A 144,179-nucleotide genomic window follows, 5' to 3' on the forward strand; every position below is an offset into this window, starting at 1 on the left:
AAAGCCTTGAGAACAACATAAAAGACAACTCATGGTAAACAATAACTAACATCATATCAGTTCTTACAATAAGCGAAATACTCTTGAATTCTTTACTTCTCATTTAATCCTTATGACAACACTGTAAGGAAGGTACTATTATTAACCCCATCTTACAGATGAGGCAGACTGAGGCACGGAGAGGTTTAGCAACTTCCCTAAAATCCCATAACTGGTCATTGGTAGAGCCAGGATTTGAACCCAGGCAGCCTGCCCCCACAGCACATATTGAGCTGGTCAGCATGCTTCAGCATGAAAGCACGTGGAACGTGTAAACAACACCTCCAGCACTCCACAGAGAAAATCCATTCATTCTCACGGCGATGTCTAGATTGGCAAACTGACATCATACCTTCCAACACAGAAATCCGCAATTAACTCCTTTTCGTTTCACAGATCTCATTCTTACCTCTCTGAAGAACCAGCCCTACATTTTCCACTGGATCAGTTATGTATTACTCATTGCTAAACGTAACATTTCAGAATTGCCAACATCACACAATACCTCCATGCGAAGCTTCCTCAGCCTGCTCCCCATCTCAGCCTCTCTCTTGCCACTGTCTTTTTTTTCCAGCTTCCTGTTAATTAGGAGCAGCCTCCTTTCCCTCCATGAGTCACAGTCTCGAATTTGGTTCCAATGACTGTATTGCTCTGTCTTATTTTTAAAGCTCCTTTTTGTGGGGTTCCTAGATTACTGATCACACATTTCTACCTGCTCAGCTTCTTCTCCTTTGTTTTACTAAACACTGACTACTTGATCTTTAGGACTGAGTACATGTCCACTCCACAGATGCTGGTCAGGCATGCACTGTGTTTCTGCATGCAGTGATGACATCTCTGGTGAATACAAAGACTTCCTGACTCCCTGCCCCGGCCCTGGAAGAACCTAAAATATTTCTGGAGAGGTAAACTATCCATCTTTGGTAAAACTATGATCTTACCAAGTAATAAAAGCAACCTTAACCCTTTTAGGAGTTCCGAGAAGGAAAGCAAGAACTCTGAGGGCTGGAGGAAACCAGGAAGGCTTCCTGGAAGAGGTGAGGTTTGAACCATTCTTGAAGAATGGATAGGAATTGAATGAAGGAAATCTTACATGCAAAAGCATGGAGGGTGAAATTAGTAAGTTTTGAGTTGAGTGTCAGGAAAAATATTCCAGTTAGAGAAACATGGAAGGTAAGATTGGATGAGATCCTAAAAGGCTTAGGTGTCCGATTAAAAGACACTGGAATTGTATTCTCGAGGTTCCAAACTGCCTGTTCCTTACGCTTTCTGTGCTGATCTGCCACAGACCTCTCTTAAGGATATTCTGTACTTGCCCTCCCAGGAGGCCAAGAGAGGCTCCTCCTCATTCACCCAATCCCTGACCCAAGAGAGGTCTGTCCCTCCACTGAACACACACACACACACACACACACACACACACACACACACACACGCAGAGAGAGAGAGACAGAGAGAGACAGACAGAGAGAGAGAGAGAGAGAGAGAGAGAGAGAGAGACAGAGATCCGCAGTGGCAGACCAGATTCCTGTACTATGGTACTTCCTGACAGACAAATCCGACCGCCTTCGATCCCACCCCGGAGCCAAACCCAGTCTGCATAAATAGCTCAGCCAGTGCCTGAAACTGACTGCACCGCACTCCCGTCACATCTGTCTCCATCCTTCAGCATTCCCCAGACTCCCTTCAGAACTGGCTCTGGCAAGGTTTGGTCACTGGGAGGCCCCGGGGGAAGACTAGAAGAAAGAAAGAAAAGAGAAGTATTTTCCGTCTCCCTCTTGGCTCTAGCTGGCATTCGATGGCCGTGGCCGTGGCTCCTTTGCCACTGCAGCGTCCCCCCAGACAGCCCCTCCCTCTGAAGTCCCAGCTACCCCCAGGCGGGACTCACCATGGCGGAGTAGGTTCCGGGTTCCAGGGCTTGGGTGCCTCCAGTGTAAAGGTGGTAGGGGCTGCCTGCCCTGGGTTGCCTTCCATCCTCTACTTGTACCTATGCAACCAAATCTTTGTATTAATACTCCCTGCTTGAAATACCTAAAGCTGTTTCACAGCTGGATCCTGACTAATAGAGAAATCTACAAAGGTTTTTGAGCAGGGGAGTGGCAGGATCTTGGATTATTTTTTGAACGATTACTCTGGCTGCTGTAAAAACTGCTAGTAAAAGAGGAAGATGAGGAGAATTTTAAAGCACCCATAGGTGAGGCTCTTTCAGTAGTCTCAAGTCACAGGTGACGTGCCCGGGGCTCCAGGGGTGGCAATGAATAAGGAGTAAAATCGAGAGCGTTGAGCTCTATTTTGGAGACAGAAGCTAAGCAGTGTGGTGATAGATTGGATGTTGGATGTGAGGAAGAGGAAGAAAAGGAGAGAAGTGGTGATGAGTCCTCGAGATTTTTGGCTTAAGTCACTGGGTGTACAGCACAGAGATGGAAAGGCGAGGGAGGGGGCCGTTTGGCTGTCAATCAGCACATCAATCACCTCCTCCTTCAGGAAGCCCCTGGCAACCTTCCAACAGGAAGCAATTTCTCCCTCCTTTGTAACCACATAACACTGGAGACACACTATCATTATACAGTTACATGTCCATTTGACTTTCCCCTGCTAGACTGCCGTGTGTTCTAGCTCACTGTATCTCCAACTCTCTGACCTCCACAGCACCCACGGTTCTAGGACGCTGAGCCGCAGGGCAAAAGCACCGAGCTGGCAGCTTAGCAGAACAGACTCATCTCTAGGCAACAGACTGCAGGCTCAAGCCTCATACGACACAAAAGCAAAAGCATATGGCTTTCAGCAGCCACTCTGAGCCCTCACTACCAGGCCTTGATGTGCTTCCCTGACTCACGGATTAAACCCAGCACAGGCAGCTGCTGCTGACCTCCACGCCCAGAATCCTTCTCTGCCCAGCCCATGATGCCATCCTTTGTAGCAGGAAGGGCACACAGAGGCCCAACAAATATCTGTTGAACTGAATCAATCTGTCATGACCAAGCAGCAAAAACATCTCTCCTTTTAAAAGTTCCCTCGACTTCTTTCACTTTCCTAGCCTCTTATTTAAAAAACAAAAATAAAAAAGGTGTCTCCTCTCCTGTCCTGGGTGATCACGGAATTCAGCAGAAGCCCCTCCGAAGGTGGTCAGATTAGTAACAGTGGGAACCCTGGCACAGTCTCTGATCCTGTTACCGGGAAGGTGGCTTAAGCCCCCTACCACTTTGTTCATCTGAACGGCGGACGTCATAGCCCTGCCTAGGCTCAGCTGTGCTGTTACAAAAAGCAGTGATCACTCACACGGCAGGGAAGGCCTCGTGCTCTCAGGCAGGAAAGTCCTTCCCGGGAAATGGAAAACAAGCTGCTCGCCACATCCCAATGCACATTCGGCATCCTCTAAAATCATCTTTCTGTGGCTGCAGCCACTTCAGTCTCCTCCTTCGCCTCCTTCCGCTGCCTCTTCACTGATTTTCCAAATTGACATAAATCTCTGTGTCTTCACTTGAAGTATCTCTTAGGACCTATGCACATCCCTTGTTTCATTTCATTCCCTCCCTCAGCTCCTTCTGCTCTCAATCAACACTGATCTCGTCGGCAGCCCCAGTAACCAAGACTGGCAAGGGCCACCCTGGGTGAAACACTGGGCCAGACATGGCTGGTAGAAACGAGAGGCCTGTCCTGCTGGAACTCAGGGTCCAACCGAGGACACAGGACCAAAAGGAAAACACACACAGACACAGGCCACGACTCGGGACCTCCCTGCGACACATGCATGCATGAAATTTCTGCTGTGGTACTGTTCACCACTCTGTAGGAAGCCAACCTCCTTTTATTCTGCTTCCATGGGCTCATGGTACAGTCCATCCTCATTAAGAGCAGACTCCGTACTTGTGAATTAGCCGACTCACTACAATTGATTTGTAACCCCAAGACCGACACTCACAGCTCATCTGTAGACATGTGCAGGGTGGCAAAATATTAAAGTCACCCAACGCGCTCATTCCCAGTTGAATTCAGACAGGTAACACGATGTACCCATTTCAGTACTCATGCTGTACACAAGGGTCCCTTTTGTGGTCTATTTAGTGCCATGATGTTCGCATTTTTGCGCTTTCTGTCGGTGACGGTGCTGTTAAAACGGCCCCAAACATGACACTCAGTGTTGTCTCGTGTTCCTATGCACAAGAAAGCCACCATGTACCTCACAGAGAAATTCTATGTGTTAAGTAAGCTTGGTTCAGGTATGAGTTACAGGCCTGTTGGCTGTGAGTTCGATGCTAATGAATCAACAGTGAATGTTAAAGAAGACATCTCCAAACAAAAACACATAAAACCAGCTGATGGATTGATCATTTGATGGAAGTGCTGTAAGCAGAGGCTCACAGAAACCTAACCCTACGCCGCCATGTACCGCAAAACAATGCTTCATCGGCGTCAGACAGCATATACGATGATGCTCCCATGAGATCATAGTGATCACGCTTTTATTGTACCTTTTCTATGCTTACATACGTTTATTAGACACACAAATACTTACCATTGTGTTCCAGGGCCTACAGGATTCAGTACAGTAGCGTGTCACACAGGTCTGTAGCCTAGGAGCCACAGGCTCTACCACACAGCCTGAGTGTGTCACAGGCTCTCTCATTGACGTCTGTGTACCTGTGATGTTTGCACGATGACAGACTCACCCGGCGATGCCTTTCTCAGGATGTATCCCTGTCATTAAGCAACACGGAACTGTGTTTCCTATCTGTCTAGGCGCAATGGCTCGGCACTGCCTAACTGAGGGTTCAGAGCGACCTTCTGGAACGTTACCTCAGATAAGGAGCATTGAAACTGGAGCTCTGCAGTCTCCCACGGTTCTCCTAGGCTGTGTCAAAGAAGTGGAATGTCTAGAACGATGTTCCAGCAATGGCTGCACTCCGGCTGCTCTGTACGCCCACTGCTGGGTGCTCCACTCTCTAGGGAGAAAAGAACACCTATTGGCCAAGGTGACCACAGGGCTTGAGACCTTATCCTCCAAGAAACCGTTGAAGGAACTCTTAGCTATCATCAAACACCAGTGGGTGTTCACGTGAAGGAGGGATGATCAGCCTTGCTTTATAGGGTCCCCAGGGGGAAGGTTGGGACCCAGGAGTGAATACTACAAAGGGCAGATTTTAGCTCAACCTAGGGGCGTGTGTTGTAATAGTTAGAAGGTCCCGAGGTCAGGAGGGCAGCCTCATATGGTAATGAAATCCACAGAGCTGCAAGTGACAACCACCAGAAAGGGACACAAAAAATGTGAGCACGGACTAAATTACATTTGAAAGTCTGTTATTCTACGAAAATACGTTCCCCAAGTGGGAACCAAGACTCTGCCAGGGCAGGATCCCTGTTCCAACACTAAAATTACCACGTCTCCAGTCTCTGTGTACTCTGAAAATGGGGCGACACCATCTGCACTTCCAGTTAGAGGTAGCCCGAGGCACTGTGTAGGGGGCTTCCTGCTGCTGCACAAAAGACTCTCCCGCAGGGACAGAGCTTCACACACCTTTACTCCTGTGGCTCAGGGGAGCTGGAGGAGAGGCAGATCATCTATTACCCTCAAATCCATTCAGAGCAATTGCTATAAGGGCATTTCCTTTTATGCCTCAAGCTGAGCCTAAAACATAAGCACGGAAATAGGTCTTTTTAAAATCATTTTAAAACTAGAAGCCTTGGTGGAAAGTAATTTGACTGTCCAGAGAAAATACAGGAATGGAAAGCAAGCTCCCTGTCACTGTGAAGCACTCAAAGGAACAGTCTAAGTGTTCAGGGTGGTGACAGGTGCCATGGGATGACACCCTGCCTTTCTGTAGGAAAACCGACACCTCCCTCCACCTCACCCCGTTCACAGCATGGAAACATCCACTAGGCTAGGCAAACGAGGCTCTGGAAGGGCTCCAGAGGCCACGCAGCTTGGCTTCTGGTGGACAGATGTCCCTGTGCACTCTCAGAGGGCTGGGGCACACACACCATGCGCAGCCCATCTGCAACACTGGTATCGGCATCCTTGGACTTTCTACTCATCAGCCCAAGAAGGAAAACAGGAATCAATCAATCTAACAAAAGTTCTTCAATGATCTCAGGCTATGTGGCCTGCCCTGGGGCAAAAACAAACGCCCAGGAACGGTCCCCACTCAGAGCATGTGAAGACTCATTGAGAAGAAATGGGAACACACAGTTACCCAATTAACCAAGAGAGTCAATCAGTACAGGAGGCTCCAGGGTTAGGGGAAGGCTTAAGAGTTGCAGAAAGGCCTACATGGGGGTGCAGGAGGAATTGGATTGTATTCTGGATACGATAAGCAGACTATACTGATTTGCACTGTCCATTATGCTGGCTACTAGTCACATGGAGCTATTTACATTTCAATAAAATAACATTTAAAACTCAGTTCCTCAGTTACACTAGTCACAATTCAAGTGTGCAATCAATAGTTTCCATGGCTAGCTGCTGCCATGTTGGCCAGAGACCAGTTTCCATCACTGCAGAAAGTTTTATTGGACAGCTCTGATCCTGATTCTCCTCACTCCCTTCGGTGTCCTTCAGATGACCTAGAATGAACCTCAAACTCCTCATTGCGGTTCAGACAGCTCTTGGGGATCAGCCCTTGCCTTGCTCTCAGGACTCGTTTTTGACATTCTGACCTTAAACATGATGTGCGCCAGCCACATTGAGTGAGCTTCTTCCTGACCTTCCACAAGTTGCTCCCTTCAGCAGCTAGCTGGAACACTTCCTCTACCTCTTCTGTTGCCAGACTAACTTCTTCGCATCACCAGTGCATCCTTTCCCTGGGGTCCTTCCTGACCCCTTGACTAAGATGAGGTCTCTTGCTTTGCATTCTCAGAGAAGTCTGTACTTTCACCATCATAGCCCCACTATCAGTTGTTCACTGATGTATCCCAAGTGCCCCGACCACTGCCTGGCTCATAGTAAGCTCTCCATAATGATTTATGAATGAAAGAATGAATGAACGAATAACACTTTGTTAGAATTTCTTGGCCGGGCACGGTGGCTCATGCCTATAATCCCAGCACTTTGGGAGGCCGAGGCGGGTGGATCACGAGGTCAAGAGATAGAGACCATCCTGGTCAACATGGTGAAACCCCGTCTCTACTCAAAATACAAAAAATTGGCTGGGTATGGTGGCGCGTGCCTGTAATCCCAGCTACTCAGGAGGCTGAGGCAGGAGAATTACCTGAACCCAGGAGGCGGAGGTTGCGGTGAGCCGAGATCGTGCCATTGCACTCCAGCCTGGGCAACAAGAGCGAAACTCCATCTCAAAAAAAAAAAAAAAAAAAAAAAAAAAAAAAAAAAAAAAGAATTTCTTGTGTCATTGGTTGTCAACCATCATAGTTTGCAAATTACATGAGAACAAAAATCTTATTTACCTCATTCACTACTTTACCTCCACTCTCTTCAGTAGATATATGGTAGATGATCAAAATTATGAGAAATAGTAGGAAAATAAATGAAGGAAGGGAGGAAGAGAGGGCAGAAGAGAAGAAAGGAAGGTAAAAGATGAAGAAAGGAACAAAGGAAGGAAAGAAAGGAGAGACAGAGGGAGGGAGGGAGGAAGGGTAAGAGAGGAGAGGAGGAGAGAGGAAGGAAAGAGAGGAAGCCACTCCCTTCAGCAGCTAGCTGGAACACTTCCCCTGCCCCTTTTCTTTTGATGGAGTCCTGTAATCCCAGCACTTTGGGAGGCTGAGGCAGGTGGATCACGAGGTCAAGAGATCGAGACCATCCTGGTCAACATGGTGAAACCCCGTCTCTACTAAAAATACAAAAAATTAGCTGGGCATGGTGGTGCGTGCCTGTAATCCCAGCTACTCAGGAGGCTGAGGCGGGAGAATTGCCTGAACCCAGGAGGCGGAGGTTGCGGTGAGCCGAGATCGCGCCATTGCACTCCAGCCTGGGTAACAAGAGCGAAACTCCGTCTCAAAAAAAAAAAAAAAGTAAGAAAAACAAAAGGAAGGAAGGGGTAGATGCACAAATGCTGGATTCAAAGTCTCTGCCTTAGGAAACAGGAAAAACACTAGTAATTAAGTAACAGAATAGCTGGAGAGTTCATGGTAGCAAGCCATGTAGCTTTGACTATTTACAATGCTAGAATAATAATCTCCCCATCACCAACTCAAGGATGGGCTTATAAAGCTTCCTTGAATATCCCATCCCTGTCACCTCCACTTCCCAACCCAGTGTAAATTAAGCTCTTTATTGCAATTAGCAGCTTAACACAGGCATCACCTGTCTTGCTGTAATGTGATATTGCATCGGAGGCATTCATAATCATAACCCAATGGGAAAGACATGAACCAAATCACTGGCTGTTTTTCAACAGCTTTATACGAAATGCTTTTCATTCTTTACACTTGCTAGCTATCTCCGAGGAAGTCAAGGCAATTTACAAACTTTTAATTCTCATGACACCCTGGCAACGTAGGAGGTAAGAGTCTAGAATTTATAGATAAAGGGAGAAGAACCATGCAACAGGATTAAGTGTCTTTCTCTGCTCAGACAGGAGAGACTCACTCTGTCCCCAGATCCCACCCTTTGGAAGCTGAAGGGAAGGTAATTACAGTGATATTCCTAAAATCCATCTCAGCAGAGACATCAGGGCAAAAGCCAGACTGGAAAGGGTGAAGGTGAGTGAATGGGAGACAGCCGTGATGGCAGGAATGGGCTTAATCGTTGGTAAAGAGGAAAGAGGGAGGAAAGCAGGAAAGATTTCTAAGGTTGAAGACAGAGGACAGAATGGAACACGGCAGGGTCTGGAAGGGGCTTGAATCAGGAACACTGGGAATGAGGATCTTCCCTTCCAAGACAGGAGGAGCAGTGCAAAGGATGCAGAGGGAGAGCAGATCTTTGAAAGGCACGTTTTAGAGAAAGAAGCAAAGCCAGAAATCACAACTTCAAAGGTGAGGAAGCCAATAACCAGAGAAGCAGTGTGACTTGACTGAGCCACACAGTGAGCTCTGATGGAGGGAACCAGACCCCCGAGTTCACTCTGCTCCCCTACATGGAAAAAGGAAGTAGTGCTTGCTTGGGGGGGCTCCATATTTTTCCCAAGAAAAAGGGGTGGAGAAAGATTGGGAGCGCAAGAGAGGCAAAAGAAGAATAGATTTTCCATCTTGGAATGACACTGGATCATTGGATTTGATATTAGATACTGGGTTTGTCTAGCCACATTGGTACCCAGCTGAAGACATGTATTATATGAATTTTTAGGCTAGATGAATCAGCAGGTAGCCCTCACTTTACATCACAGATACTGCATCTGGTGTCTTAAAACCGTACTGATTTCTCATGTACTTCACTCTGCAGTACAGCTAATCAGGAGATTCTGTTCCACCCAGTCACTCAGGAGCCAGACTCCTTGCATCTAAAGCTGTGCTGCCCGGTGTGGTAGCCCTTACCCACATGGCGCGGTTTAAATGAATTAAAATTAAATAAAGTCAAAAATTCCATTTTTCAGTCACATTCGCTCCATTTCCAGTGCTCAGTGAGCACATGATTACCAAAGTGGACAGCAGAGATGTGGTGAGCTGCATCACCGTGCGAAGTTCTGTCACGTAGTGCTGTTTTCCACCGGGTCTGGCATGCAGCCAGCAGGCGAATAAGGGAAAAGGTCTGGATGATGACGGAAGAGGTTTTGTGGATCAAGTCTGGAGATGCCGCACGTCACTGCTGCCCACACTCCACAGCCAGAGCTTGGTCACACATTCCTACCCCAGGTGCCTCCCTTAGTTGAGCTGTGTGCCCAGGAAGAGGAGGAAATGGATTTAGTGAGCATTGGCCAGTTTCTGCCACAGTATATTCTAGCAAATTCCTAAAATAAAAACCTAATTTCCCAACCGAATTCTGGAACAAAATCAGATAGATGATCCTAAAAGGAGAATATCTCCCCACGGACTGTTTTAAATTTCAAACAAGGAAGAGTTAAGACGGTGATCAGGCTGTTGCTCAGTCGGAGTTTTCTAAAGGCATTTGCCACACACAGACTTCCTTAATTCTAAGCACTCCCAGGCTCCGTTTACTACCTCTGCTTCCTTTCTGCCCCCACTCGCCTCATCATGTAGAGACACATGAATCAGCACTCACCAGGGAATCTTAGCTCCCTTCTTTCTGTGCACCTACCTGCCCGAAGGATGTACTTGACTTTGAATGAGTTCAATTCAACAGCCTTCACCGGACTGCAGTGTATGCCCGAGCTCCACGCAAGAGGGGCTGTGGGGAACAAAGGCGTGAAAGACGCAATACCCCCAAGGAAAGGTGGAAATAAGCCTAACACACTGGGCTGAGACAAATGCCTGAAAAGAGATACCAACAGGGAAGTGCAAAGGAATGAGAGATGAGGTCAGGGGAGGAAAGCAGGGAAAGAGCCCATTGAGGACGAAACATGACAACATGGACTGTGACCACCGTCTGATTTGATCAGGCTGGAATGTGAGGAGGAGGTTCCCAAAAGAGGAGGCAGCTGCCCTGGCCTCGCCTTCAGACAAGATGGCTGGCTGTGTGAATAGAGCCAGTCTCTGGAGAGGAGTCACTTCTCCAGCCTCCTCCCACCACCGAAGCCTTGGTCCCTTCAGCATGAGTCCCACTTTACAACACAGGAACCACCATTCCCCGCCCCGGACTACCAAGATAAGACCAGATCTGCTGGAGCAGAGCACCTGAGCAATGGGCTGAGCTAGAGGCTGGGCGAGGACACGGTCCCTAAAGGAAACATTGATTATGAAAGCACGCGGGAAGCTTTAAAGGACCACCCGAGTTTGAGAGAAGATTGTTATCGCTATTTGTGAAGGTATTTGTACAGAGCAGAGTGGAAAATAAGGTGGTTGGTCAAGGAGTAACATCAGGCTATCCCTAACTCACTTCCAGTTCTAAAATTTCAAGGCCCAGATGACTTAGTCATCAAGATTCCTGCTCTTTCTTCCTTAGATTCTTCCTCTCCACTGCCGTTACCCTAGCCCAAGTCACTGGATGCACCACCTGAACCACTCAACGAACGTCTTAGCCGATCTCGGCTTCCGCTCCTCCCCACTCCGCAAGCACTTGTTCGCCTGCAGCCAGAATGACCTTTCTAAAAACCCACCGATAACTTTCTATTGTCCTGACAATAAAATCTGAAGTCACCACAGCCTACCAGCCAAAGCCCGTCTTGTTCTTTAGGAGGCCAGTGTGGCCAGAGTTGGTAAGGGAGAGGAAGGCACCGGCTTCCTAGAACACTCTAGGTCTTTCTCCTCTCAAGGCCTCCGCAGTGACTGTTCCTCAGCCTGGAACACTCTTCCCCTTGATCTGCATATGGCTGGCTCAGCTCAAAGGTCACCATTTTGGATGACCTCTAATTGCCCTATCCCAAATAGCCCCCTCCCTAGTTACCGTTCCAGCTGGGAGCAGTCTCCAGGCTGCTCTTCCCTTGTTCCATTCTTTCTGGCCAGAGATCTCATCTGCTCTCCTGGCTTCTGCGCTCACCTCCATGCTCACATGCACATTTTTGTGGTAGCGTTCACCTCTCTGCAGCTGTAGTTCTGCATTCTCAGCTAGCTCCTGGGTGTTCTCACCTACCTGTTTCCTACATAAATTTGGGAAAATAGGATTCAGAATCTTTTACAAATCAGTTCTTCTTCCTTTCTTCTGCTGATCCTACTGCCACACTTCTAGTTTCATAACCTTACACCCTCACAGTTAGATGTAATTCCTTTTATATAATTAATAACTATTCTATAGTATTGTGCAGCATATAAAGAACTTTCATGTGTCATCTCACTAATCACTGAAGTTTCATTACTATGTTAACAGCTTTACTGAAGTAGAATTGAGTACAATATGAAATAATACCAAAATCAAGATAATGAACATATCCATTTTCCAAAAAAAACTAATTTGTATGTATCCTTCAGTAATTTTCCCCTTACCCCCCCTCCACTTCCTTATCACCTCCAAGCAATCATTGACATGCTTTCTGTCACTACATATTAGTATGAATTTCCTAGAATTTTGCATGAGTGGAATCATATATTACAAACTCATTTTTGCCTGGCTGCTTTCACTCAGCATACTTATTTTGAGATCCATTCCACGTTGTAGCTCATATCAACAGTCCGTCCCTTTTTACTGCTCCACAGTATTCCATTGTATTGATATACGCATTTGTTTATCCATGCTTCTGATAATGGATACATGGGTCATTTCCAGTTTTTTCCTATTATACGTACTTCTATGAATACTTGTGTATAAGAATTTATATGGACATATACTTTCTTCCGTTTTTTTGTTTTTTTTTTTTGATATTGAGGTTCACTCTTGTTTCCCAGGCTGGAGCGGAGTGCAGTGGTGCAATCTCGGCTCACTGCAACCTCCACCTTCTGGTTTCAAGCAATTCTCCTACCTCGGCCTCCCGAGTAGCTGGGATTACAGGTGCCTGCCATTACGCCTGGCTAATTTTTGTAATTTTAGTAGAGACAGGGTTTTTACCATGTTGGCCAAGCTGGTCTTGAAATCCTGACCTCGTGATCCACCCGCCTCACCTCCCAAAGTGCTGGGATTACAGGCATGAGCCACCCGCTCGGCCTATATGGACACATACTTTCATTACCTTTGGGTAAATTACTTGGAGTAAAATGGTTATATCATTTTGTAGGTATATGTTTAACTTTTTTGAAAACTGCTAAACTGTTTTCCAACATAATTCTACCATTTTATATTCCCATTATTAGTGTTTCAGAGTTCCAGTTCTTCCACATCCTACCACTTCATACCATTGGTATTTTTAATTTTAGCTATCTTAATAGATATGTAGTGGTCCCTTGTTAAGGTTTTAATTTACATTTCTCTAACAACTAACAAAATTGAGCATATTTTAATGTGTTTATTTCCACTTGTTTGAATTCAGTTTGATGAAATTTTGTTTCAGCAAACAAATTATTTTTGCAACTATGTCCATGAGGGATACTGATTTGCAGTTTTCTTTTTATACCTTTTATCTGGTTTTGAAGAAGGAAATTAAATAATAGCAATAAGAGTAAAACAAAACCTTACAATTTGTAGTTGCTGTATAATAAAGTAAATTTTGCTGTATTATGTGCTGTTCAATATAAAACCTAACCCCCAGCTCTGTTTAAAATTAACCAACTCCCTGTAAAACCTACCTTATCTATTCTCCCCACATTCTCAGCAAAGTTCCCAGGCATCTCAAGACTTCTCTTTTTCTTGCTGACCAGCTGCAAGGTCACAGGGCAAGATAACACCCAAACAATGTACAGTGCTTTCTCCAAATGCTATTTTTCAAATGTAACGTACATCACAAAACGTTACAAATTAACTGTTCTTTGTTCTGGCTTCTGTAAACCTGTTAGCTGCTACCTCATCCTGGGTATATAAAAAGTACCCCATTTTCTTTCTCCTTTGCTCAGCCTTGGGATGCTAATCCACTGAGCCAGTGGGGCCACCTTAATACAATCCTCCTATTTCACCCATTGGTCTCTCCGGTCTCCTGAATATTCTGGAACAGTTTTGCTACCAGTGTAATGCTGACCTCATAAAATGAGTTAAGAAGTATTCCTTCCTCTTTGATTTTTTAGATGCATTTGTGTATAATTGGTATTATTTATTTAAATGTTTAGTAGAATTCACCACGAAATTCTCTGGGTCTGGAATTCTCATCGTGAAAGGTTTTTAACAAAAAAAATTATTTTTCTAATAAATATGCAGCTATTCAGGTTATTTTTTCTTCTTAAGTTTTTGGCAGCTTGTGTCTTTCAAGGACTTTCTCAACTTGATCTAAGTTGTTGAATTATTGACACAAAGCTGTTCACAATACTTTTATTATCTTTTTAATATCTGTAAGATGTATAGTAATGTCACCTCTCTTAGGTAAGTACTCCTTATCTAAAATGCTTAGGACCAGAAGTATTTTGGATTTCAGATTTTTTTTTTTAAGATTCTGGAATATTTGCATTATGACTGCCAGTTGAGCATCCCTGACGCAAAAATCCTAAGTCCAAAATGTCTTAGTGATCATTTCCTTTGAGCATGACTTTCGGCATCATGTCAGTGCTCAAATTTTGTTGGATTTTGGAGCATTTCAGATTTTGAACTTTTGGATTGGGGTGTTCAACCTGTATTGGTAATTTGTGCCTTCTCTCGTTTGTTTTTTCCTGATCAGTCTGGCTACAGGTTAACCAATTTTATTGACTTTCTCAAAGAACCAGCTCTTGTTTTCATTGATTTTTCTCTACTTTTCTGTTGTCTATGTAATTGGTTTTAGCTTTGATCTTTATGATTTTCTTGTACCTAGTTTGGGTTTACTTTGCTCTTCTTTCTTTCATCTCTTAAGATGGAAGCTAAAGTCACCACTTTGAGATGTTTCTTCTCTTCCAAAATAGCCATTTAGTACTCTAAAGTTTGTATCTTTATTATTTACAGTACGTTTCTCATAGGCAGGATGCTGTTGGGTCTTGTTTCATCCAATCTGACAATATCTCTTTCAACTGCGGTATTTATTGAGATGGTTTTTCCTTTTTCTTCCTTCTTTTGGATAAACTGAATATTTTGTATTGTTCTATTTTATTTCCATTATTGGCTTATTAGCTATAAGTCTTTGCTATTTTAATGGTTGACTTAGGATTTATAGTATATATATTAAATATATATTTAAATATAGTGTGTGTATATATATTTACTATATATTTAAATATATATTTATATTTAAATAAGTGATATTATATATATTTATGCTAAATATATATATTTACCTTATGACAGTCTACCTTTAAATGACAGCATATCACTTCAGATATAAGAACCTTACGCTAGTACGTTTCCATTTCTCCCCTCCCAACTTTTGGTCCATTTCTGTTATGCCTTCGACTTTTACATATATTATAAACCACATACCACATTGTTACTGCTTTATTTAAATAGTATATTTTCTTTTAAAGAGATTTATATAAGAAAAAATCCTATCTATTTATTCACTTAGTAACCATTTGGGGTGTTCATCATTCCTTTTTATAGATCCAGAATTCCATTTGGTTTCTTATTCCTTCTGCCTGACAGACTTCCTTTAATATTTCTTATAGTGTGGTTCTGCTGGTAATGAATTCTTTCAGGTTCTCTATGACTAAAAGAGTTTTTATTTTTCTTCCATTTTTGAAAGCTATTTTCCCTGGACATAAATTCTAGGTTGACAGGGGTTTCATTCTCCTAGCACTTTAAAGATATTGCCACTGCCTTCTCATTTGTATTGATTCCAAAAGAAAGCTGTCATCCTTGTCTCTGTTCCTCTGTCCATAATGTGTGTTTTTCTCTGGCTGCTAAGATTTTCTCTTTATCATATACTTTGATCTAAATGTTTCTGTCCCCCTCAAATTCGTATGTTGACACCAAATCATGAATCTGCTATTAGGAGGTGAGGCCTTTAGGAGGACATTATATCATAAGGGTACAGCCGTCATGACAGTCATGATTTTCATGTCACACATTGGCCCTCTTACAAGAGAGATCCCAGAGAGCTAGCTAGCCCTTTCCATCATGTGAGGACAAACTGAAAAGGGCATTGTCTGTAAGCCAGAAAGTAGGGCTTCACCAGACACCAAATCTGCCTTGATCTCAGGTTTACGAGCCGACCAAATTGCAAGAAAAAAATGTTGCTTATAAGCTACCCAGTTTGTGGTATCTTATTAAGGCAGCTCAAACAGACTAAAACATGGTGGTTTTTATTTGATGAGCCTTGATTATGCACTTCAATTATGATGTGCCTTGGTTTTCTTTGGGTTTCTTTTGCTTGTGGTTTGTAAGCCTCTTGAATTTGTAAATTTATAGTTTTCATTAAATTTGGAAATTTTCAGCCATCATTCCTTCCAATATTTTTTCTCTCCTTTCTGTCTCTTCTCTCCTTTGTGTATTCCAATTGCATGTATATTAGGCTGCCCAAAGTTGTTCCACAGCTTACTAATGCTCTGTCCTTCTTTAAAACACATCCCTTTTCCTTTATCTTATTTTGCATATTTTTATTGCTATGACTTTAAGTTCACTAAACTTTCCTTTTGCAGAGTCCAACCTATCATTCCTCTCATCTAATGTATTTTTCATCTCACACATTGTAGTTTTCATTTTTAGAAGCTGGACTTGGCCTCTGTTTATTTCCCATGTCTCTACTTAACTTTTTGAACACATTTAATACAGTTACAGTAATGATTTTAATGTCCTTGTCTGTTAATTCTTAAATTTACCTCAATTCTGATAGACTTATTTCCTCATTATGGATGTATTTTCCTGCTCCTTTGAATGCCTGGTAATTTTTGACTAGATGGTAGACATTGTGAATTTTACTTCATTGGATGCTGGAAATTGTTTCCCCATAAATATTTGTGAGCTTTGTTCTGAGACGTTGAAACGCTTGGAAACACTTCAGTCCTTTTGTGTCTTGCTTTTAAAATTTGTTTTGCTGAACAAGACTGATATTTGCTCTAGAGATAATTTTTCCCCACTACTAAAGAAGACCTTTCTGTGTATACTACCAAAAGTCCCTGAATCATGAGGTTTCCAGTTTGCCTACTGAGAATAGGCACTATTTATGCCCCTGTGTGAATTCTGGGCACTTTTACGTCTATTCCTATCAGGCAGTTTTTTCCCCAGCATTGGGAAGTTTGCTCACATACATGCATTTATAAGCATTCAGCTGAGTACTTAAAAGGGATCCTCTACAAATCTCTAGAGTTCTCTCTCTGTACACGTCTCTCCTGTCTGTCACTCTGTCCTGTAAACTCTAATCTCTTTGGTCTCCGTGGGATCTCAGCTTTGTCTCCTCAATTCAGGGAGTCTGCTGGAATCTACCTGGGTTTCTATGCCTTGCAATGCTGCATGGAATCTCTCTCAAGACAGTAAGGTAGAACAATCATAGAGTTCACCTCATGTGCTCGCCATCTCTCAAAGACTACTATCGTTTTTGGCTTAATGTTCAAGATCTTGCAAACTCTTATCTCATATACCACATGTGATACTTGGTTATTTCCAGTGGGAAGTTCAATACGGTCCTTTGTGCTCCATCTTGGCGAGAAGCTAGATCTCTGTCAATATTATTACACCCATATCACAAATAAGTAAATTGAAGGAAGGATCAGTCCAAGCTTCTAAACTGTAAGTGTTCCCAAACCCCACAACAAGTCTAGCACTAAGTTCTGTCAATTATTCCCTTTTTATCCATTTCTATTACCCTCACTATAGTTAAAATCTTAATCATCATCTGAATTACCGAACTAATTGCACATTAACTAAGTGATGGACAAAACTATGTGCATTTTATTTAGGTTTATATGCTGCTAGCAGCTCCTGAACATTGTTAGGGTTCAATAAATACCAGGAGAATTGATAGTGTATTATTAAAAGTATGGAATGCTGGAGCCAGACTGTCTGAGTACAAATGCTCACTCATTGTATTTGTTCATTGGCTGTATGATCCTGGGCAAGTCATTTAACCTCATTACGCATTCATTTTCTTACTGTAGCACAGGAATTATAATAGTACCAATATCAGAGGATTATTGTGAAGATTAAACGATGTAACATATGTGAAGTGTATAGAACAGTACCTGCTACACAGTAAACATTATTTAAATGTTAGTTAATATTACAGACTTGAATTGAACTGGTCTCCTTGATTTCCATTTCTCCTCCTTTAATTTATCCTCCAGAAGATAATTATTTTTTAGAACATACTTCCTGAAATTTAAGTTTTATCCTATTTCATCCCTGCTGTAAAACCTCTGATGGCTCCCCACATAACCTTCAAAGTGTTCCTACTCTTTAACGCCAGCGTTCATCTCCAAACACATCTCCCTGCCACCACAAATACCATATGAACTCTTTGCTACAGTAACATTGATTCATTTGCCAGACCACAGGTATGTCTTTATTCTGGCCTTTGCCCACCCAATCACCTCCACTTAGAATTCCAGAATTCTAGGATCTCCCCCTACACCCAACTCCACCCTTGATCAAAATCCTATCCACGTTTAGAAGTTCAACTAAAACTCCACCTCTCTTATCAACTCCCCTGGTAACAACTGTCCATGATTTTTATATAACCCCTTTTTATATTCTTTTTAAGTGCTTGTTATCATAGACCTGTGCACCTAGAAGGCACTCAATAAACATCTACTCAATTAACAAATAAACGACTCGGAAAACTAGTGGGGGCATTCAAGGTAAGGGACCATACAGTAAACTCTTTTCTTAGCCAGTTCTTCTTCCTGGGAGAAGCTAAGTTCCTTATCATGCAAATGGTAGGAGGAGCTGAGCTCAAAACAGCCACAGTATCCCTGGCAGCCTCGGGGGTACAGAAGTAGCAAAGGCCACAAAACTCCAGTTGCCAGCTTCCAGATTGTTTAATGCATCTAATTAACTCACCTTCACTAAGTCAAATGTGACAAAGAGAAGGAGAAAATCCCATCAAATATAGACTCAGCCACCATCCTCCCCTGGAAATAGAAACTGGGAGACAGCAGCTTAGGATACAGAGAAAGAGTGACATGATGTCAAAAGACTAAAGCAAAACGGGTTCCCATCCCTGCCAACCCTGCAGCAAGACAGACAGTGGGAGCCACCCTCACCCTGTCCTGCCCTAAGTTGTGAGGGCTCTTCCAAAAATGGGAAACAGGGAACAAAGGAAAATGTGACACAAGCTGCCTCCCAGCATCTGGTCCTCTATGCCTCTGTCTCTTAGAGACTCAGGGAGGAAAAGAAAAGTAAGACATAAAAATGTGTCCCGGCACATTCTGCACTGCTGTACTGGTTCAGCTTGCTATCATAGAAGGAGAAGTGGTACTTCCAACTCTCCTTCGCTTTTTCTTGCCTCTGCCCCAGAAAGGCACACAGCGTACCTTACTGGGTGGGTAATTCTGCTCAGAGTTTATTTTTAAGGCAAACAACAACAACAAAAAAGAGGAATCCACGCAGATGGTATATGTAGAAGGATTGTCCTAAAATATCTCCAAACCCCATGCCCACTGTCTTTCTCTGCCACCTTAGGTTTCTACCAAGAATTATTCATATAGCTCAAGCCTTATCCTGGCTCTATTCACTTAAAAAATATTTACTGAGTGTCTTACGTGTGCCAAACTCTTATACCAGAGATCAAATAGTGAGAAAACACATGAATAGTTTCTGCCCTAATGGAGATTACAGTCTACAGGGAGAAACAGACATTAAATAAATAATATAACATATAACAATTAATTATATAGTAAGTTATACATAATTTACCAAATTGAATGAATAACGTACATAGATACATTTGTAATCATATAATGTGGTAAGTTCTAAGCAAGTACGGCATGCTGTAACAACACGTAAACTCAGCCTCATCAAGGAAATCAGGAGACCTCTCCCAGAGAAGACTGAAGGATGAGTAGAAGTCAATTCCCTCAAGGCAGATTGGAAGGGGGGCTCCATTGCTTGCCATTGCTTACCAGGTAGGTGATCCACAGCACAATGCCTGACTTACCTGTGTCTCGGTTTCCTCATCTGTAGAACGGGGGCTATAATAGAACTAACTGCTTCACAGTGCTGTAGTGAATACTAAAATAAGCTAACCAACACATTAGATGGTAAAGTGTTTAGAAGAGTTCCTAGAATAGACAAAGCATGCACCAAGTGTTTGCTTTTGTTATTATGGTTGTTCCTGATCCTACAGGAACCAGCTCAAGTTTCTCCTCTTGGCAGACCCTGGCAGATGTCCCCAGAGGTCTCAGCTCAAACCTTGCAGTTGGGGGTTAGGTTTCAACATATGAATCTGTCGAAGGGACATAAACACCAGTCCATTGCACATCCCCAGCACCTAAGCATAATGTTCACATTCTATAACTATTTCTCAAAAATATTAATAAATTCCCATCGTGTTGTTTCCACAGATGTTATTTGTCTACTGCACCACTAAGTACCTCATGGTCCCCCCATCTTCAGTGTCCAGAAACCTCCTCCAGAGCAACTATTTTTCTTTCACCTTATAAATACATGACACCTGTGACTAATTGTGTTCTCTTCTTATCTAGCTGCAAAGAAGTTGAGAGCCAAAACTGAAGTCCAATTCATAACTGAGAAGGCATTTACGGCATATAGTGTACCTGCTTTTTGATTCATCTTAAATATGTTGTATTATTTTGCCTTCACTCTACTAATCCTTTTGTATCTTTTATATTTATTATTTGATATATGTAGAAATACAAAAATTATACATATGGCTCAGATGACTAGAGTTTTTTACTTATACCTTTTTAAAAGCCAAATTTAGTTTTAATATTGAGCCCTAAATCCCTCTGGGCAGTAGGAGGAGGGGTGTTTAAACATGCTATTTAAATTTGCTTAAGACCCTGCTGACTTAAAACTGCTTTTCAGCCAGGCTTAGTGGCTCATACTTGTAATACCAGCATTTTGGGAGTTTGAGGTGGGAGGATCACTTGAGCTGAGGAGTTCAAGACCAGCCTGGGCAACATAGCAAAACCCCATCCCTACAAAAAAAAAAAAAAATTTTTTTTTTAATTAGCCAGGCATGGTGGTACATGTCTGTGGTCCCAGCTACTCAGGAGGCTGCGGTGGGAGGTACAGTTAGGCGTGATCATATCACTGTACTCCAGCCTGGGAGACAGAGCAAGAAATTTTATTTTCTTTTGGGATATCTCAGCTTTTTAAGGGAAAAAGATGAATCAATTCAAAGTTGAATGTACAAAAAAAAAAAATACCACAAGGCAGAAATCAAAAAACTATTTGAAACTAATGAAAACAAAGATATAACATACCAGACTTTCTGGAACACATCTAAAGCAGTGTTAAGAAGAAAGTTTTCATGCCTACATCAAGAAGTTAGAAAGATCTCAAATTAACAATCTAACATCATACCTAGAGAAACTAGAAAAACAAGAGCAAACCAACCCAAAGCCAGCAGAAGACAATAAATAACCAAAATCAGAGTTGAACTGAATGAAACTGAGATGCAAAAATCTATACAAATGATCAACAAAACCAAAAGTTGGTTTTGTGAAAGAATAAACAAGATTTACAGACTGCTAGCTATATTAATAAAGAAAAAGAGAGGTCTTCTGGGTCCCAGACAAGAGCATTTTCTACTCCTCTGTGTCTGCCTCTAAAATCTACCTGGGGCCAGGCATGGTGGCTCACACCTATAATCCCAGCACTTTGGGAGGCCAAGTGTCTGCCTCTAAAATCTACCTGGGGCCAGGCATGGTGGCTCACACCTATAATCCCAGCACTTTGGGAGGCTAAGGTGGGCAGATCACCTGAGATCAGGCATTGGAGACCAGCCTGGCCAACATGGCAAAACCCCTGACTCAGGTAAAAATACAAAAATTAGCCAGGTGTGATGGTGGGTGCCTGTAATCCCAGCTACTAGGAAGGCTGAGGCAGGAGAATTGCTTGAACCTTGGAGGCAGAGGTTGCAGTGAGCTGAAATCATGCCATTGCACTCCAGCCTAGGAGACAGAGTGAGACTCCATCTCAAAAAGAAAATAAATAAATAAAAAGAAAGAAAAAGAGAGAAGATCCAAATAAACACAATCAGAAATGACAAAAGTGACGGGCCATTAACCCCACAGAAATACAAAAAACCATTGGAGACTATTGTGAATAATTCTATATATACAAACTAGAAAACCTAGAAGAAATGGGTAAATTCCTGGAAGCACACACGTTTCCAAGATTGAACCAGAAGAAATTGAAGTCCTGAACAGACCATAAGAAGTTCCAATATCGAATCAATAATTAAAAAGACATACCAACCAGAAAAATCCCTGGACCAGAAAGATTCACAGCCAAATTCTACCAGACATACAATGAGGGAGCTGGTACCAATCCTACTGAAATTATTCCAAAAAACTGAGGAAAAGAAACTCCTCCGTAACTCATTCTATGAGGCCAGCATCATTTTGATACTAAATTCTGTCAGAGATACAATGAAAAAAGAAAACTTCAGGCCAACATCCCTGATGAACATAGGCACAAAAATCCTCAATGAAATGCTGGCAAACTGAATCCAGCAGCACATCAAAAATATCATATACCATGATCAAGTAGAATTTATTCCTGGGATTTAAGGTTGGTTCAACATATGCAAATCAATAAATGTGTCTCATCACATAAACAGAACTAAAAACAAAAAACACATCTCAACAGACACAGAAAAGGCTTTTGATAATACTCGATATCCCTTCATGTTAAAATATATATATATATATATTCAATATCCCTTCATGAGCTAGTAGCTCAACAAACTACATATTAAAGGAACATACTTCAAAATAATGAGAGCCCTCCATGACAAACCCAACATCATACTGAATGTGCAAAAGCTGGAAGCATTTCCCTTGAGAACTGGAACAAGATAAGGATACCCACTCTCACCACTCCTATTCAATTTAGTACTGGAATTCCTACCCAGATCAATCAGGCAAGAGAAAGAAATAAAAGGCATCCAAATAGGAAGAGAGGAAGTCAAACTATCTCTCTTTGCAGACAATATGATTCTATTCATAGAAAACCCCCTAGTCTCTGCACAAAAGGTCCTAAAACTCATAAACAATTTCAGCAAAGTTTCAGGATACAAAATCAATGTACAAAAATCAGTATTATTTCTGCACACCAATAATGTCCAAGCTGAGAACCAAGAATGTAATCACACCCACAGTAGCCACAAAAAGAATAGTAATATGGCTAACCAGGAAGGTGAAAGATCCCTACAATGAGAATTACACAACACTGCTGAAAGAAATCAGAGACAACATGAACCAATGGAAAAATATTTTATGTTCATGTACAGGAAGAATCAATATCATTATAATGGCCATACTACTCAAAGCAATTTACAGATTGAGTGCCATTTCTACCAAACTACCAATGTCATTTTTCACAGAATTATAAGAAACTATGTTAAAATTCATATGGAACCAAAAAAGAGCCCAAATATTCAAAGTAATCCTAAGCAAAAAGAACAAAGAAATCACATTACCTGAGGTATCACTTTACCCAGCTTCACTGGCTACTAAACTACACTACACGGCTACAGCAGCCAAAATAGCATGGTACTGGTACAAAAACAGATACACAGACTCATGGAACAGGTTATTGAACTCAGAAATAAAGCCGCGTGCCTACAACCATCTGATTTTCCACAAAGTTGACAATAACAAGCAATGGAGAAGGACTCCCTATTCACTAAATCGTGCTGGGATAACTGGCTAGCCATATACAGAAGATTGGACCTAGATCCCTTCCTTTCACCATATACAAATGGATTAAAGACTTAAGTGTAAAACCTAAAACTATAAAAACTCTAATAGAAAACCTAGGGAACATCATTGGTAACATAGGCCTTGGCAAAGATTTCATAACGAAGTCTCCAAAAGCAATTGCAACAGAAACAGAAATAGACAAGTAGGACCTAACTAAACCAAAGAGCTTCTGGTGGATGCAGTGGACCACGCCTGTCATCCCAGCACTTCGCAAGGCTAAGGCAGGAGAACTGCTTGAACTCAAGAGTTTGAGAACAGCCTGGGAAACACAGTGAGACCCTGTCTCTACTAAGAATAAAAAAATAAAAAGTAAATCAGCTGGGTGTAGTGGCACATGCCTATAGTCCCAGCTATTCTGTAGGCTAAGGTGGGAGGATTTCTTGATCCTGAGAGATCAAGTCTGCAGTGAGCTTACGATCACACCACTGCACTCTAGCCTGGGCAATGGCAAAAAATAAAAATAAACAAAACTTAAAACTAAACCAAAGAGCTTCTGCAGAGGAAAAGAAAATAACAACAGAGTAAACAGACAACCTACAAAATGAGAAGATATTCATAAACTATGCATTCAGCAAAGGTCTAATATTCAGAATCTATAAGAAACTTACACAAATCAATAGGTGAAAAACAACCCCGTTTAAAAATGGGCAAACGGCATGAACAGACACTGCTCAAAAGAAGGCATACATGCAGCCAACAAGCACGTGAAACATAAGCTCAACACTACTAATCATGAGAGAAATGCAAATTAAAACCACATTGAGATAACCATCTCTCACCTGTCAGAATGGCCATTATTAAAAAGTCAAAAAATAACATTTTGGTGAAGTTGTAGAGAAAAAGAGGACACTTATACGCTGATGGTGGAAATGTAAATTAGTGCAGCCACTGTGGAAAATCATTTGGAAATTTCTCTAAGAACTAAGAGGAGAATTATTTGACCCAGTAATCCCACTACTGGGCATATATCCAAAGGAAGATAAATCATTCTGCCAAAAAAAAAAAAAAAAAGCACTCATATGTTCATCACAGTGTTATTCACAACAGTGAAAATGTGGAACCAACCTAGACACCCACAAATGACGGACTGGATAAAGAAAATGTGGTGTGCATACACCATGGAATACTACACAGCCCTAAAAAAATCACGTCCCTTTTAGCAACATAGATGCCACCAGAGTCCATTATCCTAAGCTAATTAATGCAGGAACAGAAAGCCAAATACCACATGTTCTCACTCATAAGTGGCAGCTAAACATCGAGTACACATGGGCACAAAGAAGGGAACAACAGACACCAGGACCTACTTGATGGAGGAGGTTAAGAGGATTGAAAAACCGCTAATCATGTGCTATGCTCACTACCAGGGCATGAAGAAATCATTTGTACACCACACCCCAGTGACATACAATTTGCCCATGTCACAAAGCTCCACAGGTGCTCCCTGAACCTCAAATAAAAGTTGAAAGAAAAGAAGAAACCACGAAACAATACAAGAGTGAATAGTTGGAGCATCCTGGAACACGAGATGATTTCCTGAAATAAGGAGGCAGTACTAATACAGTGTCCAAGTTGGTGTGCAGTTTTTCAGAGTTCATTACATTTTAATTTTGTGGGGTTTTTTTTTAACCACATCCCTGAAGGTCCTAGTCTTTCAATATTGCAAATTAATTGACACAATGAATAATTTTTAAAAATTTAAATTCTCAACTGTGAAAAATAAAAAAGTTGAGTGCACATGGAGACAAAGAAGGGAACAACAGATACCGGGGCCTCCTTAAGGGTGGGTGTGGGAGGAGGCTGAGGACTGAAACACTGCCTATATTTCTGTGCTTATTTACTTGAGTGACAAAATAATCTATACCTCAAACCCCCGTGACACGCAGTTTGCCTATAGAACACACCTGCACATGTACCCTTGAGCCTAAAATAAAAGATTTTTTTAAAAGACAAAGTCAAATTTCCTACCAGGGCTGTTTCTCCCCCTCTTCTCCTACTAATCAAATGATATCTGAGTTTCAGGAAGCCCGTAGGGCATCTTGATGACATAGAGATGGGACTCATTGGTCTTCCTGTGTCTCCAGGGCAGTGTGCTTAGTCTGGCCTGGCCCTGAGCAGATCGAGCCCCTTGGTTCTTTGATGTGTCATGCTTCAGGCCGGCACCAGCTGCTAAAAGAGTCTCCTGGTATGAGGGCCCCACCTTTGAGGCCTATGTATTAAAACTATAGGATGGCTTTCATTCCACAAATTCACTTGAGAGAAAGCTCTGTGATGTGGCCTTTTGAGCTTCGCAAGTTCCTTAGTTGATGTGTATAAAATTATCTTCCCTCCCAGGGGACGCTGATTGACAGCCAGAGCAAAGCTCATGACACCACAGGCAACTGTTTTCCCCTGTGGCGCAGTCAGACCAAGAAACAGAGCCTGAAGATGAGGCCATTAAAAAGACTTGGGAGCAAGCCAGGTAATTTCTCCAGTTTCCAACCTCCACACTGCATTTTGTACAAAGCAAGGCTTCAATTAGTGGAAATTTCCAAGCTAGAAATACCTTGGAGCCAACTAGCTTTGAAATGTTGACACGCAACTATTCACTGGTGTACTTGCAATACTGCATAATGAAGTGAGGAATGTCCTAACCTGAACTACTGGAGTCACTTAACCAAAGAGTCTGCTCTCTTCCACAGCATGTGCTTCAACCGGCAGAGTCATCCTCCCGACAGAACATCATTCATACAGATCTTAGCAGTCATTTTAAAAGAATCCATCATGGGCCCAGTGCTTTGCATAGATCATCTTTACTTATTGGAGAATATACAGGGAGAGTATTCTGAGATCCATCCTAGGGATGTGGAACTGAGTAACCTGACTCGAAAACCCATGCTCATTTATCCTGCTGCCGCTAAGATAACTCATTTATCTCCTTTCTTGGAAAGCTGGAAACAAATTCACTACAAATAAAGACCAAATAAAATCTTTTTGTGGAGTGCAACGGGCTTTCTTTATACACCTTTTTCAAAATCCATGCCATGGCCACTCGCACTGCTCCCTCCTCCCTGGTTGCCCTCGACCCCACCTGCTTTTCTCCATCCTCACAGACAGAAGAGGGAAATGTCAGATGTAAATTTTGAAACACAGTTCTTACTACAGCTCCATAGAGATGTCTGAATTGTTTGTTACACAACTCACCCTTCTCTCACATAAACTGATATTCTTATTTCAAGCTAATTGATTTACAGCTGCTTTGTTCATTTCTAATACAGTTGTTTTTAATAACTTTTTAGAAATCTTTTCAATGATAAGATGTGTACATAGGTTCTCTGTGAAAACAGTTTTCATGTCACCTTGTTATATCTTCTTTCTAGGTATTCTGATGCATTTTCCTCTTTTTTTTGGTGGGGGGGGTTGTTAGTTTGTTGTTTGTTTTTGTTAGAGTCTCTCTCCGTCTAAGTGATGTATTTTCTTTCTTTCTTTTTTCTTTCTTTTTTTTTTTTCTTTTTTTTTTTTTTTTAGACAGAATCTCTCTCTGTTACCCAGGCTGGAGTGCAGTGGCATGACCTCAGCTCATTGCAATCTCCACCCTCCAGGCTCAATTTTCATGCCTCAACCTCCCCAGTCGCTGGGATTATAGATGTGCACCACACCCAGCTCACTGGTGTATTTTTAGTAGAGACAGGGTTTCACCATGTTGACCAGGCTGGTCTCGAACTCCTGGCCTCAAATGATCCACCTGCCTTGGCCTTCCAAAGTGCTGGGATTATAGGGGTGAGCTACTATGCCCAACCAATTTTTGTTGTTGTTGTTGTTAACTACTTCACAAGGCAATCTGTCAAAAGCATTGTTAAGATTATTCTGAAGGTTATGTGAGAAATAAAACATTATTTTCAAAGAAAGCAAAGTATATTACAAATAAATTGGCATCTTTCTATGGCTCTGGAATAGAATTATATTCATTGCATCTGAAAATGATTAAAATAGGCTGGGCACAGTGGTTCATGCCTGCAATCCCAGGACTTTGGGAGGCTGAGGCAGGTTGATCACCTGAGATCAGGAATTTGAAGTCAGCCTGGCCAACATGGTGAAACCCCATTTCTACTAAACATACAAAAATAAGCCAGGTGTGGTGGTGCATACCTGTAATCCCAGCTACTTGGGAGGCTGAGGCAGGAGAATCACTTGAACCCAGGAGTTGGAAGTTGCAGTGAGCCGAGATTGCACCACTGCACTCCAGCCTGGGTGACAAGAGTGAAACTCTGTCCCGAAAAAAAAAAAAAAAAAAAGATTAAACAATAAAAGGTACTTTACCATCTCTTACCCATCTCTTATGGAACATTTTTTAAGTAGTCAACTAGTTATTCTCTGCTATTTTAATATCTAATTAATGTTATAATTAGAAGTTATTCATTATTAATAATTTGATTAGCTATCATATAATTAATGTTATAATTAGAAGTTATTCATTATTAATATTTGATTGATTAGCTATCATATAATTCTATATAAATATAAATGATTATTAAAAATTAAATCAAGTTCATCTGGGAAGTTTCAAGCTTTAATTTATTTGTATTCGTTTCTTCTACAACTCCAATTTCTATACCCCTTTGAGATGACAAGCTAGAGATCCTTAAATGTTTCGCAAGGTTATAGTGCATTGCAAAAATAAATGGCTGGGAGGTCCTAGGAAAAGCTGAGAAAAAAATTCCTGGAGCCCAAACAGGAGATTAAAAAAAAGTTATTTTGAAAGGAGAGATGAGACGGTGCCGATTCAACTCAAAAAAGAGGTTCTTAAGCAGCACTTTCCCTGAGGCATCAGGCCAAAGATCTTTAACAAATTCTAAAGTTTGCTAGGAACCTGCCTTGATCCTGACAAACAACAGGGCACCAAACGCAGAAGCTGCACCACAGGGCTCTTTTGAATGACAGTCTCCAGGGATGAGGGAGGGAGGAGATGCAGAGGTGTCACAGGAAGCCAGGATCCAGGGCTCGGTCTGGGCCCACCCCTGTTGGTAGCTCCCAAAGTAGCTAATAGGACATGTTAGGCAGGGAAGGCCTCCTTCACCACGGACACAGAATCACATAATGGAAAGAGAAGCACGTTTCAAGGAATGCAAACTTCCATGCCATTGCCCCTTTACCTACGAAATGGAAGTAAAAGTACCCCTAGATGGCTGCTATGAGAATTGTATCACACAGGTAAGTGCCAAGCACCATGAGGGTCTTCAAGGAATGGTAGCTACTACCATGATCAGTATTAATCTATCACTCTTCAGTTACCCAACGTAAAGGCAAATGCTTCCTCTTCATTTTTGTGAGGCAGGTCTCAGGTTCAGAGAAGTGAAGCAAGTTGTCTGGGATCACACAGCAAAGAGGTAGCAGGATCAGGGCTCGCACTGCTAATCCTTGCAACTGCAGTCTGCCATGTAGCCCAGTGCCAGGATGCTCTCCCCTCCTATAGCAGCCCGTAGGAAGCCTTGGCTCAAAGGCCATCCCTGCAAGTGTGGCCTCACCTTGGTAGGCTGCAATCTCACTTCTCAAGTTGCAAAAAAAAGAAGGATACATGAGAAAAGCAGAGGAAAATGACAAGATGACAACAGGAGCCCTCGAAGTGCCCCGAGTCAGATCAGTTAATCACATGCACTTATTGACTCCTACCTTGAGATGACCAGGTCTCGTGCAACCTGCAAACCAAGTAAATCCAATCAGATTCTAGCACCGTGCATTGCCTCAGGCCAGTGTCCGATACCAGGGACCACCGGCCATCAGAGCCCCCTGTAGCAAGAACAGGAGAGACGGAAGGGACGATGCAGCAGCACAGAGGTCGTGCGTGAGAGCTGCTTCCATCCTCTCCTCCAACCCTAAAACGGAGATGTCAGATAGGAAGAGCCATTCGAAGAGGACAGTCACATGAGAACCAGGTCCCCAAGGGAGTCCCGGTCTCTGGAGGCCCCAGTCCCGGGTTCCATTCATCAGCTTTCTCCACCTCTCCATCCTCACCTCTCTGTGGAGATGTAGAGTCAGAGAAACAGAACCCCAAGTTCACAGGCTCTAGCAGGCCTCCGGTCCCCTGCAACATGTCCCCATTTACAGCAGAAGGTCTCCAAGAACCCAAGAACCATCTCACAGGTGCTCACCAGCCAGTCTGCACAGGACATCTGCCCTAATCCTCTCTCCACCCTAGCCCCCTCGTCTACCTACTCTAAGAGGATGCCTGTAGCTGCCAGCACTTCCATCGTCTGCCTCAAAAGACTACTAACTGTGCCGACGTGCCATTTCCTGCTAAATATCAGGACACCAGAGCAGGCCCACGGCCCCAGCCACAGAGAAGAAAGCCCCTCCTGTGCCCAACAAGGCAAATACAGCTCCTTGAACTTCTTCCTGGGGTGCCTCTCCCTGTCCAGACTCTGGCTTCGGGGTAGAAAGAGAGAATAGCGTCCCAGGGGACACCGATCTGACCATCCCGGCCCAGCCCTCCCCTTGCTGCTTTTTCAGCAGAACAACAAGAAATCAAGCTAATAGGTCGCAGCTGCCCTGACCTCAACTGTCTCCTAATGCCAGGTAGCCCTCAAAGGCTAGGATCGGCCAGGTCGCAGTGGCTCGTGCCTGTAATCCCAGCAATTTGGGAGGTCAAGGCAGGAAGACAGCTTGAGGCCTGAAGTTCAAGACCAGCCTGGGCAACATAGCAAGACCTTATCTCTACAAAATAAAAATTTAAAAATTAGCCAGGTGTGGTGGTACATGCTTATAGTCCCACCTATGTGGGAGGCTGAAGCAGGAAGATCGCTTGAGCCTGGAAGGTTGAGGCAGCAGTAAGCCATCACTGCATCACTGCACTCCCGCCTAGGTGACAGAATGCCACCCTGATTCAAAAACAAAAAGCTAGGATCGCCATCCTGGTAGCGGGCTGTCCTCACCCTCATCCACACTCACGCACACTCAATGGGAGTGTTAACCAGCACCACCTCCCAAAGCGTGTGCTCAGGGCTGCTACCAGCCATGCCCGGAGTGAATGAGACCTCCCAGGCTCCGTGGGACAGGGGAGGCTTGGCTAATGAACACTTGCAAAGGCTTGTGCAGAGGAAAGGCCGGGAAACCACTCATTATCCCAGCGGTCCTGCTGGCAGGAAGGAGGCCACGGGCAGGGGAGCAGGAAAAGCCTCCCGCCCACTCCTATCAAAGCACCTGGCTTTCCCTGCAGAGGCAGAAGACTCCGGTCCAAGAGCATCCAAAGCAGCTACTTCCCCCTCCCACACCCCGCAGTCCCCTCAAGGGAAAATTTGCTCCCCAGAGCCTCACTGTATTGCATATCCCTTCAAGATGCTGCTGTCCCCTCCATGCCACCACACCAACCTGGGCACAGCTGCTCACCAAGGACACAGCATCATTCTATATCCCCTTGTCCAGATTTTCATGACCTTTCTTGTGCCTTCCTGCAACTGAACCCCTGTGTTGACCCATCCATCCCTGCTATTTCTTCTCCATAAGGTCTCCGAGGTCTGGCCTTCCAATCTGGCTCCTTCTGGGACAGCCTCCATCCCACCTCTGATCATGGCGATTCATTATACAGAATGTTTACTGGGTGTCTGCCATGGGCCAGGCGCTCCTTACCCACTCAGGAGGAATTGGTGAGGAAAACAGAGATCCTGCCCACAAGGAGCTCACATTCTAAGGACAAGAGACAATTAACAATGGGCGTAGTAAACAGGTATGATGTGAAACTCAATGGCAACTGATCAGCACTTTGGAAAAAGCTGGGTAAAGGAGCTTAGGATGGTGAATAAAGAAAACACACAACGTAGAGTTCAATGGAGGCGTCAGGGAAGGCTTTGGTGTGAAAGCGGAATCTGAGCAAAAACCTGAAGGAGGTAATGGAGGGAGCCAATCAGAGACACAGGGAAGAAACATTCCAGGCAACGTGGAACAGCCAGTGCAGAGGCCCTAACGGGAGGAGCATGTCTGGCCCAGCCTGCCTCCAGGCTCCGCCACCTCCAATCCCCTTGAATATCACTGTTGGTTTCATCTTTCTCTTTTCCATGTGCCAGTCACCTCCTCGGGAATTTGTAAGGGCTTATGGTGAACAGAGGACCGAGTCCAGACTTCTGACTCTGGTGATGAAGACATCCCGTACTCTGGCCTCACCTCTCCTCTCTGCAGCGAACGCTGCTGCTGCTCTTCCCAAAGCTTTCTCACGGCTTCCATGCACCAGCCCCCAGCTTCTGCGTGCCTTGTTTCTGACGGTTGGCCCCTGCAACTTTACTGGGCTTGGCTACTTCCCACATCATCATGCAGAGGGCCAAAAAAGAGGGGAGTCTCTGCCTACCCTGCAGCAACCAATAAAGCCAACGACCGACGGACGGGGACCATGTCAACCACCCTTGTGTAGTGGCTGACAAACTGTTTTGTGTCATTTATGCTCCAGAGCTCCCTGAGGGGTCAGGCTGAGGCTGGGGTGTCACGTGAAATTGCACCCCTACTTGATGTCCTTCTCACCTTGTTCTGGCCCCTAGTCCCTTACCTCTGCCTCTTCAAAGCACTTCCTTGGGAAGTCGCCTGCATATCGATCTTTATTTTAAGGTCTGCGTTTAGGGATGTGACCTAAAACACCGTCCAAATGGAGTTTCCACTATTTTCAAACATGGATTCTCTGCTTCCTTCCTTAGCCGTGCTGGCTAGGACTATTTCTCTCCTCCGAGGTATTACAGCAATAGACATCCCACATGTGCATTTTGGCAGGTATTCACAAGTGGGTTTGTTTCTGGTTTGTGTCAAAGTTTTCCCATATCTACTTCCTATCTTCCTAATGAGATTGTGAGTATCCTTGAGAGCAGGGATGAGACTTCAAGGCTTCTCTATAACCCTCGGCACCAGACCAGGCACAAAAGCCTGCCCTCAAGACTTAGGGAATGGAATCAGAAATGATGTGGGTCTATCTGTCTCCTGTATATGGTCCCCCAGGGGAGTATGCCCACAGAGCCCTTTGAATGGCCTATATGGAGCATGATGTCAGATCTGTGATGAGACATGTATGGCCTTTCACAAATATGTCCACCTCCCACGCCCCTTGTCTTCAGTAAACTTGTAAGGAGAGCCTAAGAAGGACTCCCGGAGAGAGGGTTCCAGCCTAGGGGTCAGGCCAGCCCGAGGCAACACTGCAAACAAGTCTGTAGACAGGGAACAGGTCTGTTCTTGGTTTCTCCCATCTCCTCTTTCACATGTGCCCCAGTCCCCCCATTTCCTTTCCCTGCTGTTTGTTTCTAAGTCTTATTCCCATCATACTTTGCTCTAATTCCTACTGACACAAGGTCCCAGCGAGCAGCCTCGGGGAGACATTTGCGTTTCCAAAGCATTGGCAAAACTTTAGGTAGTCAGGGGGTCCAGAAGAAAAATCCTTGACAACCGTGCGGCATTTTACAGAGCACACAGTATTTTCACATTCATCCTTCCATCAGTGTCAAGCAAGAAGCCTGTAAGATGCGTGAGGTAAACAGTATCATCATCTCGGTTCTACAGACAAGGAAACTGAGGTCTGGAGAAGCTGAGTCCCTCACTGGAGACCACACTCCTGTGGACCAACAAAGCCTCGGCCTGATGAGGGCTGTATCCGTGTGGGCAACAGCAGCAAAGGCAAGAACTCATTCCCGTAACGAGGAGGTCTTGCCGCCGTCCACCGCAGAAAGGACCCACACACACGAGTCCATTCTTCCACTCCTGCCCCTACCAGGAAAACACGTGAGACTTTGGACCTCCAGGGAAAAAGAGTCAGCAGTTCGACAGATGCAGAGCTGTGTGCCATGATCGGGGCAAAGCACCTCTCCTTTTGGGCTCTGATGAGGAAGGATCGGAAGTTGCTGGAAAAAGGTGCATTAAGGTTCATCTAATACCTACTGGATGCCAGATGCTTCAAAATCGTCTTATGAAGGAGGTAGTATTAGCCCCGTTTTACAGATGAGGAAACAAGGTCGGAGAAGGCAAATGACTAGCTCAAGATTGCAACTTAGTAAGAACGATCAATGTGATAGCCATTTAATGAGCTCCTGCTATGTACCACACGCTATGCTGAGTAGCATGCACACTTAATAAATCGAATAATCATTAATGTCTAGACTGGAGAGGATGTATAAGCTAAGGAATCATATCACCATTTATAGATGTGGAAACTGAGTCTTGTTAAGTAATTTATCCAAAGCTACTCAGCTTGTAGGTATCAGAGCCACCCAGGGGACTAAAAGATCAAGGCTAACCCCCTTCCCCATTACATCCTCAGATACAAGCAGGGCAGTGACAGTCACAGGCAGAACTTGGGGTACCAAGGCAGGAGGGGACTAGATTGAAGAAGAAATGCTTGCAGGAGAGTTGGGAAGAGAATTAACAGCTCCCTCAATGTGGTGATTCTAGGGGCATGAAAACGTCCATTTTCATGTCACCTCTGCCCAGGGCTGGCCCTCTGGCAATCACGCCACCTTCTTCTGATGATAAGCCTGGAGTTTTCCCAGTAAGTCATGGGAAAAGGAGGCTGGCAGCCAAATCTGCCTTGTGAAACTCTCAGGCCTCCCTGCCATGCCCAGGAAAGGGGTCCCTGCCCAAAGTGGAAGACTGAGCTGTGTTATTTTTAAATATTAACCATTTTAAATATTTCCAAGCCCACGTCCACATATCCGTATGCTCCTCTGTCCTTCCCTCACTGAGTCTGCTTACACAGTACCTTGCCTCAGGGAAGGAGGACACAGAAGAATCACAAAGGAAGAGAAAGAGTTAGAACTGGATTTGTGGTTTTCAAAGCCCAGCTCTCAGAAAGGAGCAGAGAGGATTCAGCGTCTAGGCCTCAGACTGAGAGACCGTGAAGAAGGCGCTCCGAGCAGAGAGTGGGGAGGGTGAGTGGAGCGGTGAGACGCTGCCTGTGAAGCAAGGCGTGGAAAGATGCAATAGGTCCCTAAGAAAGGGGACCTGTGCCCTGCCTCTCACACCTCAAAGGCACTAGAGCCACTGTCCCCATAGGTGTAGGGGATCTGAGAGCATTATGGGTCCTTGCCCCTTTCCCAGGTAGAACCCTAGAGGGGCAGCATGATCTTGGAGAGGTTGTAAAGGGTGTCCAGAAAGATTGTGGATTTTTTTCTAAACCTTAACATTGAAATATTATTCACTTAACATGAAATTCACCATCTTAAAGTGTACAATTCAGTGGTTTTTAGTATATTCACGATGTTTTACAAACATCACCACTAACTAATTCCAGAATATTTCCATTCCTCACCCACTAAAAGAAAGCCCATACCTTGCCGGGCGCAGTGGCTCATGCCTGTAATCCCAACACTTTAGGAGGCCAAGGTGGGCAGATCACGAGGGCAGCAGTTCAAGACCAGTCTGGCCAACATAGTGAAACCTCATCTCTACTAAAAATACAAAAATTATGCAGGCATGGTGACAGGTACCTATAGTGCGAGCTACTTGGGAGGCTGAGGCAGAAGAATCACTTGAAACTGGGAGTTGAAGGTTGCGGTAAGCACAGATCATACCACTGGACTCCAGCCTGGGCGACAGAGCAAGACTCTGTCTCAAAAAAAGGAAGGAAGGAAGGGAGGGAGGGAGGGAGGGAGGGAGGGAGGGAGGAGAAGACATGACCAGTTTTTGTGTGGTTATATGTTTTTGGTTCTCTGGGGCATATGCCTAGGAGTGGCAGTGCTGAGTCCTGTGGTAACCCTAAGTTTAATTTTTTGAGGAACTGGCAAGACTCTTTTCCACTAAAGGCTGTACCAGAGATAGGGTTTAGATAGCCCCATAGTGCTGTCCCTATGGCCCAAAGCATCATGGAAGCAGTAAAACCCTTATCATTCCCATGCACCAGAAGAGAGGGAGCCAGACCTAAAGCCACCTTGCATTGAGAGAGGAAGAGCCCAAACTGCTCAGCAGTGAAATGTAAGGCTGGGCAGCAAAGTAGACATTTCAGCAACTGGCAGTGTGAATTCATGACTGATGTTCCCTTCATGCACCCAAGTTTAGCTATAACCCTAAGGAAAAGAGGGTATCCCAAATTCAGTGAGATTAAGTTTCCTCTCTAGCAGCATTGGAATATATTATAGAAATAAGTTGAGTTATGGAAAAATCAATAAAATTTCATTTCTTGCATTTGAAAGTAGAGATAAGTACCCATTACACAGTTTAATCTTAGAAATGTTTCAGAGAAAAGACCAGGGAAGCTCAGGAGGAATTTTAAAAGTTCCCACACACACACATCTGGGTAGATACCCAAACTGGCAGAGTAGGTACAGAGTCAGAGAGTAGCAGAACTACTCCTAGCCCCTTAACGGGCATGGAAATCCATCTGCCTTGGAGTGGCCTAGTGAACCCATTTAGCTGGTCAGCTTCCTCCCCAGCATCACCTCTCCCTTCAGCCACACTGATTGCGTGCTAAGCCCCACATCCATGCCACAGGCTCAAACTTCTGTGGTTCTGCCCATGCTGCGGTTTTCTGCCTTCTCACCTTGTACACTAAAAAGATCCTATGTCAAGGCCAAGTGCAAATGTCACTTCCTTCAGTGTGCCGTTTCCTGACCCTCTCGGGCATAATCACTCCATCCCTCCCCTCTGTTTCCTTAGCGTACTGTACCCTTTGCCGTGTACTTAGTTGCTTATATGTCTCTGTCTTCTGTCCAAACTCCACGCACCCCCTCCCCCAGCTAAAGGACAGTGTCTTCTATCAATATGACTGTGCATGCTATGCACTTAGCACATACCCAGCATTCCATAAATACCTGTGCCGTGAATGATCAGGCCAAGCCTCTATTTTACAAATAGGGTACTAAAGCCAAGAAAGGTAAAGGATTTATCAAGGACTCCAACAGTTGGTGAGTGGCTGAGCCACTGATTGAACACAACCCATCCAAGACACTTTCCAGGGAACAGCCAGAAGCTGCACCAAATAAACACTCTGGTGTCATCCAAAATTCCTGTTAGTCCCACAACCGCTCTCTGAGTTGCTGATAAAATGATAAAAGCAAGGAAATGTCATACGTGAGGAACATGGCTGGCATATGCATTAGACTGGTATTTGAGGAAAAACAGATGGAGAAATGCTACCGGGACATTATGTAGCATGCTGGGTGTACTTCTGAGGACAGTTTATAGAAGCCTGCTTTACATTGATGGGGCATGACAGTTCATTACGAATAAATCGGCTCTAACACACAGCTCTGTGATGGCCAGATTCCACACTCACTAACACTCCTCCTGCAAAATAGAATATTCGCATTCAACCCATTCCGAAACAGCAGCTGCCTAGGCTTTTCCAAGAAATCTCCAGGCCTAGTTCCTTAGTTCATCAGAACAGCAGCCTCAATAAAGACGTTCTTTCTAATATCCCAAACGTAAAATCTCTCCTGCAAAACTCTCCTAGTAAACTCTCGTAAGATTACACATTGAGTAAGATTTCACCAAATTCTCTTTAAAAATGTCTCTTTTTACAGTAGAATAGAAATCAATACAAATCTTATTGTTGCATCTTCCAGCAAAACAAAACTGAGTGTGTGGTCAGCATGATCTCACACACTTCCAGGTTCCCGGCTAAGGCTCCAGAAAAAGTTCCTGACCAAGGAACGGGAGTAGTGGGTGGAACTCATCTGCTCCAAACGAGAGCAAGATCACGGCCAGCCTGGTCTCCCTGAAATTAAAGGAGTGAAGACTGCTTAGGCCATTGCAGGGAGGAAGACCTGGCTCCTTCCACGTGGAGAGTGAGCTGCAGACACAGCCTGACGTATCTGGATAGGCAGCACTCCCCATTCTCCTGCAGGGGATGTCAAACCCCTCTACCCGCCTCCATCTCCATCCTGTTGCCTTCCCTGGATAGACAGAAGAGGACCAGACCTCCCACTTTCTGACAGACAGAACGCTCCACCAGCAAATCTCTCACCTCCTTTCCACGGCAAACGTCATGACAGGCTCCATCCTCCCTTTCTTCCACTCACCAAGAAGGATCGGCAGGGAAATACCCCTCACTGGAGTAGAAGCGACCCCCTCGCCACCCTCGTTCATGATGCTAAGGGGCAGAGTTTCCAGGCATGGCATCCAACCAGGGTAGGCACCCAGGGGACCTCAGGGGGCTTGGGTGTTCGTGGCATCTAGATATCAAATGCCATCCAGCTGTTTGGGGTTAATCGACATAGCTTTAAAACCCAAGAAAACCCAAATACCCTTTAGTTGTCTAAATTGAACAGTGATGGTTGAGGCAGAGCTGAGTTTCTCTGAAGAGTAAGGAGGAGGGTTTTTTCTGGTCACATACAGGCAATCCTGTCTATCACTTTTCATCATCAACTAACCCTGAACTCACGGCAGCTGCCTGGCAGCATCATTTATCTCAAAACAAGAAACAAATAAAAATAGGAAAACAAGAATAAGAGTCTGTCCACACTACAAAGGGTGGTAGCCCAGAACAGGGGACCGAGGGTACAGCCCGGCTCACCAGGTGACCTGACCCTCGTCAGACTAACGCAGCCACTACCGTCTTCTCATATGGAGATGGGAATAAATCATAGTTTAAATATTTAAAAATTCCCAAAATGCCTCCCTCAGGACTTCTAGACATGGCAATGGTGGGCTTACACCGTTCTGGGGGGTCTGAACTGAGAAGAGGAGCGGGAGCCACCTCCGTTGGGAGGAAGCTGACAGCCAGGCCTTCCAGAGACCTGCCCCAGACCAGCGAGCCTCTGGGGGCTGATCCAAGAGCAAGAGAAAAGGCTCCTTTCCCCGAAGTGGGTGGGGGAGGGAGGAGGCAGCAGGCAGGAGGGAGGACGGGAGCAAATTCAATGGAAGCAATCACATTCGCTGCTGAAAAGGAGAAGAGGGAGCCTGAGAGAGGGCAGCTCCAATTAGTGGTGAAATAGTCAGAAATGAACCTTCGCTTACCCAAGCACAACTTCTCCGTACCCTCTAGCTGAGCCTCTTTGCTGCCAGGGTTATATTTAGAATCCATTTGAGCAACCAGGTTATTTTGTCCACTGGAGCCAAAGAATACTCTAAGAGCTCCTGGCAGGGCTCAGGAGAGGGGAGGAGGAAGGGAGGAGGGTGCAGAGAAGCTAACCTCCTTCCACCTCACATTCCAGGACGAGGAAACTCCCGGGATGCAACAGGAGGCTGCCCTGGTAGGAGCCTGGAACAGCCTCCACCTCTGCAGCTTCCCCCGGTGGTAGAAACGTTTCAACAAGGCTGAGGCCTGCAGAGCCTGAGTGCTCTTCAGAGCGGACGTGGAGCTCTTCTACCTAAAGGCCTGGTGGCGGGCTGTGCAAAGGCCAGCACGTGCATGGCTTCCGGGGACAGCAGGGCCATGAGGTCCAGCTGCTAAGGGACCAGGTCAAACCAAGAGTCTTTTTTGCATCTTTGTGTCCCAAGACATATCTTTGTGTCTCATCTTTGTGAGGCACAAAATCTCATCTTAAACTAGGGGAAGGGGACACAGCATGGGTTAGATACAGGGCACACACGTGACAGATGGACTAGCTTCTAGGGTCTCACAATCAACCTGCACACACACACACACGCACACACGCACACATACACGCACACACACACGCACACGTACACACACACACGCACACACGCACACATACACGCGCGCACACACACGCACACGTACACACACACACACGCATGCACGCACACACACACACAAATAGAAGGCAACAGCCAAGGAATACAGGGGCTGGAAGAGAGTTCTGCTACTTTTCTTCGCCCTTCAGTCCTCATGCTCCACTTCCCACAACTTCAGAGAAAAATAACTCTGCTCCAAGCACCTCCCAAGTCATCCAGCATATTCTCAATAAATCTGTCTGCAGGAGCACTTGCTGGTCAATAAGCCTAGTCAAATGGAGCAGTTTTCACGTCCGCTACCACCGGGCACCACAAGGCCATTACTGTGATGGCCTTGAGTCAAGCTGTGAACTCGGGGAGGGGGTGCCATTATGGTGTTAGGAAAATATTAAAAAATGAGTGTGTTTTGAGCCAAGAGAAAATGAGCAAAAGAGCAAAGGAGGAAATGAAACACTTAAAACAACTTTAATATTCTATGAACTTTTGGATCACAAAGTAGTATGCAAATTCATTGCCTTGCGAGTTGGGTCTTCATTCCCGAGTGGTTGGCTGCACAGTCCCTGAGATGCTTCACTTTCAAGTCTGATGGCTCCACTCCCAGCATCACCTCCTATCAATTTAGCTGTAACATCCCCTGTCCTCCAGCGACTGGCATGCAGCTGCTGCTGTGTCAACAAGCACTGCTGTGCTAAGCTCTTGTTTAAAGGGAGCCTTTGCATATTTTTTTAAAATTACCCATAAAATGAGCACTTCATCTATGGGTGCTGGGCTAAGGACTTTGTACTCATTGTCTGATGTCTTTTATTTGTTTTGTTTTAGATGGAGTCTCACTCTGTCACCTAGGCTGGAGTGCAGTGGCACGCTCTCAGCTCACTGCAACCTCCACCTCCTCGGTTCCAGAGAGTCTCCTGCCTCAGTCTTCCGAGTAGCTGGGATTGCGGGCATGCACCATCATGCCCAGCTATTTTTTTGTATTTTTAGTAGAGATGAGGTTTCACCATACTGGCCAAGCTGGTCTCAAACTCCTGACCTCAAGTGATCCACCTGCCACAACCTCCCAAAGTGCATGGAACACAGGGGTGAGCCACCGCGCCTGGCCTGTTCTCTCTGTCTAATGTAACCCTCACTGCCACCCTATAAGGGAGGTCTCATTATTTTTCCACAACTCTCCAATGAGGAAACGGATGCAGGGAAGGATGAAGAGTCTGCCTTGCGCTCCCACCAGTTCATGGTGGGGCCAGGATCCAGGGATCCAAACCCAGGCAAGCAACCAAGCCCTGCCTGGCTTAGGCGGCCCACTGGGCTCTTTCCCTGGGGACTGTTCTGTGCCTGTTTTGAAGTTTGCCCCTCTCTCTGGGTTTTCTGGCAGCGGGGCTCATCTCCCCTTATGGGGCAGCCCCCAGCAGGCACTGCCTGTGCGCTGGCCCTCTCTGTTCTCGTCCCACAACTCAACGCTGCCAGAGTTCCTGCAAGTATTGCTCAGGTCCTGAACCTCGCTGGTTCATGCCACTCCCTAATCTCGGGGTGGGCCATTTTAATTTTCTGGTTTGGTTTCTTCATAGGCAAAATCTTCCTCCTTTGCCCGCCTCTCTTTTCGTCTTTCCGCAATGGAACTTGGCACTCCTGCCTTTCCCCATTATCCCCCCAAACCCTCTCCTCCATAAAACTTCCCAGGAACCAAGGCCCTGCTGCTCTCTTCCCTGTCTCCCTTCGTGAAAACTACTCTGCAGGTGGGAGCTGGGGCAAGGCCTGCAGCTCAGGGTCCCTCTGAAGGAAGGGAGCCATGTACACTGTGGGACGGTGCCGACAACCCGAACCATGGGAAGAATCTCTCGCTGAGACCCTCCTCACCACAGGAAACGGGCACAGAAGGTACCGATCCTAACAAGGTGGACTCCACAGTGCCCCCCGCACCCATCCACTGAGTAAGCTCATTCACTCATTTCTTCAGGTGTTCGCTCAAGTCACCTTCTCAGCAGGCCACCCCTGAGCACCCTATTTAAAAGAGTTAAGTCCTCCCTGCCACTCCCTGCCCCTCCCCGTCCTCGACCCTGGATTTCCTCCATAGCACTAGCCCACATCTAACATGCTAGAGATTTTACGTATTTATTTTGCTCATCAGCTCTCTCACTCGACGCCCAGAATGTGCCTGGCTCAGGGTGAGTACCTGATACATGGTTCCATTCATTTATTCAAATGTGGCAAGCACTATTATAAAAGACTCTGGTTTGTTTTTCAAATGTCTTCTTCCCTCATTCAGCTGTCAGTCTGATACAGAGATAGATATTCACTTTAAATCATCTATAAATAAAGATTCCAATTTGTGTGTCCCAGGGGAGGGATGAAATCAGGCAGCAGGGCAATTAGACTGCACACCCAGGGGCTCAGAGAAGTGGCTGTTTACTAAAATGTGTGGAAATCTTCCTACTGTTAGCAACCCAGTATGGCAATACAGGTACACAGCAAATAGTTATTAACTCTCATAGACAGGGAATCGCTTTGAATTCCTTGCCTGTGAATAAGAATAGGCTCGCCTTTTACAACCTTCCGTCACCTTCCCTCCTCGGTGTGGTGGCCACACACTTGTCAGCACTCCCTTTCAGGAGGTAGAACGTATCTATGCCCCCACTCATCCCTTGAATCTAGGTGGGTGGATCTGTGGCTGCTTTGGCTAAGGGATGCATTGGAAAGAACAGTTTATTGACAGTGTTCAAATCTCTCAGGACCCATTTCCCTAATGCCCCATCCAAAGTGTCAAGCACGCATGGCTCACCCACATCTCTTCCCACCCCATCCCTCACCCAACACCATATTCATGCTAGACTACTAATGGTTCCCCAAACACATCATACGCTCTTGCTGTCTCCCTCTCTCTCTCTCTCTCTCTCTCTCTCACTTGTCAGTGTTTTTCCCTACTATCTGGAATGTTCACCTTTTATTTGGTTAATCTCAAGTTATCTTCCAGACTTCAGAGCAGACATGACTTCCTCCAGAAAGCCACCCTTGACTCTCAACACTGGGTTTTGTGTTCTCAGATCCCCCTGCACTCAGGGCTGAAGCACCCTGTAGTGATGTCCTATTACATGTCTGTTTCTCCCACTGGACAGACTTGGGGGTCAAGCCTGAACCATGCTTTGTTGTATCCTCAGAGCCTGACCCACAGTAGGCCTCCATTAAATGCTGCAGGATATACAAATGGGCCCCTCACAGGATCCCAGAGAGATGATGTCCTGTAGGCGCATCAGGGTAAGTGGAGGAGGCCATTGGTTCATCTGAAGCCAGGTAGCCAGCCATCCCATTAATTCTCAGTATGCATGGGCAACCATCTGCGTTAGACACAGCACAGCCAATAATCGGCAGCTGGCCAGAAGCCAGGGCAGCATGACGGAAGCCCCTGGGGCAGTATGACTGAGGCTGAGTGGGCACTAAGGGTCAGTCCAAGTCCCTGACCTGCTCTCTCTCAGATCAGAGTAGGGTTCACTAGTTCTTCCTGGAGCCCACCCATTGGCTCCTCTCTTGCAGCCCACACTAAGCTCTACTCTCCAACCCAGTGAGGGAGGACATATTTGAAAGGTCTCATCACCCTGAGTTCTGCATTGAGACAGATCAAAAAGACTTTGGCATGGACCCCCAGGCACTTACAGTCAAGGGCCTGCATCCTCAATCACAACCAGCACCTCCACCCACAAACCAGGCAAGCGATTTAGCTGATGTCTCCAAATTGCCTTGCCACTGCTCTGATCTGTTTCTTTCCTCTCAGCACCTCAAGACAATCTAGACACTAACGAGTGGCAGAGGAGGCGGTGAAGAGAGAGACCAACGCATTAAGTATTCAAATTTATTCTTGTTTAACTTCAGAAATAATAAAGAGAAATTCAATATTTCTAGAAAGACTGTCTAGGTAGGAGACCTCATGGTTTCTTTGACAGATCTAAGAAATACAGTATTCTTCTCTTATTTACTTGATCCTGTCTCATAATTATTTAAGTCCATCCATTCTTAAAATCTACCCATAAGTAACTCAGAACTAAAGTCAGCCAAGGACCTGGTTATGCCGATGAAAGCACTCACCCCTCCCCACCCACTCCCCCACGCACTCGGACGGACACTGTCATTTCCCTCTGCTCTCGGCTCTTTTACTCCTCATCAAAATGCTTTTCGTAAGAGTCAACGCAACTGAAAGGCCCAGGGCTTCTGCTACCCCAAACTTCTCAACCCTCTTTCCTGATGATCAAATCCTCTCCTGGGAATGGCAGGATTAAGATGTTATGAAAAATTAAAATATCATAGCAGGGGACACAATCAAAGATAGGCCCATCACCTCCAACTGATGGCAGGATTCTCTGATAGCATTTTCCCAGAGCTCATTGAATGTCCAGCATTATCTACTCCAGACGCTGCAAGCACATGGACCCTGCCCTCACTGCCCCCACTCACCTCCTCCTCCTCTTCCTTATACCATCTCATCTGTAGCAGGCTGAATAACGGCCCCCAGCTAGGCTCACATTCCAATCTCCAGAACCGGTAAATGATTCTAATACAGTAAAAGAGACTTTGTAGACATCATTGAGTTGAAGTTCGCGAGATGGAGATTATCCTGGATTTTTCTGGATGGACCTAAACACAATCACAAACATCCTTATAAGAGAGGCAGAGGGAGATACAACAGAGGAGGAGGCAGCAATGTGACTGTGGAGGCAGGCACGAGAGTGATGTGGCCACAGCCAAGGAATGCCAGCAGCCACCAGAACCTGGGAGAACCAAGGAACGCATTCTCCCCTGTTGCCCCCACAGGCAGCTCGGCCCAGCTGACACCTTGAATTCACCCCGGTGATAGTGATTCCGGATATCTGGCCTCCAGAACAGTGAGAGAACAAATTTCTGTTGCTTTCAACCACTAAGTTTGTAGGAATTTGTTAGCACAGACACAGGAAATGAATACAACATCCAAATCACTTTATCTCCATCCTGGAAAACCGAAGTTTTGCCACTCTGGGAAATTTGTAGCCATTTTCCTCCACCCCAAAGAGTCCAGGGTGGGACCGTTCTTTTCCCCACCCTGTTCGGACTCTGAGCACTTGGTGAGCCTTAGGGCTGAGCACTTGACTCTGAGCACTTCTTGTGAGTCTTGGGACTATAGCCCTAAATGCGGAGGAGGCTGACACTCAGCACATCCACTCCCCACTGCGTGAGCCACCTGTCCTGCCTGAATCCCACCACAGATCAGCAGTGAGGAGCCCAGACCTACCCATCCTTCGCAATGTATTCCCAGCCCTGGCCACTGGCTCCATCTGCAAACATGCTCCTGCAGCTCTTCAAATGGCCGGCTCCTTCTTTGAACTAAACCTAAATGTCACCTCTGAAAGGGCCTTTTCCTAATCCAGTCTCCAGAAGAGTCCCCTCCTGTTTTTCTCTGCTTCTCTGTGTGTTTCTTCACAGGACTCACCACCGGTTATCATTGTTTTACTTATTTCCTCATTCACTGGTTTGGCTTTTTTCAGCTGCCCCTCCCTCCCAAAGCACAGGGACTGCATTTGTCTCGTTCACCCCTGCACCCTCAGCACCAGGACAGCGCCTAGTAAATGGCGGGGACCCAACAAATACTTGCTCAATTAACTAATCAATCCCTTAACTGTACAAGGCTGTAGGTGCAAAAAAAATGGGGGAGAATGTAGGGCAAAGCCAGGTGAGCATTTCTCATGATTTCCAGGTTTGAGTCATGGGGCCAGGACTCTGCTGAAATAGAACCCCAGTCTGGGAGGAAGTGCCTACCATAGGAGTGCTGGCTAGAGTTACTTTGACCCCCAGGGGTCAAGGTTAGTGCAAGCACTTGGTCGACGGTTGCTCAGGGACTCATTCCGTCTAACGTTGTCTCAGTCCTGGCAAACTGAGCTCTGCAGGTCCTTGCGAGGTTCCATTGGAGACACGGAGCCTGCTGATACCCCCAAGTCATGTCACCTCGATTACAAAAGCAGGGAGGAGAGGAGAGGAAGCAGAAAAGGGGTGGGAGAAAAAAGGAGGGGCGCTCAAAGGCCCAGAGGGGCAGGGTTCCGCTTGGTCTCTCCTTCTTGCCCTGTTCTTGGGGAGCAGCTGCGGAAACCACCCTGCTCTGGATGACGGAGGGCTCTCAGTGCCAGGACATACATCCTCTGCCAGGGCTCCAGGGGCATGATTTCAGCCTGACTGATGACAGATCAAGAGAAGAACACTATCACTTGCGTGAGTTTCCCAAAATTAAAATGGAGAATGGGGCCTTAGGGAAGGCTGCCTGGATCATTGGAGCATTAATTCAGGCTCTGGTTTGCCGAGAGCAACAGGCTCCTAAGAGCCCACTAAATTTCCCCCAGTAAACACAGTGGCTCCAAGGCAGCCTCCTGGCCAGGTGCAGGGGTCACAGGGTGCAACACCCTTCCCCTCCACACTCAGGGGCAGCAAAGTCCAGGAGGCAAGGTTCTTTACCCAGAATGTCTCAGAAATTAAGGCTGGATCAGGTCTGAAAGGCCAACTACACCCCAGGATACTGAGTACAGAGAAGGCAGTGACTTGCCTGGGGTAGCACAGCTGTTGGTAAGAGTGGAAGCCAGAATTCAAATTTCCCAACTTTGCTCCATTCCACTTTTCTTGGAGGCTCGTCTGCAATACCCCTATACACACACAGCTCTGAGTCCTCCCTACACAGCCCTGAGTCCTCCCTACACAGCCCAGAGTCCTCCCTACACAGCCCTGAGTCCTCCCTACACAGCCCAGAGTCCTCCCTACACAGCCCTGAGTCCTCCCTACACAGCCCTGAGTCCTCCCTACACAGCCCAGAGTCCTCCCTACACAGCCCAGAGTCCTCCCTACACAGCCCTGAGTCCTCCCTACACAGCCCAGAGTCCTCCCTACACAGGTCTCAATCCTGCCTATACAGGGCTGAGTCCTCCTACACAGGCCTCAATCCTCCCTACACAGCCCGGAGTCCTCCCTACAAAGGTGTAAGTCCTCCCTACACAACGTGGAGTCCTCGCTCTACAGGCCTCAATCCTCCCTACAAAGCCCGGAGTCCTCCCTACACAGGCCTGAGTCCTCCCTACACAGCATGGAGTCCTCCCTACACAGCCCAGAGTCCTCCCTACACAGGTCTCCATCCTGCCTATACAGGGCTGAGTCCTCCTACACAGCCCGGAGTCCTCCCTAAACAGGCCTGAATCCTCCCTAGGCAGTGTGGAGTCCTCCCTACACAAGCCTGTCTCAGTAACTCAGGCCCAGCCCGACCTCTTGCTCCGCTGTAGGCACTCCCACCCTGGCACCCTCATCCCCTCACTGTCTCTCTAATTTCACCTTCCTTCCTTTCTCTATTGTCTTCCCTTTCAATGTCACCGCTACATTCCCCTCTGTGAACTCCTCCAGCACTTGGGATTTTTCATATAACACAGTTTAGCCCGGAACTGTACCCAGTCTCCCTTGGGGCAGGGCTGTTCTTCCTAACAAGACAGGAGTAACTTGAGGCTTCCTCCCAAGTCTCCCAGCGCAGCACACAGTGAGAGCCATCACTGCCTGCTGCTGGAAGAGCCAAGATTCGAGTCCCGGTTTAGTTGACCTTTGTGGCCTTGGACAAGCTCCACAGGGGACCTGTGTTTCTATTCCCACCCAGACAGACAATGGGCAGCAACTCCACCAACAGCCCATTTTATTCCACATTGTCATGCTTCTCTGCACCTTCTCTTGGTCCCGTAACAGCAGCCCACCCAAGCCTGCCCCTCCCTGCTCCTCCCATGGGTCCCCAAGAGCTCCCCAAGGATGATGCTGTCTGAGGAGCCCCCTGACTGCCTCCTGATCATCATCCTGCTGTCTCTGCCCAGGAAGGCAGCATGGCTGGCGGGACGAGCACTGAATAGGAAGCTCCATGCTGGGTCCTGGGTTCCAGTCCTGCCCCTCCCACTGTCTGGCTGTAGGACCTGGCCACAGCCCACTGTGCCTTCACTGAAGGCTCTTCCTCTGTGAAATGAGGATATGAGAATTCACTGCTGCTTCCCACAGACTCCATTGCCCGGTGCTCTCCTAATTTGCAAGTAGACATTGCTGTCTCCAGGCACAGATGGCGGCAGAGCAGCTGAAAGCAGAATGTGGCTTTCAGGTCTGGGGCATGTAAGAGGAGAAAGGAGAATCTGCCCCTTTTCTGCAAGCCTGGCTTGGATCTCCGAGAAGAGAGTGTGCCGTAAATACTAGAAAGCACAAAAATCACTGAGGCAACAATACCACCCAACACATACATCATCGGTCACCATCTTGCACAGCTTCCCAGGAGCCCGGCAATGGTTCATGAGATCTGGAGACCCAGTGGCTTGTATCAAGGCTCACCACCAACATGCTAACAGGAGAACTGCCATTAGCAAACCATACTGACCCTCCCAGTCGGCTCCTCAGATCACTCACACTTTCTTTGACTGTGAAATGGGGGATGCAACTAGATGTGGGGAGGGCGAGGGGAAGGGAAAGGTGAGACACAGCCTCACAGAGACCTCAGGCTTGGAAGCTCTAAGTTTAGATGCAACCTGGTTCGACACCCTTCCCCTCCCAAGCCTCCTGACCCCCATGACCAAGGGTGATCGCATCTGGAATGAAACGATCCCTCGTCTCCACTGAAAGTCCATCTGTCCACCCAGACCCCAGCGAAGCTTTCGGGATATTTCAGTGCTGAGCTGCAAATGGCATCAACACTACCCCCAGGACAGGCACAGCTTCCAGGAATTGGACCCAGCCTGCCGACAGGACGCTCAGCTCCGACGGCTCACTCACAGTCCGGGTGGAAGGCCTGGCCCTGGTGGCACTCCCAGCGGGGATCCTTTGTGCTCCTGGTTGCAAGGTGAGCTGCCTCTGGATGGTGCCCTGAGGAGAGCTGCTGTGCAGCCTCAATAATTAACGCCTATGCAAAGTGCCTTTTACGCCCTCAACTGGGATATTGTTATTTCTTGATACGGGGAAATATTTACTCTCTTAGAGCACATCTAACCAGACACCTGACAGGGCACAATACTCAGAAAAGCTCTTTGTGAAGGGGCTGTCCCCCATCCCACCCAGCAGCCCGAGGCCCATTTGCTGTCACCAATTCCATCCCCCACAATGGCTGACACAGTCATTGAGTGTAGACCGCCATGAGCCCCAGAAATGACTGAAACAGGTAACGTGAATAAAGGCCTGAGTCACAACGAACCCAGAGTCACTGGTGGAGGAGGAGTGGGTGCAGAGGCAGGCATGGGCGATCCTAGAGCCTGCGTGGTCTGGAGTTCAGGGCGGAGGTGGAGAGAGGGGGCTCTGATGCTCTTTGGGCAGGAGCTTCTGGAGTAGGAATTCTGTCTGCCTTGCTGTGCAGGAATCAAGCCGCGCGTTGACTGACAGACAAAAACACCAAACAGCCAGCTGGGGACGGGAGGAAAGACGGGAAGACTGTGCCATGGAAGGAAGATTCTTCCATTGCCTACTTTGTATCTCTTCAGCTTGGGAAGGTTCCTGGGACTTTCTGGCTCCATAAACAGTCACGCATTACCAAAAAATCGGCAAAACCTAAGAAAAATCAGGTTAGAAGTAAAACAAACTGTCCGTGGGACAAACCTGTGGGAGGCTGTGTTTCAGCAATCCTGGTACACATACAGTGGGTGGTGGTCACTCTTCAGAGTGACGGGGGAGGGCACGGGCTCTGAGTGCAGGAGAGTCAGGACTGCCTTGGTGCTAAGGGGAAGGCAGCGCTGAGATGAGATGTTTTCATGAAAAGGCGTGGTCCTCCTTGATTCGCCCAAGACCACCAGTCAGTGACTGGCCACCTACTAGGTGCCTGGCCCTGCTCTCAGCAAGTTTTCAGAGGACTCTGCACCTCAGGTACAGGGCATGCTGTGCTCAGAAGATACCACCCAGGGTTTGCTTCCATAGAGAGACTTCCTTGTGGTCCAAGCAATGGCCCCAAGGCAGGAGCCCCTTCATCCCAGTATCTAAGAGGCAAACAAGGGAGGCTTGACACCAGGTGCCACTGTGTCCCTGGACATGCTGCTTCCAGTTCCCATCATGAGAAATCCAGCCCTTTGCAGGAAGGGAATGTGATCCCAAGAGCCTTTGGTTAAAAAGGTAATAAAAGGTAAAGACCTTGACACACCTCAGATTGGCTGACTCCCCTTAGGGAAGGGAACCCTGCCCAGAGAGTTGCCAGCAGGACTTCAGGAAAGGTTAAAGTAACCTGCACTAATTAGGAGAACAGGGACCTATCATTGTAGCCTACAAGTGATGCGGAAGGTGACAGGGTCTCAAAATAAATCCAGGTGCATCCATCGATGGCCCTCTCCCTTCTACCAGGGGCTGCTCGTTGTACGGACAACACATCAGACAAAATCCCTGTCCTTCTGTGGCTGACATTGTCATGGAGCTACAGACAATATAGAAAATGTTTTTAAAGTACAACGAATGACATTTTACCTGGCGATAAGAAGTAAGGAGAAAAACTAAAGCAGAGTGTTGGAGAAAGAATGACCCAGGAACATCTTCCAGGAAAAAAAAAAAAAAAATGACCTTTGAGAAAAGATCTGAAAGGAGTTGGGGACAGAACCGTGGAGATATCGACGGAAGCGCACAGAGAGAAATGCTACTGTGGGTGACCTCCCGAGGTAACTGCGGCCCTCCCTGACCTTCATGTCCCCAGTGCTCCTGCCTTCCTGCTGCCGCCCTTCAGCTGCCTTCACTCTGCACGTCCAGTCGGCCATCTATGGCCTGCCCCTCAGGAACACCTGATCCCGCCTGAGACAGAGCTGTGAGGAGACACCCCGGACACGCTGTGGACAGCTGAAGCTCGCCCGCCGTGCCTGCAGCCCCTCATTCCCGTGGCCATTCTCTCCCCTCCTCCCGCAGTACTCAGTGATCCTGGAGCCTCTGTCAGACGGTCCTTGGCCAGAAGGTATATCTAGACACAAGCCCGGCTCAGCCACTCAAGAAGCGGGAAATGAGCAAGTCATCTGCCCTTCCTGGGCCTTAGTTTATGCATCTGTAAAATGAGGGTGTTAGACAGCTCATCTCGATCACCTCTTCCAGCCCTCGATGAGCCCCGATCTCCACTAAGAAGCCTGAACTTGCCAGCGTGTTCATCTATGTCTCCTCTCCACCAAGAGACTGACCTGCAGTCATACAACCACCTGCTCAAGAAAGACCCAAAGCCAGCAGACCTTTGGGAGTTATTTTAGGCCCAGAGCCTTCTCGGTAGTCACTCATGTCCCAGGTGCAGCCGCCTGGCCCCCCAGCTCAGCAACTCAGCATGTGACCACATGGAACCGTAAGAAGAAATACGGCAATTCCACGTGTAGCCAGCCCTTCATCCACCAGTGTCTCCTGTTGCTGAAGTTCACACTGACTGTGAGATTACGAGGAGGCTTTACAAGGAAATAGCCACCAGCACTCCAAGGCAATCAGCATCAACCAGCATAGCCAATGATGGCTCACCCTGCGAAGCCTCTTCTCCCTGGCTTTGCCTTCCAAGGAGCAGAGCCCAGCTAGGTGTGCAGACCCTGCTGAAGGACGCATCCAGGCTACAGCTGAGGCCGGTGCTCCAGGCTCTGGCACCTCTGTTGAGTGGGGTAACAGGGAGCTGGCTAAGACGGTAGGAGTCCTGCCTGCCCTGCTCACTGTCTTTAACTCCAGGGACTGGCCTGGATCACCTTTTTCTGACAGGCATAAAATTCAATGTGTCATACCTTGGTCACCTAGGAATGGTGGGGAGTGGTGGGGCAGGGGAAGGAAGGTGGCATAGTTACAAGAATGGCCTCAGAGCGGGTGAGCTCCCTGGGCTAACCTGGCCAATGTAAACCCGAGGCAACTGGGGCTTTGCCAGCAGGTAATTAAAAGAAAGACTTCTGGTTCCCAGGCAAATGGCCAAGCCGGGGGCCTCACTATTATCAGCCAACGAAGGGCCCTCTGTCTTGCGTGCTGGGTGGTTCCTTTTCCCCTAAGGACTCTTCCAACATTCATGTCAAATGGAGGTGGGCTGCGAGACAGGGAAGATAACACAGTGTAATTCCACCGTCCTTACCAAGTGTGTCCCTAAGGCAAAGAGCGTTTCCAGCTGCTCAGACCCCTGGTTTTTCCCAAGGTAATCATTCGCTCATTTTTGTCTCTGAGGGTGGCAGGAAGGCTGAGTGTTGTTTCTCTCTGCTGACACTCTCTGATATTTCTCTTTCCTCACCTCCTCCTTGGTGACCTCTCAAGACCCTGAGGCAGGAAAGCATCTACCCTCTCAGGAGACTTGAGAGGCAGCACCAAACTTCCCACGTCCTCTCCCTGCCGAGGGCTTGCCTCAGCCCTTCAGCCCAAGACAGGATCTTTGTAGAAGCAGCAAGACCAAGTGTGCTTCGGGTAGAGAGAAAGAGCAGTGCCTGGAATGTGTACAGGGGTGTGCATGATATACTCATTGAGCAAGCAGCATTAGTGGAAAGAGAGTTTGCCCGGACAGGTGCCTGCAGCCGCCTGGATTCCAGCTGTGAACAGGACCCAGCTGTTGCCCTGAGTAGCTTACAGTTGCACAGAGAAGATGGAAGTGGAGAGATTCTTCCAGAACAGTGGGATGACTGCTAGCTAACAGGAGAGCGAACTAAAAGGGAGGTGGAGAGAAGGCAGGAGGGTGCCTGACTCTGTTTGGGGGACTGAGAAAGGGTTCTTGGCAGGAAAAACTTCCTGTGGAAACAGGTATGCGAGGCGATTTGAAGGCGAGCAAGAGTAGCCAAGTGAGGGGGCAGGGACGAGGGAAGGGGCTGTTGTCCTTCGTACAGCCAGGGAGGGAAGAGGAGAAAGCGGGGAAGCAGAGCACTCAGGCACCGGCTTGAGGCCACAATGAGGAATCCGGCTTCTGTCCTTTGGGTGATGGGGCAATTCTGAGAGGGGACACAGCATCACCAGGTTTCCTCTTCAGACAGGTCATGGGAACCCTGGGACCAAGGATCCAATGAAAGGGGACAGGCTAGCGGCCAACTAGCCCATCAGAAAGCTGATTTCTCCAGTCAAATGAGAAATACACAGCTGGGTTAGTCCATTTTTGCACTGCTATGAAGAAACAGCTGAGAGTCATTTAAAAAGGAAAGAAGTGTATTTGGCTCATGCTCCTGCAGTCTGTACCTGAGGTATACAGCGCCAGCATCCACTTCTGCTAAGGGTTTCGGGAAACTTACAATCACGGTAGAAGGGAAAGGGTGAGCCAGCACATCACACGGTGAGAGAGAGGGCAAGGAGGGGAGAGGCGCCGGCCATTTGAACAACCAGATCTCATTGTTCTAACAGAAGTAACAGAGCGAGACGTCGCTCATTATCGCGAGGACAGCACTAAGCTGTTCGGGAGGAATCAACCCTTATGACCTCAACACCTCCCACTGTGCCCACCTCCAGCACCAGAGGTCACATGGCAACATAAGATTTGTAGGGGACATCACCGAGCTCATAGCAGCCTCTCAAACTTGACAGAACAGAAGCAGCACTCCACCCCGTCTTCTTGGTCGGTGAACCTGGACCCGCATCTACCCAGGGGCTCACCCCAAGTTCCAGGAGGCATCCCAATTGCTGCCTCCCTCCTCACCACCACTAACCACAGCCAATCTGTGGGCAAGTCCTGTGGATGTCACCACCAAAATGTCACCTAGTAAACCAGCCCCGTCCTGGGATTTTGGCAGCCCACTAAGCCATGGTTCCCCCTCCGCTCTTGCTGCCCGTCCACCCATGTGTCACACAGCAGCCAAAGCGAGGTTTTCATATCTTTTTGTTAAGAACACATATGCAGAAAAGTGTACAAAACAAAACCATGCGACTCCGTCACTTATCACAAAGCGAGCACACGTGGAAGCACCCCGCAAGGTCAAGAAACAGAACAGACCAGTTCTTCCCAGAAGCCCTCTTCATGTTCTTTATCAGCAGTCCTCTTTCCTCTGCCAAACACAACCACTATCCATGCCTTCGAGGTAAGCACTTCTTTAACTATTATATTTTATCACCCAAATATGCATCCCTAGAAGCACCCAAACATGTATCCCTAAAAGCTCCAGCCTGGGCTTTGGCTGGAACTTGAAGTCTCCCGAAATGGAATCAGACAGCAAGGATTCTGTTGCACTGGGCTCCTTTCCCTCCACATGGTATTTAGGGAATTCATCCATGTAGCCATAGTTTGTTCATTCTTATTGTCATATGACAATCTATTATCCATTCTACTGCTGATGGGCATTTGAGTAACTTCCAGAGTTTTTTTTTTTTTTTTTTTTTTTTTTACTATTATGAACGATGTTGCTACGAGCAGTTTGATATGTCTCTTGGTGCCAAAATAGTCTTAAACATAGATCAGACCCTGTCACTCCTCTGCCTAAAACTCTCCAAAAATCTTATCATACTGAAAATTCAAATGCTTTACAAGGGTGTGCTTCCTCCTCTGACCTCTTCTTCCCCTCGCCCCCTTGCCCAAAGCACTCCTCTGGACCACGCCACAGCTGCATCAACCTCCTGGCCTTCACACCTGCTCTTCCCTTTGCCTAGAATGCTCTTCTGCCAGGTCTTGGCATAACTGGCCCCTTCTTATCATTCAAGTCTCAAGTCAAATATCACCTCCTCAGACACCTCCTTGACCACTTCCTTTGGAAGACACCCCCAAACCTCCCTCTTTCACACACACTTGTTCTGTTTCCTTCAAGGCACTTGTCACCGTGGGAAGCATCTTATTTACACGCCTAGTTACTTGCTTGTTGTTTATCTCCTCCCACCATTGTCTGGTTCACTGCTGTAGTCTCAGCACCTGGAGTCTTGTCAGACACAGAGTGAGCATTCAATAAAAGCTTGTTGAATGAATGGAGGGATGAATGAATGAATCCCCAGGAAAAACGGCCAGGTAACTAGTCCAGTGGCAGTTGGGAGAAGTAGGTAGAGCAGAGAGCAGTGAATACTTTTGAGAACAACAGAGAAAGAATAAAGGAAGGAAGAGAGGCGGGAGATTAACACTGATTGAAACTCTGTGCTCTGTGCCCTAGGCCAAGGGTTTCATGTTTGCCCCATGCGAGGCTGGTCTCTAGTGCACTAGAGAGCTGTGTGCCCCTTCCAGGCTGCCTGAGCTGGAGCCTGGGAGAACATTCCCTGGGAGGCAAAGAACACTGAACCCTCTTCAGAGCACAGCAGCCGCTGCTAAAGCAGCAGAATAGGGGAGGCTGCCTTTAATCCTCCTCTAGACAAGGGAGGAGGAAGGTGGGGGTGTTTCATTACTCTCTAAGAAGTCAAGGCAGCAGCATGAAACAATTCGAGTGTCAACCCGACAATGCCACCTCTGGCAATGACACTCTCCACTGATGCTGCAGTAAACATCTAGAGGGCAGCAGAAGCCAGCAGTAGACCTCAATATCTTCCAGCCCGGCTGAGGGGTGTGCCCCAAGAATTTGGGGTCCATCCCTGCACAGACCCGGAGCAGCGGGGCCAAGGCTTTGAGGAGGGAAGAGTGGAAATAGGAGCAATCATAAAAGGAAAGGCAGAGGATTATAAATCATTCTCGTATAAAGACACATGCACATGTATGTTCACTGCGACACTGTTTACAATAGCAAAGACCTGGAACCAAACCAAATGCCCAAAAATGATAGACTGGACAAAGAAAATATGGCACATATACACCATGGAATACTATGCAGCCATAAAAAACTGTGAGTTCGTGTCCTTTGTAGGGACACGGATGAATCCGGAAACCATCATTCTCAGCACACTGACACAAGAACAGAAAATCAAACACCACATGTTCTCACTCATAGTTGGGTATTGACAATGAAAACACACGGACACAGGGAGGGGAGTATCACACACTGGGGGGCTTAGGGGAGGGACAGCAGGGGGTGGGGAGGTTGGGGAGGAATAACACCGGGAGAAATGCCAGACGTAGGTGACAGGGGGATGGAGGCAGCAAACCACCTTGCCACATATGTACCTATGCAACAATCCTGCATGATCTGCACATGTACCCCAGAACCTAAAGTACAATTAAAAAAAAAAAAGGCAGCACACTGCCATGTGTGTACCTATGCAACAATCTTGCATGTTCATCACATGTACCCCAAAACCTAAAATGCAATAAAAAAAAAAAAAAAAGGCAAGGCAGAAAGGAACTCCTTTTGGAAGTGGAATAGGAGTGCAGGACCACCATCAGGACACACGAGTAAGTTTAAGAACCTGGACTAGAAGGTAAGAGACATGAGTTCTTCCTGCTCACTCCTTGCCTGGATGATCTCAGGCAGGCTTCTTAATCTACCAAGGGTCAATTACTTCCTCTTCAAAACGAACACAGATAGACATCCTGTTTGTCAACATCTCAAGGTAACTGTAAGGATCAAATGAATCACATATATTAAAGAAATTTGTAGACAAATGCAAGATGATATTGATGGGCTTGAAACATACTCACTAGTCAGAAAGTAAAAGCAAATAGTAAATCATCGGCCAAGTTTGGAGTCAGCAGCAGGATCTGGGAGGATTCTTCCTTGAGGGACATTCATAACATCCTAGGCCAGGAGAGTGGAAACTAAGTTTCTACCAGCATAGTAAGACCTCTACAAGTTAACGATATAGATGCCTACTCCCATGGATGCAAGGTGCTTCAACATACGCAAGTCTATAAATGTAATCCACCACATAAACGGAACCAAAGACAGAAACCGCATTATTATCTCAATAGATGCAGAGAAGGCCTTCGACAAAATTCAACAGCCCTTTATACTAAAAGCTCTCAATAAACTAGGTATCAACGGAACATATCTCAAAATAATAAAAGCTATTTACGACAAACCCACAGGCAATATCATACTGAATAGGAAAAAACTGGAAGCATTCCCTTTGAAATCTGGCACTAGACAAGGATGCCCTCTCTCACCACTCCTATTCAATATAGTATTGGAAGTTCTAGCCAGAGTAGTCAGGGAAGAAAAAGAAATAAAGGGTATTCAATTAGGAAAGGAGGAAATCAAATTGTCTCTATTTGCAGATGACATGATTGTATATTTAGAAGACCCCATTGTCTCAGCCCAAAATCTTCTGAAACTGATAAGCAACTTCAGCAAAGTTTCAGGATACAAAAATCAATGTGCAGAAATCACAAGCATTCCTATACACCAATAACAGACTGAAAGAGAGCCAAATCAAGACTGAACTGCCATTCACAATTGCTACAAAGAGAATAAAATACCTAGGAATACAATTCACAAAGGATGTGAAGGACCTCGTCAAGGAGAACTACAAGCCACTGCACAAGGAAATAAGAGAGGCCACAAACAGATGGAAAAACATCCCATGCTCGTAGTTAGGAAGAATCAATATTGTGAAAACAACCATACCACCCAAAGTAATTTATAGATTCAATGCTATCCCCATCAAGCTACCTATGGCCCTTTTCACAGAACTGGCAAAAAAAAAACCACCTTAAACTTCATATGGAACCAAAAGAGAGCCTGCATAGCCAGGACAATTTTAAGCAAAAAGAACAAAACTGGAGGCATCATGCTACCTGACTTCAAACTATACTACAAGGCTACAGCAATCAAAACGGCATGGTACTTGTGCCAAGACAGAGATATAGACCAATGGACCAGAACAGAGGCCTTGGAAACAATGCCACACATCTACAACCATCCGATCTTTGACAAACCTGACGAAAACAAGCAATGGGGAAAGGATTCCCTGTTTAATAAATTGTATTGGGAAAACTGGCTAGCCATGTGCAGAAAGCAGAAACTGGACCCCTTCCTGACACCTTACACTAAAATTAACTCCAGATGGATTAAAGACTTAAACATAAGACCTAACACCATAAAAACCCTAGAAGAAAGCCTAGGTAGTACCATTCAGGACGTAGGCATAGGTAAGGACTTCATGACTAAAACCCCAAAAGCATTGGCAACAAAAGCCAAAATAGACAAATGGGATCCAATTAAACTCCACAGCTTCTGTATAGCAAAGGAAACAATCATTAGAGTCAACCGGCAACCAACAGAATGGGGAAAAATTTTTGCAATCTACCCATCTGACAAAGGACTAATATCCAGAATCTACAAAGAACTAAAACAGATTTACAAGAAAAAAGCAAACAAACCCATTCAAAAGTGAGCAAAGGATATGAACAGACACTTTACAAAAGAAGACATTGATGAGGCCAACAAACATATGAAAAAATGCTCATCATCACTGGTCATTAGAGAAATGCAAATCAAAACCATATTGAGATGCCATCTCACACCATTTAGAATGGTGATCATTAAAAAATATGGAGACAACAGATGCTGGAGAGAATGTGGAGAAATAGGAACACTTTTACACTGTTGGTGAGAGTGTAAATTAGTTCAACCATTGTGGAAGACAGTGTGGTGATTCCTCAAGGACCTAGAAATAGAAATTCCATTTTACCCAGCAATTCCATTACTGCGTATCTACCCAAAGGATTATAAATCATTCTATTATAAAGACACATGCACACGTATGTTCACTGTGGCACTGTTTACGATAGCAAAGACCTGGAACCAACCCAAATGCCCATTGCTGATAGACTGGGCAAGGAAAATGTGGCACATATACACCATGGAATACTATGCAGCCATAAAAAACAATGAGTTCGTGTCCTTTGTAGGGACATGGATGAATCTGGAAACCATCATTCTCAGCAAGCTGACGCAAGAACAGAAAATCAAACCCTGCATGTTCTCACTCATAGGCAGGTGTTGAACAATGAAAACACATGGACACAGGGAGGGAGCATCACACAATGGGGTATGTTGATGGGGAAGAGGGGAGGGACAGTGGGGGGTAGGGAGGTTGGGGAGGGATAACATGGGGAGAAATGCCAGATATAGGTGAAGGTGGGATGGAGGCAGCAAACCACATTGCCATGTAGGTACTTAGGCAAAAATCCTGTATGTTCAGCACATGTACCCCAGAACCTAAAGAACAATTATATATATATATATATATATATATATATATATATATATATGGATGCCTACAATAGCAAATAAAAGCAGAACATAGAAATGAATTTAATAAAACATATGCAAGATGGATGAAGAAGCTTTTAATTAAATACTATTTAAAGATACAAAAGAAGAACTTGAACAAATGGAAAATCATACCATATTCATGAATAAAGAAATTTTACATCATAAAGATGTAAATTTGTTCTCAAAACAATTACCAATAAATTTTGTGGAGGAGGTAGGTAAGTTTAAACTAAAGATCATGTAGAACAATAAATAAGTAATATTATCCAAAAAAATTCTGAAGAAGAAATGTATCAAAAATGACTAGCCATACAACATGTTAAGGCATATTATAAAACTGCATTAATTAAAACCTGCATTCTGGCAAATGAATAAACAAATGAATCAACAGAATAGAGCAGAAAATGCTGAAACAGACACATATACCTATAAGAAATATTGAATTTGAGATTGCTGAGGAAGAGATGAACAATTCAATAAATAGCATTGGGACAGCTGAGAAAACATGTTAAAAAAATATGTAGGATCCTTCCCTCAAGTCTTCTACCAAAATTAATTATCAATGAATCAAAGATTTAAATGTAAGAAATGAAGCCATGAAAAGTGTCAGAAGTAAAAAAAAAAAAAAAAAAAAGTGTAATTTTTGTGGTTGTGAAGGCCTTTGTAAGAATAACATAAAACCAAGATACAGTAATAAAAAGGCTTATATTTTCAACTGTATAAAAATAAAAATGTAAAAGCTGTCATAAAAATATAAACAACTTCAAAAGGCAAAGTACAAACTGGGAAAACATTTTCTGAATTTATACTACAAAAGTCTAATTTTCTTAATATACAAAACGGTCTACAAATTAAGAAACTGCAAAGGATATAAACAATCAATTCACCGAAAAGGAAACTTAAATAGTTTTTAATAATTGCAAAGATGTTGAATCTAACAATAGAGAAATGCACATTGAAACCAGGAGATACCGTTTTTTTATCTCCTGAGATAGTCAAGAACAAAAAATGTTTGGTAAAACAGTATGTTGGCAGGAAGGCAAGGAAAGAGGTACTATGTTGGTAGATGAATAAACTATACAATTTCCTTGGAAGGTTATTTGGGACTATATTACAAACTTTTAAACTCATGCTGTATAATGTGGCATATACATACAATAGAAGTACTATGTTGATAGATAAATAAACTACAATTTCCTTGGAAGGTACAGTTGCTTGTACCCAGGAGGTGGAGATTGTAGTGGGCCGAGATCATGCCACTGCACTCCAACCAGGCAACAGAGCAAGAGACTCCATCTAAAACTATATATATATATATATATATATATATATATATATATATATATATATATATATGCCAGATGTGGTGGTGCACACTGTAATCCCAGCTACTTGGCAGGCTGAGGCAGGAGAATCTCTTGAACCCAAGAGGCGGAGGTTACAGTGAGCCAAGATCACGCCACTGCACTCCAGCCTGGATGAGAGAGCAAGACTCTACTTAACAACAACAACAAAAACCACAATGGGATATAACCTTATACCTGTTAGTATGGCTATTAACAAAAAGACAAGAGACATGTTGGCAAGGGTGTAGAGAAAGGAATCCCTTGGACATTATTGGTAGCAGTGTAAATTGGTACAGTCATTATGGAAAACTGCATGGATGGTCCTCAAAAAATTAAAAATAGAACTACCATATGATCCACAACCCTTCTGCTGGTTATATAGACAAAGGAAATGAAATCAGGATTTCATACAGATATCTGCACTCCATGTTCACTGCAACGTTATCCACCATAGTTAAGACATGGAAGCAACTTCAGTGTCTATCAATGAATGAACGGATAAAGAAACCATGGTATGTGTATGCAGTGGAATACTACTCAGCCTTAAAAAAGGAGATACTCTCATTTGAGACAACGTGGTTGAAGCTGGAGGACATTACCGTAGACGAAGAACCCAGACACAGAAAGAAAAATACTGCATGATCTCACTTCTATGTGGACTCTTTAACAAGTCAAATATGCAGAAACAGAGAGTAAAACAGAGTGGTTATGAGGGGCAGGAAAGAGGAAAAAATGTGAAGTAGGTCAAAGGGTAAAAACTTGCAACTACGTAGGATGAATACATCTACAGATCTTAAGTGTGCAGGGTTAGGGCTATAGTTAACAATACTGTATAGTACACTGAAATTTTGCCGAAAGGGTAGATTCTAAGTGCTCCTACCACACAAAAAAAGGAACTATGTATGGTGAAGAATATGTTAATTTGCTTTCCTGTAGTAATCATTTCACTATGTATGTGTATATCAAAACACCATGTTGTAACACCTTAAACATATATAATATAAATATAATATAAAGAAAATCAAAAAACATATAAGGACTTATTTATATTTATTTATGTTACATCTATTTATTTTAATTTTCTTTATATCTATATAATATAGACATTATGTAGCTATAATATAAAGAAAATTGAAACAAATTTTAAAATCACTGCCCACTTTTTTTAAAAGACATTATACTACATGAAATACGCTGATCACAAAAACACTGTATGATGTTATTTATATGAGGTACCTAGAGTAGTCAACTTCAGAAAGACAGTAAGCGAAATGGTGGCTGCCAGGGGCTGGGGGAGGGAGGAATGGGGAGTTAGTCTTTTGATGGGTATGCAGTCCAGTTTGGGAAGATGAAAAAGTTCTAGAAATGGAAGGCAGTTACAGTTGCACAACAGTGGAAATCACTTAACGCCACTAAACCGTGTACTTAAAAATGTCTACCACAGTAAATTTGATGTCTTATATATTTTACCACAATAAAAATAAATAAAGAGAAAGAAAGAACATAAATAATACACAAAGAAGGGTATGAATTCTACAGTCAGCTGTGCTAGGCCTAAATCCTTTTCCTTCCGTTAATAGCTCTGTCACCTGAGACAAGGTAACATTTCTAACCCTCAGTTACATTATCCACAAAACAGTGGTAATAGCACTGCACTGAGTTGTTTCGAGGCGCATATAGGGCTTAGAAGAGTGCCTACCATATTATAAAAGCTTGATAAGTAGTCGTTTCTTATTTATTGTTATCATTAGCAGTAATTGAGCACCTCTAACATCTGGACATTATGACAAGCGTTTGGAGTACAGAGATGCAAAGGACGGGTTCCTGCCTTTAAGAACCTCATCACTTAGTAAATGGGCCCCTTAGCTGATCTTATCTTCACTCAGGCCCTCTCTGTAGGGCAAATGTTGAAAAGTCACAACAGACGTACCCTCAAGAAGAAACACAGGAGACTCAACTAGACCGAAGGTCCAAAGTACGGTCTACTGATTAGACCTGTCTGAAATAGAAGGGGCTATCCTGAAAAGCAGTGAGGTCGTCTGGATAACTACTCACCAGGCATACCGCAGAGAGACTCAGAGGTTGGGCTGTGGGAGCACTGGGGCCCCAGATGGCTCAGTGAGTCTGTAATGCTCTAGGGTGGGGGCCCAGGACCGGACTATAAGCAGCTTGGCCGGAGAAAGACTCCAGAGTGTCAGCCTCACGGACATCCCTGCTTCATAACAACATCCAAATTCCCCCCAAGTAGGAACCGAAGTATCCGTATGTCAGGTGTGGATTCAAGTTCAAAATGACAGACATGATTTCCACACAGGTGAATGGAGATGAACCAAGGCACAATGACCTCTGGATGGCAGGCAGAGGGTAGAAAGGCCCAAAGAAAAGGCCACCACTGCCTTTTCCTGGGCCAGGACACGCTCCAGGATGCAGGCCTTGGATTAAAACTGCAGCAGCACGCCCAGCTGAGAACCTGAAGAAAATACCCCAGGGCCAACTGTGAATCCAAAGAGGGTACCCCACTCCCCAGATTCAGGACATCACAGCTGGGCCAGCAACCGGAGGAGTCTGAAAGCTTAGCATTTAAGGGAAGGAAAAACAGGTCTCTTTCTCTGAGGTTTGAGAGTGTCCTGCACAAAGACAGAAAAAAAGACAGGACTCCCTTCTCAGTCTCAGAACATTATCAGCAGTCAAGACTTCAACCGCAGCGGCCACTTAGTGCTAAGGATAAGGAAGGGCAGGGCGATACTCCCTACATGGTGTGCAACCAGGCAGCTTTCCTGAGGGTCTCAGAGGAAAGACAGTGTGGATCGTGTCTGCTAGAGATCCTGAAATCCTTTCTTGGAGTGCAGGGGTGATGGGAATAGCAATGTGGTCAGGGAAGGCATCACGATACAGTGACATTTGAACAAAGACCTGAAGGTGGTGAGGGGCAAATCATACAGAAACCTGGAGAAGAGCATGCCAGAGGGAAGAGCAAGTCTACAGGGCCAGAAGCAAAGTGTGCCCAGCACAGGCGAGACGCAGCAAGAAGCCTGTGCACCTGGGAGAGAGAGATGGGGAGAGCTGTGGGCAGGCCAGGAAGATACACGGTGGGGCAGGTCTGAGACCCTGCTGGGCCCACAGGCCATGTTAAGGCTCTGACTTCTACTCTCAGTGAGATGGCAATACACTGGAGGGTTTTGAGTAGAGGAGTGAGACACCCTGACTCAGCTTCTAAAGGGTCCCTTGAGCTTCTGGGTTGAGAACACACTCCAGATAGGGCAGCATGACCACCTGTGTCCGTTAGCAGGAGGCTGTGACAACAATCCAGGAGAGGGGCGACAGTCGCTTGAACCAGGCGGGTAGCAGTGGGGGTGGTGAGAAGCAGGCATATTTTGAAGACAGAGCCAACAAGATTTGCTGACAGATTGGATGCGGGGAGTGAAAGAGAGGTGTCAAGAATAATGCTGAGATTTTTTGGCCTGAGCTATTAGAAGCCTGGTGTTGTCATTAACTGACATAGGGAAGACTGAAGAAGGAGCAGGTTTTGGGAAGAAGATCAAGAATTCGTATTTAAATGTGTGGAGTTTGATGTGTCTCTCAGATATCCATGTGGATACATCTCATAACAATTGGATGGACACGTGTAATGTTCAGGGAGAAGGCCAGCTGTATGTTTAGAAGTCATCTGTGTTGGTTGGTATTTTAAATCTGGCCCCTGGATAAGTGATTACAGGTAAAGAAGAAGGCTTAGGACTGCATCATGGGGAATCCAAGGCTCACAGGCTGCTTGAGGAGAGAAAATTAACAAAAGCCCAGGAAGAAGTTAGCAATGGACACCAGGAGAGGGTGTGTCCTGAAAGCCAGGTGAAAAAGTGCCTGTCCATGTCAGGGACTCATTAGATCAAGTACCTCAAGATGAAAACGGAGAGTCGACCACTGGATTTAGCAATGGGAATTCCTTTTATGATCTTAGAAGAATTTTGGTAAGGTGAGGGGAGAAGAGAGCCTCATTCAAAGAGAATAGAGGTAGCCAAATAGTGCAAGGAAAGTTTCTCTTTATAAATGTCTTCCAGCTAAGAAATCAGGAAGGAATGACAGGATTAGAAAGCATTTTGTAAGCCCCTAATGAAACATCATGAAATGATCTCAGCAGGAATTAGCAAACTATGGCCCTTGGGCTATATCTGGCCTGCTTGCTTTTGTAAATAAAGTTTTATTGGAACTCATCCATGCCCATTGAGATACGTATTGGCTGTGGCTGCTTCTGAGCTGCATTGGCAGGACTGAGTAGTTGAAACAGAGACCACATGGCCCACAGACTAAAATATTTACTGTCTGGCCCTTTGCAGAAAATGTTACAAACCCTGATCTATGTAATGGGTGTGGGCTTGGAGGAAGTGAGACCCCAGAAGATGGGCAGAGGGGAGAAGGCAGAGCAAGTCAGAAGGGGAAATAAAGTGAGTAAAGGTGGAGGCGGGAGGGGAAGCCTCTTCCACAGACTTCTAGTGTGTTCATGCCGGAAGGGGCTGGGAACTCCACTGCCTCGCTGTGGACTGTTTCCTGTGGGCCTTGTCAATAGCATCTGGGCCCACAGCTGAAGAAGGCAGCTCCTCTCATTCAAGGTGCAGGTGGCGTCTTCAGAGAGATCCGGTTTGCACACAGAGCATGGAAACACTCACCCCTACCTGCATGACTCCTGTACCACCAGCTGTTTCAATGAGGGCAAGCCCTAGGCCTGCCTCTCCACCCAGTGTCCCTGTCCTGTGAGCTCTGCACGGACCTCTGCTAGCTGACTCACAGTGCATAGCCTTGATCTAGGGTGATCTGCCCGGGATCCAAGTAGAATGGCTTTTCAGAGACTTTGGGGTTTCCTGATAGCATATGAGCATTTGGAGTATGTATTTTATCCATTTGAGTCCACAGCTTTCATCAGATTTGCAAAGAATTCTATGACTACAAAGGTTAATAATACCACACTCAAAGTTTAATAATTTTTTGATGTACTGGAATTAGAAGCAAGTCTGGGGTATAATTACAGCTGTCAAGTCTCCTTCAAAAGTCAATATGTGTTCCCCACCCACCAAACTAGATTTTTTCTGCATCAATGAAAGTAAGAATTAAAATTCTTCAATGGCAGGCTGATAGCAGAGCAAGTCTCAAGAATCCTCTACCTTTACAAGCCGAACAAAAGAGCAAACCTATCAGGAGCTAGTTCCCATGTAATAGCTGACATTACACACTTTACAAGCCATGAAGACTTCGAGAAGCAAGAAAAATGGGGTGCAATTTGCATCTTTTAATTGAATTATGTTTTATTATCTCTTTTTTTTTTCCAACTTTTATTTTAAGTTCAGAGGTCCACGTGTAGGATGTGCAGGTTTGTTACATAGGTAAATGCATGCCATGGTGGTTTGCTGCACTGATCATCTCATCACCCAGGTATTAAAACCAGTATCCTTTAGCTAACTCTTCTTCCTGATACTCTCCCTTCTCCCGCTCCCTACTCTTCGACAGGCCCCAGTGTGGGTTGCTCCCCACAATGTGTCCATGTTTTCTCATCATTCAGCTCCCACTTATAAATGAGAACACGTAGTATTTGGTTTTCTGTTCCTGCATTCATTTGCTGAGGATAATGGCTTCCAGCTCCATGAACTTGGTCCTTTTCATGGCTGCAGAGTATTCCATAGCGTATATGTACTACATTTTCTTTATCCAATCATTGATGGGCATTTATGGTACTGATACGAGAACAGATGACACATAGACCAATGGAACAAATAGAGAACCCAGAAATAAGACTGCACACCTACAACCATCTCATCTTCGACAAACCTGACAAAAACAAGCAATGGGGAAAGGATTCCCTGTTTAATAAATGGTGCTGGGAGCGCTGGCTAGCCACAGGCCGAAAATGGAAACCGTTTCATTATCATAATGGTTTGAATGACTGCTACACGTTAGCATCGCCCAAGCCCTCACAACTTTACATGCTGTGATGGTGAAAATTAGGTGTAAACTTGACTGGATTTAGGAATACCTAGAGACCTGGCAAAGCATCATTTTGGAGTGTGTCTGTGAGGGTGTTTCTAAAGGAGACTGGCATGTCAGTCTCCTTTAGAAAGGAGACTGGAGTGGATCAGGTGGGGAAAGCGCACCTTTAACGAGGTCAGGCACTCTCCAATTGGCTGAAGGCTTGTACGGAACAAAAACAGAGAGAAGATTCTCTCCTGGAGCTGGGATACACTCTCCCTCCCCTCTCCTTGGACACAATAACTCAGGACTCTCCACTCTTTGGATTCCAGAACTTGCACCAGCCCCCACCCATCTGGGTTCTTAGGCCTTTGGACTGGGTCATGTGACTGGCATCTCAGGGTTTCCAGCTTACAGATAGCCTGTCATGGGACTTCTTGGCCTCCATAATTACATAAGCCAGTTCCTGTAAAAAATCCCCTTTCATCTATCTATCTATTTCCTATTGATTCTACCTCTGGGAAACCCTAATAATACACTTCTCCACCATAGCCATACCTGAAAGGATATGAGATCCAAGGCAATCTGCATTGTCTGTCGCCACAAATACTTTATGTGCTTGTTTAGCCAACTTTTACTGGGCTTGAGGCTCTGACAAGCCATAAGACAGCAGATGAAGAGGGCCAGCCATTGATACCATGGCGGTCCCCAGCTAGAGCTCTGCCTGCCACCCTGCTCTTCCCTCCCCACAAAAGCTCAGTACAATCCCCTGCTCTCAAACAGGCCCAGATCATCTCTAGCTAATATTTGTTGATTGTTTCTACTGATTCAATCTTTACACAAATCCTATAAGGTTAAGTATTACACCTATATACATCAAGGAAACTGAGACTCAAAGAAAATAAGTCACTGCACGGAGCCACTTAGCTAATAATTGGGAGAGCTAGGACCCAGTCTGAAAGCTGCTACCTTAAGCCCTGCCCTGCAGCACAGACTCCCCACATGCTTAGCTCTTGCCCCTCTGATGCTGGACTCACCTACCCATAGGAAATTCTGTCACCGGGACTTGGGCAACTTCATGTTTCAGCAACAGAATTTCAGCAACAATTTTTCAGGTGCCAGCAGGCCTTGCCCCACTCAAGGGGGACAGAACAAGACAGAATCTGGGGTCAGAGCTGTGGCAGCCACACATGGAACTCAGGCTGTGTTTGTCCCATTCCCCAGGCACCTTCCCCACGCTGACCCTCAGGCCCTCTCCTCCACTCACGCCCAGCGCAGCCAGCATCATCATTAAGGCCCCTGTTCTGACATTTCTGAGGTGCGTCAGCCTATGGTTTCAGCCATAAGAAACTTGAGGCAGGCAGAGAAGAAGGGGAGAGAGGGCTGGGAGGAGGTAGCCATGACAGGGAGGGGTGGTGGCGAAAGCCAGAGGAAGCAGGAACCAGAATGAAACCAGGGACCAGGATGCCTTCATAGGTTGGGGGTGAGCTCAGGAAGGGGCCCCAGCTTCTCTGTCCAATCCAGAAACAGCTGATCAGCCCAATCCCTTTGAGACCCTGGACCTTCATTATGAAGAGATGGGGCCAATCAGGGGCCAGAGGCCGCGGCTCATGCCTGTAATCTCAGCACTTTGGGAGGCCGAGGTGGGCAGATCATGAGGTCAGGAGATTGAGACCATCCTGGCTAACATGACGAAATGCCGTTTCTACTAAAAATACAAAAATTAGCAAGGCATGGTGGTGTGCACCTGTATTCCCAGCTACTTAGGAGGCTGAGCCAGGAGAATTGCTTGGACCCAGGAGGCAGAGGTTGCAGTGAGCCAACCTCATGCCACTGCACTCCAGCCTGGGTGACAGAGTGACTCCATCTCAAAAATAAAATAAAATCCCCAGTCTGAGGGTATGGAGAGCACAAGGCAGGTAAGGCAGTAAGGAATGTGCAGGGAGAAACGATGCTATGTCTCGGCTGACATGCTCAGAATCACAGCAGCTTTACTGTCTCCTGAGTCAGGGACTGGGAGGGGCACATCCCCACAAGACCATTCTCCCCCATTCCCGTTCACTCCCTTGGACCTGTATCCATTCAACCAACAGTGATTGATATGCTGCTATATACCAGGCATGGTGCTGTGCTCTGAGACACAACCATGAACAATTCAAACACAGTCCCAATCCTTACGGAACTTTCTGCCTGGGAGACACAGATGCTAAACTAACAAGTAACTAAGTATACACACATCAACTGGGGTAGGTGCTATAAAACTGTAGAATGCTCTAAGAGAGTGTCATAGAGGAACATACATTAGATGGGCTAGCGTGGGGGTGGCAGTTGTCTATGAGATAGAAGATCTCATTGAAGAAATGGCAGTTAAGTCAACAACGAAGAATGAATAGGCGCTAACCAGGTGAATGGGGCGTGAGAAGATGGGAGATGACAGGGACAGGAAACAGCATGTGCAAAGGCCTACAATGAGAAAGAGCGTGGCGTGTTTTAAAGGAAGCCAGAGTAGCTGGAAGGTAGTGGGTGACAGACAGCAATGTAGGCATCGAAACTGGGGGCAGGGGAGGAAGGGGCTGGAGCATGCAGGGCACAGACCATGGCTAAGATCTTGGAGTTCAAGCTGAAAGGTGGTATCATCATGTTTACACTTCAAGATCATGCAGGCTTCAGTGTAGAGCTTGGAGCTGTGAAGGGGACCAGAGAAGAAGTGGAGAGATGGGTTAGGAGGCTACTATGATTGAGCAAGGGAGAGATGAAGATGGTTTCCTTGGTAATGGCAGCAGAGCTGCAGAGAAGACACAATCGAGAAATACTGAGGGATAAGGTGGACAGGCTTTCATAATGGATCACCTACTAAAACGTATAGAGGGGCAAGTATCAACAGTGACTCCTGGACTTGCAGGTGGATGACGATGCCACTTACCAAGATAAAGAAAGCTGGAGGAAAATGGATCTGGAGGCCGAGATCAAGAGTTCAGTTTGGACATAGTAAGTTTGAGATGCTTCTCAGACCACCCAGTAGAAAGATTAAGAAAGCCATTGGTTATAGAAGTCTAGAGCTTAGGAGACAGGTCTGAGCTGGAGGTATCCATTTGGGAGTTCTAATACATTCTTTGAGTAACGACACTATGATGGCCGTGGGAATGTGCTTAGCAGACCTCCGAGACACAGGACTCTCTTAACAGCTAACTGTGGCTTGAGGGCCTCCCAAAGCCTTACAACCCTCAGACTGCACAGCAGGCAAGGACCCTTGCACTCAACCTACCTTCCCTCAGTCTGTCACTCAGGGTTAGACTTGCATGGTGGTCTCATGGCTTTTCCAGCCTTTTCCAACTCCCTCCCCATTACTCTCATCAGTTTGTCCCGTAATAAAATCCATGTACATTTCACCCCATCTTGGTGGCTACTCCTCAGAGGACCCAAGCTAACACAAATCCCGATTTGTTCACATCTTCCCATATTCATGCCTTGGGCGGCGACTCCCTATACTAAGTCTAGCTTAGCATGTGACTTACTTTAGGCAATGAAACAGTAGGAAATGAGACACCGGCAGAAAACTTTCTTCTGGGTGTCTCACTGGGCTTTCTCACTGGGGCACGTGCTCTCCCCTTGCTGTGTTCTGCATGTCTGTATCCTCCCAAAATTCATATGTTGAAAGCTAATCACCATTGTAATGGTATTAGGAGGTGTGGCCTTTAGGAAGAGATCAGGTCATGAGGGTGGGGACCTCATGAATGGGATTAGTGCCCTTACAGAAGAGGCCCCAGCGAGCTCCTTACCTTTCCACCATGTGAGGACATGCAGGCACCACCTACAAACCAGGAAGCAGGCCCTCACCACGATGAAATCTGCTGCCAGTGCCTTGCTATCAGACTTCCCAGCCTCTGGAACTGTAAAAATTAAATTCCTGCTGTTTGTGAACCACCCAGCCTATGACATTGTGTTATAGCAGCTCAAACAAAGACATTCTTGCTTCTGAAACCTTCTGCAACCATGTGAAGACACCTGGGCTGGCCTCTCTGGGGATACAAAACCATAAAGAGAGAGGCTCCAGCATCCCAGCTGTCCCCCTGCCCCTGCCTCATCTGATGACCCACAGATGTCAGTGAGGCCAAACCAGACCATCCAGCTCTAGCCAGGCCTGCCTAGGACAAGGGAACCACCAGCCAGCCCACGGAATTGTGAGAAACGCTAACTGTTGTTTTAGGCCTCTGAGTTCGGAGGTGATTTATTATGCAGCAAAGCTAACTGCTACAGGGGTGTGGGGCATACAGATGGTATTCAAAGCCATGGGACTCAGCTGGTCTGATCACGGACGTGTAGGTCCTGACCTCATTCTCCCAGCCCAGAACCTCCCCTAGAGTTCTTGCCATGAGCCAGGTCTCTTTCCGAACATGTATTCAGCACTTAACTGTGTTCTTGGCAATGTACTGAGGAGCTGTGGGTATGCAGTGATCACTGAAATACAATCTTTACCCTGGGGGGAAGGATGAGAAATGGGGAGATCAGAGAAAACTCTCCTTTAATTTTCTATAAATTAAAAACTGTTGGACACAAAGATGGCAGGAATATGAAATCTGCCCGGATTCTGGCACTTCAGCTTCATGGCAACACTTTCTACACAGATACACACACCACACACACGCTCCGTAGTATCACCACTTTCAGTTAACTCCCCACTTTCTCTGAGAGGAGCTGATGGGTCCTCACTGTCACTTCAAAGTCAACTGATAGGGACCTTGTCAAAGCCACAGCTGGGGAGCACAATGACCCCATCACAGGGGAGACTGTACTGCAACAAAGGGAAGGAGAATCAGGGTTTGCCAAAGGTTCCAGAGTAGCTCCCTTACTTACGTATTCAGTAAACTTATCAGTCACCTACTAAGGGAAAAGCACTGGAAACACATACATAAGATACAATTCTAGCCATCAAGGATCTCTGCACAGGGGACGCTGATGGTTACAACACTACCTGAGAAGCACAGCGTCAGAGGTAAGCACGGGATGCCAAGGGCGCAAGGAGAAGAGCCTAGGACAGCCTGAAGGGATCGAGGAATCGGGATGAGCAACTGTGAGCCAGGCCGCCAGGGGTGGGCCAGGGCAGGTCAGGTGTCAGGGCAAAAGGGAGGAAGAACTGTCACAAATGACGCCTAGATTTCTTTCCTGGGCAACAGGATGGAGGGTGGTACGACTTGCTGAAAGAGGCTATGTGGGAGGAGGACAAGACTTGGGACATGAAGATGGATTCAGTTTTAGACAAGTGAGTTGAGATACTATAAGTGTTGAAGCACAAACATCTAGTATTCCATTGGAGAGAACCCCTGAAACTCAAAAGAGAATCCTAGGTTGGAAAACAAATTTGGAAGTCACCAGCATACGAGCAATGGCTGAGGCAAAGGGAGGGATATGTGGTCCAAAAATAGCTAACAGGGCCAGGGTGGACTGGGAAGCACCTGCATTTAAGGATCAGTCACTCAGTGCCATCTGGAGGAGGAGCTCAGCCAAAGATAACCGGAGGAGAAACTGCCAAGCAGTGGGAACACCCATGAGACGCCACCAAGATCTCCCAGCCTCCTTCTCAGGGCTGGCCTGCTCTCCTCTCTGCAGTCTATTGTGAATGGTCAGGACGGGAATTAGCACTAAGATGTTACTGATTAGTAACAGATGTCTTCAGAAATATTTGCACTGTAATGAGGGGTCCAGACCTCACAATAATTCTGGCTTCAAAGTCAAGACTGGAGTTAAACTCAGGATCTACCACCTATGATCTCGGGTTCTGCAGGCCTTTCTGCTCAGCTATAAAACAGAAATGCCAATTCTTACACCTCAAAGAGGTGTACAATATATCTAGTTTCTGGCACATGCCAGATGCTCCACAATCAATAAGTCCCTTCAGCTATCCTTCTAGCACGGGTTCCCAAACTTATGTGCATCAGACTCCCCTGCAGTGCTTGGCCCCGCCCCCAGAGTGCTTGACCCCGCCCCCAGAGTTTCTGATTCAGGACATCTGGGACTGGGCATGAGAATTTGAATGCCTCAGAAGTTCTCAGGGGTGGTGATGTAGCTGGTCCAAGAACCACACCTTGGGACAGGATGTTCTTCCTAAGGACCCCGCCTCGTGTGAGTGTAACCCCAGACTGGTCTTGTGGCCCGTGAGGTCTGAGATCTAGGGTCTAAGTGAAGGAAGCCAAAGGGAAGTGAGGGGCAGGGACACACACAGCCTTCTCCCTCAGCTGTCACCCAAGACATCTCAAAGGCTGGAAGTTGAGTGATTCACACCTCCGTGTTTGAACAACTGTGACTCACAGCTCTGGGTGCAGGAGGTAGGTTGTGGCAGGTAGTAGGGAGGAGGGGAGCAGGTTTTCAGAGTCGCAGTTCGCAGGGTGGACTGAGAGCCCCTCTGAACCCAGTGAGCCCCACCCTGGGCTGGGGAGAAGAGAGCGCTGTGGCAGCACTGGAGGAAGCCAAAGGCTACGCAGTCCACATCCTGGGCAGCGTGGGGAAAACAGCCACCCTCCCACGTGCGGGAGGCAGAAGGAGGCCTGGGCGTCTCTTCCCAGTTTCCACTAAGTTAACTTCTGTCTGCTCTGCGTTAAGAAGACCCTGAAAAGCAAGAAGAGCAGCCTGGATCTTCCTCAGAAACTCTACCCCCTCCGTATTGCCTGTCCCGCTCCATCCCTCTGTATCCTGTAAACCCAAGGAACCTCCTTCACTCTCCCAGGGCTTCACAGATGCAAACATCCAGGAATGCCCAGTAGTGCCAAAAGCAGAAGGAACAGGATCTTCTTCCCACATAGGCTTGTCCTGGGCACCATCTAATTTATTTCTTAAACATCTCCTCTGAACTCCCGATTTGCATTTATAATTTAATTCATCCTACATTCACTACCACACTAGGTACTGAAACTGTAAATATTAATTAATCACAATGCTTGACCTCAAAGAATTTTCCCCAATGAGATAGAAAATGTGCTGCATTCATTTCACAGTCTCTGAAACACTTCTGCATACAATTTAACTTATTCCTCCTAATAGCCATATAGAATTGGTGATATAGATCCTATTTCATTTTTATCATTCTGATCTATGGCTTAAATGTCGCCTCCTCAGAAGCCTTCCCTGATGCTGCAATCTAAAGTGCTACCCTGTCACTGTCACATCACCCTCTACGAATTCTCTGAATGCCATTCATTATGGTCTGATTTTTTTTTTAACAATCTACTTATCTATGTTTGGTTTCTCTCTTCCTACAATAGAATATAAATTCCACAACAGTAGTATATTTGGCTGCCTTGTTCACTGCTCTATTCCCAGTATCCAAGTCAGTGCCTGGCCCAGAACAGGCACTCAGGACACATTTTCAGAAAGAGGGAAGGGGGGAAATGAGAGTAGAAGAAACGAAGGGAAAAGCAGGGCGAAGCTAAGTGATTTTTCACCCGGTGACAGAACTGAGCACACATCAGGGGCTTTGCCCCCCAAGCCCAGACCCCTTCCTCTCCAGTCACCATGGGAGCTGCTCTGAACCAGGGCTCAGTTTCTGAGGTTGGGAGGCTGACTGTCCTTGACTGGACGAGTCTAGGACGCTGAGACTTCAGCATCGAACAGCTCATTAACCCAGTCTGAGATCCAACAAAACAAAGAAAGGTGGAAGTTGGATGTGTGTTCACTTGTCACGGGGAATCCCTTCACTAAGGAGAGGTGGAACTTTTTTGTATTTTGGATCATTACATTCAAGAAAACATCAATCAAGGACTAAACAAGTCAAGAGTAACTCAATTTACCTTCTTTTCAGAAGCAGAAATGTAAAATGTTCCTCACGGCCTTTTAAATGAAGAACAAAGAATAAAATTCCTATTCAGTAAATATAGCAAACAAAAAAATTCTATTATATAACAAGTCAAGGGTAAGAGGGGGAGACCAGAATAGAGGAAGAGAGAGAAGGGGAGGGAGAAAGAATCAGATGACAGTCAATGATCTTCACATGGGAAGGGGCCTCAGGTGACCATTGGCTCCAGATCCCCTTCTCTGAAAGACAGAGTTATGTGCCTATGTATTAAGTGGAGACCCAGCAGGTTTAAGTGATTTTTCTCACAGTCAAACAGCTAGTATGGATTAGAACAAGACCAGATCCACTATGCCAGGGTCATAGAATATATAATTTGATAAAAGAAATACTTTCTTAAATATGTAATTTGATAAAAGAAATACTTAGAAACCAATCACCTAAGAGAAAGAACCATGTCATTTTTATCCTTATTTTTCCATTCCTTCTGGAAAAAGAACATGTACACATTTGGTTCCTGAGAAAGGGGAAGGAATCCCAAAAGCTACTTAAGAGAGGCATACGCACAGATACCTTCTGCAAAATAGCAAGGCGCAGAGAACTACTTTGATATCAAGTTGCATTTTTGCAACTACAATGATATTTTCAGCAATAAGAGGTGTGTCCATCAGTGCAGCCCCAGATATTTTTTACCCAGGTTAGAAATTATATGAAAACTCACAGGGACAGAAGCACTCCTGTGCCACAGGCTGCTGTGCCCAAGATAGTATCACACCTTCTTCATCCTGATGCTCCCAGGGGCAGTGCCCTCAGCCCCATTCAGCTGCGGCTGTCACTACTAATCCTACACTGAGAATCTAGAACACTCTCTCTTCACCCCAATCACAGACTAGCGTTTAGGGAGGAAATTTTACAAAGGCCCTGTGATTCAGAGACTGAATCTTCCAAAGCAATACCATGTGAACATAAATGGAAAGGTGTTTCCTTGGGGGAGCCCATTCTAGAACCTCATTCAGCACAATTCCTCCAAGTCGATGCATGTATTGCAGACAATAGAACCCTCCTGAATCCTCATGTCAGGGATGAGGATGACATTCATAACACCAGTTTTCCGGGTTACAATGAGAAAGACACCACACATCTTTGCTTCTTTTAGGAAAGTACTTGATTTGCACATAAACAACTCTAACCGTTTGTTACAACTGTTTGTAAAATTGGTTTTGCAAGGGGCTTTTTGGTTCCAAATGGCTTTATGATTTGTAACATGCATAATTGGTCCAGTGGCCTAGTTCCAGGCTCCCCCAACGCTGTCAGCACCAGGAGGACAAAGAACGCGTCTCTCTTCTCCCATCGTCCTACCTCTCACCTCCACCCCGTTCCCCCACTGCTCAGATCATCATTCAGGGCATATTGCAGATGGCTGTTAGTAGAGTACTGTATTTCCTGCATTTCCCAATTCTCCCTCACTTACTGGGGATGCAAAGTAATATATGCCAGCAATTCATCTGCTCATCCCTGCCCAGATGAGCTACCCCACTTTTCCAGACCAGAACTGGGCTGAGGCCTGCCCACAAGAGACCAAGGGCAGTCGCTGCTCCACCCAGGAGGTTTCCTCCATGACCCTCCGTCTAACTCTTGTCCATCAGCCCCATCTGCCCTGTCTACCCTCCACCGATGGAGGGGAAGAGGAAAGGCACGGCTCTGCCTAGGATTTATACCCTGAATTGTGGGACTGCTAAAGCTAGAAAATACCCGCAAGGCATCTTCCCAACCTTCATTTTCAGGCAAATTAAATGAGGTCCAACTAGGTTGGTGGCTTGCGCAAGGTCACATGGCTTCTTAGCGGGGCTGAGTCCGGTAGAAATGAAGTTTCCCATGCAGTACCCTTTAACTACCTCACCCTGACCCACTCACCATCCTGCCTCTTTCCCCCCAGCCACTCTGTTCTTGGTCTGGTAAATTATCGTGCTGCAGGGTGGGTAGGAATGACAATGTCTGGAATTATCTACATGAGCCTCTATTTTTGCCTTTGTGATAGAGAGGATCTGAAGGACCCAACCAACACATTATCAACTAGGGATGGTCTGGTTCCCCTACTAGTCTACAGAAGTACTTCTGGGGAAGCCAAGGGGAGGGAAGGCTCTTTCCAATCTAGGCCATGGTCAGTCTCTGAGACAACTAGATTCACCTAACTATGATCCTGAGGGAGGCGGGCATCGATAACCAAGATGCAGACAAAGCCTGAAAATCAGATGGTGGCACAGGCTCCACCTTTCCGTTAGTCAATTCCACCACTCCAGGAAGGACTCATGAGATGATGGGCTGGGATCCAGAGGTGAGAGTCCTCTGGTGAGATCTAGGCTGCCGGGCAAAGAGTGGAAGGCAATAAAGTTTGGTTGTTCATCCCTTCCAAATCTCATGCTGAAATGTGACCTCCCCCCGCAATGTTGGAGGCGGGGGCCTAGCGAGAGGTGTTTGGGTCATAGGGGCAGATCCTTCATGAACTTAGCACCACCCTCGAGGTAATGAATGCATTCTCTTTCTATTACTTGCCATAAGATCTGGTTGGTAGAAAGAGGCTGGCACCTCCCTCCTCTCTCTTTCTCTCTCTCTCTCTCTCTCTCTCTCTCTCTCTCTTGCTTCTCTGTCATCATGTAATCTGCACACACCAGCTCCCCTTCCCTTTCCGCCAAGAGTGAACGCTTCCTGAAGCCTTCACCAGAAGCAGGTGTTGGCACCATGCTTTTTTGTATAGCCTGCAGAGTCATAACCCAAATAAAGCTCTTTTCTTTATAAATTATCCAACCTCAAGTATTGTCTTTATGGCAAAGCAAAATGGACTCAGGCGGACACCAAGTAAGGACGTGCTGACAGCAAAAACAGGGGTAACATGAGTTAAGAACCGGGCAGGATGGCCAAGCAGACTGACCAATCTACCCGACTCCGGAACCAGCCATCACCTTCCAGGCTGAGCAGCTGAGACTAACTGTGAGTCAAATGCTGACCCCATCAACTTCAGCACAAAGGGTCAACCTCGTGTTCAGGAAGTCAGCTAGCCTGGGTTCAAATCCCAGCTCTGCTTCCTACTAGCTGGGTGAACTTGAGAAAGTTAGTTAACTTTTCTGAGCATCTGTTTCCTCATCTATAAAATGGAGATAACTTCTTAATAGGATTGGTTAACAATTATGAAAATGTCTGCAAGCTGCTTGATATAATATTTGGAAAATATAACAATAAGCAGTCAAGCAACAGTTACAACTCTTTTTGAGGCCCTGTAGGGACTTAGCTGTCTGGCAGACTCACAGGCTGCAAGGGGGACGGAGGTGTGACTGACACATCCCCAAGAATCTTCATCACTCCCTCACGCAAGCAAGGAAGTAAAAAACAGACATTTCTCTGCAATAGGATGCTTCTTGAACATGAGTTTCTTAGCTTGAAATCTAGACATGTAGGATTTTTTTTCCTCTTCCTTCTCTCACACCCGACATACACACCCTAGCCTTGAAGGAGTGGAGGAGCTGTGATAGCAATGATCCAATAGCTCAACGTGTGACTACGTGGGTCACTGTATATCATGCTACCATCAACACAACACTCACAATTCCTGGCAGAAGGACAGCCCCTGGGAGCCGCAGGCTCATAAATACAACCAAGCAGACGGAGGAATAGAAACAGCTCCATGTAAATCACTCTCAGTTTGTAATCCCTGAAGAGTTAGAGCATGAAGCTGTACTCCAGGAATGGGCATTTCAGAGGGACCCGTGTAATGGGAGAAAAAGGTATTTATAAAGGAAAGAGATTTGTATTTGAGAGCTGGATTTTCAGAGGGAACTGAAAGAAAGTCCATTAGAAATTCAAGTCAGGAAGAACGATGCAAGATTCAAATGACATGAAAGAAACACATGCTGCCTCTTGAATTATCCCTGCCTCTAACCTGATGCAAATACAGTCACTCTTAGGGCAATCATTTGTCTCTATCTGTATGGGAGTCTTCACTGGCCTGGTGTAATTATTACCAACATCTCTGTCCACTCTCAGAAATGTCCCGGCTTGGACACTCAATCAATCATAAATGACATGATTATACTATACTACAAAGCGGCAAAGAGTGTCTTAGCTGATCAGAAACTTAGCATATGAGAGAACAGTGTAATGGAATCAAACGACAAGAAAACTTTATCTTATTTTAGATGGTAGAAATCGCTGCACCATCCTACAAGATCCATATATTTACAGGGGAAGTTCTCTATTTTCCCATTAGTAATTCTTCTTGGAATGGCAAATGGAAAGGTTTTTCCTGGTGTCTACTCCAAATCCCAATCCCAGAAGAGGAAGCCCCTTTTCCTCTGATTCTGAACTCAGTGGGGATAAGATAATGCTCTTATTTAAGCAACAGAAACATCCTTCCCTTGCATAAAAACTCCTCTCTGGGTTCAACCTGCTCTTTGGGGTGAACCCTCCTGACTCCCAGCCTTTCCTCTGAGGATGATGTTTCTATGACACAGTGTGATTCTTACCCAAGAGTAAGTACAAATCAGTATTCCAACACAGTGAACCATTACAACCCCCCAGACCTTGGCCATCCACCCACCCACAGCCTGAATAACCTGCTCTGAGCAGCCAGACTCATAGACCCAATAGCAGCAGGTGACATCAGTCCCCTCAAGGAAGCTGTGATCTCAAGGGAGACGTCGGTGGGTTAGTGTCTCCCATCATTCTCTCCAAGACATGGGAACAAAGCAAAAAAAACACAGAGAACTGGATGTTCCATCCCTGGGAAAGGACGCACAACCACCCTCACGCAAGGAGACTCAAGCCCGATCAAAAAGCAAGGCACCCAAAGCATCCTGGCTTTCTCTGTGCCATTTCTTCCCTCACTTTGAGCCCCAGTTCCCAGCCCTATCCCAGGAAAGGACCCACACCCCGACGCCGCTCTGTCCCGCAACTCCGTAGATACCCATCCTACCCTACCCTACCCTACGGCAGTCCCGAGTCGCCCCCAAAGGTGTTTGCAGCTTCCTTCACCAAAACTTCACTGTAAGCTCAGCCCGCGCAGCCTCCCCACCAGCGATCCCAGCACAGAACTTCCCAGTGCAGAGCACCCTCGGAGCCGCCTGCTCCCTGAGGCACGAAGGGCGGCCAGAGCCCCCAGGCTTGCGAGCCTGCTCCCAGCTCGGAGCCTGGCTCTGCTCCCCAGCGGCGGCGAGAGCCTTCCCCGCTGCCCGGTGAGAACCCTGCAACCTCGAGCGGGATGCCGCTCTGAGCGCTGCAGCAAGGGGCGCAACACGCACACCCTAAGCGCAGAAGGGTGCGGGGGCTTTCCCACACCAGGACAATTCCCACGGAAGTTGCAAAGGAATGACAGGGCGTGCAGAGGAAGAACAGAGCGCGTGCAGAGGAGATTCCGAGAAGGTTAGGGCCAACTACGGATCTCCAAGGTCTACGCACCCCCACAACAGGTAGCAGGGCCGGGGCCGGACCCGGACCCGTGGCGCCGCCGGGGAGTGTGGCGCAGCCACGCAGGCAGTGAACGCGGGGCGCAAGACAGACGGGTCCGGCAGCAAGAACCCGGGGCTTACCTTGAATTAATGCAGAGTCCCGCGCTCAGCTGAATGAAGACGGTGTGCTAGTATTCCCGAGACATCATTGAATTATTTTAAAAGAGCAAAGGGGTGGGGGAGGGAGAGCGAAGACGGGGGCGGAGAGATGGTGAAATTGAAGGGGGAAGGAGGAATCCACAGAAGGGACGGGGAAGGAAGGCAGGCGGAGGTGAGGAACAGAAACGGAGAACAAAATAAATAAGAGAGAGACAATTAAAAAAAGATCTGTCTCCTGCTCACACTGTGGAAAAGAAATTTCTGGCAGTCAGTAAGAGAACTCGCATACATGCCACCCGCAGAGACGGCAGACCGGGGACTAACAAAGGAGGAGCGGAGAAGAGAGCTGTAGCCAAACAGCAGAAGAGATCGCTGTCCAGACAGGGCAGCCCCGAGAGGCGGCGAGGGAGCGCGGGGAGGGTGGGAGCGGGACGGGGAGGGTGGGAGCGGGACGCCAGCGTGAGCGCGCACACCCGGGACTGGGGGCGGTGGGGAGCGTGCCGCCAGGCTTCATTTAGGTGGGGATTTGTGTTGTAAACCGCCTGAGATCAAGAAATTTAGGTCAGGGTTTCTGTGGAAAAGTTCAATAACATCAAACTTCTGCGGGCGATTTCCACTCGAGAACTCAATTCTCGTTTGTGGGCTGGATGGCCCCCTCCTGGGGTCCCACTCATGGAACTCACCAGGGTCCTGGCTGCTTGCCTTGCTAGGCAGGGAGAGGAAAAGCATAATTACATCTCCAAAGAAGCAAGGGGGCCAGTCCCTGCCTGTAATCCCAGCACTGCGGGAGGCTGAGGTGGGCGGATCCTTAGGTCCAGAGATTGAGACCATCCTGACCAACATGGCGAAACCCCGTCTCTACTAAAAATTCGCCGGGCGTGGTGGCGCGCATCTGTAGTCCCAGCTATTCGGGAGGCTGAGGCAGGAAAACGGCTAGAACCTGGGAGGCGGAGGCTGCAGTGACCCGAGATCGCGCCACTGCACTCCAGCCTGGGGACAGAGCAACAGAGAAAACAAACAAACAAACAAAAAGAAGCAAGTGAACTGGGGGCTTCAAGGATCGAGTTAAGGGGGAAGGAGGGGCGTGCTGGATGAGCCAGAGCCAGATGCTTCGCAAGGAAAGGAGGCCCTAGCCTGATGCAGAGCCTCTTCGCTGCCTGTGGACTGAACCAGACGCTCTTTGAAGGTCTCCAGGGACCAGCTGAGGGCTCTCGGGAGACACTGTTTCCTGGCGGCAGTTAAGGAGCACAAAATATCCGCAGCCCCAAAACTAAGTCAAACTGGACTTTCCAAGGCTTCCTAGACCAGAATCCCTCTAGGGTATCCTCTTCCCCATATGGCTTTCTGCATATCTTTTCCTCAAAAATAACAGAAAAGTCTCCCAGAAACCTACAGGTGATGTCGTTCCGTCCCACCCACCCATCTTTACACGTCCCAATAGGGTCCCTGGGGGGGCTCTGACAGTTGGCTTTATAAACAGCTGCCTCCTCTCCCCCAGGAACAGAGTCAGAGAAGAGAGGGGCTCCAGAAAAAGAAGAGGAGCCAGTGGGGTTGGAAGGGACAAGAAGAAAAGGGAGCCGCAGAGAAGGAGGGGGGAGAAAGAGGAAGGTCTTTCCCTCTCCACTTTTTTTTTTTTTTTTTTTGAGACAGAGTCTCACTCTGTTGCCAGGCACCAGGCTGGAGTGCATTGGCACAATCTCGGCTGGCTGCAACCTCCACCTCCGGGGTTCAAGCAATTCTCCTGCCTCAGCCTCCTGAGTAGCTGGGACTACCGGCACATGCCACCATGCCCAGCTAATTTTTGTATTTTTAATACAGAACAGGGTTTCACCATGTTGGCCAGGATGGTCTGGATCTCTTTACTTCGTGATCCGCCGGCCTCGGCCTCCAGTGGTGCTGGGATTACAGGCTAAGCCGCCGCACCCAGCCTTCCCTCTCCGCTCTTACTGCTTAAGCTTAGCCTTGGCCCAGCCAGATGGGTCAAGCCCTCAGAAGGCCTTGATTGAGGGTGGCCAGCGCTGAATGACAACAGCTGGCTCTCATACTTGACCATGAGCTTCCCTGGCTGAGGGCAGAGCCTGGCACACAGTGGAAACGTGCACTAAAGGGAACTAAATAGCCATGATGCCAACAGCTCCTCTCACCTTTCCTCTTCGTTGGGGCAGGAAAAGGGGCAGCTATGCACCCTGCTTGGTTAGTTCCCCGTTTACCCGCAGAAGGTCTGCTTGAGAGATTCATGCTGTGAGGAGCCAAGACTTCGGCCCCTGGACCAGGTAGGTCCTGAAAATTCTCACCAAGCCTGAAAAGAATTGAGTCTATCGATCAGACTTTCAGAAAGCTAAGCTTTAGCTTGACATTAAAAAGAAAAAAAAATGTTCCGGCAGGGCATTAGGAAAAAAATCAGGGCTACACGTCAGTTTTCCAGAGGCTGACAGATTGTTAGAACAGTCTTGGAGGTCTGGTTTCCCATATAAAAAGATTGTTTGTTTGGTTGGTTTTTCTGTTCAAGCATAAGGATACAAGTGAGGGCCTCTCTTGAGCCCTTGAGAAGCCTGCAGATTCCCTGGCCCTAGGATTCGAACCCCCAGGTCAGAAGCACAATACAGTGAAGGAGAGGAAGAGATTTTCCCACTTTAGGAAATCACCTCAGAATCTGTTGGAGCTCAGAAGGAAGGAGAATGACTCCAGGAACCCCAAAATATACTCTTCATGCACCCACCACTATCCCAACATACACACACAGCGCTGTCCCCAGCCTCCCAGGGCTTCTCCCCGCATCCTGTAGCAGGAGCATTCACACTGCAATGTGTGGGTTTCTTTTTTTTATGAAAAAGTTTAAAGAGCTAGGATACCAGACAGCTCATGGTTTTCCTGGCTTAGAATCTTCTAAAGAGCAGAGCATCCATACCCACCCCACCATCAAAACAAACAGCAATTGGGCCCACAAACAAGACTGTCCTTGACAACCCATTGATACAATTGGGAGCATGGAATGCTCACCAACTGGATGATTCCACGACCCATTCCCTTTACCTATCTGTGCAGGTGGCTCAATGCCGGATGCCCAAGTAGACCCGCCTGGACATACCTGCCATTTTATTTCTTCCTTCTCTGGCTACAAGTAACAACTAATTAGAACAATATGGTGTCCTTTCAGACATAACAAAAATATTGGTTTTGGTTCTTGTCCCATTTGGATGAGTTGTGGCTGATGCTCTAGACGGAGGAGGTAGGGGAAGTAGGCTGCGATGCGGGAACTCTTCTCAGGAGCACACTGGCCTGTCTCCCTCCATCCCTCACCTGTGCTGGTGCACCTCCCCCCACCCCCAGACCTCTACCCATCTAGCAAGGGAAAGAGCCTAGCGCTCGAGGCACACTCCCTGTCCTCTCAGTTTTCAGCCCGACTCACAAGAAAGTACCCTGGCGCAGACCTGCACCCCATATGGCACCCCCTAAGGGGACTTCATACTGGGACCAGGGCTTCAAAGAAAAGACCCTGGTTTAATAATTCAGCTTGCCTGAATACCATTTAGTCACCATGGCAACCAGTTCCCTGACATCTAGTTGTAGGCAGGATGTGGTTGGAAAGGGAAAGAGAAAGAGAGAATGAGGAAAAGGTAGAGGGGAAAGGAAAAGAAAGAAACCCAGCTGAGATGTCATCGAAACTTCCCCTGCTTTCACTCCACACCATGATTCTGACAATGAGATGCCCGTGAATCTCAGCCAACTGTGCTTTTACCTCGCTTTCTTCCCTCCCTCTCTGACTTCGCTCTCCCCCCACCTGTCTCCCTCTGTCTCCTCTCTCTCCAATCCACTGGAAGCCGGAGATCTAGGTTCCTCAGTCAGCATTCCAACTAAACACCTTTGGGACTCTGGCGAATTATTTAGCCTTTCTTTGCTTCCATTTTCTTATCTTTAAAATGAGGGGTTTGTGGATGTCTGCTCTGGTTCCTTCTGGCCCTAACAGTGGTCCTCTCTCTGTCTCTAACAGTGCCTGATCCTGTGGTCCTCTCTCTGTCTCTAACAGTGCCTGATTCTGTGGTCCTCTCTCTGTCTCTAACAGTGCCTGATTCTGTGGTCCTGTCTGTCTCACCATCTCCTGACCATTCAGCTTTTCCTCTCTGTCCGGCCTTCTCTGTCTCTCCCTCTCTCTGTGTGCTTGTTTGCTTCCTGAATTTCTACATCTCACTCTCCCCCAACCCCTCATTTTTTATCTCTCCTAAAAATCATTTGCCATGAGGTTTCACCTGTGAAACAGTTATGTTTCTAAGAAATACCTCATTCCCCCTTGCTGGAAAGCATCCCGTCACCTCCCTTTACTCAGATAATTCCCCTTCATCCTTTAGGTTACTGATCAGACATCAGCTCTTCTAAGAAACCTCCCTGCTCCCCAAAACAGGGCTAGTGCCCCTCTTAGTAGCTCCCATAGTGTCCTGGGTTAACCCCTATTGCCCCTTATCTCACTATATAGTATTACAACTGCCTTTTCATTCGTTGGCACCCTGACTAGTGTATGAGCTCACTAAGGGCAAAAAGAGTGCCTTCTTCATTGCCGTATCTCCAGGATCTACCATTTGGAAGGCACTTAAGAAGCAGTCATTGAATGAAAGAGTAAATAAAGCAAAGCCACAGGTTTCTGAATCACTGCGTGTTAAGGGTAGGAAGCCCGGGTGGGAGCCTCCCCTGTACTACAGCAGATGGAATGAAGGTGGCCTCCTCCTGCCCAGACTGCTTTGATGAGGTGGCGGGCCAAGAGCAAGGGCATCTTTCAGGCATCCTGGGTGGACAACCCAGCTCCTGAAGGAAATGAGGATGGGCAGCAGCAGGAATGGGACAAGTAATCAATGCCAGGTGGGTGGTTCTCTTCAGCCCATCTCTGGGGTTGCGCTGGTACCATTTGGGCAAACTCAAAAGGTAACGCTACACATCCAGTACTAGGAGTTCCCTTCACGGTGTCAGAGCTACAAGCAACTGCCTGACATCAAATATCTCCCAGCCCTTTAGCCTGGCCCTTTCTTCCTGGGAGCAGACAGAGGCTGGGATGGTGCTACCACAGGAACATGGGCCATGTGGGCAGTGTTTCAAGCCCCTGCTGGGAGATGCCAATGTGGATTTCTGTCATCCAGGAAGCAGCTTGCTTTAAAAATAGAAAAGAAAATATTCTTTTGGCTATCATCTTTTGACGGACAAATAAGACCTCTATATTTTAAAAACCCTCAGCTATAAATGTGAACGAAAGGCAAGAATTCAAAAGACAGAGTTTCTTCCCAATGCTTCCTAATAAATTCTCTTTCATTCATACATCACGCAAAGCGGGAGGGACAGGGCTGGTAAACACACATACATGTAACTCCTTATACTTGCGCGTACAGAGCTACCATTAAGTTGAGACAGCCTCAAACACGAGGCCAGGTTTTGCATGGTGTGTGCCCACCCCCTCCCCCCTGCCCACCATTCACCACTCAGAAACCTAGGAATGCCTGTCTGAAGCCCCAGTCTTCATATGGTACCCTTCCCCCAACAAATAATTCTTAATCCAGATGGAGCTGCCTTACACTCAAAGATCTGCCAGGTGACACACAGTCTCCCTGACATTGTGCACACACTGAGTGACACATTTCATTAGCAGACTTCCATAAGCTGCCCCCACCACCCTCCCCAACTGCAATATTCACATACCCCTCATGCAATAGGCAGCTAGCCTCAAGCTTCAGAAAAAGAATGAGGTTTAAAGCAGAAAGCTAGAAAAGAAAAAAGAATACAGAAGATCCACACATATCCTGAAAAAAGACACTGTGATGTAAAAATGATACCCCAAACCTGGATTTATATCCACATTAGATTGTTTGAGAAGTTCGATATGATCCACGCTGTTTCTCCGTTCCACAGGAATATACCTCCCAGCTGGTGAAAAATTCAACTCCTGTACACTTTAGTGCAATAGAAACCTGACATGGGAAAGAGATAACTTAAAAGCCTTCCTACGTGCCCAAACCCTGCCACCACATTGCCCTCCACTAAGCTGAAGTTGCACATCCTCTCCCACATTCTAACCATCTTTGAGCGCAACACCCAAACATTGGAACAAATCTGCACTCTTTCACCACCACTGAGAACAGAACCAGAAAGCAGGGCAGAAAACGCCCATACTCATTCCATGTGACATCCACACAACACAAACTGTCAAGGTATTGCACAAACACACCCCTCACACACGAAAACTGAAACATAGGCACATGCACACATGCTCACACATACGTACTGTTCTCTCGAGGCATATATATGTGTGCTTGAAGACTGCTGATGCTTTGGATTATGAGGTTTCCATGGTTACCTTCTGCAGTTAGAACTGGGGTAATTGAACTCTGGGGTTCACCATTCAACAGATGCTGCTTGCTCACTCCTGCACGCTCACTCGCTCACTTGCTTGCTCTATCTGCAATTCAGCAGCATCATTTTTAGTTACAGTTTCAAGTTAAGTATATTGTAATAGAGTCGAACCCTTCCTAGGGCTCTGGCTGTACCTTGGAAAGAGATAAAATTCTGACATAAAAAACTCTGACTTCAACAGAGGGGTTACCCTAGAAGAGTCTCAGGCTAATTAAGGTCTAGGAGCAGCCACGATCATATACACACATCCCCTCTCCTCTATGCAAGAAAGACAACCACTCCATAATAGGAAAGAAAATCCATGTTTACTAATTCATAAAAATCTCCGAGAGAATAAAATCTCAGAACAGCATAAGCCCACAGGAACAGAAGCAGGGCTCCAGCACTGCTATCTCCTCTCCACTCCATGACCCTTCCCAGGGGGCCTCTAAATAGTTATTGACATAGTCAGTTCAGGCTGCTATAACCAAGTACCATGGACTGGGTGGCTTATAAACAACAGAAATTTATTTCTTACAGTCGTGGAGGCTGGAAGTCTGAGAACAGTGTGGCAGCGAAGACAGGCAACCAACCCTGTTGGCACCTTGATCTCAAACATCTAGCATCCAGAATTGTGAGGAAATCAATTTCAGTTGTCTAAGCCACCCAATCTGTGGCCCTTTGTTATGGCAGCCCGAGACAACAGTGCAGAAGGTATACCAAAGTGAGATCCTGTGGAACGGCTCCGAAGCAGTGCTCCAGGCTCAGGCTTTGGAGTCAGACGCCCAGGCTCACAGCCAGAGCAGCCACTAACTAAACAACACATGGGCTTGGGCAAGTGATTTAACCTCTCTGTGCCTCCGTTTTCTTGTCTGTATACTGTGGATAATAACAATACCTTTCTCATAGAGTAATTGCAAGGATTAAAGGAGATGCCGCATGTCAAGAAATCAGTGTCTGGAACATCGAAAATATTCAACAAACATTATTACAAAAACAAGCCAAGCAATTTTTTTACATAGAGGTTTTTTTGTTTTTTGTTTTTTTTTTTTTTAAACAGAATCTCACTTCATCATCCAGGCTGGAGTGTAGTGGCACAATCTCGGCTCACTGTAACCTCCGCCTCCTGGGTTCAAGCGATTCTCCGGCCTCAGCCTCCCGAGTAGCTGGGACTACAGGCGTGCACCACCACACCCGGCTAATTTTTTTTTAATTTTCAGTAGAGATGCGGTTTCACCATGTTGGCCAGGCTGGTCTCAAACTCCTGACCTCAGGTGATCTGCCCTCCTCAATCTCCCAAAGTGCTGGGATTACAGGCATGAGCCACCGTACCCAGCCAAGATTTTCTTAAATAGGCTGGAATTGAGTCAGGTGCCTTGGTTGGTCCTGCCTAAAGGCAAGGAAATGGGTGAAATAACTTCCTATGCACCCTCCTAACACTGGAATTACACAGATATCTAAGAACCACCTTCCTACCTTTCAGAGAATTTGCCAATTTTAATCCTTAAAACCCATTCGTATTGATTATTGTAGAAAAAGTAACCGTAGTTTTCCAAAACCATCACACTCTGTGAACAGCTTTGCCACAGGTACCCCCACACCTCCCCCATGGCCCACCTGAGGCTTTTCCAGTGTTCGTTTTCCCATCCCTGTTAACACATCATTCCTAACAGATCTCTGACAGGTCTTCACTCCGAGGACAACTGGTATGAATCACTCTTCATTCTGTCCCTGGGGGATGTTTAGAGGAAGAGGAGGGAGAAATGGGAGAGTTCATCTTAGGCCCCAGACTAGAACAAGAAGGAATGCATTTCCGCTGATCAGGAGGGGATGGGCCTGGACGACAGAGCCCTGGAAAACAGCAGGCAGTGCTCCCAGCAGCCTCTGCCCAAGCCCCATGGATGCTCTGGTGATGACTCACCAAATGTCCCTTCATTTTCCGTTACCCAGGACCACAGGCAGCCTAGTCAGTTGCCCTCCTTGGGCCTTTGATTTGGTTGCTCCTGGGTCTGCTCACAATACTTCGATTGCTCTGCCCTCAGGAACCACAGCCGGACACCCAGGCCCATGGTTCTTGGGACTCTGGTCATACCCAGACTTTCACGAGGATGTATTTGCCTGAGGAAAAGACCATGCCAAGGAAATATTTAGTTCCACATCTTCAGAGTACGCAGACAACGGTGGTCTGTCCATTCAGAGAGCCTAGTGGTATCCAACTTGCCAAGGCCCAGAGCTCTCAAGCAAAGAGCACCTGACTCATCAGAGAATTCAAGGTTATTCTCATCCCAAGCCGATGCTCTGCCCTAGAGCCAGGTCTAACAGCAGGTACAACTAATCAGACAACGTACCACTTCCTCAGCATGTGTCTACCCTGGTCTCCCAGGTGGATGCCCTAAAAATGTTGTCACATAGAAAGGTAGCCATTTAGAATCTCTCTCTTTCCAAGTCCAGGGAGATAGGGGACAGGAGAGACAGAGAGAAAAGAAAAAACAATAAAGGCATGGAATCTTTGCACAAAGGAAGTCCTCTTCAGTTGTCAAGGTTAGAGACAAACGCCTCCTTCCTCCCTCACCACACTGAGATGTCAATGTCATTGGCATATTTCTGAAGACTATATTTGTGAGGGAAAAGAAGAAAAGCAAATATGTAGGTGAACCTACTTCCTTCTACACCAGAAGCTGGTAGGTTTTGAGGCACCATTAGCTTTCTCTTCTCAGAAAATATATCAATAGCCCAACTATCATAAGAGAAAGGTTTGGGCATCTCTCCCACCAAAACCTTGCATTTCCCCAGACAAGCTCTGCAGGTGTCATGAAGCACTCATTTCGGCTTCATTATTACTTCACTGGCTTTACTGGGGCCGCCATCCTCCCCCGTGCATCTGTTATGTTGTTCATTTAACAAAAGGTGAGAAAAGAGACCACAATTTCATCAGCCCCAAAATTGCCCTCATTTTACGTCCTTGGGCCCTGAATCCTCCCATTTCCCAGGACTTTGCGTATACAAGCTAGCGTCAGTTTCTACGAAGTCAGCAAGCTTCTAGCCTGGCCAAATAAATTTAATTCTGCAAATAAAATTTCATAAGCATATGTAATCCAAATACTTCAGACCTGAGCTTCCTTCTCTCTTCTTTGAGACACAGAGGCCTTCCCACCAGGGTTGATGGTAGGATCTGCACACCCTCTCTGCACATCTGATGCCCCAGGTCGCTCTGAAGATCTGATGACCAAGCGCTCTGTCTGTCTGTCTGTCTGTCTCTCTCTCTCTCTCTCTCTCTCTCATTGCGGTAAAATATATATAACAGAAAACTCGCCCTTTTAATCATTTTAAAGTATACAATTCAGTGGCATTAAGTACATTCACATGGTTCAACCACCACCACCCTCCATATCACTACCCGTCATCTACAGAATGTTTCCACCCTCCCACATAACCCCATTCCCCCTGCCCCCAGCCCCTGGTAACTACCATTCTACTTTCTGTCTCTATGGATTTGACTACTCTAGGTACCTCATGTTAAGTGGATTCATACAGTATTTGTCATCCCACACACATCCCTTGTGTCTGATTTATTTCACTTACCATAATGTTTTCAAGGTTCATTCGTGTTGTAGCATGTGTCAGAATTTCCCTCCGTTTTAAGACTGAATACTAATCCATTGTATGTATATACCACATGTTGCTCATCCGTTCATCTTTCAAGGAACATTTGCGTTGTTTCCACCTTTTGGCTAATGCGAATAATGTCACAGTGAACATTGATATCCTTGTGTCTATACGAGTCCCTGCTTTCCATTCTTTCGGGGATATACCCAGAAGTGGAATTGCTGGATTATATGGTAATTCTACATTTAACTTCTTGAGAGACTGCCAAACTGTTACCACATTCCCTTATAACAGGACCCTATCTGCAGAGAAACCTTTCCCAGGGGCTGTGAATAACAAAACCTATCACCAAGAATTCCAAATGGACAGCTGGCCCTGGGGACTGCTCACCTTAATGTCTTCAGTCCTCCCGCCCTCCCTGTGCCCACACTCCTTGCTGTGTAATCTGACAACTCCTCCCACAAGAAGGCAGGTCCCTGGCCTTTGAAGCTGGGCTCAGCCATGTCAGTTGCTTTGGCCCGTGGGATGCAGCAGACACGGGAAAGCTGGGGCTTGAAATGTGCTTGCACATTAGGGCCGTCCCGCCTGCCCCTGTGACTCCACTGTGGAAAGAACAAGCCCAGCTTGGCTTACCAGTCCCAGGAGGGGCAGGAGGGACGTGTGAAGAAGAACTACCCCGCCACTGCAACCTGAAGGAAAGCTGCCCCTGCTCACCTGCTGGTCTCTGAGAACAAGTGATTGTTGGTTGAAGACTCTGAGTTGTGGGGTGGTTTGAGTTGACGGCACAGTAACAGGCCCACTTGCTGTTTGTCCTAAATACAGGTGAGAATGAGATTTACGGAGAATGAGATCTTTTGATAAATGGTAGCAAAGTCTCATTGGCTTCAGGATTTTTTTTCTAACTGGAATCTGCCCTCACCTGAATTAAAAGCCAGGCATCCCCTTTGTCTCACAGCTGTCGAGGATTGCCTCGGGGGCCCTCTTGGCCTGTTCTTGGCCTGATATTGTCATCAAGCTTTGTGAGTACTAAACCCAGCCTGTGAAAGTACCTGAGCTCTACATAAAATGGGGTGTACCAAACAGAAAAAGAAATCAAGTAGCTCATCGGGAAGCTGTGATTAGTGCGCGCACCTGACAGGCCCCACAACACAGTTGTGGCTCAACGGAGCCATCATCAATGAAGATCTGATCCTAGCTGAGCAGCTTCTAAAACACAGGTCTGTCCATCCCTCCAAATGAACCAGTCTCAGGGGATGGTTCACATAAGTCAAAGTTTTCAGAGACTGAGAAACTGGAATGCCGGTCTGTTAATTTATTCAGGGAGTTATTCTTTCCAGGGCTTGAAGTAGTATACTCAAATTCTCCAGCCAGCTTACCTCCTTCCTGCAAGGTCACATGAGTCCTCAGAAGGCTGCTTGGTGAGCACAGAGGCATAACAAGGGAAGGAGGACAAGGTCTCTCCAGGCCATGGAAAATCCTAATAAGTGCTCCCAGCCAAAAACAGAGCTTACGATTTAGCCTTTCCACAATGGAGACACATTTCAAAAGATCATGTTGTATACCATGAATACAAACAATTTTTGTCCGTATTTTTAAAAGACTTTCTTGCAAATAGAGCTCAATTCTAGGGACCAAATATTGTAAGAACTGGCCCTCTAACCAAATCAGTACTCTCGATAGAAGTAAAAAATAATAATAATTTAAGAAATAAGGTACAATGCATTATACAAATATACCACATTATTATTCTATTATCATGATTATTTCTATGATTATATGTTTATAACTGTAACTGTGAGCAGTGCCATGGAGGTGGAAGCATAACAAACTGTCAGTGGAGATTCAGATTCGAATCGCCATTTTGCTACCAAATGACTGCATGACCTTATGACACTGACTGTGGCACTCTTGGCTTTGGTTTTCTCGTGTGTAATGTGAGTGAGTCGAACCAGGTGGGCATCCAAGACAAGACATCATGACTTGATGAGTCCGCGGGCAGCATGGATGATAAGTTCCAGGACTTCAGCGGACGGAGAAATCAGTGAGGATTATTCACAAGATGGATCAGGAGAAAAGGCCTATGGAACGTAGCAAGGCCGATAGCACTCCTGGCAAGGCAATTTAAACAGTATATTCTGTTAGGTCAGGAAACAAAACTGATGGACACAGAAGGTCTAAAAACCATTTGTGACTAGACTAACAATCATGTAACCCCAGTTGCTGGTCTGGAGACACCCTGCTCAGAAAATTCCTTAGGCTCACAGAACCTTCCGGGAGAAAAAGTCAGGCTGACATTTTGTGTACAAGATGAGAAGAAAGTACCACTCTTACTCAGTGCTGTCTTCTTCATTGATGTTACATTTTAATTTCAATTAAAATCCACGATCCTGCCCCAGGATTTAACTTGGCTAAATCCCTAAGCTGTTGAAATAGCCATGTTTACTTTCTTGATAATTCTCACCTTGGCTTTAAACTCCTCGACTTAAGTTGAAATCTTCAGATACACAGGTCTGTCATTTACTTAATTCCTTTAAAGCTTTACTTCTAATATTCTGCACTGCAAACTTGGAGCCCTCGACTCATAAAATTGCTCTGTGACCACCTGCAGTGAAATTTACAGACATAAATTCACAGACCTTATTTTCTACTGCAAACCCAGAGCTCTGAGCTGTCAGCATGTGTTCCTGATTTCAAGTTCAAAACCAATTCTACTCTAATAACATGTCCTATGTTAGGCACTGATCGGTAGGTAAATTGTTCAAGAGATGGGATCCAGCCCTAAAAATTATTACAGACTAATAGAGAAGACAGGACATGTACATATGAAATTATTAAAGGGCAAAACAGGGGATAACATAGTCCACGAACATTCGGTTCTTGGAGAAACTTTTTAAATGAGATTAGTGACAATCATAAAAGCCTTTATAAAAGAAGTGGGATTTGATGTTTTTGTTGTTTTTTTTTAACGATTTTTTTATTGCATTTTAGGTTTGGGGGTACATGTGAAGAACATGCAAGATTGTTGCAGAGGTACACACTTGGCAGTGTGATTTGCTGCCTTCCTCCCCGTCACCTATATCCGGCATTTATCCCCATGCTATCTCTGCCCAACACCCCACCTCTGACTGTCCCTCTCCTATTTCCCTCCAACAGACCCCAGTGTGTAGTGCTCCCCTCCCTGTGTCCATGTGTTCTCATTCTTCAACACCTGCCTATGAATGAGAACATGCGATCTTTGATTTTCTGCTCTTGTGTCAGTTTGCTGAGAATGATGGTTTCCAGGTTCATCCATGTCCCTACAAAGGACACAAACTCATCGTTTTTGATGGCTGCATAATATTCCATGGTGTATATGTGCCACATTTTCCCTGTCCAGTCTATCATTGATGGGCATTTCAGTTGGTTCCAGGTCTTTGCTACTGTAAACGGTGCTGCAATGAACATTCGTGTGCATGTGTCCTTATAGTAGAATGATTTATAATCCTTTGGATATATACCCAGTAATGGGATTGCTGGGTCAAATGGAATTTCTATTTCTAGGTCCTTGAGGAATCGCCACACTGTCTTCCACAATGGTCGAACTAATTTACACTCCCACCAACAGTGTAAAAGTGTTCCTATTTCTCCACATCCTCTCCAGCATCTGTTGTCTCCAGATTTTTTAATGATCGCCATTCTAACTGGCGTGAGATGGTACTGGTACAAAACAGAGATACAGGCCAATGGAACAGAACGGAGGCCTTGGAGACAACACAACACATCTACAACCATCTGATCTTTGACAAACCTGAGAAAAACAAGCAATGGAGAAAGGACTCCCTGTTTAATAAATGGTGTTGGGAAAACTGGCTAGACATGTGCAAAAAGCGGAAACTGGACCCCTTCCTGACACCTTACACCAAAATTAACTCTTAAACATAAGACCTAACACCATAAAAACCCTAGAAGAAAATCTAGGCAAAACCACTCAGGACATAGGCATAGGCAAGGACTTCACGGCCAAAACACCAGAAGTATTGGCAACAAAAGCCAAAATAGACAAATGAGACCTAATCAAACTCCACAGCTTCTGCATTGCAAAAGAAACAGTCATTAGAGTGAATCGGCAACCAACAGAATGGGATAAAATTTTTGTAGGTTACCCATCTGACAAAGGGCTGATATCCAGAATTTATAAAGAACTAAACCAGATTTACAAGAAAAAAACAAACAAGCCCATTCAAAAGTGGGCAAAGGATATGAACAGACACTTTACAAAAGAAGACATACATGAGGCCAACAAACATATGAAAAAATGCTCATCATCACTGGTCATTAGAGAAATGCAAATCAAAACTACATTGAGAAGTGGGCTTTGAAAAAGACCATAACTTAGTGTGAACGTTGCACAAAAGGCAGAAAATATGGCTGGATCCAAGGACCGAATTTCCCAGGATTCAGGAAGCAGCTTCATTTTTGCTCCCTTTTCCCTGTGCTTTTGTAGACACAACATTCCCCTTCTGGAGATAAGGTGGCCGTCTTACTGTCAGACTGAAGGGAAACCTCATATAAGGGAGATTTAAGGAGATGTTGCCTTCTCAACTCTGTACCTGCTCTGCAGACTGGGATGCTTGCTGAGCACAGTCCTGTCCTGCCGGCTCATAGATAGATGTGACACCTGACCCTGTCCTGATTCCATCTAGCTCCACGTGGCTAACAATGGCCATAGTGAGGCTCAGAACCTAAGAGATAGAAAATTCTCCTCTGGAGAAGGACTCATCGTTAAACAGTGAGGCTTGCCATCAGCCTCGACCCAGAAAAGGCAGGCTTTGCTATAGAGGAGTTAAGAAATCACTGTTGAAGGATTATTATAAAACTAATCCCATCTGGGCCTGCTCCAGAAGCTGGACTTCCTCCTGAACTTGACACTTCCAACATTTTTTAAAGTACAGGTTGAGGATCCTTAATCCAAAAATGTAAAATGTAAAATACTGCAAAATCTGAAACTTTTTGAACACTGACATGACACCACAAGCAGAAAATTCTACACCTGACACCTTTGCTTTCCAGAGGCTCAATGTACAGAAACTGCATTTCATGGACAAAATTATTAAAGTAGATTGTATAAAATTACTTTCAGGCTAGATGTATATGAAACATAAATAAATTTCATATTTAAACTTGGGTCCCATCCCCAAGATATCTCATTATGTATATGCAAATATTCCAAAAGCTGAAAATATCCCAAATCCGAAACACTTCAGGTCCCAAGCATCTCAGATAATGAACACTCAACATGTGCTAAGTGAAGTTCTGCTTCTGATATAAAAGAGCAAACTCCTGCCAAGCCAAATAGCATCTATAAACTCTTAGGAAATAAATACAACTAAAAGTTACCTGAGAACTCTGAGGACTGAACAAAAACAGGCATATTTCAGAGCAGAGTACAATTTCAAGCAAGTGGCCCGGCTGGCGTGAGTTCCTTGTTTACTGTGGCTTCGCCTTGAGAGAAACTACATTTGCAGCAACACTGGTGTGGGATGGCTTAAATTCTGGTAGAAAGTCCATCATCGTTCTAACCAGAGGAACCAGGACAACAAGGCTTCTGGAAAATAAGAGTAAACCTCAGAAAGGAGAGAACAAGAAAAAGAGAATCTCAAATTGTATGTATGAACCTAGCCCAAGTCTCTGACTGACCTCCGAATCACACATACGTGGAACAAACTGAAAACGGCTGACTACTATGGCTTCAAGAACCGATTAGAGATCTGAGCCGCCACCTAACACAGTCACAAGAGTTGGCATTCTGAGTCTAAATCAAGTTAATTATCTGCTAAAACAAAATGTCAACACTCCTTGGAGAAACATAACAGAATGCAGTCTTTACAACATAATATTCACAGTGTCCGGGCTATGACCCAAAATTATTCAACAAAGAAGACTCAGGAAGACATGAGCCATTCTCAAGAGAAAAGATAATCAACAGGATGCCGACTCTGAGATGACCCAGATGTTAGACTTCCCAGACAAGGAATTTAACGCAGTTTTACATGGCATAACCATATTCAGTGATGTCAAGGAAAAGTTGCTTGTAATGAATTCAGAGGTAGGGAGTATCTGCAATGAAATAGACATGATTGTTTATGTAGAAAGTTTTATAGGAAACTATAAAACATCTAGTAGAATTTATAAACAAACTTAGCAAGGTTGTAAGATACAAAGTCGATATACAAAAAGTAATTCTACCTTTAGATATTTGTAGCAAACGATTAGAAAATAATTGTTTAATAGTAAATGTAGATTTATTAGTAAGTCCCTGGCTAAATTGTAGTTACATGGGGGAACGCATAAGAATATGAATGGTAGTGTGTTAGAGCTATGTGACAATTTACATGTGATATGACAATCGAAAAACAGAATGAGGTTGGAAAGAGTATGTGAAGAGTAAAATAAGCTCACTGATTGCCTTATGGGGATTTATTGGGAGTAAATGACTATTACTTCAAAATAGATTCAGCAAAAGAAAAGAGAGAGAAAAGAAGTGATTATAGAAAACAAAAGAAACCACCAGACAAAAACCCAAATCCAGCATCTTACAAAATGGAAACAACCAAAGGTGTTTCTTCAAAATTCAGAAACAAGACAAGCACTACCTCTTCTTCTATTTAACACTGTGTTTAAACTAAGCAATTAGACAACAGAAAGAATCTAGAGGAATAAGAATTGAAAGGACAGAGGTAAAGTCTATTTACACGTAACATAATCTCAAAAATTGCAAAGATTACTGGGTATATAGCCAAAGGATTATAAATCGTTCTACTATAAGGACACATGCACATGAATGTTCACTGCAGCACTGTTTACAATAGCAAAGACCTGGAACCAACCCAAACGTCCATTGATGATAGACTGGACAGGGAAAATGTGGCACATATACACATGGAATATTATGCAGCCATCAAAAACGATGAGTTCATGTCCTTTGTAGGGACATGGATGAACCTGGAAACCATCACTCTCAGTAAACTGACACAAGAGCAGAAAATCGAACACCACATGTTCTCACTTATAGGCGAGTGTTGAACAATGAGAACACATGGACACAGGGAGGGGAGCACTACACACTGGGGTCTGGTGGGGGGAAATGGGGGAGGGACGGAGGGGTGGAGAGGTGGGGAGAGAGAGCATGGGGAGAAACGCCAGATATAGGTGATGGGGAGGAAGGCAGCAAATCACACTGCCATGTGTGTACCTACGCAACAATCTTGCATGTTCTTCACATGTACCCCAAAACCTAAAATGCAATAAAAAAAATACATAAAAGAAAAACTGCCACAAATAAGAAAACTTAGTAAAGTAGCAAGAATTAAAATTATTATACACAAAGAAACCCAATTCAAAGTATAATGAAAGAGAAAACCTCATTTTACTGTGGCAAAAATAAAATACCTAGGCCAAAATTTATGTGAGCAAAACGACAAACAATCTGGAAGAAACAAAAGTAGACTTGAATAAATGAAATGAGATACCATGTCAATTGGAAGACTTACCATCCTAAAGATTACATTTTTTGTATCTTCTAAGTGTAATGCAATCTCAATAAAAATATCATCAAATAATTTTTTTATCTTGAGTTAGACAAGTATAACATAAAGTTCATTTGTGGCCAGGCACTGTGGCTCACACCTGTAATCCCCATGCTCTGGGAAACTGAGGTGGGCAGATCACGTGAGCTCAGGAGTTCAAGATCAGCCTGGGCAACATGACAAAACCCCATCTCTACTAAAAATACAAAACAAAAAAATTAGCCTGACTTGGCGGCAGGTGCCTGTAATCCCAGCTACTCAGGAGGCTGAGGCCTGTGAATCACATGAACCCGGGAGACAGAGGTTGCAGTGAGCTGACATGGCGCCACTGCATGCCAGCCTGGGTGACAAGAGCAAAACTCTGTCTGAAAAAAAAAAAAGTCATTTGTGAAAACAAATAAGCAAGAATTACTAAGAAAAATTTAAAAATTCAGAACAATGGTTTGAGGTGAGAGAGAGGGGAAGAGCAATCCCGTCAGAATTCAACCCTACCAGAAGCCTCCATTTTAAAATTCATTGGTATTGTCAACATGAACAGAAAATAAAATCTGAAAAATGACCCCATTGTGTACGAACATTTAATATATGCTAAAGACAGCATCTCAAAGTAGCAGAGGAAATGCAAACTTTCTAGTAAGTTGTATAACTATATAACGATAGGAAAAAGATAAGATTAGATCCATTGCTATGCCAGAGGCTGTGAAAAATCAGACCATGGTGATGAGCTTGAGCAGTAGGATATAACAGCCGCATGCTTAGCATTCCAATAATGAAACACTAGCTAGAAATGGGTTAAACTACTCCAGAATGAATTCCAAATGGATCCGAGATTTAAATATTGAAAAATGAAACCATACAAGATTTGAAGAAAACATGAGTGAATTCCTCTATAATCTTGGAGTAGGGGAAACCTTCCCATACTCAAACCCAGAAGCAATTTTAAAAATTGATAAATTTTATTACAAAAATTTTTTTTAACTTTTGCATGGCAAAAAAAAAAATACCATAAAGAAAAAAGACAAATAGCAAAATAGGAAAAACTGCTTGCAATTTATTCATAAACAGAAGGTTACTATTCTTAATATATGGAGACCTTCTAAAAATAAGAGAAGAGGCCAAAAACATTTTTATGTAACATGTAATATATAATAAAATATAATATATAAAGATATAAACTCAGAGTTCATAGGAAAAAATGCAAATAGCTCCTAACACTACAAAAAGATGTTCATCCTCAATTGTAATAAGAGAAAAGCAAATTAAAACTACACTAAGATATCATTTCTCGCCAATTAAATTAGTAAAAAATCTAATTTCAAAATTACATTCTGCTGGCAAATTTTGTGGAAAGACAAAATGATATAACCTCCTGGGGACAAGAATTTAACAATATCTAGCAAACTTCTCAGAAAGTAAGACTTTACTATAGTCACGTCAAATGAACTCAGAAGCCAACTTGAACAGTTTTCTGCTAGCCAAGGAAGGGGCAATTTGAGAATCATTAAGGAAAATACAGTTGATTGAAACATATTAAATTAGTTTAAATCTATGAATTCACTATGATACTTTTTTTTAAAAAGTCATTGATTACCCTTGGAAATCAACTGATTCTTTTAAAAACTGTTAATAAAAGGAAAGAGCCAAGCATTTATTCTACTTTTCCTACACAAACTGATAAAGGAAAGTTGGTGAAGAAAAGTTTCCCTTTCAGTTGTGTTTCAGCTAATAAACAAACACAGAAATGATAAAACTAGGTTATCCCCATTTTACATTTTCTAATGAATTAAATATAACAAATGATCATTAAGGGCTACTCACATCACAAGCGAACTAGACGTCACATTGCCTCTGATAGAAGGATACGGTTCCACCTATGATGTAGTCTGGTCTCCCCCACATTAAACCTGAATCTGGTCAAACCTCCAGATCTAACTTCTAACTTACAGAGGAGACAGAGGAATGTGTCAGGCACTCTCACAAGGATTCAATCAACAGAACAATTGTTAGAAACGACTATACCAATAACTGAGTTTCTTCAAGAATAAAAAACTGTCAAACACAAAAAGGAATAGAATGAGAACCTATAGGCTAAAAGAGATTTCAGAAACACATTAACAAATTGTAATGTATTGCACCTTTGGTTCCTGATGCAAAGTGTTCAAAAGGAAATACATACTGAAATATTTATAGATTAAATGATATTATGTCTGGGATTTGCTTTAAAAAATCTGTAGAAGAGTAGGAAAACAACAGATAGGGAAAAGAAATTAGCCACGAGTTGATAATTGTTGCAGCTGAGTGATAGCTACATAGAGATCCATTAGGCTTTCCTTTTATGTAAATGTTTTAAATTCTGCATAATTTTATCAAATGCTATATATAGAAAATGCACTATTCCTCATAGACACATACATACTCAAGGTCTCAGATTGAGCACTTCAGTATAACTTCCGGTGCTGTTGGGGAGATAGGAATAGGAATCTGGATCATGAAGAAAAAATAAAATAATAATACGAGAAAATGACTTTGCAAAGAATGATGATAATTATATTCCAGGAACAGAGGAAGATGAGTAATGCTACTCTCTAAACCCAAAGTTCCCCCCACACCAAATTAAGGAAATAAAACAAATGACTGAAATTAGAAATCATGACTATGCATTCAAAAAGCAATTTGATACTTGAGAGGTTAATGCAGGAGGATCCTTGGAGCCTGGAGTTGGAGGTTACAGCTGGCTATGATCTCGCTGTTGCACTCCGCCCCAGATTACAAAGGGAGACCCTCATCTCTCTTTTTCTGAAAGAGAACTTAGGGAGTTACAGGTAACTACTCAGTAATAGCATAACTGTAATTATTTACCTGAGAGCCTCATGAGTACTATCACTATCTATCAGAGAATAAAATTGGTAAAGGTTCTGCTGCCCCATCGAAACTCCATCCCTACACCATTCCCTTGGGACCCTGAGGTCATAGCTTCTGGATGTGGATTAATCAATTCCTGCTAACATGCTGAATTTTTCTGAATCTATCCCTTCTCCTTCTCTTTTTTCTTTTTTCTTTTTTGAGACAGAGTCTCACTGTGTTGCCCAGGCTGGAGTGCATTGATACAATCTGGTTCACCGCAACCTCCACCTCCTGGGTTCAAGCAACTCTCCTGCTTCGGCATCCTGAGTAGCTGGGATTACAGATGCACGCCACCACACCCGGCTAATTTTTATATTTTTTTGTAGAGATGGGTTTTTGCCATGTTGGCCAGGCTGGTCTCGAGCTCCTGACCTCAGTTCGTCTGTCCACCTTGGCTTCCAAAAATGCTGGTATTACAAGCATGAGAAGTGCCCGGTCCACACCCTTCTAACAAACCTGCTCCACAAGTCAAATTTCCAGGAGAAAGTGAAACTATAATTCAATAAACAGTCTAGGATCTGAGGCTGTTCTTTGAATTTTACAAAGATCCAGAAAATTAGAAAGGGAAATCCAGTTCCTCCTAGGGAAGGGGAATCCCATTTTTCCCTAGAACGCAAAATTGAAGCTCAGGGAACCACAACTGAAGGTCGAGCATTAGGGGGAGAAAGGCAAACAAAAAGAAAATGCGAGGGAAAAGCAAAAGCTAAAAGCTAGCACAGATAGGGAAAGAGGGGGAACCTCAAAAGAAGGGAAGACACCCCTAATGACAGAGCTCAGGCTATGGTGCCAAAATTCCCATTCTTCTCATGAAAATATTGATCTGGGAAACCAGCTTACAGATAATTTTCTTATTATATTTCACAGGTGACTGCTCAGTGATCCGACGTAGAAGTGGGTTTGGTGGCTCTTAGATATATGTATTTGGCTCTTTCATTGTATCCTGATTCAGAACAGCCTTCTCTTTCTCTGTTCTTAGCAGACCCTTCAAGAGCAGAGAACTAAGCCTCCGTGATGTCTGAGTCTGTTCCTATTGGGCTAGCACAGTACTTGGAGAAGCAACAGCTGTCACTTCTCCTCCATGTCTTATGTATGGGAGTCGTTCTCAAAATACTAATATATGTCTTTGCGTACTCAGAGCACAGAGTGTTGGGAGAGGCCGAAGCCGTTCTTGGTTCGTAACGATTCCCTGTAAAGAGCTATTTGAGGGTATGACAGCTCAATGTGTTGGAAAACAAGAGTTGGCTGGGGTCTGATTGCAGCCCTCTCTATGTGACATGCAACATTGGCATCCTTCTCCCCTTCCCAGCTCCCTCTTGGAAACTAGTCAAGTTCTCATCATTATTAGCTCCAATGCACCTTGAGCTTTCTTCCCTCTCAAGGTCTCTACATTCATCTACTCAGCTTCATTTTGGTGTCTTCACCCCATCTAGGCAAATCTGTATGACAAATAAAACTGTGCAACTGTAGACTGCAAAAACAAAACAAAACAAAACAAAACAAAACAAACGCAATGTTTTGCTTGTCTGTAACAGAACTTAGCTCATGAGCCCTCATTTCCTTCTCTGTAGCAGAAATCATAATCTTTCCAATCAAGGTTACTCAGTCTCTTTGGAATTTATTGATAAACATGCTTAATGTGACATGTACACTCTCCACCTCTTCTCTTTCCCTTCCTGCTGAGGATGTTCTAAATTCCTATGTTAGGAAGAGGTGGGTGATGTTCTGGCTTCTAGGAGAGATGTCTGATTGTTGACCTGTCCTCTGTCCTGGCTAACTCCACAGAGGGACATCTCATCTTTTCTGGTCCTCACCATTCATCACCCTGCCATAGCTTCTCACCAGGAGACATGAACATTCTGCAGCCTCCTTGCAGAATCCAACTCGAGGCTCTTAGGGCCTCCCGGCTTGTTCCCAGCCCTTTCTGCAGCCATTGCAGGTGCCATGGGAAGTCTTTAGATGCGCTCTCCCTCTATCTACCCTAAAGAATACAGAACACTCTGTGGGACTCCACAAGGCTATCCTCAGACCTGCCAACCTAGACTTCCCCTGGTCATTGCTACTCTGCAGCCCAAGTGCCATGTTGGGGAAAGACTATTTGGTCTTTGGCCACAGACCAGAAAAAGAGGCACAAGTGTCTGCTGCTCTTGGAACTCTTTTCAATCCATTTAGAGTTTCAATCACCCAGCCCCACCCCTCCCCTAATTCATCCCAGGGGAACGGGGATTCTGAGCTCCTTCAGTGGCAACTCAGGCAAAACTCAAGTTCTAGCAATACCCACTTTTGGTTCTCTTTTTCCAAGTTGGTCACATCTTTCTCTCCTTTCAGTGGGAAATAAAGGATACCATTCTGCTGTCTAAAATCTCAGCTCTCTAGACTTTGGCTCTTGATATTTAAAGCCGAGATTTTTAGAATTTTTTTTTAAAAAAAAGACATTTAAAATCCTCAGCTTATTGTTTATGCTAGGCAAGAAAGAATATTCCATCAAAATGCCAATGGGCTTGTTCGTTCCAGCTCCATCCACCTGCCCCTGAGTGCTGTGTAATAAAAAGCTGTGGTGTACTTGGCATGTCAGGGAGAAGCAAAGAGAAAAGGAAGTATGGTGACAGGAGCCGGGGCTCAAGTTGTAAATATCTATCACCATCCCCAGAACACCTGTTTCCCCCCCTCCCTTCTCATGCTCCAGACTTGCTCAACCTCGCTTTCTCCCAGGTCTGTCTCTACCATCCGCCCCCGAAGCAAAGACACTCACCACTGGCAGAACATTGCTGACAGCCCATCTCCTCCCGTGTCTTCCCCGACAACACTGTGGTCCTGGGTGATGGGTCCCTCTTTGTGTTAGCAGCAATCCCCACAGGCGACCTGCCCTCAGCTGTTGACATCCGCACTGGGTGTCTAGACAGGACTTCTCTGTAAAACCCTCTCGGGGCCTCTGGACTGTGTAGGCAGGCTGCAGGGTGACCTGTTTGCATGAGGGCCCCAAGCCAGCTGAGAAAAACAGAAAAGAAGGCTTTGGGATTGACAAGCTCTAGGGACGGAACAGTTTTAAGAAGACTTAAGAAACAAGCAAAGAGAGAGCTAGGCTACCCCAATCTGTGGTGAAAGGTAGAAAAGACCCGAGACATGGAAGGCCATCCCTGGCCTGCTGTTCAAACCCTGCCACTCCTGTCTAACCTCTCACATGCTCATAATTTTTCTGTTTTTATTTTCTATCTTGACACAAAAATACAGTGTTTAACAAACACTGTTGTGTAGCAAATAGAACGATGTTGACGTGCCCCAGTTTCTATAGCTCCTTCCATGTACTTTTGATACTTCCAGCATTAACTCCAACAATTCTAATTCTTTGTTCTCTGGGGAAATTGAAATAAAGTACATTTTAAAGTCAGGGAGCACGTGCCTGTGTTTCTTTGTGTCTCCTTACACATTCTTCATAGAGGCAGTGCTCAGTAAGTATTATCAACTTGTTAGAAGAGATATTTGAGTCGTATAAAATAACTTTAGAAGCTTGCTAGGAACTGCCACAAAATATAGACTTATCCCTTAGAGAGCTTTCAAACAGATGGTGTATTCTCCTCCCAAGAGGAGCATCCTCCCCTCTACTATCCACTCCCTTCCTCCAGCCTAAGATTGTCATGAGCATGAGCTATTGCTGCTAACTTTCCCTCAGAGCCCAAGGAAAGAGGTCCTACTGCTTGATCCTCAGTTTGACATTTCCAGTAATCCCATAATGGCAACACTACAAGAAGCCAGCTGTGTACCTGGGGAAGCATTCAGCTGCTCCACGGGGCCCCACAAATTAGACCCTGAATTATCCACGTAGAGCCCAGATTCCCTGTCCCACTCACTGATCCATCCCAGGCAATCCCCACCACAGCTAGAAAAAGACCACACTCAGCCCATGCAGAATGAGGAGAGGGGCCCTGGAGTTCACTGCCAGAAGTTAATATTCTGGGCAAGGAGTACCAGGAAGGGCTTAAAGAGAATGGTGTGGTCAGACCAATCGCTTAAAAAGATTTGGCAGCAGATTTGGTTTGTTGTAGTTCAGAAACTCTGTGTGTGTGTGTGTGTGTGTGTGTGTGTGTGTGTGTGAATGCATAATCTTTGGAAATTTGTGAAAATTCTGTGAAGTCCGGGTTTCCTTCGAGAGGATTTGCATTTCCTTCCAACTAGCTCTTAGAGACACAACCAACCAAGGACCATTTTAACCTACACATTTGGATGATAATTTTGGAGGTTAGAAAGAGGATGTGAATTCCAGCCCTGAACCTGCAAGAGGCTGGCCATGAAGATATTCCCAGAGGAACTTTTTTTTCTTTATTCCACTCCACTCAGAACCAAGACTGGGAGAGGAACTTATTCTGCCCTCCACCTCGCTTGGCAGCGTGGGTTTTTTCACTAGGAACTGAGCCTTTCAGGGTTCTGGTGGTTTTAGGTGGGGGTCTCCAGTCTCCAATCTCATGCACCCTACTTTGATCTAAGATGGTTTTGACTGATTCATTTCATGTAGATTTCCCGTGAAACTCAAGTTCTAGACCATCGAGGATCTGCAGAGGCCCCTAATCTCACACCAGATCTAGTACAAAGTTAGCTTTCCCTAGTCATGTTTCTTGTCATTTGAGGCCCCCAGGAATTTCTACTACTTGCCTGCCAGTTTATTCCTGTGTTTGCAAGACATCTTTTTCACTACATTGGCATTTTGAGGTATTCTCTACCAAGAGACATTTAGTCTATCGTATTACTAGAACAAATAGTAACTTTAGCCTTTTCAGTTAAGATAATGTATTGCAAGTATAAATAAAACTTACCTTTAATACATATTCACATTAACAAATTTATAAAACATAAAGTAGTATACTTTTACCATGTCTGAATAATTCAGAAAATAGACACACATATGCACAAACACACACACACACACACACACACACACACACAGTGGCAGATTGAATTTTCCAAAGATGACCACAGCAATACCTTCCATTCCACAAGCTTCTTAGAATGTGGCTTTTGCCTTCCTCCCAGCAAAAGGTAGGCTCTTTGTCCCCTCACCTTGGAAGTGGGCATGCTTTGTGATTATTTCAACCAATAGAATAGAGTGGAAGTGATGCTACGTGACTGCCAAGGCTAAGTTTTAAAAATGTCATACGATTCTGCTTTGTTCCCTTGGGACATTTGCTTTTGACATCTAGCTGCCGTATTGTGAGGAAGCCCAAAGTAGCCCTCGTGGAAAGCTGAGTTCTCAGTTGATGGCCAGCATCAACCACTAGACAAATGGGTAAAGATTCCTCTAGATGATTCCAACTCCCAGTCATCATGTGATCCTCCACCTTTGCATCTTCCCAGCTGAGGCCCCACACATGATGGAGCAGAAATAAGGCATCTCTACTGTGCCTTACTGTGTGAGTTCATGATCCACAGAGTTTGTGAGCAGAATAAAAAATGGCTGTTTTATGCCAATAAGTTTTGAATGGTTTGTTAAACAACAATAAAAACTAGAGGGGCAAGAGGGTGTGTGTGTGTGTGTGTGTGTGTGTGCATGTGTGTGTGTGTGTGTGTGTGTGTGTGTGTGTGTGTATTTAATGAAAGGTGTAGAATATGGAGTTAGACTTACCCACTTAACAGCTTCATGATTCTGAATAAATCATTTAATATCTACCTCTGCGCTCACACCTGGTTGAAAATGATGGTGTTGGTCATAATGATGATAATATTAACAACACCACCAGCTCTACCTACCTCATAGTGCCATTAAATTAGCCATGGAAAGCAGTTTTGTAACTATAAAACACTTTATAGTGTTACATAAGATATTATAAATTATATATTATAAATATATAAAATAATATAAAATATTATGATTACTCCAATTTCTGACACAATCCTGGGATATTTTATTGAAACTGAACCAAAATCTAAATGCCTGTAACATTCACCAATAACATTATCTGAAAGCATAGACACAAGCCTAATTCTTCTTCCACATGACATTCCTTTAAGTATTGGGAAATAGTCCCAATGACATTCCCAAGGCTTCTTTCCAGGTTAATGGTGGTTAGTATTCTTTGTCCTCCCAACCTCACACCATGTGTCATAGCCTGCCATGTACTGTGGCCTTACTAAGCTCCTGTGTAGGCTCCTTTGGTTTTCCCAGGTTTCTGGATTGCTGAGATTAAGGCTGAAGACTGCTGCCCATCTCAGACAACTCTATACCAGCTGCAACCTGTGCCCAATGCCAGGTCACAGTTCTACCCTTGACTCCACACCTCCCACTCCTAAACCAGCTGGCTCTCCTGCTCTTTCTTATTATAGACAAATTAAAATGGGCCTTGAACAGCACACACACACAAAGAAATTTATACCCTCAAACATGAACACCGGCAAGATCTCATTTTAGCCAATGGAAAGCATATGAATTAGAATGAAAGAGGAATCATTTATGCATTCAATTTATGTAGTTTGTTTCCTCTAAAATGCTCAGGGCACTGTACTAGGAAATGTTAATCAATTAACATATTACAGCGCTCAGCTTCTCAGGGATTTGCAAATGTCATTTCACTCTCTTGACTCAGCTCTCCCTCTGTTTCGATGCAATCATTTCTTGTCTGCTGTGTGTCCATGGTGCCCTCTGATATGGAGGATGAGTGGAGAATGCTAAGCTGGAGAAGAATCACAGATGGTAGAGCCAAAGAAAAATTTAGAGACAATCCAACTCATGCCTTCATTTTAAAGACAAGATATCTTTGGCCCTAAGAAACAACTTTTTCAAGGTCACAGCTAGTGAGGAACAGCACTAGGCACCTTTTTTTACTCTCTCTCATCTGTAAAGCAGAAGAAAAATTATGCAAATCTGGTCAGCATTCCTGAGAGAGCTAAAACGTGAGGCAACAGGATGTTTCTGCACAGTGATCTTAGCCTTGGCCATAAAAAATCTCCAAGTTTCCCAGAGAAAAGCAACTATAATGGTTAGGTAATACAAGGACCAACTGAAGTTAATCAGATAACTCAGCCAGCTAGGTTAGTTCTATCAGTAATTATTTAAAAGGCTGGGACAAATCAATGATTTGCGTGTTTTACAATTAAGTGTTGAGGAGGAAATATACCTCGAGTGGCATAAGGGAAGATAATAGGCAACAGGGATTAACAAAATGAAATCAAGAAAGAAAAAATTAAGGTTGCATATCATGAGATACTCAAGACTCCCATAAGGAACCCCAGTTACTTTTATGTATGTATAAAAATCTTTCTTTTGTTTTGGCTGTAAAATGAGCCTTTAATGGTTTTTTTTTCTTCTTCAGCTTTTGTGATTATTTATAATCTTACATATACACAGAGAGAGAGAGAGAGAAAGAGAGAAATGATGTTCAAACACTCCTACAGTCATAAAAATCCCTCCCTGAAAACCTGTTCCTTTTTAATTAATACCAAAAGCAATTAAATCATGGAGTGCTTCCATTACCTGCCAAGTTTTGTTATTTTTAAAATACAGGAACACGGTTTCAGGTTCTATTATATCATCCACACACAGCCTTTCAAAGGTGTTTCCTTGATTTCCCCATATATGAACTTTCAGCCAGGCAGTTAGAAAAAAACACACACCCCTGCTTTGAGATGACTTGCTTTTGTTTGGTAAGACTCTCCTTTATGGGGTACCAATCTGTTTGCCCTTTACCCAAGGCCCTCTCCAGAGGGAGTGAGAAAAAGACCAAAGAGATGTTGTGTGTAAAGTCACCATCCCACGCCCATGCGCGCAGTAGCCACCCTTGATTGTGGCTCCAGCTGCCCTCCAATAAGCTTTTCTTCCTTTTGGACATTCAGGAATTAAATAGGCATGAGTGACTTCCTGGAAAATACTCTCTTTGCTCTGCTAGGAGAAGTAGCTCCCCAAATCATGGTGTGAGGGGAGTGTATTCTTGACTTCAGGTAGACTCATGCCATCGTTAGCAGATTCCCAAAAACTTGCTTTAACAAACGGAGCTAAACAGACCTTGAGGGTGATCCTCAAATACTGGGCCAGGAGAGGCCTCAAGGCATTCAACACCTTCCCTACCTGCAAGAATTTTCAAATGACATAAGCCAGTATGCCTAAAGGGTTTTTTACAAAGGGAAATATCTGGTGTTCCGTGATTAATATTTATAACAAAGAGTATATAACTTTTCTGGATTAAAACTAGCTAACATCATCTCCCTCAAGCAAAGAGATCTATTTTGACAAGCTGACATTTATTATTAGTACTCGAATAAGCACCTTCGTTATCCAAGAGCACTGAGAGAGGTGCTAGGGGGCACACGAACAAGTATGAGCCAATCCTCGCCTTGAGAATTTTATAATTTATTGGAGATACAAGACAAATACATGTGAAAAGAAAAACACCAAAGGCAGTGAATGAAGAATGTGTTAATGTCAAGCGAGAGCATCAGCAGCAAACTCTGGAACACCCACCTGTGCTAGTGAGGAGGCCCATCAGTCCTAGAAACCAAGAAAACACCCAAAGCCTAAGGGAGAAAAAGCAACTAAAACTTCATCTTAGTGTCAGGAAAGATCAAATACAGCTGCGGGGTTGATATACACTGTGCCTCCTGTTACTGACAACAAACCTATACTCACTTCACCCACAACCCAGGACCGAATTGCCTCCCAGAAGTTGCTCAGAGGTTGCCCATGATCAGCCACTTGCCTTGGGAAGTACAGACAGGTAGAGAAGCCAGTGCAGCAGGGACCATCCTTCCCCTCATAGGGCTGCATTAAGTGCTATGTTTCAATGTTTGCCAAGGGCAACCGAAGATGTTTTCCCTCTTGGAATTTATTTCTCTTCTTCCCTCTGCTCTAAGAGTGGCTCAACTATGAATCAGGAGTGGGGCCTATTTACCCACCCAGCCAAGGTTTCTGGTTCCTATTAGCTCTGCCTCTCTCCACTTAGAGGGCACTGGGGTGTAATGGGATTTGTTATGGAGTACAGAATTGTAGAATCAAACAACCCAGTGTCTTTAAGATACTGAAATCCTTCCACAACATCTTCCCCAAATGTTCATCAAATTTATCCAGTGATGGGGAACTCACTGCCTCAACAGACAAGCTATTCCATCTTGGAACTGTTCTGACTGTTGAAAAGCGCTCCTTCACTTGGATTTCCCTGATACTTCCCTGAGTTGCTCTTAATTATAACTCTTGGGTCCACTCGGATTCAATCTAACAGTTAAAGACAGTTCTCAAGCCCTTCTGAGTCCTCACTTCTGTGAAAGCAACATACAGACTTGCTTCAGCCATTCCAGATATCGCTTGGTTTCAAATCTTTCATTCTCTTAGTGTTTTAAAATATCAATCTGTGGCCAGGTGTGCAGCTCACACCTGTAATTCTAGCACTGTGGGAGGCCAAGCCGGGTGGATTACCTGAGGTCAAGAGTTTGAGACCAGCCTGGCCAACATGTTGAAACCTCATCTCTATTAAAAATAGAAAAATTAGCTGGGCGCAGTGGCGGGTGCCTGTAATCTCAGCTACTTAGGAGGCTTGAACCTGAGAGGCGGAGGTTGCAGGGAGCCAATATCACACTACTGCACTCCAGCCTGGGGGACAGAGCCAGACTCCATTGCAAAAAAAAAAAAAAAAAAAAAAAAAATCAATTTGTCTACATCTCTCTTAAAACCTGATCTCTACAGATGAATAAAAGACTGTAGACATAAACTGGCCAATGTAAAGTAAAACAGAAACTCATTTCCAATACTTAGATACTATACTTTTATTAACACAGTCTAAGGCTGCATTCAACTTGATGTGTGGCCACATGGCATGGTATGTGCTTACTGCAGACTAAAAGCCTTTCGCTGAAAGGGCTTCCCACTTACTGATGAAATAATTGATTTTCATTTATTATACCTTCCCCACACCACCAGGCATTATCCCAGAAACTATGTAAGAAACTGGTATCTTTCATGCTCTTTTCATCCTTTCTACTTGAGCCCCAAATATAGATTCAAATGACTGTCTCAAAACTCTAAGAAAAGAAACACTGTTTCTGACCAAGAAATCTCCATGGAAAGACATTGAGAATGTCAATGTGGAATTCTGTAATATGAGAATAAAGGCTGCAGCAGCCCCAGAGGACCCCAACACTGTTCCTGATTTCCATCTTGCAACCTCCCTTCTTGAAACCCTAAGCCAATCAGAAAGCCCAGGGGAGAGGCTCTGCTGGACGAGTGAACTTCCCTGGTAACCAAAGGAGAAGAGACGAAACCTTCATTCAACCAGTCATTTATTTTAGCCCTGTGTAATCATTAGACTGTAAGACACTGAATGCATGGACCATGTCCTATTAAGAATCATAAGATATTGAATGAGTAAGTGAATGAACAGATGCTACAACTTTGTATTTCTCTCAGTGTCTTAAATTATGACTGGGAGAGAAAAGATGTTCCGTTACTAGTTTAACAGATTAACTCAGTGGTTATAGTCCCAAAATGTTATTACAAGTTTTCATGGAGAGGATCAACTGTATGGCTTGTTAGAAAAATAAAATGTAAGCATAAAACTGATTTAAAAATTGTATCACTATCAAAAACAAATTTTAAAATAAGCTCACATGAAAGTGGAGAAAAGGAATAAAAAACAGGGCAAAAATTTCCATCACTTTACTGCAGAAGAACCTCCTACAGCTCCCTCTTCAGTTGCTGCATCAAATCCACATGCCTCCTCCCAGGCTTAAAGACGTTTATTATTGGCGGGTGGGGGGGGGTCCTCCCTTTATCCCGTGATATCTCCCAAAGTCCAACTTCCACTTTGGGTTAGCCTGAACACCAATGATATTGCCCAAGAGATTTCTGTGGTCCAAAAGATCTTGCTCATCTTCTTTAGCAGGCTTCACTTAGCCTATCTTTCAAGACAACACTCAAAAAATCTGTTCCTTAAAGTCTTCTCTACCTAATACCATCCCACATTGACTATCCTTTTATTTTTTCAGGTAACATATAAACAATCTTCAAGAGAGTAGGTTGCTTATCTTTTTTTTTTTTTTTTTTTTTTTTTTTTTTTCCCCGAGACGGAGTTTCGCTCTTGTTACCCAGGCTGGAGTGCAATGGCGCGATCTCGGCTCACTGCAACCTCCGCCTCCCGGGTTCAAGCAATTCTCCTGCCTCAGCCTCCTGAGTGGCTGGGATTACAGGCACGTGCCACCATGCCCAGCTAATTTTTTTTTTTTTTTTTTTGTATTTTTAGTAGAGACGGGGTTTAACCATGTTGACCAGGATGGTCTCGATCTCTCGACCTCGTGATCCACCCGCCTCGGCCTCCCAAAGTGCTGGGATTACAGGCTTGAGCCACCGCGCCCGGCCAGTTGCTTATCTTTTTTACTAAAGAAGGTCACTTTGCAGCAGTGAAAAATTAGCAAAATAGTGAATTATTATGATCATTTTTCAACGTGTATTTGTCTTGCCTTCCCAAGGGCTGGAGCAGTAATCTAACCTTATTTTGTATTTCTTTAAAATGCAAGATAAAACAGTTAAATACGTGCTGATAAGTGAATGAATGAATAATACAGTTCAGCATGAGTCTTCCTCCTGTTAGAGCTGTCCAAGATTCTGGTGAAGAGGCTAAGGATAAGTTTAGGTACAACCAGCGAAGCAAGTGACTTAAGACAAATTTTGCTGACCCTCGACCCTGAAAGAGTTCATCAACTGGTTATCATAATGATCATGTAATACCTTGCTGTCCCTGTCACCCTCCCATACATAGTCCTCTCTACCTCAAACACCTAAATCATCATTTCATCATGTCAACTCCCTGCTCAAAAACCTGTATGTCAGGGCTCCCTATTGCCTGCAGTAACAATTAAACTGAGCAGCCCTAACAGAATACAAAGTAAGAGTTTCATCATTTAGATATTAATGCACATCCTAGAAGAGTGGCTAACGCTGTTGAAAAAAATCTCTGTGAGTAATGAGATATTTCTAATGAATGTGTGCTATGGCCTGAATTGTGCCCACTAAAAATTCATGTGTTGAAGTCCTAATGCCCAATGTAATTTTTAAAGAGGTGATCTTTGGGAGATAATCAGATTCAGATAATGTCGTGAAGGTAGAGTCCTCATGACAGGATTAGTGCCCTCTTTAGAAAAGATACCAGAGAGCTTTTGCTCTCTCGGACTCTCTCTCTCTCTCTCTCTCTCTCTCTCTCTTTCTCTCTATATCTATCTATCTATCCATCTGCTCTCTCTCTTCTCTCTCTTCTCTCCTTCTCTCCCTCTCTTTTGCAGACATGTGATGGCATAGTGAGAAGGCAGCCATCTGCAAGCCAAAAAAGGAGCCGTCACTAGAACCTAACCATCCTGGTGGCCTGATCTTGGACTTCCAGTCTCCAGAACCACTCAAAAATAAATGTCTGTTACTTAGGCACTCTGTCTATGGTATGTGTTATGGCAGCTCAAGCAGACTAAGAAAAAATGACTCTCATTAACTATATGAAGGCACAAACATGCATATACCTGATCACATAACTCAAGCACACAGATTGATAAATATTGCTCTATAGTGTTGCTTCTACTTATGAACAAATAACTTACTTTAAGTTAGCCCTGCTAACTTAAACACATAAAAATCTAGACAAAACAACTATCTTCAGAGATTGAACTACAAGCAATGCAGGAGTATAAACCCTGAGAAAAATGAAATAAATAGGGTAAGTTCTATGTTCACTTTGACTATCTGCCTAGATGCAATTTCCAGATTTCATCACAGGGAGGAGGAATCCAAACAAATCCTGGTAGTCTTGTCAAGTTGAGGAGACAGAGATTGAGGTTTGAGAAGATCAAAGCAGTCAAAACTTTCAGGGTAGAATACTGAAAATGAATGAGCTATATGAAGAAAGGCTCCAGATATCTGCATAAGGATTCCCTCAAGTCTTTGCCTGAAAACTAATTTGTACATGCATATGGTGAAGCCTCATAATGCCGAGAAAGAAAAATTAGCAAAGAGCTGTAAGCCAAGAAATTTCAGAACTCCAAGAGATGTGAAAATCATTTGAGCTTCCATCAGCCAAAGTGGACAGACCCCAAAGCATTCACGAAGCATTCTTTAGAGACACCAGAAGTATCATAGCTTGGTAATGTTGCAATCAAGCCCTAGAATAACATATACTCCACGTCTACTCTAAAAAAAAACTTTAAAACAAGCCTCAAAATTAATCTTCAAGTAATTTAACTGCCTGCCAAAGCAAAGCCAATCACTCTTTAAAGGAATACAACAAAATCAAGCAGTCAACAAACCAAATTCATAACATCTACCTTCTAATACAAATAGTTATTAGATATGAAAAAGCATAGAAAAATGGTGATCCAAAACCTCAAGGAAAATTAGTCAATGAACACACACTAAAAATGACGGATTCAATGAGGAATTTGCAGTGCAGACAAGATGTAAAACAACAAATCATAAAAGTTGCAACTATGTCTAAGTATTTAAAAGAAAACAAGAAGAGAGGAGAGATATAAGTAAAACAACATGAATTACCCAGAGATTTCAAACACATTATTTGAAATGAACAGTTCATTGGATAAGATTAAGAGAAGACTGAACATCTTGCAGAAGAAAAGATCAATTAAATTGAAGACGCAAGAGTAGAAATGACCCTAATTAAGTACAAAAAGAGAAATTTTTTAAAAGACAAAAACAAAATACAAGCACCTTATCAACCATTAGGGCAATATCAAGTTGAGTAACATAACAAGAAGTTTTGGGGGGAGGGCAAGAACAAATTTGAAGATATAATAGATGAAAATTGTCCAGATTTTATAAAAATTGTAAATCCACAGGTCAGACACTAAACAGTCTACGCACATAGTTTAAGAAATCTAAACACACATAAACCTCACCGGGATACCTCACAGTCAAATTTTTGAAAACCAGTGACAAAGAGAACCAGAGAGAAAAAAGATAAACAATACAGGCAAACAAAGGTAAATTTTTTTTAATTTTTGTGGGAACATCATAGGTGCATATGTTTACAGAGTACAAGACATATCTTGATACAAGCATGCAATGTGAAATAAGCACATCATGGAGAATGGGGTACCCATCTGCTCAAGCATTTATTCTTTGAGTTACAAATAATCCAATTACACTCTAAGTTATTTTAAAATGTGCAGTTCAGTTATTACTGACTATAGTCTCCTTGTTGTGCTATCAGATACTAGCTCTTATTCATTTTTCTATTTTTTGTACCCACTAACCATTCTCACTTACCCTCTACAGCCCACCATTACCCTTCCCAGCCTCTAGTTAACCATCCTTCTACTCTCAGTGTCCATGAGTTCAATTGTTTTGATTTTTAGATTCCACAAGTAAGTGAGAACATGTGAAGATTGTCTTTCTGTGCTTGCCTTACTTCACTTAACATAATGATCTCCAGTTTTATCCATGTAGCTGCAAATGACAGGATCTCATTCTTTTTGTGGCTGAATAGTACTCCATTTTGTAGATGTACCACATTTTCTTCAACCATTCATCTGTCAATGGACACTTAGGTGGCTTCCAAATCTTAGCTATTGTAAACAGTGCTTCAACAAACATAGGAGTGCAGATACTGCTTCAATAGACAAATTTCCTTTCTTCAGGGTGTATACCCAGCCATGGGATTACTAGATCATATGGTAGCTCCATCTTTTGTTTTTTGAGGAGCCTCCAAACTTCTCCATAATAGTTGTACTAATTTTCATTCCCACCAATAGTGTGCAAGGGTTTCCTTTTCTCCACATCCTCATCAGCGTTTGCTGTTGCCTGTTTTGAATAAAAGCCATTTAATGGGTACAGTGATATCTCATTGTAGTAGTTTTGGTTTGCATTTCTCTGACAATCAGTGATGCTGAGCACCTTTATATATGTCTGTTTGCCATTTGTATGTCTTCCTTTGAGAAATGGCTAATCTTTTTGCTTAACATTTTGATTGGATTATTAGATTTTTTCCCTATGGAGTTGTTTGAACTCCTTTTATATATTCTTGTTAATAATCCCTTATCAGATGGATAGTTTGCAAATATTGTCTCCCATTCTGTGGGTTGTGTCTCCACTTTGTTAATTGTATCCTTTGCTGTGCTGAAGCTTTGTAACTTAATGTGATCCTATTTTTCCATTTTTGCTCTGGTTTCCTGTGCTTGCAAGATATTGCTCAAAAAATGTTTGCCCAGACCAGTGTCCAATGTCCTGGAGATTTTCCCCAATATTACATTATAGTAGTTTCATAGTTTAAGGTCTTAGATTTAAGTCTTTAATTCATTTTGATTTAATTTTTATATATGGGTAAGAGATAGGAGTCCAGTTTCATTCTTCTGCATATGAATATCCAGGTTTCCAAGAGCCATTTATTGAAGACACTGTCTTTTCTCCAATGTATATTCTTGGCAACAAAGGTAAGATTTATACGGACTTCTTATCAGAAACAATGCAAGACAGATGACAATAGAATGCCATCTTTTGGGAGCTCAACACTTTATGTTTTTTTTTTAATTGACAAATTAAAATTTATATACATTTATGGTGTACAGCATATCTTAATGTATACCCTGTGGACAAACTGAGTCAAGCTAGTTAGCATATCCGTTACCTCACATATTTATCATTTTTTGTGGTGAGAACATTTAAAATCTACTCTCTTAGCAACTTTCAAATATACGATAGATTGTTATTAACTATAATAACCATGTTACACAATAGTTCTCATAAACTTGTTCCTCCTGTCTAACTGAAATTTTATATGCTTTGATTCATACAGACTTATCAGAAACAATGCAAGCCAGAGAACAATTAAATGACATTTTAAGGTGATAAAAAGGGAACAAATTTTTCAACCTAGAATTTAAAATCTAGTGTAAATATCAAAGTGAAATTAAAAAAATAAAGTCTGGATAAACATTTTTCAAAGATTGAGAAAATGTGTTGCCAGAAGACCTTCAGTACAAGAAATGTAAAGTTATTCAGGAAGAAACAAAATAATACCATATGGAAACTCAAAACTACCCAAGGATGAAGAAAGTTGGAAAAGGTAAATACGAAGATATACATAAAAATAACTTTTTCTCATATTTTACCTTTTTTAAAGCTTTTTTTAAAAAACTAACAACAATGTATTGTGGGGTTAATAACATACATAAAAATACATTTTATGACAACAATAACACAGTGAGATGCCATCCCTACAAAAAAAAAAAAAAAAAAAAAAAAAAAAAAAAAAAAAACACTAAAAATTAGCCAGGCATGATGGTGTACATCTGTAGTCCTAATTACTCAAGAGGCTAAGGTGGGAGGACTGCTCAAGCCCAGGAGCCAAGATTACGTGAGCTATGATTGTGTCACTGCATTCCAGCCTAGGAAACAGAGTATTTTTAGAGACTCTGTCTCTAAAAATAAATAAGAATAGAAACAAAGCAAAGGAAAGGAGAAACACAGAAATTATATTAAAGTTTTGATATTACATATGAAGCAGCATAAAAGTATTCAAAGGTAGCCTGTATTAAGTTAAACATGCACATTGTAAACCCTAGAACAAATACACACACACACACACACACACACACACACACACACACAAGTAAGCTAATAGGAGGAGAAAATAGAATACCACAAAATAACCAAGAAAAGGTAGGAAAAAGAGGAAAATAATAAAGAAAGAACATAAGAAAACAAATTTGAAGATTTAGACCCAACTATATCAATTACTATATTAAATGCAAGTGGTCTAAACAGTCTCATTAAAAGGCAGAAATTGTCAGTCAAATAAAAAATGAGAACCCAAAAGCATGTGCTGTCTACAAGAAATCAACACTAAATATAAAGTCAAAGTTAAGGTAAAACTAAAAACATTAAAACGTATATATGATACAAACACTAATCAAAAGAAACCTGGAGTATCTATGTTAATATCAGAACAAGGAATAAAACCCAGGATAAAGAGGCACATTTCATAATAATAAAAGGATCACTTCCTCAAAAAGATATAATAGCTTTCAGTGTGTGTGTACATAACAGTTTTAAAGTACAGGAAGCAAAAACATACAGAAATAAAGGGGAAATAGATAAATCCATGTTTGCATTAGAGGTTTCAATACTCCTCTCTTAGTAGTTGATTGAAGTAGACAAAAAATTCAACAAAAATACAGAACACTCTCAATCATCTTGAGCTAAATGATATTTATAGAACATATCACTCCACTCAGTATCTTGTACTCAAAGAACTTACAGTGTACCCTAACCATAAGAGAAGGAAATCAGAAGTCGACAACATGAAGTTATCTGAATCTCAAAATATATTGTAATTAAATAAAATTCTTCTAAATAATTAAGGGGTTAAATAAAAATCATAAACTTTGAAATACATTGAACTGAATTACAAAGAAAACACATATATCAGAATACATAGCACACAACTAAAGCAGTTCTTATTGGAAATTTAAACACTGATATTAGAGAAGAATAAAAGTTCACAATAAATTATCTAAATTTTCACCTTACAAAAACTAGAAAAAATAGCAAATTAAAACCAAACAAAGCAGAAAAAATGAAATCGTAAAAAAGCAGAAAACAATGACATACAAATGGATAAAAGTAGAAAAAGTCAATGAAAAAAGTTGCAATAGCATTTTTAAAAATGAACTATTTGATGAGAATTTAAATAAAATACGTGGAAAACCTCTACACTGAAAAATATAAAACATTATTATGTAAATTAAAGTAGGCCTAAATAATTAGACAGATATATCATGTTTATGGATTAGAAAATTTAATATTGTTAAAATATTATTTCTCCCCTAAATTGATCTGTGGATTCAATGGGACACTTATGGAAATATCAACAGACTTTTTCATAAAACTTGACAAGTTGATTTTAAAATGTATATGGAATTTCAAAGAACTTAGACAAAACAATTTTGCAAAAGAAGAGTAACGCTGGAAAACTTACACTACTTGATTTTGAGACTTACTATAAAGCTGCAGTAATCAAGAGAGTATAGTATCAAGAGAGTATACACATGTAGACCAATAAAACTGAAGTGAGGGTCCAGGAATAGATTAACACATATATATTCAATTGTCACTTTTGACAAAAGTGCCAAGGGAATCTAATGGGGAAAATATCGTTGTTTCAATAAATACTGCTGAAACAGCTGGCTATTCACAAAGAAAAGAATGAACTTCAACCCTTTTTTCACATCATAAAAAAAGCTAATTTGATACAGGCCATAGGCTTAAATGTAAAAGCTAAAACTATAAAATTTCTAGTAAAAAACATGGGAGAAAATCTTTGTGACCTTGGTATAAGTAAATATTTCTTGAGATGAATACAAAAATCATGAAAAGGAAAATTTGGTAAATTGACCTTCACAAAAAAATTAAAACTTCTGCTCTTCTCCGTTGGGGGGAAATGGGGGAGGGATGGGGGGTGGGGAGGTGGGAAGAGATAGCATGGGGAGAAATGACAGATACAGGTGAGGGGAAGGAAGGCAGCAAACCACACTGCCATGTGTGTACCTATGCAACAATCTTGCATGTTCTTCATATGTATCCCAAAGCAATAAAAAAAAAAAAAAAGAAAGGAAAAAAAAAAAACTTCTGCTCTTCAAAAGACAACTGTATCTCTCTGAAGAAAATTATAAGATGACTAAAAAGAGTAAAAGAAAACTTAAAAGTGTGAAGGTATCAATTAATAAATTTAGGGCATATCTGATCAATATCTTAATGAAGCATTTATTAACATATTATATTTACTAAAGCTTATGTAGAAATAAAAATACAAGACAATAGCTTTAAAATTGTTCAAAAAGGAAGTAGTATGAGGAAGACATATTTTAGAAGGTATCAAAAACATCTAACAATAAATATAGTAAGAAATGTCAGCACAGATCACTCAACAGCATGAGAGAGTCTACAATCAGGCCAGTGAATCTCTGTCTAGACCTCTTAGGTTTGGAAGTGATCCTATCCCTAATCCAACTTTACATGCCTGAGGATTATATGCAGCACTGTTTTTAATAACAAGAATCAAAACAATCTTCATGCCCATCAAATGAAATTGAACATATGGATCTATTAAAAAGAATGCACATATTCTGCCCTGGAAAAACATTCACAGTATATTGTTAGATCTTTTAAAAAACCAAGCTGCAGAACAATATGTATATTATGTTGCCATTTTAAAAATAAGCAATAAAGGAAAAATTCAAAAAAGACATCATTATGAAAATGAAAAGGCAATATGTACCAGAAAATATTAATAGTACATATGTGTGACAAAAGACTGATATCCAGAATATTTAAAGCATGTCTCCAGCCCAATATGAGGCAAACAACCAACCCTAAAAATGGCAACATACTTGAATAGAGACTTCACAAAATAAGATATACAAATCTCAAGCACAGGAAAAGGTGTTCATCATTAGTCAAAAAGAATATGTAAATTAAAACCACAATGAGATACTACCTGTAGTTTGGCATACCCACTAGAATGCCAAAAACTTTAAAAACGGACCATATTGGCCGTAAGAATGTGTAGCAACTGGAATTTTTATATCTGACTGAGGTTATATAAAATGTTGGAACCTCTCTGGAAATAGTTTAGCAGCTTCTTAAAGAGTTAAACATACTCTTATCATATGACCCACAATGCCACTGTTAGGTATTTATCCAAGAAAAAGGAAAACATATTGCCACAGAAAGAGTTACATACAAATGACTATAGCAGTTCTATTTATAGTAGTTCAAAACTGGAAACAACCTATTCATTGCTCAATAACAAATGAATGAATAGCAAATTCTGGTATATCTATGCAATGGGATATTATTCGGTAATTGATTAAAGCCACATTCTACATATAAAAATAAATAAATCTTAAAAACACATCATCCTAATACCAAAACTGGGCAGAGATGCAACTAAAAAAGAAAACTTCAGGCCAATATCCATGATGAACAATGACGTAAAAATCTTCAATAAAATAATGGCAAACAGAATGCAACAGCAAATCAAAAAGCTTATTCATCATCATCAAGTCGGCTTCATCCCAGGGATGCAAGGCTGGTTCAACATACACAAGTCTATAAATGCAATCCATCACATAAACAGAACCAAAGACAAAAACCAGATGATTATCTCAATAGATGTAGAAAAGGCCTTCGACAAAATTCAACAGCCCTTTATATTAAAAACCCTCAATAAACCAGGTATCAATGGTACATATCACAAAATAATAAAAGCTATTTACCACAAACCCACAGCCAGTATCACACTGAATGGGCAAAAACTGGAAGCATTCCCTTTGAAATCTGGCACTAGACAAGGATGCCCTCTCACCACTCCTGTTCAGTATAGTATTGGAAGTTCTAGCCAGAGCAATCAGGCAAGAAAAAGAAATAAAGGGTATTCAATTAGGAAAAGAAGAAGCCAAGTTGTCTCTATTTGCAGATGACATGATTATATATTTAGAAGACTCCACTGTCTCAGCCCAAAATCTCCTGAAACCGATAAGCAACTTCAGCAAAGTCTCAGGATACAAAATTCATGTGCAGAAATCACAAGCATTTCTATACACCAATAACAGACAAACAGCCAAATCAAAAGTGAATTCCAATTCACAATTGCTACAAAGAGAATAAAATACCTGGGAATACAACTAACAAAGGATATAAAGGACCTCTTCAAGGAGAACTACAAATCACTGCTCAATGAAATGAGAGACGACACATTCCCAAACACGCTTATGGTTGGGAAGAATCAACATCATGAAAATGGCCATACTACCCAAAGTAATTTATAGATTTTATGCTATCCCACCAAGCTACCAATGACCTTCTTCACTGAACTGGAAAAAAAACAAAACTTCAAACTTCATATAGAACTAAAAGAGAGCCTGCATAGCCAAAGCAATCCTAAGCAAAAAGAACAAAGCTGGAGGCATCACACTGCCTGACTTCAAACTATACCACAAGGCAACAGTAATCAAAACAACATGGTACTGGTACCAAAACAGAGATGTAGACCAATGGAACAGAACAGATGCCTTGGAGGCAATGCCACACATCTACAACCATCTGATCTTTGGCAACCCTGACAAAAACAAGCAATGGGGAAAGGATTCCCTGTTTAATAAATGGTGTTGGGAAAACTGGCTAGCCATGTGCAGAAAGCAGAAACTGGACCCCTTCCTGACACCTTACACTAAAATTAACTCCAGATGGACTAAAGATCTAAACATAAGACCTAATACCATAAAAACCCTAGAAGAAACCCTAGGCAAAACCATTCAGCACATAGGCATAGGCAAGGACTTCATGGCTAAAACACCAAAAGCAATGGCAACAAAAGCCAAAATAGACAAATGGGATCTAATTAAACTCCAGAGCTTCTGTACAGCAAAGGAAACAATCATTAGAGCAAACCAGCAACCAACAGAATGGGAAAAAATTTTTGCAATCTACCCATCTGACAAAGGGCTAATATCCAGAATCTACAAGGAACTAGAACAGATTTACAAGAAAAAAACAAATCCATTCAAAAGTGGGTGAAGGATATGAACAGATACTTTACAAAAGAAGACATCAATGAGGCCAACAAACATATGAAAAACTGCTGGTCATCAATAGAGAAATGCAAATCAAAACCACATTGAGATAGAGAAATGCAAATCAAAACCACATTGAGATACCACCTCACACCAGTTAGAATGGAAATCATTTAAAAATCTGGAGACAACAGATGCTGGAGAGGATGTGGAGAAACAGGAACATTTTTACACTACCAGTGGGAGTGTAAATTACTTAAACTATTGTGGAAGACAGTGTGGCAATTCCTCAAGGACCTAGAAATAGAAATACCATTTGACCCAGCAATCCCATTACTGGGTATATGCCCAAAGAATTATAAATTGTTCTATAATAAAGACACATGCACACATATGTTCATTGCAGCACTGTTTACAATAGCAAAGACCTGGAACCAACCCAAATGTCCATCATTGATAGACTGGATAAAGAAAATGTGGCACATATACACCATGGAATACTACACAGCCATAAAAAATGATGAGTTTGTGTCCCTCATAGGGACATGGATGAATCTGGAAACCATCATTCTCAGCAAACTGGCACAAGGACACAAAACCAAACACTGCATGTTCTCACTCACGGGCGGGTGTTGAACAACTAGAACATGTGGACACAGGGAGGGTAGTATCACACACTGAGGTCAGTAGGGGATGGCTAGGGGAGGGATGGGGGGGAAGGATGGGGAGGGATAATGAGGGGAGAAATACCAGATATAGGTGATGGGGGGATGGAGGCAGCAAACCACCTTGCCATGTATGTGCCTATGCAACAATCTTGCATGATCTGTACATGTACCCCAGAACCTAAAGTACAACTAAAAAAGCACTCTGCTCACGAAAAGAAGCCAATATCATAAGGACCCTTACTATCTGATTCCATTTATATGAAATTCTCTACAAGGCTATTCTATATTTTTTGACCTAGGATCATGGGTGGCAGGGGTATTGAGTGCAAAGAGATATGAGGGAACATTTTAGGATCACAAAAACATTTTATATCTTGACTGTGATGGTGTTTTCTCAGGTGTATACATTTGTCAAAATATATCAAACTGTACACTTATAATGAATGCACTTTATTTTATGCAAATTATACCTCAACACAGTTGTTTAAAAAAAATACTGGTCTGAAGAACAAACCAAGACCTTCTCAGACTTGCATTCAGGATCCTTCATAACTTATTCCCATATTTTTTTAAATCCTTATTTCTCACATGCCCCAGATTAAATAATCCTCATATTCAAACAAATTGACCTATGACATATCCTCCCCAAATAAGATTATTTGCCCTCTCCTACTCTGTTTCCTGGGCCTCTACATACACCCTCTTCATTCTGCAGAGCCCGGGTTTATGACCACTCCTTCCACAGATCCTTCCTCTCGCATGTCCTGATTTTTCTAGCCTTTGTTATTTGTACTGCTTTTGCTTACTTATTCATTTATTTATTTATACTATACTTTAAGTTCTGGGGTATATGTGCAGAATGTGCAGGTTTGTTACATAGGTACATATGTGCCATGGCGGTTTGCTGCATCCATCTCCCTGTCATCTACATATTTAGGTTGTACTTTATGTATTTTTGGTGTGTTCCTCTCATCTCTCAAGTTAGGCTGTCACCCTTTGATATACAGCCAACTCCCACTATTCCCAGTAGTTACATTGTATAAAGTTGCTGGGAACACTGAATTAATGAATACTGAACCATTGCTACTAGGAGAAATATAGGGTTAGATTCCTGAGAGCCTCTGGTCACAACATTTTCAGTGACCAATCAGTCCCTAACCTTGTTTTATGTATGTTTCTGTTGTAAAGACTCATTATTGGATATACATTGTTGATTCATTGAACTCATGGCTAACAGCACTCTAACTCGTGCCTGAAACATAGCTCACTTAACACGCGCATTTTCCCCACAATGCATATCACAGCCTCCATGTGCTTAAGAACATTAAAGCACACTTCGATGGCGTGCTTGGAAGCCATTTCAAACAATGAAACCATCAATGAAAAGAGCAAAAACACTAGGAACAAAAAAGACACTAAAGGGACACATCACAAAAGGGACACTTACTTAGGGGATGAGAGGTGAAACAGAAAGGCACAGCATTGCCTTGTGCAACCTCACCTGGAAACCAAGCTGGTCACACTGGGCGAGCCACATTTTTCACCATTCTGTGCACGTCCATGGATGGCCAGGAAAGTGGCATGAGTATTGATTTGGGGGTCACAAACCAATTTTAGCAGGTAGGCCAATTCATAAATACAGGATATGTGAAAAATGAAGGTCATCTCTCCTTGACAACATCTAATGCAAGACTGTTAGCAGGCATTCAACAAGTATTACTCTAGATAACCGGAAGGACAAATAAAAGAAGAAACTAACTCATGGCTTCATTTAAATCTCTACCAAGAATGCGTGTTTAAAATTAATTCTACGGCCGGGCGCGGTGGCTCACACCTGTAATCTCAGCACTTTGGGAGGCCGAGGCGTGTGGATCACGACGTCAAGAGATCGAGACCATCCTGGTCAACATGGTGAAACCCCGTCTCTACTAAAAATACAAAAATTAGCTGGGCATGGTGGCGCGTGCCTGTAATCCCAGCTACTCAGGAGGCTGAGGCAGGAGAATTGCCTGAACCCAGGAGGCGGAGGTTGCGGTGAGCCGAGATCGCGCCATTGCACTCCAGCCTGGGTAACAAGAGCGAAACTCCGTCTCAAAAAAAAAAAAAAAAAAAATTAATTTTACAAGGCATGTTCAGGCTGGGAGACAAGCTCCCCAGAAGTTTTTAATATGGTTACAGAGACAAGTGGGAGGCCATAACTAGGAAAAAGTCTCGTAGAACCATCTGCTAATTACACATCCATTTTTAAAAGGGGGTTTCTTGTTCTTTATTAGCAACCTAAAATTTCCGTACTTCTGACTGAGCAAAGGGTATAAAAAGGAGTTGATGGTTATGTTTTTAAAAGCAAAGAGATAGTTGCCATTTTACTTCTTGAAGAGAAAATAGAGAGACAATACATGGGATTTAATTCACCCCATTAGAAATTTCTAGGAATAATCCAGAAAGGGAGCAATCAAGGGCAGAAAAATAAGAGCACCAAGAAGTATTTGAAGTTATAATGCCCAGTGTTGGCAGACATGTGGGGAAATGAGCATGCCTGTATACTACTAATGGGAGCATAAATTGATAAAAGTTTTCTACAGGGGGATTAGTAGTATGTATTAAGAGACTTGAAAACACCCATGTCCTTTAATCCAGTGATTTCACCCCTAGGAATTTATCCTAAGGAAGTAATTCAAGACGCAGACTAGGATTTACATGCAATAACGTGCATAACATTGCAGTGCTATAGAAAATAGAAAGATCCTGAAACAAGCCAAATGTCAATGGAGGGATTGTTAAATAAATACATTACGATGCACCTGACAGCTCATGTCATGCTGTCCTTCTTCCCCACCCCATCCCCACCCTTTATCTTCAAGGTCACCTTCCTCTATTATGTGAGAAACGAGACTGTTTTACCCTAAAGATACTCAAGGTGCTCATGTTGCCATTTCCAGTTCCACTGCGGACCATCTTTCATTTCATAGATGGGCTCCATGTAGAACTCCTAGATACGGCCATCTCCAAAGACACCATGAAGGCTGGATTTAGAGCCAGCTATACTTCCTTTTACTGATCTTTTACTTTATTCTTCACATATCCAGCCATAGGCTGTGAATGTAGCAGGTCTTTTTTTTTTTTCTTTAACCAAAAGCTTGGATTAATTGAAGAAAGTTGTAAGTAGGAAGAGAGAGCCCAAAGCTATATGCTGTATGAAGTTTCTCCAGCCTATGGGATAAGCAAGCTAAAGCTTAAGTTCTTCATGGAACTCCCATGGATGGGAGGAAGGTTTCTTTCATTGATACATCCCATTTCTTATCTCTGCTCCCCAATCCCCATGTCTTTCTCTTTTCTAACCACCTCCTTTGAATTTCCACACAAGTTTTGAAAAGCCCTCTTCCAATCTATAACAGAGGATCTCCCTCTCTGAGTAGCACATGATCCTCAATTTGAAGTATCCATTCTAGAATAAGGTCCTGTTTTTCAACAGAGGGAGAAAAGGAAGGGAAGGAGGAAGACAGACCTCAGCAGAATAGTCAACGATGGCTTTCGCTATGCAATCTGGAGGAAACGGGCAAAGGTCAGTGATTGGCAAACCAAGACCCACTGAGTAGAACAGGGCAAATATGGACATCACAAATTATCTGGTTGGTCGGTCGGTTGGTCTGTGTGTGCGTGCGTGTGTGTGTGCGTGTGTGTGTGTGTGTGTGTGTGTGTGTGTGTCTAGACAAGGTGTTGCTTGCTCAGGCTGGAATACAATGGTGCAATCATGGCTCACTGCAGCTCTATCTCCTAGGCACTAATAATCCTCCTGCCTCCTGCCTCCTGCCTCAGCCTCCCAAGTAGCTGAGACTACAGGTGCATACCACCACAACTGGCTAATTTTTAAATTTGCTATATTGCCCAAGCTGGTCTTGAACTCCTGGACTCAAGCACTCTTCCTTCCTTGATCTCTCAAAGTGCTGAGATTACAGGCATGAGTCACTGTGCCCACCCAATGATTGGGCACTTTTGTGATTCCCACTCCAGCAATTAGTCTCTTTTGTGATTCCTACTTCAGCAACAGTTGGCAAATATGCCTCTTTGTTCTCCTAACTGTCCAGCAAGAAACTGTTGAGCTAAGTGTGCAGCGTCCCCAAGAACAAACAACCACTCCCTGAAATAATAGTCTAAGTCCGTATCTCTCAACCTGATGGCACGTTAAAACTATCTGAAGTGCTTTTCAAAAATTCCAATGCTCAGGCCCTGACTCATAGATTCTGATTGAATTGGTCTGGTGAAAATATTCAAGTCAAGCTCTGAAAATTATATACAGTGGTTGAAAACATTATTGAATAAATACTTTGGGACCTGTTCTGGAAAATCTTGCTCTAGAATCTAGAATATAGATAGTTCCTCTTAACAAGAGCTCAAAGAACATTGGTTCAGCAAGATTTTTAACATTTATCACAACCCAAAAAGAAAAATTTTAAGTTTCTGTGCTCAATTAAATTTTAGAAAAATCTAAACTCTCACAGAAGATACATATTGATTTGCTGTAGGGGTGTCCGAGGTCTTGATGTGTCAATATGCATCATGACTTTCTAGGAGGGGGTTATATGTATAGAATGCAGCATTTTCTGAAGTTTATTTGACCACAAAAGCTTTTTTTTCTTTTTGTTTTATAGGATGACTCTAGGAATAGCTAAGAAATATAGCTTGAGAAATACTATGTATATCGTTTGTAGTATATTCTTTTTGTCAACCAATTCAATATATCTACAACCATCTGATCTTTGACAAATCTGACAAAAACAAGAAATGGAGAAAGAACTCCCTATTTAATAAATGCTATTAGGAAAACTGGCTAGCCATATTCAAAAAAACTGAAACTGGACCCCTTCTTTACACATTACACAAAAATTAACTCAAGATGGATTAAAGACTTAAACGTAAGACCTAAAACCATAAAACCCATAGAAGAAAACCTAGGCAATACCATTCAGGACATAGGCATGGGCAAAGACTTAGTGACTAAAACACGAAAAGCAATGGCAACAAAAGCCAAAAGTGAAAACGGGATCTAATTAAACTAAAGAGCTTCTGCACAGCAAAAGAAACTATCATCAGAATGAACAGGCGACCTTGGAGAAATGGGAGAAAATTTTTGCAATCTATTCATCTGACAAAGGGCTAACGTCCAGAATCTATCAAGAACTTAAACAAATCTACAAGAAAAAAACAACCCCATCAAAAAGGGCACAAAGAATATGAACAGACACTTCTCAAAAGAAGACATTTATACAACCAACAAATGTATGGAAAAAAAAGCTCATCATCACTAGTCATTAGAGAAATGCAAATCAAAACCACAATGAGATCCCATCTCACGCCAGTCAGAATGGCAATCGTTAAAAAATCAGGATACAACAGATGCTGGAGAGGATGTGGAGAAATAGGAATACTTTTACATTGTTGGTGGGAGTGTAAATTAGTTCAACCACTGTGGAAGACAGTGTGGTGATTTCTCAAGGATCTAGAACTAGAAACACCATTTGACTCAGCAATCTTATTACTGGGTATATACTTAAAGAATGATAAATCATTCTACTATAAAGACACATGCAGACATATGTTTATTTCAGCTCTGTTCACAATAGTAAAGACTTGAAACCAACCCAAATGCCCACCAATGATAGACTGGATAAAGAAAATGTTGCACATATGCACCACGGAATACCATGCAGCCATAAGAAAGGATGAGTTCATGTCCTTAGCAGAGACATGAATGAAGCTGGAAACCATTATTCTCAGCAAACTGACACAAGAACAGAAAACCAAACACTGCGTGTTCTCACTCATAAGTGGGAGTTGAACAATGAGAACACATGGGCACAGGGAGGGAAACATCACTCACAGGAGCCTGTCAGCGGGTGGAGGGCTAAGGGAGGGAGAGCATTAGGAGAAATACCCAATATAGATGAGGGGTTGAAGGGTGTAGAAAACCACCATGGCATGTGTACACCTATGTAACAAACCCGCATGTTCTGCACATGTATCTCAGAACTTAAAGTATAATAAAAAAAATTTTTTTTTAACAAGGTTGACTGCAAAAACAAGGCTTATGTTTCTCAATGGAAAACTATATACCACTCTTATGGGTTATTAGATTCTAGCCTTTATTGTCTTTTAGCTACTTGTATCTCTTTGTAAACTGGTTCCTACCATCTTGTTAATTTTGTCAGTAATTAAGTTAGTTTTTCTCCCACCCGTCTTACTTGGCGTCACTGAGAACTAAAAGTGCCACTTCCCCAAAATCCTGTAACAAAAGCTTGCTGACTTCACAAAAACACCAAAAGAAAAGTTATCCTTAAAGAAATGTTGACAAAAGCAAATTATCCGCATTGTATTAACCACGTCTTCGGCTTAATCTTTGAGTTTCATTTCTCTAAATAGCGAGCAAACCTCTTAAATGTTAGATGATCAGATATATTCTCTGATACTCTTCCCATTAAAAAGTGAAGTCTATATCCCTTCCCCTTGGATAGGAATGGAATTGTGACTCCTCCAACCTAGGGTATACTGAAGGCTGGGCCATAGGGCTGTGCAGTTTTTCCTCAGTTGCTGGAAAACCTGCACTAGGAGCTCTGAGCTACCATGTACATAAGAAATCTGACTACCCTGGGGACCCAGGCCCAGGGAGAGGTAGGTATTTGGAGGCATTCCAGTCTACAATCCCAGCTGAGCTCAGTCTTCCGGTTATCCAGAAATGAGTGTGAAGAACCACCAAAGATTTCTAGAACCCCACCTTTCAAGTCACTCCCAGTTATTACATCTTTGTGGCTGAGGTGCCAGACATCCTGAAACAGAAAGAAGTCATCCCCACTGTGCCCTGTTAGGCTGCTGGTCCACAGAGTCTGCGAGCATAATAAATTGTAGGGTGGTTTATTAGGCAGCAGTAGATAACCAGGGTATACACTAAAATAGGTTTTAAAAATATATCAAGCCTCAACAATTTTAGTGAAGGACACTGAACGCCGTTTCTAAAAAGAGGAGAAAAGACTGAATAACATGACCTGACAATAGTCATCGGACAGTAATATCTGCAGCGCTGATAGTCAACATGTACTGAGCATTTAGTGTGGCCAGGTGCAGGCTAAGGGCTTTACACTTATTTTCTCATGAGAATTATAGAAAAAGCAGCTATCGAATTGTGTCATTCTTGGAGCCGGTTCCTTATGCTTCTCACTGCTCCTGCGCATGTCACACTATGTGCCTCAGTTTACTCATCTGTAAAGTGGGATCATATTAGTTCCTTAGGAAATCATTTCAAGGATTAAGTGAATTAATGTGCATAAACCACGTGGAACAGCGCCTCCAAGGAAGAAAGGAAAAGGAGCACAGGATGGGTATGAGAAGAAAGTTTCTGACGTTTCAGCAGCAGTGCTTCCTCTGGCCTCAGCAGGCCTGTGTCTGCCACCTTCACATCCCAGTTTACAGCATAGCGCCTGGTTCACAGCAGGCTCCCTGTAAGTGGCAGCTGGATGCTGAGTTTCTGCCCATGGTTTCATTCCCCACCCCTATCTAATCCTAGTTAATACCTCCATCTGTGGAAACTGGGTCTTTGAAAGAAAAAAATGATCCGTGGAATATCCACCAGTAGGAGCCTCCTGCTCCCCACAGCCTAGTTTGCCCTTCATCGTCCTTCCCTGTTCTGTCCCACGCCCTGCTTTCTCCAGCTAGCTTTGGCCCTTTGTTCAGACTGGCATGATGATCACCCTCACCAACCCCTGCTGGTCACTGAAGCTTTTCACCTGCCACTCCAGGGAACTAAGCTGGTGCACAGGAAACAAACTCCCACTGGTGACACATCTCTAGCTCAGGCTCATGAGCACTAGGACCTCCAGTAAGGAGACCAAGCTGCTGAAATAGGCTATGGGATACGGTTTTCCCACTTTCAGATGAGGAATCTGAGGCTCAGGTGATTGGGCGGTCCAGTGTTCCTCAGGCGGTAAGCAATGATGCCCAGACTTGAGCCCAGGACTGTCCGATTACAAACTAGAATTCTTCACATTGCGGTATCATTCCCCTCTTCCACACCTCATCTACCTTATTCCTCTTCACTCAACTTGCCACGTGCCAATCTGGCTTACTCCTTCTTGGAATTCATCTTCCTGTCTTGGTTGTAAGGAGGAGGCTTAAAACCAAGAACTTGGAATCTATGAACATCTACCCACCCCACAAACATCCTCATGCTCTTCCATCCTCTGAAAGCCCACTACACACACACACACACACACACACACACACACACACACACACACACACAACACTTCTGTTTGTTGGGTTTTTTTCCAGTTGTCACAATGTTTTTTTTTAATCCTACCAAGTGGACTGGGGGTGGGGAAGTCAAATAGTTTATATTTACATGGTGAATGGATTTAGGTGATAATAAAGGCAGATGTTGCTATAGCAACTAACATTCTAGGATCCTGTATACATCTTTTTGCCTTGGTGCAAAGTGCAGTGAGTTGTAGCTAACATCTTCCCGAATGGTCTGTGCAGAGCATGGCACACTGTCCACTGCCATCAAGTCAGAGCTGCTCACACATGTGGGGCTCCTTAGCCACCAAAGCGTTGCTGCAGCTCCCGGCTCCAGGCAGACCTGGACAAGTGCTCAGCCTCAGGGAAAGCCGTCCAGAGGCTGCCCTGTCTGTCTCCTGGGCAAACTCTCCCTTACTCACCTTTTCTTTCCCACTTTTTCATGCTAACTGGTAAGGACAGCCTGGGTTGTTTTCTGAACACCACCTTGAGGTACAAGGGTAGGGTGTTCTCTCTGACAATCACCAGGTGAGAGGGAGGCTCACCCTGTGTGCGCTAGCGGGGACGGCCCGGGCCCCTTCCCCTAGGACTCTTTCCCTGCTTGTGCAGGGTTCCTGCCTGAGGCTCTCCCACCCCTCCTCCTCATCCCAGGTACCCAGAACTGCACCTGTGCTCCCTCACTCACCCAGCCAAAGCCAGCCATCAGCACATCACACAAAGGGGAAAAGATAACTGGAATTTTAGTAAAGGGTGTGGTTCCAGCCTCAGCTCTGCCACCTAGGAGCTCCACAATCCCCCAGAATCTCAGTCCTTTCCCCTGAGAGACACGACTGCACCAGTGGAAAAAGTGCTAACCAAGTCAATCCATTCACAAATCGGTGAAATGGACCACCTGTGGCAAATTCACTTCCCATGGATATTTTGCCTTTTTTCACAAAATAGGAACCTAAACCAAAAGAATAAATTCCAGGTGCTCAACCTGCCAGACATTATGCTAAGTTAAATTAGCCAGATAAGAACGACAAATACCCTATGATCTCACTTACGTGTGAAATCTAAAAAAGTTGAACTTGTAGAAGCAGAGGATAGAACAGTGGTTGCCAGGGGCTGGGGGTGGGGGAAACAGGGCAGTGTTGACGAAAGGGTACAAAATCGCAAGTTCTAAAGTGAGTAAATTCTGAGGATCTAATGTACAGCAGGGGTGGTGATGGGTGTTTTAAATCATTTGGTTGTGATAATCACTACAAAATATATTTATATCAAATTATTGCTATGTGCACCTTGAATATACACAATCTTTGTCAATTAGTCTAAAATTTTTTTAATTTAATAACAATTTAAACAGGAAATCACTTCCAGAAAAATAGTAAAGTCTAAATTGTAGAAACCCAGGCATCAGTTAACAGTGGAAGATATTCTGATAGCAACGGGCTCCTGTAAGAACCATCTCCACACATGGCTGTCACCCGCCCACCCTGAAGCACTGCGTGCTCAGGAGCTCAGAGTTTGGTAAAGGAGGCAGGCAGGTAAGGGAACGTAGACGCACATTGCGATGGACATCGTGGGGTGGTGGGGGGAGGTGTGTTCTGAGGAGGGACAAAACCAGAGGGCAATACCAGGTATGTAAACTTAGGCAAGCTACTCAATCTCTGAGCCTCAGTTTCCATATCTGTGCATTGGACACAAGGCTTGTCTCATGGGGTTGTTTCTGCTATATGATCTATACTCCACACTTTGGATTATCACTGTTTCTAATGGTTCCCAAACATCTTATATCTCAATACCCAGCCCACACCTCTGCTTTGAGCCCTACATCTATATGTCAAGGTACCAGCTGGCAGCTGTGTGTCCCTCAGACACTTCAAACTCAACATATCCCCAGCTGAGCTCATCATTGTCCCTATAAGCTTTTGCCTTCCCCATGTCCTCTATCTGGATCAGCAGTGCCATCTTTTATTCCTGCCTCCCCTTACACACCCATGGGACCAACCAACTACTCAGTTCTGTGGACTTTGCCTCCCAAGCAGTTCTGGTGCCTTCTCTCCAATCCTTAAATCGTTGCTCTGGCCTGACCCTCGGTGTCTCTAAGCTCTAATGGGGCTTCTTCTCCCAAGTCTTGCCCCATAATCTCATCCTTCTCTCGCACACTAGAAAGGACCTTTTTCACTTTTTCTTTTTCTTTTCTTTTCTCTTTGAGACTGGGTCTCACCGGGTGCCCCAGCTGGAGTGCCATGGTGCCATCATAGCTCACCGCAGTCTTGACTTCCTGGGCTCAAATGATCCTCCCACTTCAGCCTCCCAAGTAACTGGGAACACAGGCGCATGCCACCATGCCCAGCTATTTTTTATATTTTTTGTAAAAACAGGGTCTCCCTATGTCGGTCAGGCTGGGCTCCAGCAATCCTCTCACCCTAAACTCCCAAACTGCTGAGATTACAGGCGTGAGTCACCGTGCCCAGTCAAGAGGCCCTTTTAAATGCAGAGGTGATCGTGTTGCTCCCTGGCATCTACGGATAGATCCAAACTCCTCCTCTATGAGGCTCTTCAGAATGCAGCCCCCCACCACCTTCCCAGCCTCACTAGCCTCCCCCACCCACAGTCCTCACTCCACGCTCACAGACCTGCTTACAATCCCCTGCGAATCTGGGGCACTCCTCACCTTTGGGCCTGTGTGGAGTTGTGTCCACTCTACTCGAAATGCCTACTCTCCCCACATCTCCTTCCCACACCTTCCCCCACTTTCCCTACCCATTCATAACCAGGCAGTGCCTCCTCCTGGAAGCCTCCTCTCACTTCCCAGGGCTGGGCTCCTTGAAAGCCATGTGCAGAGCACTCTTGTGGCACTCACCACACAGTCATCTGTGCATGTGCTCATTTCACCCGCCAGACGTCGAGCTCCCCTGCAGCGCAGACTAACCACAGCTTACTCATGCATGCACCTCTAGTTCCTAGCACAGTGCCTGGCCCCTAGCAAGTGCTCCAAATATGCCTGATGAAAATGTAAAAGAATGAAATGTTTGGAAGAAAACCTTCCTCTTAACATTGAACTGAACCCCGTGGATTTTCTAGCACCAACGGCAATAGTGCTAAACGGGATGGCTGTCTCCAGACTGGAGCTGTGGAGGTCAGTTTTGTGTGTCAGTCTCACTAGGCTATCGTATCCAGTTATTCAAGCAACACTAGGGTGTGTGTTACTGTGAGGGTACCTTGCAGATGTGGTTACCTTTGGTCAGCTGACTTTAAGAGAAGAGTATTATCCTCAATCATCTCAGTGTACATAGTCCAATCCATTGCAAGCTGAAGAACTGAGCAGAACTGAGGCTTCCCTGAGGAAAAAGAAATTCTGCCTGTGGATGGCAACTTCAGCTCCTGCGTGAGTTTCCAGCCTGCCCTTCCTGACAGCTTGCCCTGTGGCTTTCACAATTGCCTAGCCAGTCCCACAATTGTGTAAGTCAATGCCCTGCAATCAATCCTACTGGTTCTATTTTTCTGATAGAACCCTGATGGATAGATGGATATACCAGCTTTCAAAGACCTGCCAGAGCCCTGAACTGAACAGACACTCACCTTTCGACCAAAGCTCTTCCGGAGAGGAGCACACTTAGGGCTCTTTGGATGTTGCCACTTTATAGTAGCTCTGTAGCATCCTGGAGAAGCAGGTGGGTGGTGACAATCGTGCCCCTTGTACTCCAGGAGAGGCTCAGCACAGGGGTCAATGTCTTGTAAAATATGGCACAGTAGGACTGACCATCAGTATCCTGCTTCCCAGGCTGGGCTCCCCAGAAAACCAAGTCTGAGGCATCATTAATTTGTATTGATGAGAAGAAAGGGCTACTGTAAACTATTAAACTTGGACAATTAACAAGTAAACAAACATGTAATTGCAAGCCAGAGCCCTGGCTAACCCAATGTTCTCTTCTCATTTAATTTGACATGAGTCGTTTAGTTTTAATTAGGACAATGTGTCACAGTATATTAGTAGGAGTCCTGTAGTATGTGTTGTGGAAATAATGAAGGCTTAGCAACGAGACCTGTTTCAGTGCTCTGCTATTAAACCTTCACTGAGAAAGGAGGTGACGCTGCCAGGCTCTTTGTGGAAGTGACGGGGTTTGGAAATTAGCCCTGTTAGAAAGAGCTAGGTGAGACAGAACCTGGCAAAGCCCCCAGACTTGAGCAAACCCAGGAATGCTCAGCTCACGGACCTGAGCACCAAGCCCATTACGGAACCTCATGACTACCAAGCTCTGCAGATCCCAGCAAGGCCTGGAATATGCCCCACCTCCTACCCCCACCGCCAGTGGCCAACAGGGCAGCACAGATGCGGCCCAGGCAGTCCCCAGAGGGAGAACGGTCCCGCTCGGATCCTACTTGCTCACGCTCGGACTCCACTAACCTGAGCTTTCCTCAGTAGATCATTTGGCCCTTCATAGGAGCAGAAGCCAGATTTGTGCCTCGCTGTCCCACTGATGGGATGAAAACTGAGCTCCTGTGGCTTTCTTCTGGCTTCTCAAGTGTCTGCAGTCAGGTCGATTCATCATGAAATCGGTCCATTTGTGCTCAGAAGGCAAATAGCAAATGTGTGCCTCTCACTCCACTTCAGTTGGAATTCCACAACTCTAGTCTTGCCTTTCCTAACCCCCGATCCCCTGCCCCTCTCTTAAGGAATCTCTGTCAATTAAACCTCAGGAGAGAGGCAGTCCCACGTTTGTTCTCTCTCCGTTATCTGCAGCTTTAGCCTTTCTCGTTTGTGGACAGAAGGCTGTCTCTCAAAGCAGTTCCAGGTATTATTGAATAAGTAGAAAATATTCATCTAAGAGGGATTCAACTATTCCTTTCCCCAAAGTCACCACCAGGTTATAAGGAGGACACTGAACCAGGAGACACAAGGGATGCATTCCAGGCCAGCCCTGCCACACAGCCACCTCTAAAATCGTAAGTCACTCACTTCTTGGAGCCTCAGGTTGCCTCTCGGAAAATGAAAGCTGCTAAGCCAAGCCTTTTTTCTGCCTCAAGTTTCTGAGCTGTCAGAGGAGAAAAAAATGATTTTCCTAAGGTAACCTATTTTAAACTGAACCACTACCCTGTCTTGGCTCTCTTTCCCTCTTCCTCTCTATATCTGCTCTCCTGCCTTCTTTTTCCCCCTTCCCTCCCTCCCCTCCCCTTCCCTGTCCCTCTCTCCCTCCACCATCTCCTACCCCCTCCCTCCGCCATCTCCTACCCCCTCAGAATTCAATAGATTGAATTCTGACAGACACTGTATAAATCTATCTGTACTTCCGCAATTCTGCAGCCCCATTTCCTGGTACCTAAGTTGCTTGTCCAGGGGAAATAGTCCCAGAAGCGTTCAGCATGATAAGGGGTAAGATCGCTGGTGGGGGCATTGGCTACTGTAAAAGGAAGGCCTAAAAGAGTCTTTGGGCCTCCAGAAGGTGAAAATAGAAAAATTCAGTTCTTTGAACGCTATCTGGGGGCTTAGGCAGTGCATAGGGTGAGGAGAGGTGCACATCCCCTTGTGTTTGTGAACTAAGCTAACTTAACTCCACTATATGCATGGCATGAGCTCAGTGTCATTAACAAGACACCATCGACAAGGAACTTGGGGTACAGAGCGGGAGAGGGATGTGACAGAAGAGAACTACAATACAGAGAATCAGCGGTGGATGTGTGGGGCCCAGGAAAAACCAAGGTCCACTTTGAGGGGCTAGAGCAGACTGCTTGGAGGGGCGGCCTCTCAGTCTCTCAGCAGCATCGAGGCAGGTGACTACCGCCTCCTCCTGAAACACTTTCTTCACTTCTTTCTCCTCCTTCATCCGCTCTTCCTTACCTCCTTTGCTGGCATCTCATTCTCCACACCTTTGTGTGTGGGAACGCACCAGCCCTCTATCCTCACACCTCTTCTCTTCTCTGTCACTCACTCCCTCGAGGAGCTCATCATGTCTTGGCTTTAAACACCACTTACAACCAGAAATCACCACATTTGTATTTCCAGCTCTGACCTGTTCCTCTCACCGTAGCTCAGCATGTCCCCTTCAAGGTCTGATGGGAATCTTTAACTAAATACAACCAAAACTGAACGCTTGAGTTCTAACTTCTTCTCTCAGAAAAATTGCATCTCCCTGAGTCTTCCCATTTCAGGCCAAATCTCTGGAGTTCTCCTTGAGTTCTCTTTTCCTCTCATGCCAACATCCAACCAGTCAGCAAAGCTTGTGTTATCTCCACCTGAAAACTAAGACCCTAATTTATCACTCTCACCACCTCCACTGCTCTCGCCTTGGTCTAAGCCACCAGCTTCTCCCTCTGAGACTCCTGTATCTGCCTCCTGATCAATCTCCTTGCTCTCCTAAAATCAGAACCATCCTTTAAAATGTAAGCCAGATCATGTCCCTCATGGCTGAAAACCTCAGTGTGGTTTCCTGTGTCACTCAGAAATAAAATCTAAACTTTCTCCCACCACCTAGAAAAGCCTTGTTGTAATCTGGGCCTTGCCTCTCTGGCCCTGCTTCCTACCATTTCTCCACCAGCTCACCCAGCTCCGGCCATGGTGGCCTTATTACTGTTCCTTGAATGTGCCAAAAACCACTCTCTCGCCTGCTGCTAAGGTCTTCTCTCAACCTGGACCATCTTTCTTCCCCACTGCAATACCTGCCGGACTTTTTTTTTTTTTTTTTCTTTTTTTGAGAGGATCTCACTCTGTTGCCCTGGCTGGAGTGCAGTGGTGCAGTCTTGGCTCACTGAAACCTCCACCTCCTGGATTCAAGTGATTCTCCCACCTCAGCCTCCCCAGTAGCTGGAACTATAGGCACATGCCACCATGCCTGGCTCATTTTTGTATTCTTTGGTAGCAAATAGCAATGGAGTTTCACCATGTTGGCCATGCTAGTCTCAAAATCTCAGGTAATCCTCTCCTAATCTCAGGTAATCCACCTGCCTTGGCCTCCCAAAGTGCTGGGATTACAGGTGTGAGCCACCATGCCCAGCACCTGCTTGACTTTCTCCCTCACTCCCTCCCTGTCCTCAGAGGAGGCCTCTGCAGCACGGGTCCTTTTACCTATTATATTCGAGGGTCCTGGAAAGAAGTGGCTGGAACGTTCAGCTATGATCTTTGGAGAGATCTTTCCACGAAGGTTTTACTCAAGGAGGAAACCAAGAAGAGATTTTGAGGCCCTGTAAAACTGGCCATACTAGGAACACAATACCATTGTTAGTCCTGCAAGAGGAGAAACTGGTGTTACCCAAGCCCCTCTGAGAGTCAGAGCCGTGGAAATGGGGATGCTTGATGGCACTGTGGCCCAAGGAAAACAGCCACTGCAGAACTGTGGCCAATCAGAGAGCAAAGGAGCAAACACTTGGCTCTCTTCCCACCCTTGAGTCTCCTGATGATGCCTCCTTTTGGCCAAATACAACTGGAAATCAGAGGGAGCCCTGGTGATGGAATCCATGGAGTTCAGACTCAAGAGCACAGAGCACAGCAGAGCAGAGCAGACCTACAAGAACAGATCCCGGGCCAGTGGAGATTACTCAGCACATCAATATCTCTGGTTCCCTCTCTTCCAACATGAGTCATCACATTCCTCCTTCTGCCTGCTGTAATAACTGGTGACAGTCCAGAGGATGAGCACTTAGCCTGGATTGCAGAATGAGAAAGATGCGGACTAGAGTCCCCTGCCCACCCCATAATGAACATGGAGCATGAGCAAAAAAATCGGCCCCTGAGATTTGGGGGTTGTTTGTTACTGCAGTTTCATCTAGCTTATCCTGACTGATGCACTTCCTCTATCACCTTAACATGCCTTGTTTTCTTCATCAAGCTGATCGCCACCCAGTGAACTTTCAGACTTATTAACTATCTGTCTCCTTCCTCTCAAATGTAAACTATAAAGACAGGATTTTGTTTCACTACTAATTCTCTGCATCTAGAACGGGACCTAGAAGATAGTTGATGCTGTTCTTTGTTGAGCAAATGGATGAATAAAGGCACTAATGACATATATTATTATGTCCTAGGCACATTCTCAAACCGAAGCAGTGGAAGATTAAGCACCTCGCTTAAGCTCACCAGGCTTAAACAATAGAGTTAAGTTACGAAGGCATTTTGACCCCAGAGCCCAAGCACTTGACCACCGTGCTATGCCTCTTCCCAGTATCAACAGAGCTTCATGGAGAACTTCAACAGAGACCATTCCAGGCCAGAGGCTGGAGAGGGCCAGGGCCTCCTACATACTGTGAAGTGTTAGTTATGGCTAGAACCGAGAGGGACAACCAGTAAACTGTACAAGGTAACAGTGAAAATTAGAAACTTTAACCATGTAAAAGTAATAACAAACTTCTCTGAGCTAAAAGATCACGTTCTAGCACAATGCAAAGAAACTAAGAACCTTAAAAAAAGATTTGACAAAATGCTAATGAGAATAAACAGCTTAGAAAAGAATATAAATGACTTGATGGAGCTGAAAAACACATGAGAACTTCAAGAAGCATACACAAGTTTCAATAGCCAAATTGACCAAGCAGAAGAAAGGGTATCAGAGATTGAAGATTAACTCAATGAAATAAAATGAGAAGGCAAGATTAGAGAAAAAAGAGTGAAAAGAAATGAACAAAGCCTCCAAGAAATATGAGATTATGTGAAAAGACCTAATCTATGTTTGATAGGTGTACCTGAATGTGACGGAGAGAATGAATCCAAGCTGGAAAATAGTCTTCAGGATATTATCCGGGAGAACTTCCCCAACCTAGCAAAGCAGGCTGACATGTAAGTCCAGGAAATACAGAGAACACCACAAAGATATTTCTCAAGAAGAGCAACCCCAAGGCACATAATCGTCAGATTCACCAGGGTTGAAATGGAAAAAAAAAAAAAAATGCTAAGGGCAGCCAAAGACAAAGGTCAGGTTACCCACAAAGGGAAGCCCATGAGACTCACAGCGGTCTCTCAGCAGAAACCCTAAAAGCCAGAAGCGAGTGCAGGCCAATATTCAACATCCTTAAAGAAAAGAACTTTCAACCTAGAATTTCATATCCAGACAAACTAAGCTTCAAAAGCAAAGGAGAAATAAAATCCTTTATGAACAAGCAATTGCTGAGAGATTTCGTCACCACCAGGCCAGCCTTACAAGAGCTCCTGAAAGAAGAACTAAACTTAGAAAGGAACAATCAGTACCAGCCACTCCAAAAACATACCAAATGGTAAACAGCATTGAGACAATGAAGAAACTATGTCAACTGTGGCAAAACAACGAACTAGCATCAAAATGACAGGGTCAAATCCACACATAACAATGTTAACCTTAAATGTAAATGGTCTAAATTCTCCAATCAAAAGACACAGACTGGCAAATTGGATGAAAAGTCAAAACCCATCCATGTCCTGTATCCAGGAAACCCATCTCACACGCAAGGACACACATAAGCTCAAAATAAAGGGATGAAGTCTATAAACGTAATTCATCACATAAACAGAACCAAAGACAAAAACCAGATGATTATCTCAATAGAGGCAGAGATGGCCTTCAACAAAATTCAACAGCCATTTATGCTAAAAACTCTTAATAAACTAGGTATCGACGGAACGTATCTCAAAATAATAAAAGCTGTTTACCACAAACCCACAGCCAATATCATACTGAAAGGCCAAAAACTGGAAGCATTCCCTTTAAAATCTGGCACTAGACAAGGATGCCCTCTCTCACCACTCCTATTCAATATAGTATTGGAAGCTCTAGCCAGAGCAATCAGGCAAGAAAAAGAAATAAAGCATATTCAATTAGGAAAGGAGGAAGTCAAATTGTCTCTATTTGCAGACGACATGATTGTATATTTAAAAGACCCCATCATCTCAACCCAAAATCTCCTGAAACTGATAAGCAACTTCAGCAAAGTCTCAGGATACAAAATCAATGTGCAGAAATCACAAGCATTCCTATACACCAATAACAGACTAAAACAGAGCCAAATCAAGAGCAAACTGCCATTAACAATTGCTACAAAGAGAATAAAATAACTAGGAATACAACTAACAAAGGATGTAGAGGACCTCTTCAAGAAAAACTACAAACCACTCCTCAAGGAAATAAGAGAGCACACAAACAGATGGAAAAACATTCCATGCTCATGGTTAGAAAGAATCAGTGTTGTGAAAATGGCCATAATACCCAAAGTAATTTATAGATTCAGTGCTATCCCCATCAAGCTACCTATGGCCCTCTTCACAGAACTGGAAAAAAAACACCTTAAACTTCATATGAAACCAAAAGAGAGCCCACATAGCCAAGACAATTCTAAGCAAAAAGAACAACGTTGGAAGCATCACGCTACCTGACTTCAAACTATACTACAAGGCTACAGTAATCAAAACAGCATGGTACTGGTACCAAAACAGACATAGAGACCAATGGAACAGAACAGAGGCCTTGGAGGCAATGCCACACATCTACAACCATCTGATCTTTGACAAACCTGACAAAAACAAGCAATGGGGAAAGGATTCCCTGTTTAATAAATGGTGTTGGGAAAACTGGCTAGCCATGTACAGAAAGCAGAAACTGGACCCCCTCCTGACACCTTGCACTATTAACTCCAGATGGATTAAAGACTTAAACATAAGACCTAATACCATAAAAAAAAAACCCTAGAAGAAAACCTAGGCAAAACCATTCAGGACATATGCATAGGCAAGGACTTCATGACTAAAACACCAAAAGCAATGGCAACAAAAGCCAAAATAGACAAATGGGATCTAATTAAACTAAAGAGCTTCTGTACAGCAAAGGAAACAATCATTAGAGCAAACCAGTAACCAACAGAATGGGAAAAAATTTTTGCAATCTATCCATCTGACAAAGGGCTAATATCCGGAATCTACAAAGAACTAGAACAGAATTACAAGAAAAAAACAAACCCATTCAAAAGTGGGTGAAGGATATGAACAGATACTTTACAAAAGAAGACATCAATGAGGCCAACAAACATATGAAAAAATGCTCATCATCACTGGTCATTAGAGAAACATGAGTCAAAACCACATTGAGATACCATCTCCCGCCAGTTAGAATGGCAATCATTTAAAAATCTGGAGACAACAGATGCTAGAGAGGATGTGGAAAAATAGGAACACTTTTACACTGCTGGTGGGAGTATAAATTAGTTCAACCATTGTAGAAGACAGTGTGGTGATTCCTCAAGGACCTAGAAATAGAAATTCCATTTGACCCAACAATCCTATTACTGGGTATCTATCCAAAGGTTTATAAATCATTCTATTATAAAGACACATGCATACCTATGTTCATTTCGGTACTGTTTACAATTGCAAAGACCTGGAACCAACCCAAATGCCCGTTAATGATAGACTGGACAAGGAAAATGTGGCACATAGACACCATGGAATACTATGCAGCCATAAAAAATTATGAATTCCTGTCCTTTGTAGGGACATGGATGAATCTGGAAACCAGCATTCTCAGCAAACTGACACAATGGAAAATCAAACACCACATGCTCTCATTTATAGACAAGTGTTGAACAATGAGAACTTATGGACACAAGGATGGGAGCATCACACACTGGGGTCTATTATGGGGGAATAGGGTAGAGACAGCTGGGGGTAGGGAGGTTGGGGAGGGTAACATGGGGAGATATGCCAGATATAGGTGACAGGGGATGGAGGAAGCGAACCACATTGCCTTGTGTGTACCTATGCAACAATCCTGCATGTTCTGCACATGTACCCCAGAACCTAAAGTGCAATAATATAGATACATAGATATATAGATACAGATATATAGATATAGATATAGATATAAAATAAATAAAGTCCATCCTGAAGATGAGTTTGGCAAGCATTCAGGCTGAAACCCCACCCTTCCTGGGTTTCCACTTCATTCCTGCAAGCAACCCATCACTCTGGTGTATCAACTCCAGCAATCTCATACTTCCAAAACCCTCCCCAGAGCCAGCCAGTCATAGCCCACGGCGTCTTCTCTCTTGCAAAGTCTCAACCTTCAACAGGAGGGACAGATGAGAACTCATAAGTCCTCAGGTCCTTCTATTTCCCACTCAAAACGTCAAAGTCTATAGACACGTTCAAGGTTTGGTGTTTTGTTTTTTTTTTCACCCCTGACAGATGATTTTTCCTGTGTGAATCAGCAGGGGTGAGCAGTCATGGGAGATTTGAACAAGCATGCTTAGCCCTATCCATGTCAAATTAAGAGATGATGGAAATGAGTGTTTTGTAGGAGGCAGAGCACTAGTCAGATGTTAGATGGTGACAGTGCTTTGAGAGGAGCCATCCAAGAAGACAGCAGCCTATCTCTTTAGTCCTGCCTAATCAGACACATTTGACCTCACACTCCAAGGCAAAGAGTCACCAACCCCCTACAACCCTGCCTCCAGGCAGCCCACCAGGATATCTCCTAACTTCCAGATAGTGCCCGCAGACATAGTTCTGCTGGGAGAGCATCTGTTCAGCCAGAGAAACAAAACTGCTCTTAGATGCACTGATTTGCCACTCCAAGGACCTTGGGTACCTGCCATGTCACCAACATCCTCCCCCAACCCCATGACTGGTTAAACGGCCAAGACTTTCCCCTGTCTTGCCCAATGACTCTGCTCCATGTGTTTACAAAATGAAACATGTAGCTAACATTATTAAACAATTTATACATCTTATCCCGTTCCATCCTTTCAACTATGTTTTGGTATTTCCAACACACTACATTTTGGAAAATCGAGACTGAGAGAGGCAACTAACTTCATCAAAGCCCCGAGCTAATCAGCAGGAAAGCTGGGATTTGAATCCGTGGCTACACAGTGCAATAGCCTACTCTCTCAACCATTTGGATAGCCACCCTCATCCTCATAACCTAAAGACAAAGAACGTAAGTGTTTATAAGTAACTAAAAACTGAGGCCCTGCCTCTTATTCTTGGAGGTCTGGGGAGCAAGCTGCCCTGCTCGTAAACGCTTTCTTCAAAAATCCCCCAAATTGGAAAGACATTCGAGCAGCAAACCCCTCTTAGGTAACTCCCACAGCATCTGGTGCTTCTCAGATGTTCCAGGGCCGCGTGATGAAGGAGGTCAACTTTGCTGATTGTTCTCCATCTGTGTCCCAAGTTCCTTCTCTACCTCTGTCCTGCTCTGACCTCAGAAGGCTGACGCCTATAGGCTGCTACACGGGGGAGCTCTTGCCCTCCAGTTTCTAGTTGAGCCAGTGCAAGGCACCAGCAGGTCAAAGCGTCGAAGGGACAGGTGCTGGGCGTTGATTCCCTCTGCTCCTGCCATGCTTTGCCAGGGTCTGAGCAGTGGTTGCATCTCTCTATGACTATAGCCTCTGAGGGTGACCCCTCTTCCCCTCTTCCAAGCTCCAGCTCCCCAGGGCTCCAGCACCACAGTCCCTTCCATTGGCCCTGAGGCCTCAAGGTGGCCACAGCTTCCCACTCTTGCTCTTCCCGGGGCCATCACTATTGCGCATGGGCGTCCCAAACCCTGACCGCAGATAAACAGATCCCTCATTAGATTTTCTTCAGCTGAATCATCTGTCTTCCATTGGGAACTGAACTGATAGAGATGGCATGGTGGAAAGACAGTGAGAGGAAGGAGGAGGAGGAGAAGGTGACCCAAGGCTCTCTGACCATCAGCTGAGACAGAATGCTGGAGAGCACACATCTGCCATGTGTTTTCACACACGTACCGTTGGCTATTGGCTTCTCATCCTCCTTCAAACCTCTTTCTCCTGAAGTCACTAAAGCAGATCTGGGTTTTGCCTGGAAAATCTTCTCAGAGGAGGTAGGAGGCTTCTGAAAGAAAGAATCTAAGCAGTGAAATGGAAGTACACAGGGTCATGTTTCTCCACCCCGTGGAGATTATCACCAAGGGCAGCTGCGCCAGTCACAGGAGGTACCTGTGTGGACAAACATGGCATCCCCTTCCCCTCCCAAATGGCTAAGAGTGTCCACCGGCCAGTCCACTCCTGATCCACCCATGCCTCAGCCCTAGGGACAGTGGCAGTGATTGACGTTGGAGACAATTTGTTCAAAGACATTCAGTCTAGGCAGGCCATGCCCGTTCGCGCTTCCATCTTTCCCTGCCCTTTCCTCGCTCTGTTCTGTTCCACAGAAGACTCCTTTCCCAAGCTCCTTCTCCATCCAGTAGGTTCAACCAAAGTGGGATCAGGGGAAGACGGGAGGAAAGATTAAGGGAGATGCCAGGGTATTTCTCTTCACCTCTCTCTCCCCCAGCGACATCTCTCTGCTCCATCTTCCCCATGATTCCAGCTCCTCCCCAGCTCCACAGTCGCGGCTCACACTGGGCAGCCCCTCCCAGTGGAGGGTCTGGCTTCCCACCTCCCTCGGAATCCCTCTGTGCTGGGCCTGTGCTCTTGGCCCGGTTGGGCCCCTATTTGTCTGCTCAGCTCTTCCATTGCCTGTGTAATTAAACACCCTCTGTGGAAAGACCCGGGCCTGTTTCTCTTTTCCTGACTGCCAGAGTGACTTGTGCAAGATCGCATGGCTGGTAAGGGGCAGCGCAGAATCAAACCAGTCCTCTTGACCCCGGAGCCCCCCGCTCTCCCCAGTCATGCCTCACTAACTCCCTCAGAGGACTCCAGGTCTTGGGATCTTACCAGAGCTTCTGCTACCCGCCGGCCCTATGCCTGGGACTCAGG

General features: G+C 44.3%; 1 long non-coding RNA gene across 1 annotated transcript; it reads right to left on the reverse strand.

Moving 5' to 3' along the window:
* Positions 1-5,121: 5,121 nt before the first annotated feature.
* LOC141582145 (uncharacterized) lies at positions 5,122-91,232 on the reverse strand. The gene is made up of 3 exons (XR_012514984.1): positions 89,285-91,232; positions 88,547-88,695; positions 5,122-5,665 (listed from the first exon to the last, which is right to left on the reverse strand). It is a non-coding gene; the product is annotated as an uncharacterized LOC141582145 (long non-coding RNA).
* Between the last annotated feature and the right edge of the window lie 52,947 nt (positions 91,233-144,179).

This window comes from Saimiri boliviensis, chromosome 19 (assembly GCF_048565385.1).
Source record: "Saimiri boliviensis isolate mSaiBol1 chromosome 19, mSaiBol1.pri, whole genome shotgun sequence".
In the NCBI taxonomy this organism is placed as follows: domain Eukaryota; kingdom Metazoa; phylum Chordata; class Mammalia; order Primates; family Cebidae; genus Saimiri; species Saimiri boliviensis.